The sequence below is a fragment of the Coregonus clupeaformis genome, chromosome 12, assembly GCF_020615455.1.
Source record: "Coregonus clupeaformis isolate EN_2021a chromosome 12, ASM2061545v1, whole genome shotgun sequence".
Taxonomy (NCBI): domain Eukaryota; kingdom Metazoa; phylum Chordata; class Actinopteri; order Salmoniformes; family Salmonidae; genus Coregonus; species Coregonus clupeaformis.
The window spans coordinates 39612358-39755319 of NC_059203.1; the positions used below are offsets into that span (position 1 = coordinate 39612358).

Genomic DNA, 142962 nt, shown 5'->3' on the forward strand with positions numbered 1-142962 from the left:
AATTTTGCCAACATTTTCCCAAACGGCCTGCCCGGTGAAGGAAAGGCTCCCTTTATGAAAATGTGTATGCTTTTCACTCTCAAAATCACACTTTTTTTGTAGAAAACCGACAAAATGTTCATTCAAACAGCGCATGATGACTGAATTGCGCATCGCAAAGATTCAACCAAGATATCGGAGCAATCTTTTTCAATACCTGGTTTGCATATCCATTGTTGCCTTTTAGTTAGCATTTACTGGTAGATATCATACATGAAATCGTCTTTCCTCAACCCTACCTACCTGCTACGGATGTCGTTCTTCTGTGAGCTGCTCCATATGCGACAACCAGTGGAGAGCTTCGCGCTCTTGCTGCCTGACGGGCGATATTCCGCTGAAATTAGGCTGTGTGCGGTTAACATGAATGTAACTCACGTGCTTTGCATTTGTGTAGGCTGCTTTGAACATGATTTCTCTATTGTACTACATCATTGATACGTCGTATACCTCCACTACACTACTTTTGATACGCATCAGTGGGGAGTATACGTATTTAAAAAAATACCCCTCACTAAACCACTGTTTTGATTCATACATATTCTAAAATAATCGCAAGGAAAACTGTTTATTTTATTCAGTGCTGCAGCTATCTAATACTTAGTTAAAACAGACACATTTTTGTATCATGTGGAATTGGGTCATACTTTTCACACCTTGCATTCTACCTGCACCGTCATGAACGTTGAGAAGTCGTGACTGTCTCAGGTAAGTTTAGGTTTACCACTGTTAGGAGACCTAATGATCCCGCTGATTACTTTCGATGATTACTAGCGTTGTGTAAGACATTTTGTATTCCTTTTACCCAACCAGCATATTTCTTATTCAAGAATGTGAGTATTTAGGACACATTTTCCACTGATCTGTCACTGTAACAAGTGCAAAGGTCGGGACAGTAGTGAGTGAATGTTGATCGGCATGATAGATTAAACATTCGATCGTTATTATTAGTTAATTGTTCAATATCACAGTAAACACTTACCCATCTCCTTGATTTTAATATTGGTGTCGAAGAGAGACTGGTTCTTTCGACCCAAAAAATTCAACGTTCCCTTTTTCATTTTTCTGTCCAATTGGTAGGCCTATTATACAGAAGAATCGTTAACACATTATATTATGCAGGAGGTTCCATAGCCAGTTGTCAAAAACGTATTAATTCATGAATTAGTCTTAACGACAGGTGTATTACAGAATCCTCACTGATTCGGTGAAAACGTCGAGTTAGAGAGAAAATGGCCACCGCCCCTGCCTCCTACCCTTTCACTGTGCCTCCCTCTTTTGTAAGCCCACAGGTGAGGCAGAGAAAGAACAAACATACATCATCCCTAACCCTGTGCCTGCCAGCCAACACACCTACAATGTATCACAGCAACATTCCAATATCATACAGATCTTTCCAACTGTCCTCTTACTTTCCCTGTTATGTCTCATTGTGGGTGGTGATGTGTTTGTTAGACTTGGCAATATCATGATTATTACTGTTGACTTAGAAGAGTAGCCTTTAAGTCGGTTGCCCTCTTCAAGCCAAAGGTTTGTCATGATGAGCTGGCACAGGTGTAGAATCTTAAAGGCCCAGTGCAGCCGAAATGAGGTTTTTCCTGTATTTTGTATCATATTGTACAACAGCTGATGAAATTAAACTGTAAAAGTGTGATATTATTTTCATCACTGTTATTTCCTGATTCCTGATTGCTGGCTGAAAATACAATCTACACAGGACCTTCTAATCAGTAGGTTGGCATGGGCGGGAGTTCTGGCTTGCCTGGTGACATCACCAGGTGGTAAATTGGTTAATAGACCAATAACAAAGAGTTCCAAACCTCTCTGCCAATAACAAAGAGTTTTCGGTTGACCGTTTAGTCCATAATGTTGCTTGATTAATGGTTAGGCTACTAGCTGACCAAAATTAAGCTACATGAAAAGTGCAATACTGTTTATATAACCGTGTGTTAGGCCCAGAGTTTTCAGTGAATTTATGTAACTCACGAAGCTCATCTGCATTTCCTGCGGTCCAGGAAAATTCTCAGCAACAAAAGAGTGATCAAATTAAGATCCAATATCTGTACAGTATAAGCCCCATAGCGATACATTAGGCTTCATTACGAGGACCATGCTCTTCATTAGAATCAAATTCAAATTAGATTTACAGTGCCTTCAGGAAGTATTCATACCCCTTGACTTATTCCACTTTTGTTGTGTTACAGCCTCAATTCAAAATGTATTAAATTGATTTATTCTCTCACCCACCTACACACAAGTGAAAACATGTTTTTGGAAATGTGAGCAAATGTATTGAAAATTAAATACAGAAGCATCTTCTTTACATACTCACCTCTGAGTCAATACATGTTAGAATCACCTTTGGCAGCGATTACAGCTGTGAGTTTTCTGGGTAAGTCTCTAAGAGCTTTGCACATCTGGATTGTACAAAATTAGCGCTTTCTTTTCTTTTTTATTCTTCAAGCTCTGTCAAGTTGATTGTTGATCATTGCTAGACAGACATTTTCAAGTCTTGCCATAGATTTTCAAGACGATTTAAGTCAAAACGGTGACTAGGCCAGTCAGGGACATTCAATGTCATCTTGGTAAGCAACAAGTGTATATTTGGCCTTGTGTTTAGGTTATTATCCTTCTGAAAGTTCAATTCATGTCCCAGTGTCTGGTGGAAAGCAGACTGAACCAGGTTTTCCTCTAGGATTTTGCCTGTGCTTAGCTCCATTCCGTTTATTTTTTATTCTGAAAAACTCCCCAGTCCTTAACGATTACAAGCATACCCATAACATGATGCAGCCACCACTGCCTACAAATATGGAGAGTGGTACTCAGTAATGTGTTGTATTGGATTTGCCCCAAACATAACACTTTGTATTCAGGACAAAAAGTTAATTGGTTTGCCACATTTTTTTGCAGTATTACATTAGTGCCTTGTTGCAAACAGGATGCATGTTTTGGAATATTTGATTCCTCTACAGGCTTCCTTCTTTTCATTCTGTCAATTAGGTTAGTACTGTGGAGTAACTACAATGTTGTTGATCCATCCTCAGTTTTCTCCTATCACAGCCATTAAACTCTGTAACTGTTTTAAAGTCACCATTGGCGTCATGGTGAAATCCCTGAGCAGTTTCCTTCCTCTCCGGCAACTGAGTTAGGAAGGACGCCTGTATCTTTGTAGTGACTGGGTGTATTGATACTCAATCTAAGGTGTAATTATTAACTTCACCATGCTCAAAGGGATATTCAATGTCTGCTTTTTTTTACCCATCTACCAATAGGTGCCCTTCTTTGCGAGGCATTGGAAAACCTCCCTGGTCTTTGTGGTTGAATCTGTGTTTGAAATCCACTGCTCGACTGAGGGACCTTACAGATAATTGTACTGTATGTATGGGGTACAGAGATGAGGTAGTCATTAACAAATAATTTTAACACTATTATTACACACAGAGTCCATGCAACTTATGTGACTTGTTAAGCAAAATTTTACTCCTGAACTTATTTAGGCTTGCCATAACAAAGGAGTACTTATTGACTCAAGACATTTCAGCTTTTAATTTGTAAGTAATTTGTAAAAAGAATTCCAAACACATAGTTCCACTTCACATTATGGGGTATTGTGTGTTGGCCAGTGACCCGAAATCTCAATTTGATCCATTTTAAATGTAGCCTGTAACACAACAAAATGTGGAAAAAGACAAGGGGTGTGAATACTTTCTGAAGGCACTGGATGCTGGCTGATAGCAGCCAAAACAGAAGTATTTTACAGTGTTGAGAGGTGAGTGTGTGAATTGAGGGCCAGAATTAGTGGAATGCGAGACTTTTTTCTTGACCTGATGGTTTTGTTTTCCTGCTTTACTCCGTAAAACCAGTTCTGTCGATTGCTAAGAATTGTTTAGTTTTTTTGTCCATGATTTGATTTACCTCCCTTGGCCAATTGCTGAATCAGAGAAGCACATGGCCATTGGTAGGACATTGGTCATGGTTTGATCTCTTGATAAGTCACAACATAAATCAAATCAAATTGTATTTATCACATGCGCTGAATACAACTTGTGTAGACTTTACAGTGAAATGCTTGCTCACAAACCTTCCCCAACGATGCAGAGTTAAAAAATAATAATACAAAATAAAATAGTAACTAAAACAAGAGGAATAAAATAAAATACACAAGAATGGAGCTATATACAGGGAGTACCAGTACCAGATCAATGTGCAGAGGTACGAGGTATTTATGGTAGATATGTACATGAAGGCAGGGTAAAGTGACTAGGCATCCGGATAGATAATAATATGAGTAAAATAAAGAACAGAGTAGCAGCAGCAAATGATGAGTGTAAAAGTGTGTGTTTGTATGTGTGTTTATGTGGTGTCGGTATGCGTGTGTGTGTGTGTGTTGTGTATGTGAATGTGTGAGGTTCTATGTGGGAAAAACAGTGTAGTTTGACAGTGTAGTGTGTATATAAAGTCTAGTGAGTGTGTGTAGGGTCAGTGCAAGATGGAGTCAGTGCAGATAGTTCAGGTACCATTAATTTGACTATTTAGCAGTTTGGCTATTTAGCGGTCTTATGGCTTGGGGGTAGAAGCTGTCTCGGAGCCTGTTGGTCCAAGAGCCGATGCTCCGGTATTGTTTGCCGGATGGTAGCATAATGAACAGTCTATGGCTTGGGTGGCTGGAGTCTTTGGCAATTGTTCAGGCCTTCCTCTGACACCGCCTGATATAGAGGTCCTGGATGGCAGGGAGCTCTTCCCCAGTGATGTACTGGGCTATCCGCACCACCCTCTGTAGCGCTTTGCGGTCAAGGGTGGTGCAGTTGTCATACCAAGCGGTGATGCAGCCAGTCAAGAAGCTTTCTGGTGCAGCTATATAACTTTTTGAGGATCCAAGGGCCCATGCCAAACCGTTTCAGCCTCCTGAGGGGGAAGAGGCGCTGCCATACCCTCTTCACGACTGTGCGGGTGTGTGTGGACCACGTTAAGTCCTTAGTGATGTGGATGCCAAGGAACTTTAAGCTCTCAACGCGCAGCCCCATCGATGTGGATGGGGGCGTGTTCTCCCCTCTTTCTCCTATAGTCCACGATCAGCTCCTTGGTCTTACTGATGTTGAGGGAGAGGTTGTTGTCTGCTATGTCTCTGACCTCCCCTCCCCTCCCTGTAGGCTGACTCATCACCGTCGGTGATGAGGCCTACCACCGTCTTGTCATCAGCAAACTTGATAATGGTGTTGGAGTCGTGGGTGAATAGGGAGTACAGGAGGGGACTAAACACACACCCCTGAGGAGCCCCCATGTTGAGGGTCAGTGTGGTGGAGGTGTTGTTGCCTACCCTCACCACCTGGGGCCGGCCCATCAGGAAGTCCAGGATCCAGTTGCTGAGGAAGGGGTTCAGTTCCAGGGTCCCTAGCTTGGTGATTAGCTTGGAATGGACTATGGTGTTGAACGCTGAGCTGTAGTCCATGAACAGCATTCTCACAGTTATTTCCCCTCTTGTCCAGGTGGGAGAGGGTACTGTGAAATGAGATTTCGTCATCTGTGGATCTGTTGGAGCGGTATGCGATTTGGAGTGGATCTAGGGTGTCTGGGATGATGGTGTTGATGTGTGTCATGACCAGCCTTTCAAATAACTTCATAATTACAGATCTGAGTGCTACAGTGCGATAGTCATTTAGGCAGGTTACCTTGGAGCTCTTGGGAACAGGGACAGTGGTGGTCAGCTTGAAACATGTTGGGATTACAGACTGGGACAAGGAGAGATTGAAAATGTCTGTGAAGACACCTGCCAGCTGGTCTGCGCCCTGGTATTCCGTCTGGCTCAGCGGCCTTGTGATTGTTAACCTCTTTGAACATTTTGCTCACATCAGGCACGGAGAGCGAGATCACACAGTCATCCAGAAAAACAGGGTCTTTCACGCAAGGCACAGTGTTATATTCCTTGAAGCGAGCACAAACAGCATTTAGCGTGTTTGGGAGTTCTGCATCGCAGGGCAACTCATGGCTGGGTTTCCCTTTGTAATCCGTTATTGTCTGCAAGCCCTGCCACATACGACGAGCACTGTAGCCAGTGTAATAGGATTACACCTTCCTCCTATATTGTTTGATGTCTCGTCAGAGGTCGTTGCGGGATTTCTTGTATGCGTCCGTGTCAGGTTCATTGTATGCTCTAGCCTTTAGCCCAGCGTGGATATTGCCTGTAATCCATGGTTTTTGGTTTGGATACATTCTTATAGTCACTGTGGGGTCGACATTGTCTATGCACTTATTGATGAAGCCCGTGACTGTTGTGGTAAACTCCTCAATGTTATCGGATGAATCCCGGAACATATCCCAGTCTGTACTAGCAAAACAGTATTGTAGCCTCGCGTCTGCTTCGTCCGACCACTTCCGTATTGAGCACATCACTAGTACTTCCTGTTAGTAAACAGGAAGCAGGAGACTGGAATCATGGTCAGATTTGCTGAAGGGAGGACGAGGGAGGGCCTTGTATGCGTTTCTGTGGGTAGAATAAAAGTGATCTAGAGTTTTAGCGCCCCTAGTGGCGCAAGAGACGTGTTGGTAGAAGTGAAGTAGGACGGTTTTATGTCTCCCCGTGTTAAAATGTCTGCCCACTAGAAACGCTGCCTCTGGCTGAGTGGTTTCTTGTTTGTTTATGGCCCCATAAAGTTTGTTGAGTGCCAGAGGGGTGTTCGCTTGTGGAGGAATGTAGACAGCCGGGATAATTATGGATGAGAACTCTTGGTAGATAAAAGGGTCTGCAGCTTACCATGAGGTATTCTATATCAGGTGAGCAAAAGCTCAAGATTTCCTTCACACTTGAAGCAGCACACCAATTGTTATTTATGAACACTTAGTTATTCAGCTGGAGTTATTCAGCTGGAGGAGTGGTTCCTCTCAATGTTTCTTCCTTCCGGGGAGTTTTTTGTTGTTGTTGTGGAAATTAGCACTGTGCCGCTGCTACACCCCATGGCACAAAAGCATTGCTACATTTACCCTCCAATATGTGGTAAAGCATAGTCTATACCATTCCACCAGAGGGTACCCACTTCCCTTGTTTAGATCAGACAGACGAGCAGACAGACAGACAGACATGCAGACACACAAACACACACACATTTAATTCAGTCCAGTGAATCGCTAACATTGTTTGATTGTTTAATTATTTCCACAAATCCCATTACATCAATTACCTAAGGTTGCAGAGACCTGGCCCAGGTAAGCATACTAATGCAAAGACGTGAGATGAGAGCTTTGTTAAGAGGATTAAGAATCCTCTCACACAATGGGGCTACACTATGTACACACTTCCCACCAGCTGCACCAGATTGGGTTCACGAAGGGAGTGTGACTTCATTAGTGTTCCTTCTTCCACCAATGACACAAGGTTTTGAAGAGGTCACAGTGCCAGCAGCAGTGCATGTCAAGAGTGCCTTGGATGTTTCTGGACATACTTTTAATTACTCAGTGCAAAGAAAATATTCCCAAAAACCAAACAAAAACAATATGACAGATTGATGACTATGATGAAGTCAAATTCTATAAATCTGATTCTGACATATTGCAGTAAAGTATAGTTTGACAATTGTGAGTAACAGTATAGTTTGACAATTGTGAGTAACAGTATAGTTTGACAATTGTGAGTAACAGTATAGTTTGACAATTGTGAGTAATGGTCTTTATGGACGTCAGATCTTAGAGGTGAAGACGTCTTCTGGATACAGTTAAGTGGAATTCATATGGAAGAATAAATTATGTGAGCACCAGAGACATGATTCAAAGCTCTGTGTTATGACTGCAATTTGCTGCACCTTTAAACCCTGTTTATATAGCTCATAAAACACTAGATCCCTATCTTTGATGACAGCAGTGGATGATAGAGAATTTGTGATATGGCATGATGACTTCTGCATAACTTCTGCATTCTTACTGATGACTTATTCCCTGATTGTTTTATAAGTGTCCTCTTAACATGTAAAAGCAGTGAATGAGCTTACTGATTACTCATGAGTAAATGAGTATCTGGGGTCATCTGCTGGCCAAAACATTAAAAGTCTGACTGTCATTGATTTGATTAGCCTAAAAATGAATGCAGTGATTAAACTAAGCACTATCACAGCAGAGGAGTTTAAACTGAGCCACATATAGTTGATTGTGGTTTGACTCAATGTATGGGATATTGTGACCATAGAAATAGAGTAATTAGTTAATTATGGTCATTCTAATTCTATTATTGTGACACACAAAGGGATTTGGATTCCTGTCAGTGATGATGCCACCACACTGCATTGTGATGTCATAGGCCCAACATCAACAAGTCCTTTGGCAGTTGACTCTGAGGCCTCAGTAGCTCTAGGCAGGGCCAGCAGGAGGCAGTCTCTGTTTGTAGGGGGAAGAAGAAGGGGAATTTGAGGCTAGACGCCCATCGCTGTCTCTGCTCAGTCCAGTCACACCGTTCAGCGCATTCTCTCACTGTGATGGAGCTGACACCAGATGGAGGAGCCTTAAAGATGTCTCAGGTAACACAACAACTGTTGTAGATTTACAGTCTTTAGAGTAAACTAGGGTAAGCTGAATGGATCACTTTGGGCTGAGTGAGAGGGGCTTGAAGGCCTCCTAAAATACTGGGCTGGTCAGTGGTCTCACTGAAGTATTCTGTATTATGTAGAAGACTTGTCTGGCAGTGGTCTTCTACAGTTGGTACAGTTGGACACTGCTATCGAAAACATCAAATGTATCTTAGCTACATACACTATATATATATACAGTACAAAAGTATGTAGACACCCCTTCAAATTATATCAAATCAAGCACACAATCTCCATAGACAAACATTGGCAGTATTATGGCCTTACAAAAGAGCTGTAACTTTTAACGTGGCACCGTCATAGGATGCCACCTTTCCAACAAGTCAGTCCGTCAAATTTCTGCCCAGCTAGAGTTGCCCCATTCAATTGTAAGTGCTGTTATTGTGAAGTGGAAACGTCTAGGCGTAACAACGGCTCAGCCGCAAAGTGGTAGGCCACACAAGCTCACAGTCGGCTGGAGTGGTGTAAAGCTCGGCGCCATTGGACTCTGGAGCAGTGGAAACGCTTTCTCTGGAGTGATGAATCACGTTTCACCATCTGGCAGTCCAATGGACGAATCTGGATTTGGCGGATGCCAGGAGAAGTGTTACCTGCCCGAATGCATAGTGCCAACTGTACATTTTGGTGGAGGAGGAATAATGGTCTGGGCCTGTTTTTCATGGTTCGGCCTAGGCCCCTTAGTTCCAGTGAAGGGAAATCTTAACGCTACAGCATACAATGACATTCTAGACGATTCTGTGCTTCCAAATTTGTGGCAACAGTTTAGGGAATGCCCTTTTCTGTTTCAGCATGACAATGCCCCTGTGCACAATGCAAGGTTCATACAGAAATGGTTTGTAGAGATCAGTGTGGAAGAACTTGACTGGCCTGCATAGAGCCCTGACCTCAACCCCATCGAACACCTTTGGGATTAATTGGAATGCCGACTGCGAGCCAGGCCTAGTCACCCAACATCGGTGCCCGACCTCACTAATGCTCTTGTGGCTCAATGGAAGCAAGTCCCCGCAGCAATGTTCCAACATCTAGCCTTCCCAGAAGAGTGGAGGCTATTATAGCAGCAAAGGGGGGACCAACTCCATATTTATGCCCATGATTTCGGAATCAGATGGTCGACGAGCAGGTGTCCACATACTTTTAGTCATATAGTGTACTAATCAGCATTTCACCGCAGTAATTAATCATATCCTGAAATATTTTGGGGTAGCCATACCCTCCCCCTAATCAAAACAATATGAATCCATACTGGATATGATGCCTAGCTATTTAAAAAATATTTGTGCCTTTGATCCCCTCAGGTCCTGAGGAACCCACTGAAAACCCTGCTGCCTGTCAATGCCAGCAGGAACAGAGTTGTGGACAAGCAGATGGAGCTCCTGGTCTTCTCCTGGAGGCGACGACAGCATGGGAGGGCCCTGCTGCCTCCCATGACCCACCCAGGCCATGCCACCAAACCATCCAGTGGTCCCCCCTGCAGCCTGGAGCCCATGCCTTGGCTCCACGTGGGCTCCAATTCCCTGATGCCCTTCTACACGGTGGTGAAGCCCACCTGCGGCTACCGCTTCTCCAGGGAGGCAGACTACAAGCGCCGGCACATCGGCATCCCTGCCAGCAACCCAGTCATGTGGAGGAGCTGCTAGGCATGGTCTCACAATAAACATGAAGTAGCCTAAAGCTGCCCTGTATAGACTAAATTGTATGTCAGAACTTAGATTTTCCCATTAGTATTTAAATCTCAGATTTTATTTAGATAATTGTACAGTAAATAGTTTGCAGGCAGTAAAATTATGGGGAATCATCAGTGGTACAGGAAATTCATAACGGAATGCCCATCTGGACAGCTCACCTTTTGCGAATTCAAACAGTTATTTGGCCTGAAAAACCAATCTGAAGCTTCAAAAGCCTACGTTGTACGCATGTTTGAAACATTTGATATGACATAAGATTACTTTTATCGCGATCATTTTATGTTCATAGTTTATACAGTGCCTATAGAACGTCTAAACCGCCCTTAGATTTCTTCACATTTTATTGTTACAAAGTGGGATTAAAGTGGATTTAATTGTATTTTTTGTCAATGATCTACACAAAATACTCTGTAATGTCAAAGTGGAAGAAATTCTTTTTTTATTTATTTTTATTCGAAATAAAAAATTAAACACTAATATACCTTGATTAGATAATTATTCACCCCCCTGAGCCAATACATGTTAGAAACACCTTTGGCAGAGATTACAGCTGTGAGTCTTCTTGGGTAAGTGTCATAAGAGCTTTGACTACAGAAGTAGCAAAACTGCACTTCAATGCTATGATACTCCCCCACTTAACATACTGCTTGACTAGTTGGGCCCAAGCTTGCTGTACAACATTAAAACCCATTCAGTCTGTCTATAAATAGGTTCTCAAAGTGCTTGATAGAAAGGCCAATAGCCATCATCACTGTTACATCCTCAGAAAGCATGAGCTCCTGAGTTGGGAAAATCTTATGCAATACACCAACGCATGTCTTGTATTCAATATCCTAAATGGCCTGGCTCCCCCTCCACTTAGAACTTTTGTCAAACAGAAAACCAAAGCCCATGGCAGCAGATCCACAAGGTCTGCCATGAGAGGTGACTGTATAGTTCCCTTAAGGAAAAACACCTTTAGTCAGTCTGCTTTCTCTGTGAGAGCTTCCCATGTCTGGAACACACTGCCATCAGACACACAACTGCACCACGTATCGCACCTTCACAAAAAACATAAAGACATGGCTAAAGGCCAATCAGACTTGTGAACATAATCCCTAGCTGTGTATTGCCGCTTTCCATGTTGTCTGTTGTCTGTAGCTTGTAAGGTGTGTAAACACTTTGTTGCTTTTATGTATTTTATTTTCTTGCTTTTTGTGCTATTGCTCTGCCTGCTTGCTACGTGTTGCTTGTCCTATGTTGCTCTGCATGTGCTCACTGCTCATTGTTTGTCTGTATTGTTATTGTAATTGTTTTTAATAACCTGCCCAGGGACTGCGGTTGAAAATTAGCCGGCTGGCTAAAACTGGCACTTTTACTGAAATGTTGATTAATGTGCACTGTCCCTGTAAAAAATAAACTTGAACTCAAACACCTGTATTGTGCAATATTTGCCCATTATTCTTTTCAAAATGTTTCAAGCTTTGTCAAGGTGTTGGGGATCATGGCTAGACAGCAATTTTCAAGTCTTGCCATAGATTTTCAAGCAGATTTAAGTAGAAACTGTAACTTGGCCACTCAGGAACATTAACTGTCTTCTTGGAAAACAACTCCAGTGTAGATTTGGCTTTGTGTTGTAGGTTATTGTCCTGCTGAAAGGTGAATTCCTCTCCCAGTGCCTGGTGCAAAGCAGACTGAAGCAGGTTTTCCTCTAGGACTTTGCCTGTGCTTAGCTCCATCCTGTTTCTTTTTATCCTGGAAAAACTCCTCAGTCTTTGCCAATGTCAAGCATTCCCATACCATGATGCAGACACCACCATGCTTGAAAATAAGGAGGCAGTTACTCAGTGATGTGTTGTGTTGGATAAATATACTGAACAAAAGTATAAATGCAACATGCAACAATTTCAAAGATTTTACTGAGTTATAGTTCATATAAGGAAATAAGTCAATTGAAATAAATTAATTAGGCCCTAATCTATGGATTTCACATGACTGTTGGTCACAGATACCTTTTTTAAAAAAAGTAGGGACGTGGATCAGAAAACCAGTGTGACCACTATTTGCCTCATGCAGCGCAACACATGTCCTTCGCATAGGGTTGATCAGGCTGTTGATTGTGGCCTGTGGGATGTTGTCCCACTCCACTTCAATGGCTGTGCGAAGTTGCTGGATATTGGCGGGAACTGGAACACACTGTCGTACACATTGATCCAGAGCATCCCAAACATGCTCAATGGGTGACATGTCTGGTGAGTATGCAGACCATGGAAGAACTGGGACATTTTCAGCTGCCAGGAATTGTGTACAGATCCTTGCGACGTGGGGCTGCATTATCATGCTGAAACATGAGGTGATGGCGGCGGATGAATGGCACAACAATGGGCCTCAGGATCTCATCACGGTATCTCTGTGCATTCAAATAGCCATCGATAAAATGCAATCGTGTTCGTTGTTTGTAGTTTATGCCTGCCCATACCTTTTTGTGCATAAGAAAACATTCTGGGATCTTTTATTTCAGCTCATGAAACATGGGACCAACACTTTACGTGTTGCCTTTGTATTTGTGTTCAGTATATTTCAATTCCACTTTGTAAAGCAACAAAATGTGACAAAGTTCAAGGGGGTGCAGAATTGTACCTGTACCTGTCTTTGCATCATGTATTTTTTCATTTAGACTGAGGGGTCTGGATTTTTTATCATCAATATAACATCACACTTGAAAATGACGCAAATATCAGTGGTTTACTGTCAACTGAGGTAGCCTGAGGCAACTTTACCTCTATAAGAGATTTGGCCTAATTGGATCTCCCCTAAAATCGTAAACTGGCTTTAAGTGAATTGATCATCCGTATATAATGGTTGCTAAACAACTCGTGTGAAAACTATGCTATAGCTCCTTATCAAGGCGATTGTACACAGATTGTCTTGGTTTAATAGTTTTTAAAAAATGTGTTTTTCCGTTACAGTGGCCATTCAGATATTAGGGTATTTCAAATACCGTATTTGTATTCTATCTAGAATATAGGGTATCATGGTATAAACTAGATGTCCATCCAATTGGCGACAGAGTTTATGCAACTATTCTGTAATCCGCTGTAGCTCAGCTGGTAGAGCACGGCGCTTGTAACGCCAAGGTAGTGGGTTCGATCCCCGGGACCACCCCTACACAAAAATAATAATAATAATAATAATTTTAAAAATGTATGCACGCATGACTGTAAGTCGCTTTGGATAAAAGCGTCTGCTAAATGGTATATTATTATTAAAAACAATATGGTGCGTGATGACGTAGTGCACATTAAAAGACCGAATAAAAAACACAAGTGAAATGGGTTTCTATCGCATTTTCAACTCTACTGAAGGTTTTCTCACAAAAAAAATAATTATTTATATAGCGAGTGTGCCCGCTCTGATATTGGCATGTGCGCTCTAGCCAACAGCACTCAGTGCGCATGCGCTGTTGGCTAGAGCGCGTGTATAGCCTACCTGATGAGTTCATTATGTCAAACGGCAGCCAAGCGTCCGTGATCATGTCACCAGAATAAGACCTTTGATATTAATTGGAAAGGAGCAAAGCTCATCATAATGTATTTAATCTGTAGCCTAATAAGCAACACAGTACACTGCATGCTTTCCCGAGGAGTCGTAGTGGGAGGACCACACTATATGTCATCGCTCGACTCCAAGTTTACTTAATATGCCATTTAGCAGACGCTTTTATCCAAAGCGATTTACAGTCATGTGCGCATACATTTTTACGTATGGGTGGTCCCGGGGATTGAACCCACAACTCTGGCGTTACAAGCGCCATGCTCTACCAATTGAGCTACACAGGACCACGATATGATGGATATTATATCAATATTTGCGCATAAAAGCGTTTCCACCGTCATTTCTCACATAATTCATTTTACTGACACAAAAAGATCCCACCTTGTCAAGCTATTTTGTTTTGTCGACATTTGGAAATCTTACTAAAAACTGTTCTGTTTCAATCAGTCCTGTCATGACATTTTTATCCGACATGCACTTTCCTAGCATAAAAAGTTTGAATGGAAACCTGGTTAGTGGCACAGGAAATATACTATATATATACACTACCGTTCAAAAGTTTGGGGTCACTCAGAAATTTCCTTGTTTTCGAAAGAAAAGCATTTTATTTGTCCATTAAAATAACATCAAATTGATCAGAAATACAGTGTAGACATTGTTAATGTTGTAAATGACTATTGTAGCTGGAAACGGCCGATTTTTTATGGAATATCTACATAGGCGTACAGAGGCCCATTATCAGCAACCATCAGTCCTGTGTTCCAATGGCACGTTGTGTTTGCTAATCCAAGTTTATCATTTTAAAAGGCTAATTGATCATTAGAAAACCCTTTTGCCATTATGTTAGCACAGCTGAAAACTGTTGTGCTGGTTAAAGAAGCAATAAAACTGGCCTTCTTGAGACTAGTTGAGTATCTGGAGCAATTGTGGGTTCGATTACAGGCTCAAAATGGCCAGAAACAAAGAACTTTCTTCTGAAACTCGTCAGTCTATTCTTGTTCTGAGAAATTAAGGCGAGAAATGCGAGAAATTGTCAAGAAACTGAAGATCTCGTACAACTGCGCTTTTTTTCTTTTTTATTCTTCAAGCTCTGTCAAGTTGGTTGTTGATCATCATCTTGCCATAGATTTTCTGGCCGATTTAAGTCAAAACTGTAACTAAGCCACTTAGGAACATTCAACTCCAGTGTATATTTGTCCTTATGTTTTAGGTTATTCTTCCTGATGAAAGATTAATTTGTTTCCCAATGTCTTTTGGAAAGCAGACTCAACCAGGTTTTTCTCTAGGATTTTGCCTGTGCTTATCTCGATTACGTTTATTTTTATCCTAAAAAAGAACTCCCTGGTCCTTTCCGATGACAAGCATACCGATAACATGATGCAGCCACCACCATGCTTTAAAATATGAAGAGTGGTACTTAGTGGTGTGATGTGTTGGGTTTGCCCGAAACATAACGCTTTGTATTCAGGACATAAAGTTCATTTCTTTGCCACATTTTTTGCAGTTTTACTAGTGCCTTATTGCAAAGAGGATGCATGTTTTGGAATATTTTTTATTCTGTACAGGCTTCCTTCTTTTCACTGTCATTTAGGTAAGTATTGTGGAGTAACTAAAATGTTGTTGCTCCATCCTCAGTTTTCTGCTATCACAGCCATTAAACTCTGTAACTGTTTTAAAGTCACCATTGGCCTCATGGTGAAAATCCCTAAACGGTTTCCATCCTCTCCGCCAACTGAGTTAGGAAGGACGCCTGTAATTTTGTAGTGACTGGGTTTATTGATTAACCATTCAAAGCATAATTAATAACTAACTTCATCATGCTCAAAGGGATTTTCAATGTGTGTTTGTTTTTTTCATCTACCAATAGGTGCCCTTCTTTATGAGGCATTGGAAAACTTCCCTGGTGTTTGTGGTTGAATCTGTGTTTGAAATTCATAGCTCAACTGAGGGACATTACAGATAATTGTATGTGTGCAGTACAGAGATGAGGTAGTCATTCAAAAATCATGTTAAACAGTATTATTGCACACAGAGTGAGTCCATGCAACTTATTATGTGACTTGTTAAGCACATTTTTACTCCTGAACTTATTTAAGCTTTCCATGGCAAAGGGGTTGAATACTTATTGACTCAAGACATTTCAGCTTTACATTTTTATTAATTTGTAAACATTTCTACAAACATAATTCCACTTTGATATTATGGGGTATTGTGTGTAGGCCAGTGACATAAAATATAAATGTAATTCATTTTAAATTCAGGCTGTAACACAACAAAATGTGGAAAAAGTTAAGGCGTGTGAATACTTGCTGAAGGCACTGTATTTATAGCAGGCAATTTGGTAGTCTTGGCTGACACCTACTGGTTATATTTGAGAATTATATTTCAGTGACAAGTCATGTCATAAAATCATATTTCTAAACTCTCTAACTCCTGCTTCCATACTAGTCCATCCATGTCATCAATGGAGTAAACTATGAGATGTCAGCCGAGGACATTACCAACATGGTGTTTGACAAGATCGATATCAGTGGTGATGGTAATAAGATACTAAGATTCCTCGTCTCAATGTACGTACAGGTTCCACATTTTATTTGTGCCACAGGGTTTAATTTTGATGTGTTTGTGTGTGTGTGCCAGGTGAGCTGTCCATGGAGGAGTTCATGGAGGGCATCCAGAACGATGAGAAGCTGCTGGAGACACTGACCGAGAGACTGCACCTCACACATCGTCAGCAAGATCCAGGTCGAGATAAACCCCAATTGCTGCAGCACAAGAACATTTTATGAGCGCGAGAGCGCGAGCGCGCAGGACAGACTGCCCTCGCAGAACACTTAGGGATACCCAAAATGTATAACCAAACGTATTAGTATATTTATTTTTATTTTTGAATGTTTGATGAGCTGAACTGGTTGTCCTACATGGGCATATCGAAATGTTGCATACAGTAATGGCTGGCTCTCAGTTTAGTCATTCCACCATGTACAGTAGACTCTACACAACTTTTGCAATAACAGGGTACTTTACTCATGTCCAATTTAAGTGCACAGCACTTGCTTGAATATGATTAGTATGTGTAGCACTGCTTTACCAATCAGAAGTAAATAACTAATATTACATTTGCTATGAAAAAGCATATAATATGTGTTTATGATACATCTAGCTGTACAATTCGGTGACATTACACTGTCCTATCTTTTTTTCCTTTCTGTATCACCATCTCAAATTCAAAGTGCACAATAGACATGGTTTAGAGGCCCACCTCATTTGCCTATGATGTCAGTGAAATGACCTGGCCCTGAATACTCCGTTGCTTGTTTGGTAATTTCAATGCATTATAGAAAGAGCAGGTTTGAGGCACTCTGCCAAGCAAAAACTAAAATATAGATTTACAGAATAATACAGGGATGTCCCTCACCTGCCTCCCTATTGTTGGGATCTATTTTCTCATAACTAGATGATGCCTAGCTTAGAAAGAATGCATTAATGATTAAACATAATAGGTTTGTACTGTACTGATATAAATTGTTTCACATAACAAGCTGTGATTCATGTGAGGAGCTGTTAGGGAGTAGGGGGAGATAAGAACTTGTGTCTCACATGTCTCACATACACGAACACTGTCTCTTTGTTAAACCGCGCTCAAGGACATGGGTACTGCAAAAGTGCCGACTCTCTGGACAGGTTGTGATGATAACAAACTTATACCTGGCAACAGTGTGCAACAGTGAAGCGCCAAGGGTCTGGGACCAGCCTGTGCGCCAATGATAGGCTGAGTAAGTCTAAACCACGCTCAGTCTCTACTCTGATAGGCCAGCAGGGAGCGGGAACTATCTCTGTCAGAGTATTTGAAGAAGAACTTAGAACAATGGATCAGTTCTCTGAGTGCCCTGCGTGGTATTTCAGTGGACCCGTATATACGAACATCATATTTACCATTGAAGTGGTTTGCATTAATTAAAATACTAGTCTATTTTAGAAGACGTGTATTGACCTCTTTTGTTCCTAATACCAGATTTGAATTGACGCAACTTAACACTATCACACATGATTGCCCAGAAATATTGAAGATTTGGCGATGTATCAGTCATTGATTGAGACCTTTATTTAAAGACAACTAAACGGATCAAGCAAAACAGTTAAATACTGACAACATTGTTTTCTTGTAGACTAGACCTACACAGATTTGAATAAAGTACAGAAGTGAATGGCAAACCGGTCCAATTACTTTTTTCCCCTGCTATTAATGCCTTTTCAATTGCATTTTCAATTTAAATTGAACAACAACAGTCTTACATCCTTAATCCTAACACACACACACACACACACAATTAAGCTATCTGATTTTACTGGCCTATAAATACATTCACACGCACGAGGTCACTGCCGAGGAGACTTCTAGCCTATGGGTAGTTTCTGGGTGTGGCTGTACCATTAACAAGTGTATACAGTATAACTTGTAATTGATGGCTAACAATGTGCGGATTCGATTATGCTGAGCCGCGGGGCACGGGGCAAAGGCCTGGCATGTCATCGGGCGAAAGCGGGGATGGAGACATTCTCAAATCAAACAGTAATCATCGCTCGGTCATTTTGTCAACAAGGCAGCATGATGCATCATCCAGAAACTTACAGCATCTCTTTCCCATAAAATAAATGTTTGAATTTTCGAAACTATTTTTCATTGGGAAGGCAGATAAAGCGTTTTTATCCAAAGCAATCACTTTTGCATGTGCTTAATTATCTCACTTTTGTTTTGAGCCGACTTCACCGTGGGCTTTGAACAGGGCACCTGGCTCACACCCGATAGGCAGCCCGGTTCCAAATGGAATGCAATCAACTTTCAGCCTGTGCAAAACACACCTACATGGGCGCCCAGGCGAGATTTATCGAACCTCGCCTCACTGTCAGTGTAAATGCGTAAAAGGCACATGGCATGTGATAAATGAAATTATAAACCTGGTGGTTCGAGCCCTGAATGCTGATTGCCGTGGTATTTCAGACCATATAACACCAGTATGACCCAAAAAATATTTGTACTGTTCTAACTATGTTGGTAACCAGTTTATAACAGCAATGAGGCACCTCCGGGGTTTGTGGTATATGGCCTATATACAACAACCACATTTGTTTACATCAGCATAGGAGTCTACATTGTTATTACATATGGCGATTTTACAGATAATATGGCAACACAATTCTGACAGCTATTGTGAGTCATTTGGTCATCATGGTCACAAGAAGGCGCCACCGAAAGTGGTGCAACATTCAAGTACTAATCGGATCTAGGAAACTCTGACATGTCCGACTTGCTAACTGGTTGTACTTATACACGTGCCGCGTTCAACCAGTTAGCAAATCGGAAATGTCCACGTTTCCCTGTTCTGACTACCACGTTAATGCGGCATAAACTGGAAAGGTGTACCAGAATGAAACGTGTGTGACGTCACGGCTCTACCTGACTTTCGGTAAGGGGAGCGGAAAAGGCATAAACTGCTCGGCCTGCTCGGAACAACATTATCAGAATTGTTCTCCTATGATAAGAAGTATCCGTGGGTCATCTATACATTTACCTGCATTGCAAAGGACATACAAGTTCCAACGTTTTGGAGAATAATATTTTCCTGAAGATTGGGGTTCTACTTTCTCCCATATAGAAAGTAGCCTACTTCCTGGTCACGTTCAACTGCAGGTACATTTCGCAGCGGTAGCCTAGATTTGGTTTGTTTGCAACCATGAAGTAGTTTAAAGTTCGTAACTTGATTTTTATTTATTAGAAATCATTACTAACAATTTATTTGTGAAAAAGTATCCACTGGTCTTTCGTATGCTGCTCGAATTTGCTGTGCGAGCGAGTGGTTGCAGGTATAACATAAAAAAAGCATCTGACAATAATAGGCTACAATTGTCTGTAGCCTATCCTATTGGATTGTTTGCTAGGAAGAAGTCCACTTTATGGTTATCATTCAATTAAATTAATGTAGTGACATTGGATATTGCTTTATTTACGTTCCATGCTCAACTGACCTGTGTAACAACCATGTCCTGCAGATTGCAGTAGCATCATAAAACCAACCATATGCACTTTTGGGATGACCTTTAGCAATAGCAATGTATCAGTGAAATTGCATGTTATTCTGGGCGTTTGAGGTCTGAGTAGAGTAATGAAATGGACTGACCCGAAGCCACTACATTTTAAAGTTTGCCTCTCAAAGTGGCCCAAGTCTGTGTTTGAAATCTTGATAGCCATATAATGTTGGTCATCGTGTGCCTGCCTCAGTCAAGTTGTGCCACATCATGCCCTTACAGCATGACTTTTAAGCAGGCCAACATTCACAAGGCCGCAGGGCCAGACAGATAACCAGGACGCATACTCCAAGCATGTGCTGACCAACTGGCAAGTGTCTTCACTGACATTTTCAACATGTCCTTGACTGAGTCTGTAATACCAACATGTTTCAAGCAGACCACCATAGTCCCTGTGCCCAAGAACACTAAGATAACCTGCCTAAATGACTACCGACACGTAGCACTCATGTCTGTAGCCATGAAGTGCTTTGAAAGGCTGGTCATGGCTCACACGCCCATTGTGGCCCCCTCCCCAGACAGTAAGCATGGCGGTGACCCCGCGGCGTGTCCGGCTCAAGCCCTGGCTAGTGGCCCAGGTGGACAGCGGGCTCTACCTTGGCCTGGTGTGGATTGACCGGGACAACAAGCGCTTCAGGATCCCCTGGAAACACGCTACACGGCACACCCCCCAGCATGAGGAAGAAAACACAATTTTTAAGGTGAATAAAGCACATCTCTGTAACAATTTCTGAAACAATACATGTGGGCCAATGTGTTGGCAGGTGAACTGGTTGTGGCTGGATCAACAGTGAGTAAAGTAGGGTTGATGTTAACTATTTTCTCTGAATGTATTCTTCATCTGATTCCTCTCCCCTCCTGTACCAGGCCTGGGCGGTAGAGACAGGAAAGTTCCAGGAGGGTATTGATGATCCTGACCCTGCCAAGTGGAAAGCTCAGCTCCGCTGCGCCCTCAACAAGAGCCGAGAGTTCAACCTTGTCTACGACGGCACCAAAGAAGTCCCCATGAACCCCCTGAAGATCTATGACATCTGCGACATCCCACAGCCCCTCAGTAACCCAGGTAACTGGCCATCAATGACATAAAAATATCATATTTATACAACCATAGTAGATATATGATTAGTTAGTGACTTGTATGGTTTGGTAGCAGCTTTTAAACTTATTTAAAGTTTTGGCATCCCTTGCTCTCCTTCTCATTTCTCTTCTTCTCTCTCCTCAGGATCCTCAGACCCTGGGTCTTGGACACCAAATGATGGGGATGAAGATGAATCAGATACCCCAGAGCCCCTCCCTCCTTATCCAACATCCAATGGTTAGTCATGTCAAATATCTCTCATTTATTTGAGTCCCTCTCTAAAACTGTTTTTCTGTAGATTTTTACCACATCATTTATCATAGACCACATAACAGTCCAGATCTAGCCTCTAGATAATGTTTTCCAAGTTGCCTGGTCCAAAAACAACCTCCTAACCCCCTTTTGTTTGGCTTACCCCCAGTATTGATTCCAATATCCCAGTATTGTTTTTGATATGTCAGCTAATCATGCTTTGTGTTTCTCTGTAACTAAACAGGCACCAGCCCCGCTCTTATGTGGTCTCCTCCGGGGTCAGTATCGCCCCTACAACCCCCCAGCTGCCCCCCATCAGTTGAAGTGTGGCCCAAAAAGGAGCCTTTGGATGTGGAGATGCAGCCCTCCCCCCTGGAGATGCCCCCCCCTCCCCCACTGGACATGCCTCCCCCTCTCATGCCTGACATGATGTTCGCCTCCCCAGAGATGTGGATCAGCTCCTTGCCCAGTGAGTACACTAACACAACTACACAGACAAACTCCTCCATTAGATAAATCTAGGACTGCATACAGTATCACAGGATCTTGTCCATACAGACAACCAATGAGTGACTCTTTTACTGTATTTCATGTGTTTCTTTGTCTCTCCTTCAGTGACAGACCTGGAGCTGCAGTTCCAGTACCGGGGTAAGGAGGTGTGTCCAGCCATGACGGTCAGTAACCCCCAGGGCTGCCGGCTGTTTTACGGGGACCTGGGCCCCATGGTCAACCAGGAGGAGCTGTTTGGCCCTATCAGCCTGGAGCAGCTGAGGTTCCCCTCTACCGAGCACATCGCCAACAACACACAGAGGGTCTTCACCAACCGCCTGCTGGACGTCATGGACCGAGGCCTTGTCCTGGAGATCAGCGGCCATGACATCTATGCCGTCCGCCTCTGCCAGTGCAAGGTGTACTGGTCAGGCCCCTGTGCCCCAAACCCCAACGCACCCAACCTCATAGAGAGGCAGAGGAAGATCAAGCTGTTCTGTCTGGAGTCCTTTCTCAGCGGTAAGCAGTGACTACGATCCTCTTAACATAGATGGATTCTAACCTTCCTACAGCAACAAGGTTTATACTACTCTTCACACAGCTTTCTTGCTTGTCAATATATTGTATTTGGCTTGGCCCTTAGGCGGTATTGTGTGGCATGTACTATAGCTGTGAGTCTGATTTGCTATGTGATATGATTGTGATGGGTTTGTGTTTGATGTGTGCAGATGTGATAGCCCATCAGAGGGGCCAGTCGGCCAGCCCTCCTCAGTTCGACATCAACCTGTGCTTTGGAGAGGAGTGGCCTGACAGCAGACCCAGGGAGAGGAAGCTCATCATGGTGCAGGTACGAGACTGTCTTTGTCTCAAGATGCAATGATTCATAGAAAACTCATTTTAAATATTAGTTTTTCATTATTTTAAAATGTTGAATTGACCCTCAAGCGTGTATGTTTTGTTGTTGAGTCCCTTAGCTGTAATTGCCATGTCTTTGGCGCTCTGCTCCCCTCCAGATCATCCCTGTGGTAGCACGTATGATCACTGAGATGTTCTCAGGTGACTGCATGCGCTCCTTCGACAGCGGCAGCGTGCGCCTGCAGATCTCCATCCCAGACATCAAGGACAACATCGTGACCCACCTAAAGCAGCTCTACCGCCTGCTGCAGACCCACCAGGGTCAGGAAGGCTGGCCTCAGGCTCTGCCCCCAGGAGCCGGCATGCACCTGCCCCAGGCCCTGCATGCCCAGTGAAGCAGCGCAGTCCACCACAGCCCTACCAGGCCAGTCAGTCTCACACACACACACAGCTCTGTCTGGACACTGTCATCTTACTGCTGGCCCATGAGGGGATCTATAATCAGCAAACTAGTACTTATGTTTATGGAGGCATGTTCATCAGAATTGGGAGAGGGATCCCATCGATTTAGCCTCTTTTCTCCCTTTTGCTATAATGGTCTTTTATGGGGTTCATTGGTCCATGTGTATATATTGTGGTAAATGCTGCTTCCAGGCATTGTAATTATACTGCTACTGTGGCAGTCAGTAAAACATGGTGTGATGATAGTGTCTGTCTGCAGTTGTAAAGCCCTAGGGCATTGAATTAGAGCAGCATTATGGGTCAAAGTCCTGTAGGCTGCAAGGCAACATTGAACATAGTCAATGAGTTACAGACATAACCCTGGTCCCCAGTTACACAATACAGTCAGTGACTTCTGAATAATCATCAAGCTTTGCCCTGGTCCTTGTTGTTCATAACACATGATCTCATTCTTATGTTTGCTACCTGTTTTTAACCCATTAAGAATATATCTGACATTGGATTGAGTGCTAAAGCATTTTAGTAGATTTAGTTAACCTATTATGTGAACTTTTATGAATACTCAAGTGATACATACATTTTAAGTTACACGTTTATTATAAACACTATATAAAGAAAAAGTATCATCATGACATTTGCATTTAAGTCATTTAGCAGACACACTTATCCAGAGCAACTTACAGGAGCAATTACGGTTAAGTGCCTTGCTAAAGAGAACATCAACAGATTTTTCACCTAGTCGGCTCCGGATTCAAACCAGCAACCTTTCAGTTAGTGGCTCAACGCTCTTAACCGCTAGGCTACCTGGCGCCAATGACTGTTGAGATCCATTCCTTCATGTGATTCTAACTGGTCCTGCTAGATCGGTGAATAGTTTACTATAACCTAGTTTTTTATGGAGAAGATAATTTTAAAGGTACTAGTGGGGAAGATCATTTAAATGTGGATTTTCCCCATCTATAGCCTACACTTATCATTATATGGAATTTAAACCATTTGTTTTGGCCTATGAAAATAGTATAAGGGGTGTGCACTTATTGTTAGAAAGGATCTCAACTCTTTTTCCCACTAATGATTTGTATTTTCCTTTTTCTGAAATAAAAATGTCCAAAACTAGCCAAGGGGTCAGTTTTTAAAATTTCAGTTTTTAAAATTTCAGTTTTACGGTCCAGTTATAAAAGTGGCAAATGTGTCAACTATACTGAGGACATGTATTTGATTATGAGAGGATACAACAAGTAAGCATGAACATGAAGCAGTAACCATAACACATGGTTATGAATACAAATTGACTTCAAGATGCAAAGACATTTACAATGGCAAAAAAATTAAGTCCAATGTGATGTAAAAATACATAGAACATACTGTATTTCCCAAAACCTTTAGAGCAAGTTCTTCAGAGGTTTGTCCAGTTCCCAGGTCTTGTCATATGGGCCTATAGCAATACTTCTCTGTGTGTTCCTGTAGTACTTGGTAAAGGACCCACAGCTGATTCCTTGTTGTGGGGATATTGACCAGTAACAATGTCAAAATGGCCACCACCATGACTACCATGAACAGGGTCAGGATGAACCAGGGACAACAACGTCTCTTGGTGGAAAAAGAAAAAGATTCCATCAGTATCAAGTTAATAAAGGATTAAAATCAAGCAGAGCCAATAAAAATGTTGGAGTCACAGGATGAAGACAGTGGGGACAGAAATTGATGGTGCTCTGGGTTTGACTAAGATGAAAGGGAATTGTAGACTAATTCTGACCTCACTCCTATCGACGTTGGCTTCCATCATGCTTTGTTTCTTGTTGCTGTGGTGTGACATGGCTGGATGAAACTGCTCATCTAATGGATGCTCTAGTGATGTCAACAAATATACAGACCAGTAAATATCATGGTCAAAATAGCAGTTAAAACATTACTTTGACCTACTACAGTAATTTACGCAATCCAACTTTTTTTTGCTAGTGGATATATAATGTACAGTCGTGGTCAAAAGTTTTGAGAATGACACAAATACTAATTTTCACAAAGTCTGCTGCCTCAGTTTTGATGATGGCAATGTGCATATTCTCCAGAATGTCATGAAGAGTGATCAGATGATTTGCAATGAATTGCAAAGTCCCTCTTTGCCATGAAAATGAACTTAATCCCCAAAAAACATTTCCACTGCATTTCAGCCCTGCCACAAAAGGACCAGCTGCCATCATGTCAGTGATTCTCTCGTTAACACAGGTGAGAGTGTTGATGAGGACAAGGCTGGAGATCACTCTGTCATGCTGATTGAGTTAGAATAACAGACTGGAAGCTTTAAAAGGAGGGTGGTGCTTGAAATCATTGTTCTTCCTCTGTTAACCATGGTTACCTGCAAGGAAACACGTGCCGTCATCATTGCTTTGCACAAAAAGGGCTTCACAAGCAAGGATATTGCTGCTAGTAAGATTGCACCTAAATCAACCATTTATTGGATCATCAAGAACTTCAAGCAGAAGGCATCAAAGTCCAGCGAGCGCCAGGACCGTCTCCTAAAGTTGATTCAGCTGCGGGATCGGGGCACCACCAGTGCAGAGCTTGCTCAAGAATGGCAGCAGGCAGGTGTGAGTGCATCTGCACACACAGTGAGGCGAATACTTTTGGAGGATGGCCTGGTGTCAAGAAGGGCAGCAAAGAAGCCACTTCTCTCCAGGAAAAACATCAGGGACAGACTGATATTCTGCAAAAGGTACATGGATTGGACTGCTGAGGACTGGGGTAAAGTCATTTTCTCTGATTAATCCCCTTTCCGATTGTTTGGGGCATCCAGAAAACACCTTGTCTGGAGAAGACAAGGTGAGCGCTACCATCAGTCTTGTGTCATGCCAACAGTAAAGCATCCTGAGACCATTCATGTGTTGTGTTGCTTCTCAGCCAAGGGAGTGGGCTCACTCACAATTTTGCCTAAAAACACAGCCATGAATAAAGAATGGTACCAACTCATCCTCCGAGAGCAACTTCTCCCAACCATCCAAGAACAGTTTGGTGACGACCAATGCCTTTTCCAGCATGATGGAGCACCTTGCCATAAGGCAAAAGTGATAACTAAGTGGATCGGGGAACAAAACATCGACATTTTGGGTCCATGGCCAGGAAACTCCCCAGACCTTAATCCCATTGAGAACTTGTGGTCGATTCTCAAGAGGCAGGTGGACAAACAAAAACCCACAAACTCCAAGTATTGATTATGCAAGAATGGGCTGCTATCAGTCAGGATGTGGCCCAGAAGTTAATTGACAGTATGCCAGGGCAGATTGCAGAGGTCTTGAAAAAGAAGGGTCAACACTGCAAATATTGACTCTTTGTGTTTGTAATTGTCAATAAAAGCCGTTGACACTTATGGAATGCTTGTAATTATATTTCAGTATACCATAGTAACATCTGCCAAAAATACACTGCTCAAAAAAATGAAGGGAACACTTAAACAACACAATGTAACTCCAAGTCAATCACACTTCTGTGAAATCAAACTGTCCACTTAGGAAGCAACACTGATTGACAATACATTTAACATGCTGTTGTGCAAATGGAATAGACAACAGGTGGAAATTATAGACAATTAGCAAGACACCCCCAATAAAGGACTGGTTTTGCAGGTGGTGACCACAGACCACTTCTCAGTTCCTATGCTTCCTGGCTGATGTTTTGGTCACTTTTGAATGCTGGCGGTGCTTTCACTCTAGTGGTAGCATGAGATGGAGTCTACAACTCACACAAGTGGCTCAGGTAGTGCAGCTCATCCAGGATGGCACATCAATGCGAGCTGTGGCAAGAAGGTTTGCTGTGTCTGTCAGCGTAGTGTCCAGAGCATGGAGGCGCTACCAGGAGACAGGCCAGTACATCAGGAGACGTGGAGGAGGCCGTAGGAGAGCAACAACCCAGCAGCAGGACTGCTACCTCCGCCTTTGTGCAAGGAGGAGCAGGAGGAGCACTGCCAGAGCCCTGCAAAATGACCTCCAGCAGGCCACAAATGTGCATGTGTCTGCTCAAACGGTCAGAAACAGACTCCATGAGGGTGCAGGACGTTTGGCATTTGCCAGAGAACACCAAGATTGGCAAATTCGCCACTAGCGCCCTGTGCTCTTCACAGATTAAAGCAGGTTCACACTGAGCACATGTGACAGACGTGACAGAGTCTGGAGATGCCGTGGAGAACGTTCTGCTGCCTGCAACATCCTCCAGCATGACCGGTTTGGCGGTGGGTCAGTCATGGTGTGGGGTGGCATTTCTTTGGGGGGCCGCACAGCCCTCCATGTGCTCGCCAGAGGTAGCCCTGGGTTCCTCCTAATGCAAGACAATGCTAGACCTCATGTGGCTGGAGTGTGTCAGCAGTTCCTGCAAGAGGAAGGCATTGATGCTATGGACTGGCCCGCCCGTTCCCCAGACCTGAATCCAATTGAGCACATCTGGGACATCATGTCTCGCTTCATCCACCAACGCCACGTTGCACCACAGACTGTCCAGGAGTTGGCAGATGCTTCAGGAGACCATCCGCCACCTCATCAGGACCATGCCCAGGCGTTGTAGGGAGGTCATACAGGCACGTGGAGGCCACACACACTACTGAGCCTTATTTTTACTTGTTTTAAGGACATTACATCAAAGTTGGATCAGCCTGTAGTGTGGTTTCCACTTTAATTTTGAGGGTGACTCCAAATCCAGACCTCCATGGGTTGATGCATTTGATTTCCATTGATAATTTTTGTGTGATTTTGTTGTCAGCACATTCAACTATGTAAAGAAAAAAGTATTTAATAAGATTATTTCATTCATTCAGATCTAGGATGTGTTATTTTAGTGTTCCCTTAATTTTTTTGAGCAGTGTAGATCTCTGGTGCCCTCGAGGCATTTGTCTTATTTCATCAAACCGTAAGCTTAAAGCATCAGACAAGCTCAATGCATATAGTTGATTTTATTAAACACATAGGGTGTGTCTATATATGGAAAAATACATGTAAAAAAACCAATTGATTGGTCGAAAGAACAATCAATCAATCAAATATATTTATAAAGCCCTTTTTACATCAGCAGATGTCACAAAGTGCTATACAAAAACCCAGCCTAAAACCCCAAACAGCAAGCAATGCAGATGTAGAAGCACGGTGGCTAGGAAAAACTCCCTAGAAAGGCAGAAACCTAGGAAGAAACCTAGAGAGGAACCAGGCTCTGAGGGGTGGCCAGTCCCCTTCTGACTGTGCCGGGTGGAGATAACAACAGTACATGGACATTAAGGCCAGATTTTTCTCCAAGATGTTCAAACGTTCATAGATGACCAGCAGGGTCAAATAAGAATCATAGTGGTTGTAGAGGTCAGTACATCAGGAGTAAATGTCACTTGGCTTTTCATAGCTGGTCATTTAGAGGTTGAAATAGCAGGTGCTTTAGAGAGAGTTGAAACTGGAGCAGCAGCACGACCAGGTGGACTCAGAACAGCAAGGAGTCATCAGGCCAGGTAGTCCTGAGGCATGGTCCTAGGGCTCAGGTCCTCCGGGAGGGGAGGGGGAGGGGGAGAGAGAGAGAACAGACGACTTTCAGTCTACCAAGATTTTTTTGGGTCGGGGACAGCCCTAGTAAATATACACATTCACACTGAGCCACAGACCTGTGTTATAGAGAATCTGACTCGCCACACAGAGCAGTGTCTGATATATGACCCTGACCACAGCTGCCCTTGGCTTGCAGGAATGTTTCGTTTATTCAGTGAGCCGAGTGAGGATCAGTAAACTGTGATTTCCCACCCCTGTGTGAGTCAGTGTGCAAGAGTGAGTGAATGGGTGGGTAAGTAGGCCTCCCGAGTGGCGCAGTGGTCTAAGGCACTGCATCGCAGTGCTAGCTGTGCCACTAGAGATCCTGGTTCGAATCCAGGCTCTGCTGTAGCCGGCCGCAACCGGGAGACCAATGGGGCGGCGCACAATTGGCCCAGCGTCGTCCAGGGTAGGGGAGGGGAGGGAATGGCAGGCAGGGAGGTAGCTCAGTTGATAGAGCATGGCGTTTGCAACGCCAGGGTTGTGGGTTCGTTTCCCACGGGGGGCCAGTATGAAAATAATAATGTATGCACTAACTGTAAGTCGCTCTGGATAAGAGCGTCAGCTAAATGACGTAAATGTAAGTGAGTGATTGAGTCAGGGGGGAAATATGTTTCATGGCATATCAGCCCAATACCACCTGTAGTGTGGTTTTCCACTTTAATTTTGAGGGTGACTCCAAATCCAGACCTCCATGGGTTGATACATTTGATTTCCATTGATAATTTCTGTGTGATTTTGTTGTCAGCACATTCAACTATGTAAAGAAAAAAGTATTTAATAAGATTATTTCATTCATTCAGATCTAGGATGTGTTATTTTATTGTTCCCTTTATTTTTTTGAGCAGTGTATCTCATAACACTGAAGCAGCAAACTTTGTGAAGACCAATACTTGTGTCATTCTCAACTTTTGACCACGACTGTACTATACCTATGGAGTCCTGTTGCTGTCTTCTGACAATCTCCTACTGTATCTTGGTGTCTTGGTGTCTCCATGTCTCTAGTTGTGTTCTGCAGGTGTGGAGGTTGTCCTCTAGGAGGTTGATCTTGAGGTGGAGCTCAGCCTCAGTGTGTTTCTGCTGCAGCAGCTGACTCTCCAGAGTGGCCTCCTGTCCCATCACTTTCTGGATGCACAGGGAGATACATTATGGTTTTTAAAGCATATATTATTTCACTCTCATAACATATAGCGTGTGTGTGCGTGCGTACCTCTAGCTGGCTCTGTAACAGGTTTATATGGTCTATGTTCTGCACCAGAGATGTCCTCAGCTGGGCGCATTTCCTCCTCTCCTCCTCATAGCGCTCTCTGCACTGTGATGACTCAACCTGGGCAGTCTGCAGTGCCATCTGGTGGACACATAAAGTACACAGTGAAACTCCTATGACGTCCCTTCTTAATCATTTGAAACTAAAGAATTTCATATTTCCCAAATCAATCACATGAATTAAATTAATCATTGACTGTAATAGGAAAATACCAATTGAACACAGTGCATTATCCAGAGTACAGCCCTGTCTGACACCTTACCTTCAGGCTGTGAGCCCTGTCCTGGGCCTTGTTTTTTTGGTCAGTGACCCTCTGGAGTGCGGCCACGGCCATCTCCTCCAGCTCCTGCCTCTGCTGCTCCGACTGTAGCAGCAGCTTCTTGGTTCCATCCCTGGACAGCCTCTGAGGGAGAGGAGAATAATGATTTATCTTTGGTGTTTCAGCGTGGTGGTGATTTTGAATGTACATCCATACTGTAAGTTATATACAGTGGGGGGAAAAAGTATTTAGTCAGCCACCAATTGTGCAAGTTCTCCCACTTAAAAAGATGAGAGAGGCCTGTAATTTTCATCATAGGTACACGTCAACTATGACAGACAAATTGAGAAAATGTTTTCCAGAAAATCACATTGTAGGATTTTTAATGAATTTATTTGCAAATTATGGTGGAAAATAAGTATTTGGTCACCTAAAAACAAGCAAGATTTCTGGCTCTCACAGACCTGTAACTTCTTCTTTAATAGGCTCCTCTGTCCTCCACTCGTTGACTGTATTAATGGCACCTGTTTGAACTTGTTATCAGTATAAAAGACACCTGTCCACAACCTCAAACAGTCACACTCCAAACTCCACTATGGCCAAGACCAAAGAGCTGTCAAAGGACACCAGAAACAAAATTGTAGACCTGCACCAGGCTGGGAAGACTGAATCTGCAATAGGTAAGCAGCTTGGTTTGAAGAAATCAACTGTGGGAGCAATTATTAGGAAATGGAAGACATACAAGACCACTGATAATCTCCCTCGATCTGGGGCTCCACGCAAGATCTCACCCCATGGGGTCAAAAATGATCACAAGAACGGTGAGCAAAAATCCCAGAACCACACGGGGGGGACCTAGTGAATGACCTGCAGAGAGCTGGGACCAAAGTAACAAAGCCTACCATCAGTAACACACTACGCCGCCAGGGACTCAAATCCTGCAGTGCCAGATGTGTCCCACTGCTTAAGCCAGTACATGTCCAGGCCCGTCTGAAGTTTGCTAGAGTTCATTTGGATGATCCAGAAGAGGATTGGGAGAATGTCATATGGCCAGATGAAACCAAGGTATAACTTTTTGGTTAAAACTCAACTCGTCGTGTTTGGAGGAAAAGAATGCTGAGTTGCATCAAAAGAACACCATACCTACTGTGAAGCATGGGGGTGGAAACATCATGCTTTGGGGCTGTTTTTCTGCAAAGGGACCAGGACGACTGATCCGTGTAAAGGAAAGAATGAATGGGGCCATGTATCGTGAGATTTTGAGTGAAAACCTCCTTCCATCAGCAAGGGCATTGAAGATGAAACGTGGCTGGGTCTTTCAGCATGACAATGATCCCAAACACACCGCCCGGGCAACAAAGGAATGGCTTCGTAAGAAGCATTTCAAGGTCCTGGAGTGGCCTAGCCAGTCTCCAGATCTCAACCCCATAGAAAATCTTTGGAGGGAGTTGAAAGTCCGTGTTGCCCAGCGACAGCCCCAAAACATCACTGCTCTAGAGGAGATCTGCATGGAGGAATGGGCCAAAATACCAGCAACAGAGTGTGAAAACCTTGTGAAGACTTACAGAAAACGTTTGACCTGTGTCATTGCCAACAAAGGGTATATAACAAAGTATTGAGAAACTTTTGTTATTGACCAAATACTTATTTTCCACCATAATTTGCAAATAAATTAATTACAAATCCTACAATGTGATTTTCTGGAGAAAAAAAATTAACTCATTTTGTCTGTCATAGTTGACGTGTACCTATGATGAAAATTACAGGCCTCTCATCTTTTTAAGTGGGAGAACTTGCACAATTGGTGGCTGACTAAATACTTTTTTCCCCCACTGTAGGTACCGACATTGTGCCTGAACACACCTGAACACAGATCTTCAGCTGTGACTCTAGTGCCCCAATCTTTCCCTTCATCTTGTCCTCTTTGCAACAGATCTGTGAGGGTAGAGAAATATGAGATGCACTGGGGATAGGGACTGGTAGATGGTGGCAAATGGCTATTGTGCCCTTTCTTTTTCTCTGTATGTTTCTCTTGTGTTTCTTTCTCAGCTTCTTGGTGATAGGATGCAGGGTAGTCTACAGCTCCTCCAGTAGAATGAGGGTGGAAACGCTGTGAACTCGACTCTGAAACCACAGTCTGTCTTCAACCAGATCACTGAGCCAAACACAGTAGCCTATTACCTCATTTAGGGCTATATTCAATCTGTAACGCTTCCGATATAGAAATGTAAAGGTAATTTCAGATTGAGCCGACATGTGCAGCGTTTACCGTGAATGCAGACTCCGCTCAATTTCAATCACGCTGTAAAGCTGAACTTCCGCGACGCGGATTGAATAGAACCCCTAGAGAAGTGACGGACCAAGACACGCCAATAAGGACTCTTCTGATACAACCCAACAGTTGCACACTAGAGTTTGACACGGGAACTGGACTCCCGCGGATCTTGCGTGTCCTGCGGGATTCTGGCAGGAATGGGAGTCAAATTCGGGACAGGATCAACAGCCTACAGGAACAGGCAGTACAGGAATAGTTATAAACTTAGTTTTTTGACCGGAAATACGTAATGTGTGGAATATTTCGTAAAAACAACAACTGTGTAGACTAGGCATAATATAGTTAAGTACTTAATAAAAGTCAATCAAAAATGTAATTTCCCCCCTTCCCCTTCAGTCGGTTCATTCGCGCCTCGCTCCAGTGTACATGGCTTGTAAAAAATGCTGCTGTTTAATCTAGTAGGATACCAACTGGAGAGCGGGACAAGCTGACTGAAGCGGCATAGCTGCTTTACTCACTTTAACGTCAAGCCCAATTGTTCACGTATTTAACAAAACCCGTGGCATCTGAGGTGAAGATAAATAAAAATTGATTGACTTATGCAGTACTACCACTCAGTTTTGTTGTTGTTGTAAATGTTGATATGTGCGCAGTGCTCAGCTGAAGGCTACAGATTTATGCCGGCGCTGTTATGTGCAGACCATCCTGCTGGGGTCTCTGTCCTCATCCTTCAGCTTTATTAATCGATATACATTTAGGTAATTTAGAATACGCTCTTATCCAGAGCGATGTAGGCCTACAGTCAGTGGATTTAACTAAAATAGACAAGACAACATATCACAGTCGCATATTACTGAAATTATTTTCAATAGTTAGTAAACAAACAGAGCCTATATTTCTGGGTGCAAAAATGACCACGGACCGCGAGTGATTTTAATCGGGAAGGGACAGCAAAGTTCCGGTGTTATATAACTGTTGCGGGCTCAGGGCAGCACAGGAAAAAAATTGACAAGACGGGACAGGAATGAATTTTCATTATCATGTCAACCTATATGACACACTACATCAACCTACTCTCAAAACTCCATGGCAGTCCCTTCATGAACAGAGTATGATATAGAAATACAGTAATTAAGTGTGCATACATGAGTATGATTGAGAAATGGGCAAAGGTAGATAGATATTTGTGGACATCACATCAGTGTATAAGAGATCCAGGTCCTAACCTTCCAGACATTGTCATGTGAGAGCAGTAGAGTAGAGGTGGTGTGCTGCAGTATAGCAAGCTTCTGTTTCAGAGAATCCTCTCGCCACAGAGCGTCCTATGGAAAGAGATACACCATAATACAAGTAAGGTTCTGACTAAAAGGCATGTCTCAATTATGTGGATTATCATTACATATTCCAAAATGGTAGCTCCTGCAGTAATCTGAAGATTCAGCAGAGCAGGATTACACACCTGTAGATACTCAGAGAGTTGAACGAGGTCCTACATAGAGAGGGAGAGAAGAGAGTTTTCACAATAGGCATAAAATATATTCCCAACGTGGAGCAAGGAGGGACATCATATATGTGGTTATAATGGATGGTTGACTATGTAGTTCAAGTATCATAACATCAACTCTACGTTTCTACGCAACACAACTGATAGTGATGCCTTCTTCATAACTTTATGGGAATGCGGCCTCTTGTCCGAATGATGAATGATTATGTAGATGGGAACTGTGATTCATTGCTGTGGCTCACATTTTAATTAGAATCTACCCAAAACATTACAGATGCAGTACATTGGAGTTACTTACTGCCTCCTTAACAGTGCAATAGCCATGCCTGTGAATGATAGGAAAGGAGTGGGAGGTCAGATGTCAAAGTGAACATGACAGAGATAAACAGTTAAACAGATCAGTGTCTTCATGTTGAGGTCAGTAGCTTACTGTACTTACTTTGTCTGACAGCAGGCATTCCTCTGTTGTGGCTGACTGGTTAACGTTACTAGGCCACTCTGGTCCTGTTTAACTACTAAGAGGGAAAGCGGAAGATAATGAAATTCAGCAACAAACTCAGTGTTCAAACTTAATAAGTATGTTGAAATTCAAGTTTGATGATTGAGAGTACAGCCATGTGTGAAATATTGTTCAACCTCCATCAATTCAAAAATAAGTAGCCCCAATGAGTCCTATTTTACCTTTATCACTGATATCCATACTCTTCCTCAGTGAAGGCTGCTGTGGTGTGTGAGGGAATGTCTGTGAGACGTCAGAGTGAAGCTGCCCTATTTTGTTTTTCCCTCCTGCCCCATGCAGTGGTGGTGAGGTGATCCATGTCGCCTGGTGAAACAGTTTTGCGTCTGTGACACCCATTTTGTGTTTGACCAAATGGAATATTCCAGTATTTGTGTATAAGACACATATAATAACACAATGTCATACAGGTAATGTGTATTACATTTACAATTTTAGTCATTTAGCAGACGCTCTTATCTAGAGCGATATACAGGAAGGAGCGTATCGACAGATTTTTCACCTAGTCGGCTCGGGGATTCAAACCTGCAACCTTTCGGTTACTGGCAAGATGCTTCTAACTGCTAGGCTACCTGCCACCCTGTATTATGTGCTTACCTTCCCGATGGAGTGTACATCTGGCCAGGTTATCCCCAGATCCTCTGCTGATATGAGGGACTGTCTGTGGATGAGAGACACTCTCTGCCTGTTGGTCCTCATCGTGACTTTGGTCTCCTTGTTTGACTCCTTTTCATCAGCCTGATGAGTGGCAGCCTGGACAATCTGTCTCCTTCTCTGGAACTCCATCTGTCTTTTCTGCTGCATTTCACTCTTCCAGTCGGCCTCCAGCTTGTATCCTGGGCTGCGACATGTCGTCACATTGTTGCGATCTCTCAAGAACTCATGTTTTGCTGCCCGTTGTTCCAGCTTTTGGTCGTAACTCTCCATCCGATGTCGTCTCCTCCTGAGGTCTTTTTGGATCTCCATATTGGTGGATGAACTTTAACTGCAGGATTCAGAATAAGACAGTATAATTCCATCAGATTCTTTAAAAAAAAGCATGATTGGTTATGGGTGTGTCAAAACAGGATGCAGTGCATTCAGCTTTGACCCAAGAGAAATTAGGACCGCGAGCATGACTTTCAGTATGAATTAAATGAAGGAAATGAAGCCTGACCTGTGGTATGAAGTCCTCATTTATGTATGAAGTCCTCATTTATGTATGTGAAGCATGAGTTATGCTTCACCTTAAGCAGAAACTAGCTGTAGTGTGCTATCTCAGTGTACGAGAAGGCTGCTGACTCAAAGCTGAGACAGATCACTCACAACACACCATAGGTAAAGAGAAGGAAACACCATAAGAGGATGATACATGACCAAAACCACACATTTGTCTCTCCACGGATGAAGCCTTGTGAGTGTGAGTAGCAAAAACAAACCTGAAAATATTCAAAGAGCCCAGCAGCCTGTTGTGTCTCCTCTATCGTTTCTCCTCCTCTGTCTTCTTTGAATTCAATAACTGTCACATACTCGCTCTCAGAACAGGAAATGAGAGAAACCACACTGCTCATGTTCACACTTCTGTTCCACTATCATGACCCCACATTGCATCCTCACACTGTCGTCACACAAGGGCAAACCATCAGAGAAGTGACTGGTAGGAAACGTACATTTTGAGATGTAAGCTACTATAGAGTGGTGTGGGAAAGTTGTAGGCCTGCAGAATGTAGGGGTACTGTGGTTAGTGATATGCCCAAGCTTATAGTGTGCCACAAGGTGTATGTTTAGAAGATGTACAAACTTTGAACCACATTTCATATTTTCATGTTGGTCCCAACTGACTCAAAAATAGTCTGTTAACTGCTATCATACTGACAACTGGTTGACAACAGAAGTGATTTACTGTCACGACTTTTGCCAAAGTTGGTGCCTCTCCTTGTGCCGGCGTCTATTGGCAATCGTCGTCACCGGTCTTCTAGCTGCCACCGATCTACGTTTCTGTTTTCCATTTGTTTTGTCTTGATTGTACACACCTGGTTCCCATCACGTTATGATTATTTCCCTATTTAACCCTCTGGTTCCCTCATGGTTTTGTGCGTGATTGTTCTTTGTTTTGTGTTTATGACTGCTGTGAGCTGGTGTATTTCCCTGCGTGGAAATTAGAATTGTTTCTTTTCGAGTAAAGTTCGTCTGTTACTCAGTTCTGTGTCCTGCGCCTGACTCCGTCCTACCGCTGCACACTGACATTTACAGGAGTCTGTACGGGCTAGTCAAGGATCCCTCCCTAACAGAGACCTTTGCTCTGTGGGGATGCCGTAATGAATACCAGGCACACCCACAACCACTGCCCTGGAGCTGAGTACAAACGTCTACGTCTCCGGCATATTCTCCCATAAGGAATTTGTCTCAACAGTAACACCTTTATTGGGTGCTGTCCATCTATTGGATCAATGTGCTCTTGACTCTGGACTTTGCCCTTGTCTTTTATGTGGAACTAAGTCTTGGAAGTTTTTGTTCCGCGATAAAAACCCAGGCCTGAAATATGAGTGGTGTCAGCTTTGAAGTAGAAGAGACAAATACATTTATCCACAACAAATAACACAGAAAATACATTGCCGGATACAACAGGTAAGGTACTTGTTTTTTTTCAGTGTTTTTCCTGGTGAGAGTTTGATCAGCTAATGAGTACACATCATGAAAGGGACGATCAATGTTTTCCAGTGTTACATAAAAAACGAGTAGTTAAAAATAGTAGTTGAGCTGTGTTTAGAGTTCTACTACTGACTTTGTAGCTAGACTAACCTGTTCTCGTGTGTAATTCATTAGCGGCAGACTGAATAACCAGACAGATAGCAACCTGAACATCTTTTTTGTATATATATGGTCCTGATTTAAACATGTTTTAATATAGCTGAGTTAGGGTATGAGTATCTCAACTACTTATTTATACTGCGAATAGGCCCCTTTTACCTGCTGTGAGCTGACTTATCATGAAACTATGTACATAGCTAACCCTAATAAAGATGGCATTTGATGACAGACAAATATGATGTGTTGCTAGGTGTCAAATCCATAGCTAACCCATAATAAACCATGATAAACCATCTTCTGTCATTTACTAATGCTTAACGGATCAATGTTTGACTTTATTTCAAACAATATCAACATTTTCAGCCGCTTGTGTTGCTTTTGTTTCAACCAATAGGGTCGATGAAAAATGTAATTGAGATTTGTTGTTTGCACTGTTCATGTGTGTTTGCACATCTCAATCATATAAATTAAGCTATCACAGAAGTTCACAGAGCCTTGAGGTTTCTGGTTTCAAATTGTTGTTTCCTTTCGGGAAGATTGCAATAGCACACAACTAATATACTGTAAATGTCTAAACCAGGGGTGTCAAACTCATTTTAGCTCAGGGGCCACATGGAGGAAAATCTATTCCCAAGTGGGCCGGACCGGAAAAATCATGGTATATATATATATATATATATATATATCTTAAAAACAACAACTTCAGATTGTTTTCTTTGTTTTAATACGATCAAACATACAACATAAAGCTGGAGCCTGAGGACAGTGTGTCCAAAATAGTACAAGCACAACATCACTATTAATCATAAAACACGTCAAGTTTATTTGAAAATTCTAAAGAAAAAGAACACACAAACACACAATGCCTCAGTGATTAACAGAACTGTTTCACAGATCACAGAACTATATCAGGGTGTCATTTCTCAGGCAGAAATGTAGATAAAAATAATGAAATCCTGTTCCCCAAACAAGTGTAAGAACCACAGAGTCAAGAATAGGTTAAATATACAAATAAATTAAAAACAATAGCACATCAACATAAAAACATATAAACATAAAGCTGGAGCCTGAGGACAGTGTCCAAAAGCACAACATCACTATTAATCATAAAACACCTCAAGTTATTTGAAAGTTCTGAGGACAAAGAACACACAAACACACAATGCCTCAGTGATTCACAGAAGTATATCGCAGAACTATATCAGGGTGTCATTTCTCAGGCAGAAATGTAGATACAAATAATGAAATCCTGTTTCCCAAACAAGTGTAAGAACCACAGAGTCAAGAATAGGTTAAATATACAAATAAAATCAATTAAAAACAATAGCACATCAACATAAAAACATATAAACATAAATCTGAAAGCGTTGCTCAAACTCCCGTAACAGTCCCGTTATTTTATCTTTGAACCGCTTCATGTCTGCCACATGTTGGGTCGCGCACACATTTTTCAGACAGGGGAAGTGAGCTGCATCCCCACCGGCAAGTTGCGTCTCCCACAATGACAGCTTCAACTTGAAAGAACGTATGCTGTCATAATACTGCGTGACAACTTTGTTGCGCCCTTGCAGCTGTTTGTTCAAGTTATTCAGGTGCTCTGTAACATCCACCATAAATGCAAGGTCCTGCATCCATTCTGCAGAATGAAATTCTAACACTGGTTTGCCCTTTTCTTCCATGAACTGTTCAATTTCTTCTCGTAAATCAAAGAAACGCCTCAGCACAGCACCTCGGCTTAACCATCTTACCTCAGTGTGGTATGGCAGGCCATAGATGTGGTCTTTCTCTGAGAAGGCTGTCAAACTGACGGTGATTCAGGCTTCTGGATCGGATGAAATTAACAGTTTGGATGACCACCTTCATGACGTTATCCATCTTTAATGACTTGCAACACAAAGCCTCCTGGTGCAAAATACAGTGAAAAGTCAAAAAATCACGTCCTCCATTTGCAGATTGCACTTTCTCTCTGAACTTTGTCACAATGCCTGCTTTTTTCCCGATCATTGAGGGCGCACCATCTGTAGCCAGGCTGACAGCGCGGGACCAGTCCACTCCGACCCTGTCCAGCGCGCCGACGAGTGCGGTAAAAATATCAGCTGCTGTCGTTGTATCTGTCATCGGCACCAACTCCACGAACTCCTCGGTGACGGTCAATGTGTCATCAACTCCGCGGATGAAAATGGCCAGTTGTGCAACATCTGTAATGTCCGTGCTTTCATCAATTGCAACCGAAAACGCAATAAATGACTTTACTTTTTGCTTCAACTGGCTGTCCAAATCCACTGAAAGATCGGAAATCCTGTCTGCAACTGTGTTTCTTGTCAGGCTGATATTTGCAAAAGCCTGCCGCTTTTCAGGGCACACAATCTCCGCTGCCTTCATCATGCATGTTTTTACAAATTCACCCTCACTAAATGGTTTTGAAGCCACTGCGATTTCATTAGCAATGAGGTAGCTAGCTTTCACTGCAGCGTCACTGATGTCTCGGCTGTGAGTAAACACAGACTGCTGTTTCTTCAGACCCGCCAACAGTTCATTCACCTTCTCTCATCTCCGCTGTCCTTGAAAGTTGTCATATTTGTCGGCATGAAGACTCACATAGTGGCGACGAAGGTTATATTCTTTCAGCACTGCAACATGCTCTGAACACACCAAACATTCAGCTTTCCCATTCAATTCCGTGAATAACTAGGATGACCATTTTTCTTGGAACACTCTGCACTCTGCGTCCACTTTTCTCTTTTTTGACAGAGACATATTGGGGCAATGAGGGTGCCAAAGCACATAATGTTAAAAGTAGAAGCCGTAATAAATATCGCGGGCAAAACAAAGTAGCTCATTGGCTGCACGTGCTTGACCTACTTGCTCTGCCCCGGTATAAACAGTTTGCTTGCTTAACACAATTGCTATTGCGCCATCCAGTGGACGCAATTGGAACAGCAGTTTATTTTATTGAAAAATTGCAGCACATTTTAATGCTTTACCAAATTGTTTTTTTTTTTTTTGTAATTTTTTTGTTCAAAATCATCTCGCGGGCCGGATTAAACCCGTTTGCGGGCCTGATCCGGCCCGTGGGCCGGACGTTTGACACCCCTGGTCTAAACATTGTCTTTAGACTGTAAATACAGCCTGCTGTACTGCCTGTAATAACATAATGAATGATTAACCCTATGGTTTATGAGGTGTGACGACTAAAGGTTTGTCTTCATGGTTCAGCTCAGCTCTGGAGTCTGATGTTACTCATTCATAGCACATCCTGTATAAAATCAAATGAATAGAATCATGACAATAACAACAATGACAGGTGAGTGTTTTATGTTACTCTATCACTAGCCAATAAGGTGAAATGAAGCAGGCAGCAGTAGTTGTATTATGCTCTTGTGGTTGAGTTTGTGCTGGAGTGTTCTTGTGTCTTTACTGTATCGCTGTCTCCTTGTGTTACAGTTTTGTGACGAAGGTGTTTCAGGATGTACAGGAGTAACAGTCCCTATGGCTTTGACTCTAGCAGTTACGCAGGATCTGTCCAGTCCATCCAGTCCAAGTAGGTGTTCTCTTGTGTGCTTGGACTGTAGCTATAACCCGTTTTTTCTCTCTTCTTAACTCTTGTATATTCTGTCTCTGAAATTGAATCTATATTATGCTATTCTCTCAATTTTCTTGTGGCAGTGGCTATTCAGTGGATGATCGGTCATCACAGATATCAAATCTGTCCAGACCAAGTGCCAAGTCAATATATAGTAAGTAAAGAGAAAACATGACCATTAATATTGACCTTGAGCAGTTGAAACTGATTACCTAAAGCATTGTTTATTATAGATTAATGTTTTGTGAAAAGCAACTATGCATAACGTGTTAATCATTCCATGTTTCCCATCAGAGCAGAGGAAGGAGTATTCAGACTCTATCACCAAGATTATGGACAAATTCCATTATAGAGTAGAGGTATTGATTTGGTTTATCCAATATAATGATTGTACTATGCTAATCATCTAGCCATGATAATGGTCTGCCTTTGATCACAATAGATACACAGCTATTTCTGTGATTTCCTATGAAGGTATAAACCCTGTGTCTGTTCTCCAGCATTTGTTTACCTGTGACCTGGATGGTGGGGAGGTGCGTGATGTGAATGACTGTGTTGAGAGGCTTAATCTGCTTGATGGGATGGGCCGGGTGTGGGGGCAGGACATGGTCCTGGAGGTGCGGGATGGGAACCTGCTGTTAACAGACATCGAGACCAAGGTTGGTGCATAGACTTTACACTTGACACTAAAACATTGGGTTGGCATAGCTATACCCATAGTTCCCTAACAGATATGAAGTGTTCTAAAGAAAGAACATACATGCTGTACACAGCACAACATGCATACATGCTGTACACAGCACAACATGCATACATGCTGTACACAGCACAACATGCATACATGCTGTACACAGCACAACATGCATACATGCTGTACACAGCACAACATACATACATGCTGTACACAGCACAACATACATGCTGTACACAGCACAACATACATACTGTACACGACATACAGGCTGCAATAGCTATGGCTTCTGTTTGGTGTTTTACATTTCTCTTTGCCTTTTCAAATGTACAGCTGGCTTAAAAATCTCTAACGTTATCAGTTCTGATTCATGACCTACTATTCTTTCTCCCCCTCTCCGCTCTCCCTGTGTGGGGTTTAGGAGGAGCTGGAGTCCCTGCCTCTGAGCAGCATCGTGGAGCTGAAGGCTGTGATGGACAGCTGTGTGTACAATTCCCTGCTGACCGCGACCGTTAAGGACCGCAGCAAGAGGACCACCAGTGTCTTCATGTTCCAGTGTGAGGACCTCAGGGTGAGGACACTTATGTATTCCTGAGCCTGTCACCAGCCTGTATTAGGATCACTATGTTACTCTCATGTTTCAAAATGGATGTTGGTGATTAATTTCAGGCCGATTTCATAAAACGGGACCTAGAGAGAGCACTCCCTCACCAGAGAGAGGACGTTAGCAATCACAGCAACAACAGGTAATAACAGTCTACAAAATGTGTTTTAAATGGTGGTGCACTGCAGCTTATCACAGTATATGCTCATTTTCTATGGGTAAACCTGTTCTCCTCTGTAGCAGGGGCAATCTAGAAGATATGGCTGGCCATCAAATTGTTAGGAATCTTCAGAACACTGGCCCACCCCCTGAGCAGAGAGAATGGACTCCTCCAGAAGACCCCTCAGCTCAATGGAGCACTCCAGACTATGGTAAGTCAATGGCATGCTCCAACCCAAAGTAACTCTGTAGTCATAGGAAACCATTGATCAAGAGGACTAAAGTTGTGAGCTTGTCTAGATCACTGTAAGAAATCCTGAAACGATTTGCTCAAGGGTTTGTTTCCAGTGTTAATGACAGATGAATAGCTTTAGTCAAGGTGATGCAAAATATATTGAAAACAATAAATACTGTATTTATCAATGTGTGTGTTCAATAGATGAATATCCTACACCTGTACCTACACCGCCCATTCCCAGAGAAGAGCCCCCTCCTCCCAGGAAGGAAACCCCAGTCCAGCCCCTCTTTATGGAGGACAAGCCCGAGCCAGCCCCTGTCTCTCCTCCACGCCCATACACAGAGACTGATAGGAAAGTGGTCAGTGCTCTGCCTCTATCTTTATATTATTAATGTTAGCAATACTGTGGATGATTGCTTAAGGTAAATTTATTGGGTTGCATATGAATATTGTACAACATTTTCTTTGTTTTTCTACAGGACATCTTGAATCATATTTTCAATGACATTGAGATCTTTATGGGTCAAGTCGCTGCTGCAGCAGCCAAAGCAGAGATGAAGAAAAAGAAGAAAAAGAAGAAGAACAAGGATAAAGGTGATTTAGAAATATATTTCCCCTTATTCCAAAAAAGGCTACACCAGTGGTTCAATTGGGCCAGAGCTACTGTATGGGTCCAAAGAGAAAATTAGAATAAAAGTATGATAAACCAAAGTAAGTGTTAGGGTAATGGTGGTTACGATTAGGGTTGAGCTGGGGTGTGGACATGAAGCTAGGGTTAGGGTTATGGTAATGGCTGGTTAAGGGCTCCCGAGTGGCACAGCGGTCTAAGGCACTGCATCTCAGTGCTTGAGGCGTCACTACAGACCCCCTGGTTCGATTCCAGGCTGTATCACAACCGGCCGTGATTGGGAGTCCCATAGGGCAGCGCACAATTGGCCCAGCGTCGTCTGGGTTTGGCTGGTGTAGGCCGTCATTGTAAATAAGAATTTGTTCTTAACTGGCTTGCCTGGTTAAATACATATACAGTGGGGAGAACAAGTATTTTATACACTGCCGATTTTGCAGGTTTTCCTACTTACAAAGCATGTAGAGGTCTGTAATTTTTTATCAAAGGTACACTTCAACTGTGAGAGACGGAATCTAAAACAAAAATCCAGAAAATCACATTGTATGATTTTTAAGTAATTAATTTGCATTTTCAGGTGCAAGATGACAGTGGGCAAACTATGGCCTGAGGTTTTTGTTTTTTGATGCCATTTGTTTCTTTGTTTCATTTCCATGGCATTGAAGGCATGCCACCAGCAGAGGAATTTGAAACCTGTCTCCAGAAAATCAAATATGGGTTCAACCTTCTGGTGTGTATTCAAATATCTCTGCTATTTTGCTTGTTGTAGACTCATGATTTAATAAATGCTATTAATTTAATCTGAGAGTTTAATCCAGTACCTTTGGTCGGTTCACTGTGATAGGGGGAGCTCAATGGAAAGATTAGTAATCCCAGCGCTCCGGAATTCGTCCACTGCCTCTTCTCCACCCTGGCATTTGTAAGTTACTCCTACTGCTTACTCCATCTTTGTTTACAGCTCAGTGCTTCACCCATGATCATCTTTTTTAACGTAATGTTTTGAACCAACCTACCTTCTGTCCCATTTGATTATATGAGCAAATTAATTGACAGTGCATGATAAATCTTCCTATCAATGAGTTCCGTACGCTTGTTTCCCCACCACTTCCGCTCCCTCCTCCAGGTGGTATCCCACTGCCCTGAGGAGCTGCCCCCCACCATCGTGGTGCCCCTGCTGGAGCCTGAGTGTATCCGTCTGCTGAGTGAGGAGGCCACCCCTGAGGAGGACCAGCTGTGGCAGTCACTGGGAGACCCCTGGAACATCCCCAGGTGAGACTAAGTGATGAAAAGCCTATCAGGGAATGGGGAGTTACTGTCAGTCAGGGGTGTTCTGTGCATGCAAATTTACTTCCATACATTTTGACAATGGTTTCCTATGTCCCTGATGGATTACCAGTACAAAATGGCCCGAGGATGACGAGGACATCCCTACCTACACTCTGGAGTTCTACGATGGTTGGCAGCCCCCAGAGGTGACCCACTCTCCCCCAGGGAGAGAGCCTGAGAGGAGGCAGCAGAATCAGAGTCAGAGTACGCGCTCCACCCCTGAAAAGGTAAATATATAGTGAGCTGCATCTTATAGTTCTCTATAGGCTGGGTAGTTTCAATAAGGTTTCTTTCAATAAGTTATTTCAAACTTTTCCCCTGTAGAGTTCGGCCCAGTGGAAGCCTCCACCATCACGGTATGCATTAAGAAACGATTATAAACTTTTTGGAAGCATTATGGATACATATTGTTCTGTGTGTGTCTATAGCTCTATGTATGTGTTTTCAGTCCAGATGAGCCAAACCCCAGTTACATGCGTGTGATGTATGACTTCACTGCAAGGAACAACAGAGAGCTGAGCATCTCCAAGGGAGAAGTGGTTCAGGTGAGCCTCATCAACACCACTACATGTCAACAGCACTTTGAAGTCTGTCTGTCTGTCTGTCTGCCCGCCCAACAGGAGGTTTGACTGAAGCGTGTGTGTGTGCTCTGTGCGTCCACAGCTACTGGACATGTCCAAGAAATGGTGGAAAGTAAGGAACGACAGAGGGGAGGAGGGCTTTGTGCCCAACAACATACTGGAGTCACTGGACAAGGAGCAGGAAAAGCAGGCAAGATACCCCAACACTTTACACTGGAAAGCCTGCTGTGTGTTATTATGTTGTGTATGCTCCATGTGGGGAATTCAGACCCGAGTTACGCGTGCATGAATTTAACTTTATTCCCTTTTCCCTTTCTCTCTATTTGTATTCTGACCTTGATCTTAAGCATGAGGAAACGCATGTGACAGCCAGCTATTAGTTTGGGGTGGAGATCATAGAAACAGAGGTGTGTCTACAGATATGCCTATTCTGACCTTGACTTAATTCCCTCATAATTCCACCACCTTTACTCGCAAGGAAACCATGAATAAGGTTGAGCACCTGTCAGTTCCAAGTGAAAAAACATCTACTACTTCCGAAAGAAATAGCACCATTCTCCATGCACTGTAATGTATACATTGATAAGAACTACTGTATGTAAAATAGTTATCTGTTTGGAGAAGGGGATTGTAATCACTAATAGCCATTGTTTTAGATGATTTTTCCTTATCGCTGGAGATGAATGTGAAGCCAGTCATACGGAAGCAAACTGAAAATCATATCAACATGACATGTATTGCAGCCTCTTTTCCAAGGTGAAGTAGGCTATAAATAGCTGTGCCGTTATTCTGAATTTTAATTGTATGTTCACATCATTTACAGGGATGAAATTTGGATCAACCTACCTTGTTGATTTATGCACTCTATAATGTTTTAATTATATGCCTGGGCTTTTCTCTGTTTTTTTACTCCCAAAGAGCTCGTTCTGCACCTGCAGAAGTTACACTACATTACCAAAAGTATATGGACACCTGCTCATCGAACATCTCATTCCAAAATCATGGGCATTAAAATGGAGTTGGTCCTCCCATTGCTTCTATAACAGCCTCCACTCTTCTGGGAAGGCTTTCCACTAGATGTTGGAACATTGCTGCAGGGACTTGCTCCATTCAGCCATAAGAGCATTAGTGAGGTTGGGCACTGATGTTGGGCGATTAGGCCTGGCTCGCAGTCGGCGTTCCAATTCATCCCAAAGGTGTTCGATGGGGTTGAGGTCAGGGCTCTGTGCAGGCCAGTCTAGTTCTTCCACACTGATCTCGACAAACCATTTCTGTATGGATTTCGCTTTGTGCTCGATTTTCTACACCTGTCAGCAACAGGTGTGGCTGAAATAGCCGAATCCACTAATCTGAAGGGGTGTCCACATACTTTTGTATATATAGTGTAAGTTTGAATACCAAATACTGAGAAGTGCTTCAATCAAAACGCATAACAAATCTAAGTCTGAATCGAGCCCCATGTATATAGTGCATTGTATTAGTATGTAATTATCAAGACATTATCCCCCCTGTTAGGAAACCAGTGGGTCTCCCTCCCTAACCAAGAGGTCCAAGCCTGACCAAGTGAAGGCCTGGCTGGAGTACAAGGGATTCAGTAAAATGTAAGAGCACTCAAACTCCCAATCACATTAACTATAGATTATAGATCTCTGTAGGCATACATGTGATTGACTACAGTAGTGATAAATAATAAGTGAGCATGAGAAAATGACAAGTATTGTATATTTTCCCTGATTTGTTCATTTCCTCCCTCACTTTCTCTCCTTCCCTCCCTCTCAGCACGGTGCGCTGTCTGGGTGTGCTAAGTGGCTCTATGCTCCTGGGGATGACGAGAGAGGAGCTGAAGATAGTGTGTCCTGAGGAGGGGGGACGGGTCTTCTTCCTGCTCCAGAACATCAAGTCTGCCATGGCTGTAAGTCACACATTACTCTGTCTTTAGCTGTACAACTGTTGATTTATATTCTTGTACATGACAGGTAACAAACTAATTTGTTTTTCCTTTCCACTCCAGCTTGCTAGTGAGGTAAGGCCAATAGAGCCTTAGGAGGGGAGGAGACAGGAGGACCAGAGAGTGACAGCCGAGTCGGGACGTGACGTTTCAACCTACTACTTTCCGCTGTCCAATAGAGAAAATACTGATATTATCCACTGAAAACACAGAGTAAGCTGAGTTTAGTTAGAAGTATGTAGGGTGGACGTATCAAAGCTCTAGTGTTAAATAGTAAAAAATACTATTTGTGCATTTGATAAGATCCAATATTTAAAGACAGATTCTCTCTATATATGTTCTATATCAACTGTTTTAACTTAAATAATATGTTTACCATATGTATTGTATAAAACCAGTGTTTATGCCACTTGATTCTATGATTGATCTCGATTAGTTTATTCAAGTCACCATTTCTACATGTAGAAATTAATGTTGTTACAATACTTTTTATGTATCTTGTTGCTGTATCTGAAATGTAATCAATTGATATATATTTTATTTTGGTAGTGATATGTATGGACACTTCAATGAGTAAATCACATGACATAAAATCATCAAGTCAGTCAGTTAGGCTGTATCTCTATAAACTAAGCATGTATCTCAATGTCGGATCTGTCTAGCCACATAAATCACTTCTATTATTTGACTTAAGTCAATTAGCTGAATGATACCAGCCAACAACTGAATCAATGATGTAGGACACAAGTTAGATGAATAAACATGCTTTATTTCATTTTTCAGACATTACACATGTACCATATCAGAAGCATTTGAGTAAATGTAAAAGCAATGTAAAACATTGGCATTCATTTAAAGTCATGAATGACTACAATATTCTTAAACAAATTAAAGACAATGAAAACCATGTCAATAATAGAAAACATGTGCAGAGAACCTTTCATGTAAAAACATTAAAACGTCTAATAAAGAAAACATGAATTGAGCACAAAATAATCACAAGTGAACATCAAACTCTTTGTATTCAACATTATGAAGTGAAAAGAATACTAGGCGATTTAAAAAAAAGAGAAAATGGATTGAACAAAAAACGAAACTCGCAGCGTGATGATTGACTGATTAACTGGTTTGTGTTCTGTGATGACAGACTGTCTATTACTATTGCCCAAGACTCTTTGCACTACTGAACACAATGCAAGAAAACAAACAGCATTTGACTCAATGTCTTCCAACTTTCGATTGGGACAGAAATACATATGGCTGTCCTTAGTGAAGTTTGATACAAAGTATGGTCTATGGTACACTACAGCAGGGCCTACAGGTTCCCTAGCATTGTAGTTTATAAACAAACTGATTGTACAGATGGAGACCAACGACAGGAGTTGGTGAGGTTTTGAAAGAACAGATCTGTGAACTCTGATGGACAATCTGAAATGGATGGATGGAAATGAAAAGGTAAGGTCAACTGAAGTCGTTGGGTCCCTCAGTGAGCAACACCTGGATCTAAACATGGATGTCTGATCCTTTATCAAGAAACTACACATATCCTGCTCCACATGAGACACAAACACTTAAATCATACATGTATCCTCTAATTCAAAATACGATTTCAAAGAATCAAATCAAAAGCTGTACTAAACGGTCGCTTGTTGTTTTTTAAAGCCCTCTTTGGATCAATCAAAGAGATGTATGTTTGTGGGAAGGATGAAATTGCTTGAGTAGGTGTGTTGGTGTGAATGTTGCCAGATTACATAGGCAGCTCTGGCTGAGTTAAATGTCAGGGAGGATACCCATTATGGCTCTGGGTACTACCATTGCTGAAGGCCCCTCCAAATAACTCTAGTTAACTTGATCAACTTCACTCAATACTCTGAGAGAGAGCTACATGGAAAATGTAACAGAGTTCAACAGTCCTAACACAATCAACAAAAAAACACCAGAAAAACAATTAACATTCAAAATAAGACAGAAATATAAATGGAAATATTGAGTCCAATTGTAAATCTAGTGAAAGACAAGGCCAATAATAATATTTGTAATAATTTTAACAAACTAAATATTTCTGCTTGAATAACGCAAGTTTAAAATGATCTACAGCAACTATACTTAAAGTTTGTGATCTAGATATTGATATACTGTTTATATAAACCTTTTATTTCCATAGCCTTTAAAAAAATACACTTTATATATTAAATCCAACCCCATGTTCAGCACACACCACTCCTTCACAGTGAAACACCTCACTGCTGAGGAGCTACAGAACAGCCTCCCAGGAGTGAGATTAATGCACACAACTTGTCCTAAATTATCTGGTTTCTCAAACATTTACTCGTATATATCAGGCTTTTGTCACACTTAGGTTTTTAAAATGGGCTGGTAGGTATGGTATGCAATGCATGGTGAACATTTACAACTAGGGCCCAGTAATTCCACTGGAACAGTCTTAGCAAATAATAGGACTGTACAAATAGAATAGCTATAACAATTTTCAAGATGAACTCCCACAGTTTGAATCGGGCATAGATGATGGGGATGAATTTACAGATCATAGAATTAGGAATTAGAATAGGATCTCTATGGTACAGATCACATCTGTTTTGGTGACCACGACAACCATGACTGTGGTGGGGGTGAGCTCATTTGATGCTGATAACAACCATGCAACTATGTCTCTGCATGGTTTGAGCGTTGCCATCGTGATGAAGAGCTGAATTTGAGTTTGTTTTGCTGAACTCAAACTAATAATAATCATTGACTGCACACATACTTCATACATGACAGTTGTTCAGCTTCCTTGGATTCTCATGTGTTGCTTTTTCACGTTACAGATCCCTTTAGACAGCTTCCCAGACACTCCCGTGGCCACACAGGGCTCCATGCAGGCATGCACAACATAAGATGCACAGGGGAAATGCAGTCAAAGCAGAGCATTGGTAAAACGGCTTCATCCACTTCGCTGGAAGGACAGGTAAAGGAGAAGGTACTTTAACACACAGCATGCAGCCTGGTTTCAGTTCCAAAGGCATCCTCTTGATGTTAGGACAGCAAAAATGCTAAAGCTTGATGAGAACAGGTGCTGTGGTTGTTGTTGATGAGGAGTGAGGCATTGCAGCAGGGCATGACAACGGACAGTGACAGGCTAGCAGTGCCCAAAGCTCAAATCAAAAGGCACTGGTAAGTCTGGTTTGGTGCATACAGGGCACTGCATGCAATAACTAATAACCAACATAGTGGGCCCAGAGGTCAGTCCCCGGGGTCTGTCCTGGTCTCTTTAGAGGACCAAGGGGTGTGTGGGGGGTGGGAGCGGGACACATACACAAGGGGGTGTGGAGGGTCCATGTCCAAGCACATGGTGAGTGTTGAGGTAATGGTAGGGGGACAGGGGAGCCCCCCTGGCATGCTTCTTGACTTGTGCTTGTAAAACACACTGTGGTTGAACATCTCTTATCATACACACCTCTCAGCATCCACTCTACCAGACTGATATCCTTCTTAAGATATACACACATGTACCTATATCCTTTCTAGATATTTAGTATATTGTACACATCATGGAATAGTATAAATCTACTATTTTTGGCTGCATATTCTATAACCAATGTGATTTGTTATAAACAGGGCAGTAATGTATTTTTCTGCGGCAAAAAATAACATTGATCTTAATGTTAATTTAATGGAATGTTTGCAGTAGCCCAGTCAGGTACACAGCTCCATGTCCTGAGGGCTGCTGCAGTGTGTCTGCTGGATGTCCTGCCTGCTATTTAGTTCAGAGCTGACTTAGATCAGGGAGACCAGCCGAGAGGACTCATTTAGCTAGTAAATCACTACAACAGAGACAGATGAAAGCCATCAGATAGCCAGCAGCAGACACAGACTGGAATTGTGCACGACTTCTGCTTCTAGACCACACAGATTTGGTCCTTTCTCAGTTTTTCTTAACTCAGTACGTCCATACATTAGAAGTTTGTTACCGCGGTTTCCATGCAACTCTAAGTTACATGTGACTGTTCCGATCAGTGCGCAACAGGTGTTGGAACAATGTAGTGTGGAACAGTCACCTATGCATTGTTTAGGTGTGTCTATGTTGTGTAGGTTAGGCGACCCATGGACAATGCACTCATAATATTTCTGTTGAGTTGTATCTGCTTCCCTACTTCATTGTGAAGATATTATACTAGATGAGCTTAAGGCAGCATGACTGTGTGATGGAAGATAAGCAGCTTTCAGGACGGGTAAACTGTGCATGTGTGTGTGTGTGTGTGTGTGTGTGTGTGTGTGTGTGTGTGTGTGTGTGTGTGTGTGTGTGTGTGTGTAATATAGGTGTTGTGTACAAACATGCCATCAAATCACAGGCTGAACTGTGGTACCTTTTTTCCCATGCAGGGTCACATGACAAAGCAAAGGGAATAAGTTTTGGTTTGAAGGTATGGAGGGTCAGGAGATCAAAGTGACAGAGAACGTGACCCAGGAACAGATCGAAGAACAGATGAGGTGAAAAAAAGACTTCAGGCTACAGTCTCTCTCCTCCCATATGCGTATTAGAAAATAATCCAAGCACTGGATGTTAACCCTGCCAACCTTGGCCATGCTGATTGAAATAGAACCTCACAGTGAGCATTAGAGAGAAAGGGAGGAGTCAAAAGATATAGAGAGGAAAAACAGGGGCTAACCAGAGAGTTGAAGAGGGAACCTGGGTTAAGGGAGGAAGGGGGACTGGAACATGACTGAGTCCATACTGACCCCCACCCATCACCGACAGAGAGATGGGGACACTCAGGGAGCATTGTATCCTTGGCTTTAGGACAAGAGAGCTGAGAGACGAGTGCACAGTCCAGCTCCATAGCAGGAGGGGGATAAGGGGGTTAGAGGTAGAGGTTAAACAACAAGCTGAAGTCCACTCATATTGCACCCCCTCAGTGTCATGCAGGTAGGGGCCGAGGAGGGGTTAGAAGTTGGGGGGGGGGTTGTTGAGTTAGTGTCCTTCTGCCCCGACGGGGGCCATGGAGAGGGTGTCCTCCTCGCCAATGTTGTCCAGCTCCTTGGTGCGCACGGCGTGGGTGATGAGGTTGAGCTCCTCCAGCAGGGTCTCACTGCGGTATGCCACGCGGATTTCCGGGACGTTGGTGCGACGGATGTCATTGCTCTCAGGGCCCTCCTTGCTGTATTTGGGCCCCAGCCAGTAGCTCTTTGCCTGGAGACAAGAGAGAATGTCAGAGCAGAGCACTTGGCACAAAATGGCTGCCATGCGCCACTTAATTGAATTGAATCCATTATTAATCCATTATAAGAGACAAATTAAAGGGAAGTTCAGAGACCAAACAGGGCAAAAAGAGAGATGAGAGAAGAGGAAGCGGATGGACACCTTGTGGGAGAAGCCGCTCATGAGGACGCTGTTCCTGGCCAGCTCACACATGTCACAGGAGCTCAGCTTCCACACCTGTGTGGCAATGCTGTACTCCTCCATCAGGGGCTCCTGAGGCCAAACACAAAATAAACATTAAGTGAATTGTACTTACTGACTGTACTGACTCACCATTGCAGCTCCCATAGTTGCATAGTTGTAGCGTGGGTGGATTTGCCTGTGTGTGTCTCTGTGTGTCTGTCTCTGTGTGTGTGTGTGTGTGTTTGTGTCTTGACAGCACTCCCCTGTGCACTGACCTTGGTGAAGTGGAACTGTAGGGGGTCGTCAGTGGACAGAGAGATCATGAGGCCTCTGGACAGATACTCAGGCAGGGGGTTGCGGTGGTAGCTGAGGAACAGGCTGTTGTTGCTCAGGGGGGACATGGCAATGCCAATCTGAGCCAGGTAGTACAGGTACTGCAGCACTGGTGCCTGGGGAAAGAGACGCCATGTGATACAATATAGTCTATCTTGTTGAATGTACAACTGCAGTAATTCAAGGGAACGGTTTGATTGGTCTCCTGAATTCTCTTAAATTAAAACTGAGGAAACCTGATGAGCAAACTCCAAAAGACAAAACATCATTCAATAAATCAATCAAACCCAATCAAATCATTCAGAGGTCACCTATGAACTGAACTCTATTTGTCAGTAGTGTTATTGCCATGGTAGTGTGGTGTCGCTATGGGAGACGGTGTGTGTGCTGACTGACCTTCCTGAGCAGCAGCCCGTGGGAGATGTTCTCTGACAGAATGAAACCCGACACCAGGTGGTGGACAGGCCCCGCCTCCCCGCAGTGAGGGCGCAGCACAAACGTGTGGAAACCACGCCTCCTGCATGGCACAAACAAACAAACATAAAGCCTATTCATAAACAATCCTTAAAGGTTTTGATGTGATTAATTCATCATTTCTGTTATTAAAACATTGATATAGTTGTCTGTGTGCTGAGGTTTGTTAAGCAGCCTGGTACCTGCGCAGGTGGTTGAGCACGGTCATGTTGGCGTAGGTGTAGTAGAGGTAGTAGGAGTAGGGAGGGTTGTCCTCCTCCGTCCAGTCGGCTGGCAGGGGGCTGTCCATGTTGAAGATGTGGTGCTCCGGCTTGGACTCGTCATCCACACTATCAAAGCCCACCACCTGACAACACACAAACACACAGCGATACAACAATAAGTTACTTTAAAACAGTGCCAGGAGTGTATGAAGGAGGTAGGGCCCTGAAAAATGGAATCTGAAGTGTCTGTTTGAGGATATTTTGGGGTGTAGGGAAAGGGAGACTCCTACTGTGTGGACTGCTGGGCTAGTGCCTAGTGCTGTGTGAGTGACTCACATGCTGCAGGAAGAGTTGCAGCTCAGGGTGGCTGCGCGGGTTGATGGTGACCTCAAACAGAGGCATGAAGATGTTCTCCATCATCTCCTGGAAGTTAGCCAGCTGCTTCTTGGTGCGGTACACATCACTGCAGTCAGAGGAGGGTTAACGTCACTCACACATAATATGGAAGACTCACATTCATGCATAGTCTTCATTTACAGATTCATAACCTTCATTCATAATTCCTGTCACAAATACAAGGAAAGGTTTACATCCAAGTAAGCTGATTAAAGGTAGATGTGGGTAACTGCTTTGTTGATGCTATATTAGGTACAGACACTACTCACAAGAGGCGGGGCACTTGGATGAGCCAGCGCACGTTGTCAGAGTAGACTTGGTGTTTGACGGCCCACTTGGCCAGCTTGTCCCACTCGTCCCGGGAGCGGCCGTAGATGGACAGACGTAGCTCCACGTTCTGGTACTTACTCTCCTCTAGGTCAGCCATCACCTCCTGATGGAACATCAACAACATCAATACATTATAGACATCAATATCATTGTATTCAATCGTACCAAATTATTTCTTAATATGAATGTACATTACTATGTGGGGTGAACTAACACAAACACAATTGTGTCTATGGCTGTTTAAGGTAGCATGGGCTGGTTTCAGACCTTGATCATGTGGCCAAAGTATTTGCCCTCGATGTGGTTGTCTGTCTTGATGAAGATCTCTCTCAGGATGGACTCTCCGATGGGGTTGTATTTGGCGTTGAACTTGTCGAAGCGATGGAACGTGTTGCGGTCCTGAGAACAGACAGGTGACACTATCTTTACTGTACCACTAGTTTCCCCCAATTCTCCTCCCCCTCCCTCTCTAACAATTATATGTTTGCCCCTCCCCTCTCCTCACCGCGTGCATGTCCAGTGTGTCCACACTCAGGTCGAAGGCCGTCAGGTTCATGCTCTCAAACACCTCCATGAGGGTCTGTCCCCGGCCGTGCTCCATGTGGACTATCTCCCCAGGGTACTTCTTCATGGCCCGCTTGATAAAGCGCAGAAGGTGCTTCTGGTTCATACAGGACGAAGCGTGGATGTGGGTGTCCACCTGGGGGCAGAGGGAGGGGGGAGAGTCAGGGACAGTGAGATGTTAAGGATGGATGCCAGAAAGACAAAAGAAAAAGCCTGGGTTAGTTAGCTCTGGTATAAACTTCCAAATATTTTTCTACAAAAATGTGGGGGGACTAGCTGATATTGAACATTTGCAGGTATTATAGACGTGTTGTAGATGCTGTGCTCCAGTGTTGTGACTGTTGTTGTGCTGGAGTTCATTCACCTTGCGAATGTTGTAAAAGTCACGGTGAGGAACCTGCTTCTGGGCTGCCAGCTCCTTCATCTCGTTCAGCAGGATGTGCATCTGGAACTTAGAGCTCAGGTACTGCAGCCGGCGGTAGCAGAACGACTTCCTGCGCACACACACACACACACACACACACACACACACACACACACACACACACACACACAGAGTGACAGTGTATTCTACTGCCGAGCCAACAGATGTGACTGATGTTAAAGCTATGATTCTAAAGCTAAGACCCAGTAACACTCACACTGGTCCATTGATGATGAGAGCCATCATGACGTTCATGTCAGCGATGTACTCCTTCAGGTCTGGGTAGGGCAGGTCCAACTCTGTACTCCTAGAGATGATGGACAATCAGTTATCCACTCTCTCTTACACACACATACAGACCCCGACTAGCCCATCACACATCACACACTCAACTATAAACTAGCTGAAAACAAGCAGACTCAAACAAACACACTCACTTCTCCATTGGGCTCTTCTTGGTATAGACATGCATGACTCCATCCACCATCTTACAGCTGTACCCTGTGTCTGCAGGCATGTTCTTGGTGTCCTGGTTTTCATAGGGGTGAGTCTCTGAGACAGGGGGGTGGACTGGAGCATCTGTGGGAGACAGTAGGGAAGGGAGAAAAGTTTACCATACTATAATACCTCAATGATTCATATTACAACATTTTCATTCACAATTTCACAAAGTAAGTCAATTGCTAAAGGAGATTGGGACAGAAACACTAGCTATGCCTGTGTGTCTCAGTTTGTGTCATACCCAACGTGTTAGTGTGTGTGTCATACCTGCATCAACGGGGGTCTCAGGGATCTCCTCATAGACGCGTAGGTCCAGGGGTTTCTCTCCCAGCTCCCCCAGCTCGCGGGCGGTGGTCTTACAGAAGTTCTGCATGGACAGGGCAATGTACTTCTCCCTGATGAACAGGGCCTTCACCACACACCTAGCTGCATCCACCAGGTCTGTGAAGGGCACCTGGGCAGGGCAGAACACTACAAGTCAGACTTAGTCTACAGTGATTAGACATCCACAGGCACTGCCAAGAGGCCATTGCAACGTGCCTGAGTGTGGATGAGTGGGTAACACTGCCTCAACTGTAGCCCAGCTGCTGTCCACACGCCGAACACCAGGGTTCACTACCCAGACCAGACTCTCCTCCCTACTCTGTCTCCCCTGTATATCCAACTGTCTAAAGAAATAGAAGCCGAAGTCAAGTCCATTCCAAGCCCACTCCTCTTTTTACCTCAATAGGTTTGTTGACTGAATTGGTTTGACTTCCATAGTGAGCATGTGGCACACTGAAAGATCAACCAACTAGTACTTGGAATGAGGAACCACTGCACGATAAAACACAGATCAGGATGGACTGTGATTGGATTTATTCTATCAAGTTGTTTAGTCAGTGGCTCTCACCCCACACTTCTCCTCCCCTGATATTGACACACGTTGGTACTCTCTCTCCATCGGTAATACTCTCTCCTTCATCCAGCCATCATCCGTCCTGTCCACACCACCCTGCTGATTCATAAACCTAGAGAGAGGGAGAGAGGGAGAGAGGGAGAGAGGGAGAGAGAGAGAGAGAGGGAGAGAGGGAGAGAGGGAGGGAGAGGGAGAGAGGCAGAGAGGGAGAGAGAGAGAGAGGCAGAGGCAGAGAAGGAGAGGGAGAGAGAGAGAGAGGCAGAGAGGGAGAGAGAGAGAGAGGCAGAGGGAGAGAGGGAGAGAGAGAGGGTAGGAGAGAGCATGGGTGGAGGTATGATGTGGAGGGAAGGCTAATAGAATCCTCATGTAAATAGTTCTGCTATGAGATATATTAATCAATACTTTATTGGTAATGTACACTTTGAAGAAGGTTAAGTTGGAAATATGTCAGAACAGAAGGTAGTCTTAGTCTCTCTGTGAATTGGGCCTCAGCTGTTGCATATCTGCATTAAAACTGAATGACTATTTAGGTCATGAATACAAAGAGACATCTAGAGTTATGTTTTTAAGATGAAGATCAAATTGTTTTGCTGATGCAGTGGAAATCATGGTGATAAGCGCTTGGAGATAGGCGCCAATTAGGACAGTGAAAGGTTGCAGCTGGGCCCGACACTGGTGGCCTTGTACCCCAATGGTGGAATGAGCTTCCCCCTGACGCTAAAACAGCAGAGTCCCTGCTCATCTTCCGAAAACCTCTGAAACACTACCTCTTCAAAGAGTATCTTAAATAAGACATCTCAGTCTTAAACCAAAAACGTTGCACTTGTCTCTTCCTACTAGCACTGACTTTGCTAATAACTTCTTTATTGAGGAAAAATGTACTTACTACGACTGTGATATGTGGTTGTCTCACCTAGCTATCTTAAGATGAATGCACCAACTGTAAGTCGCTCTGGATAAGAGCGTCTGCTAAATGACTAAAATGTAAATGTATTAACAGCCTGGCACCTCAGAGGCCTCCCTGAAGACTCAACATCAACAACTCATCACCTTGCCTAGTTAAATTAAGGTTAAATGAAAATAAACACACATGGAACTCATACAGTACTTAGTTAATGGAGTTGGACTGGAATATTCTCAATATATGACAATATTATACATTTAAAATTAAAATTCTTCAGCAAATGAGTGCCAAGGATTGTACATATGGTGTGCAGATGTAGGTAAAAACATGACTTTGTGCAGTAGCAAGATTGTTAGGAAAAGGCAAAAGATAGAGAGAGAGACTGAAAGGACAGCTCACTCACTCCAGGTCGGCATCGCTGTCGATTTTCATGAACTCCTGCTTGGCGCGGAGCAGGATCTCTGGCTCAAGCCTGGCATGGCGTAGTGCGGAGCGCAGGGCAGCGAGGCCAGAAGGCAGGGGGGCACCATGGGTACGGGTGAGGCAAAGCAAAAGGAAAGAGAAGGGGCCACACGAACACACAAGCACACGTGTACACAAAAACAGACAGACAGACAGACAGACAGACAGACAGACAGACAGACAGACAGACAGACAGACAGACAGACAGGATGCAAATACAGGTACACAAACAAAACACACAGGAGAGCCACAGAAACACACATTACACATAAATGGGACCAGAGTGTGAAGAGTGATCAGATGGGATGAGACAAACAGAGAAACATGATCAGTTAGCAGTGGTACGTATACCTTGATTGGTCACATGACCCTGCTGCGTTGAGTGGAGCAAGGATTCCTTAGTGTGTCAGATCCCCCCCCTGAGATTGGCTTAGTGGAACAGGCCATCAACACCCCAGCAACACAGACAGAACACCCTCCCCCTCCCTCTCCTGTGGGTGGAACAGACTGGAACACTAGGATGTGAATGCTACGGACTGACTCAATTAGCTGTTTGCTTATGTTAGTTAGCTGGCAGCTTGCAAACAACATGATGGAAGCTGTTGAGCGTGTATGTGTTCCTGTGGGTAGAGGTGGGTTATTTGGGTGTGTATGTGGGAGCTGTGTTGGTGTGTATGCATGTCTGCTGCTGCTGCGTGTGTCTCACTTGATGTCCTGGCTGATTTGCCTCTCCAGGCGTTGGCGTCTCTCCTCCAACTGCTCGATGGGGCTGTCCTCAGGGAACTCATAAGGAGCAGTGCGCATCTCACTCTCCGTCAGGCTGCGAGTGAACAGCTCCTGAGAGACACAATCAAATAAACATTAGAACACACATTACACACAAAGGAAGAGTTAAATAATCATTACTATACACTAACGTACATAAACAATATGAGCATTTAACACACACAAACATAAAAAACACATGCAGTCGCACGCACACTATGGTAGGAGGACAGTGCTTGATAACACTGTGTCCCTGTGATCTCACCTCGGCAATCTCCTTGTACTTTCCGTCCATGGATGTACGCAGGTCGATGGGGAAGTGTTTGAAAGTGTTAGCGACGGGCGTCCCAGGGAGGGAGCGCCGAGGCTTCAGGGGCTTGGCCTGCCCTGCTACACCACACAGATCTAGAGAGAGGGAGAGCGATGGAGAGAGAGAAAGGGAGGGAGAGAGAGAAAGGGAGGGAGAGAGAGAAAGAGACAGAGAGAGCGTTAAACAACAAATAACAAACATTACGAAAAAGACAAAGAAAATAAAAAGTTATAAAACTGTGAGGGAGAGAGAGTGAGTTGCATGGATTTGCAACATTCAGAGAAAACATTAAAACACATATTTTCACAGCCAGAACTCTTGCATCATCACCTCCAAAATGGGCCTACACTAGCACACTCCCCTCCGACCCTCTTCTCTCTCTCAACTGCAGCCTCTTGGCTCTCAGCAGCTGTGTTGTGACTTTGTATACAGCACAGAGGAGCTTCCCTACTGTACGACAGCTGCAGTGGTGTGTTAGTCTCTCCACAGCACTGCTGACTTAGCTGTGTACCTGCCCACTGCAGTGTGTGTCAGACAGCAGCAGCAGGAGGAGTGGTGTGTGTGTGTGTGTGTGTGTGTGTGTGTGTGTGTGTGTGTGTGTGTGTGTGTGTGTGTGTGTGTGTGTGTGTGTGTGTGTGTGGCAGCAGTCTCTGTGGTATATAGCCCACACTGAGGGCCATTCAGGTGGAGTGCTCATTAACAGAGATACATTTAGTCGGACGCCAGCCACCTGTTGCCATGGAAACCTGGCCTGCTGGTCAGAGAGGTGAGGGGGGAGCACAATGACAGCACCTTCCCCTGAGACGGACGCAGCAGGGTGAGAGAGTACACAGGCTGGCAGGCACAGGACAAAGACCCCACTGTGTCTGTCCCAAAGAAAACGCACACACAGAGAGAGAGCGAGAGAGAGACAGCGATGGAGGCTTAATAACCAAAAGATTAGGGATGAGCTCAAGAGCTACGTGGAAGTTTGCTAAACTGTGTGTGTGTGTGTTTTCCTGCACAGAGAATGCTACCGTGGCATCCCATAAGGCCTTTGGACTGGATGGGACCCCTGAGATGCAAAAGGTTCTATTTTAAGACAGACGAGCCCTGTAGATTAGTGTGTGTGTGTCCAACAGCATGCTCTGCTAGGCCTAATGGCTGTCTGGAAAAAAGACCAGGGCCAAATCACCCAAAGAAAGATGCCAGAGCAACTGGGACTCATCAAAACACATACAGACAGACATAATCAGGGCTCCATCACAATGACTGTCCATTCATTCAGCCTTTAGAAAGTATTCACACCCCTTGACATTTTCCACATTTTGTTGTATTACAAAGTGGGATTAAAATGGATGGAATTGTCAACGATCTACACAAAATAGTCTGCACTGTCAAAGTGGAAGAAAAATTCTAACATAAAATATAAAAATACCAAAAATACTCTCATATATCTTGATTAGATAAGTATTCAACCCCCTGAGTCAACCTTTGGTATCGATTACAGCTGTGAGTCTTTCTGGGTAAGTCTCTAAGAGCTTTGCACACCTGGATTGTACAATATTTGCACATCATTTATTTTTTTAATTCTTCAAACTCTGTCAAGTTGGTTGTTGATCATTGCTAGACAGCCATATTAAAGTTTTGCCATAGATTTTCAAGCAGAGTTAAGTCAAAACTGTAAATAGGACACTCAGTGTCATCTTGGTAAGCAACTCCAGTGTATATTTGGCCTTGTGTTTTAAGTAATTGTCCTGCTGAAAGGTGAATTAATCTCCCAGTGTCTGTTGGAAAGCAGACTGAACTAAGTTTTCCTCTAGGATTTTGCCTGTGCTGAGATCTATTATGTTTATTTTTATCCTAAATAACTCCCCAGTCCTTGCCGATGACAAGCGTACCCATAACATGATGCAGCGACCACCATGCTTGAAAATATGAAGAGTGGTACTCAGTGATGTGTTGCGTTTGCCCCAAACATAACGCTTTGTATTCAGGACAAAAAGTTAATTTCTTTGCCACATTTTTTGCAGTATTACTTTAGTGCCTTATTGCAAACAGGATGCATGTTTTGGAATATTTGTATTTTGTACAGGCTTCCTTCGTACACTGACTCTGTACCGGTACCCCCTGTATATAGCCTCCCTACTGTTATTTTATTTTACTGCTGCTCTTTAATTATTAGCTATTTTTTATATACACTTTTTCCTTTTTTTCTTTTTTTTATAAACTGCATTGTTGGTTAAGGGCTTGTAAGTTAGCATTTCACTGTAAGGTCTACCTCTGTTGTATTCGGCGCATGTGGCAAATAACATTTGATTTGATTTTATTCTTTCACTCTGTCATTCAGGTTAGTATTTTGGAGTAACTACAATGTTGTTGATCCATCCACAGTTCTCGTATCACAGCCATTAAACTCTAACTGTTTTAAAGTCACCATTGGCCTCATGCTGAAATCCCTGAGCGATTTCCTTCCTCTCTGGCAACTGAATTAGGAAGGACGCCTGTATTTTTGTAGTGACTGGGTGTATTGATACACCATCCAAAGTGTAATTAATAACTTCAGCATGCTCAAAGGGATATTCAATGTCTGCTTTTTTTATGTTTACCAATCTACCAATAGGTGCCCTTCTTTGCGAGGCATTGGAAAACCTCCCTGGTCTTTGTGGTTGAATCTGTGTTTGAAATGAGCAAGGCACTTAACCCTAATTGCTCCTGTAAGTCGCTCTGGATAAGAGCGTCTGCTAAATGACTAAAATGTAAATGTAAAATGAAATGCACTGCTTGACTGAAGGACCTTACAGATAATTGTATGTGTGGGGTACAGAGATGAGGTAGTCATTCAAAAATCATGTTAAACACTATTATTGCATACAGAGTGAGTCCATGCAACTTATTATGACTTGTTAAGCAGATTCTTACTCCAGAACTTATTTAGGCTTGCCATAACAAAGGGGATGAATACATTTCAGCTTTTCATTTTGAATTAATTTGTACAATTTTCAAAAAACATAATTCCAATGACATTATCAGGTATTGTGTGTAGGCCAGTGACAAAACATCTCAATTTAATCCATTTTAAATTCAGGCTGTGGAAAAATTAAAGGGGTGTGAATACTTTCTGAAGGCACTGTTCAAACCCTCTGACAATTAGTCTTTGCCATCTGCTGCACACAAATGGGCACGCACGCATGCACGCACGCACACACACTCAATTTAAACGCTTTTCTTCCCAAAAAATGTTTTACATAGAGAACGCTATGCTCCACAGATTGTCCAAGATAGACATGCGGACAGAGCTAGGCCTACTGGGAGGCTAAAGCAAAGCAACCCACTGACATCTACAGCACCTGGAAGCGTCCAACTGTGTTGCTAGACCACTGGGGCGGCAGGTAGCTTAGTGGTTAAGAGCGTTGTGCCAGTAACTGAAAGGTCGCTGGTTCTAATCCCCGAGCCGACTAGGTGAAAAATCTGTCGATGTGCCCTTGAGCAAGGCACTTAACCCTAATTGCTCCTGTAAGTCGCTCTGGATAAGAGCGTCTGCTAAATGACTAAAATGTAAGTAGGCAGGTTTAGACATTACTGCAGTAGTTGATGGTGCTAGGCCTCCCCAGCACACTTTACCACCCCTATATGAGATATACTATTATATTTCCCATTTATGGGACTTTATTCTGTATTTCTTCAGTGACATCAGCATTGGCAATCAAAGCACCGAGGAGGACACAGAGACAAGGACACACACTCCATTATCCCCTGCGTAGCCTCCACATAATTCTCCCCTCCCTCCACCACATATGCCTCTTAATCCAGCACCCCCCAGATCCATTTAGCTCAGTGACATCAGGGAAGGGGGAAACACAACACCACAGACATAGCCTGCAGTAAACACTGAAAATAACTAACTCATACTAACAACACTAGGTAGGCTATATGACTAGGGTGGTGGGCTACTACAAAGTAATGGTGTAACAAAACTATTGCACACCGCAGACACAGTGGCCCAGAGGATTAGGAGTTGTAAAGTGTGACCCTGATTTAGAACATGAAACAAAACATGCAACACAATACAGCAGCTTAAAGCCTAGTGGTTGTTCTTGATGAGGACAGAGGGGCTAGTTTTGAAGTGGAGAAGGAGCTATAGTGATCACAGAAAGAGGACAAATAGACTACTGTGCTTCATGTAAACTATAATATAGGTCTAGTAAAAAATACAAAGTATGATGCACAGAAAAACAGTGCTATGGCAATAAATACAGATACCCTGATCATGTGCAGGGACAGATCTCTGAGCATTAGGCCTGCATGGTACAGGGACACCATTAGCCAATTCATTCACAACACAAGAGGAAAGCTTTTGATGTTAGCGCGCACTGACATAGCCCAGTGCCATGACAACTGATTGGTATTGAAGAGTAACAATTAGTAACAGTCTGAAAACTGCAGAGGAGGAAATCCATCCATTCACAACCAATTATTTTTGAATGAGGACCAAAAGTGTGTGAGCGTATTTCCATTTTATGCAAATACTCCAGGGTAACACACTGCATTCATCCAGTTTTAAAAGAGCCCAGACAGTGTTTGCTATTTGGGAACACCGTGCTACCCGTATAATCTACTTTCCCTGTTAATGTACCTTGGCAAATCCGTACTCTGTACAGGTTGTGTGTGCCATCTAGCATATTTCCAGTAAGATGATGCTTGCGTGTTGTTTACTGTTTACAAAATGTGTGTGTTTGTGTGTAGGTGGGGGGTATGCTGCCATAGGTTCTATTTACCACTAATTCTCATTGCAATGAAAGCCCAGCTCCTCAACCCACAGCATGACAGTGCAGTCAGTCAGCTGAGCTCCCCTCATCATCATTTCCCTAAGGCCTGAGCCTGCACCTCTCTCCTCCTCGTCCCCTCTGTTTCCTGCATTACACTGGACTGAGAGTGACAGGGCGATTTGAGTTCTGTGAAGAAAGATCACAACATCCCCTCCTCTCATGCTCTCTCTCGCTCCCCTGCTGTCCCTGTGTGTGTGCCCCTCTCTCCTGTCCCAGTGTTTGTGTCCCTGTCTGCTGTCCCAGTGTGTGTGTCCCTGTCTCCTGTCCCAGTGTGTGTGTTGTGTGTCCCTGTCTGCTGTCCCAGTGTGTGTGTCCCTGTCTCCTGTCCCAGTGTGTGTGTTGTGTGTCCCTGTCTCCTGTCCCGGTGTGTGTGTCCCTGTCTCCTGTCCCGGTGTGTGTGTCCCTGTCTCCTGTCCCAGTGTGTGTGTTGTGTGTCCCTGTCTCCTGTCCCGGTGTGTGTGTCCCTGTCTCCTGTCCCGGTGTGTGTGTCCCTGTCTCCTGTCCCAGTGTGTGTGTTGTGTGTCCCTGTCTCCTGTCCCGGTGTGTGTGTCTGTCTCCTGTCCCAGTGTGTGTGTCCCTGTCTCCTGTCCCGGTGTGTGTGTCTGTCTCCTGTCCCGGTGTGTGTGTCCCTGTCTGCTGTCCCGGTGTGTGTGTCCCTGGGGTGGATCAGCAAGATGACAGGCCATCTCAGTAGATGACTTCCCAACCCAGTGCTGAGTGACAGAAGACATCATCACAGAGAGGTGACCTACATACGATAACAAGAGCTCTCAGACAGTGGACACAGTGAGGAGACAATGCTGTATGAGAGAGAAGTGTGTGTGGTGTGCTTGTTTAAGAAACAGATGTGTCTATCCTGATTGTTTTTGTGAGAGACAGATTGTGTCTGACTATATGCTGTGTGTGTGTGTGTGTGTGTGTGTGTATCAAATGTTGTATTGTAGACTGTTTATGGCATCAGTGTGTGAGAGGCAGCTGTTGCTTCACAGCTCACTACACCTCCCTCGCTCTATTCCCTGAGAGAGACAAGGACGACATACTCTGCAAATATTCCTTAGCAACCACAGATAAGAATAAACCATGTACTTTGAACCCCTTTTTGCCTCAATATATTGTCTCAGTTGGAAAACAAAACATACAGTATATGGCTATCTGATTCACACCACAGCTACATTTACATTTTAGTCATTTAGCAGACGCTCTTATCCAGAGCGACTTACAGTTAGTGAGTGCATACATTTTTCATACTGGCCCCCAGTGGGAATCGAACCCACAACCCTGGCGTTGCAAGCGCCATGCTCTACCAACTGAGCTACAGGATTTAGACTGAATTCCTCAAGTCTTCCTGCTACACTTGGGAAAGACTCTTAAGGCCGTTCAGGTGAAAAGGACCAGTGATGAATACCTGAGTGAGAGCTACTATTGATCCTCTCACGTTTCTGCACGCCAGCAACATGCTGTCATGTGACACACAATAATGAAGAATGCATACTTATTTTTCTCCCCATCTTTTTTTTGTTTTGGGGGGGAGGGGGAGGGGGGTCCCACTCCTTACGTATTTTTTCTTTATTGGATAGGACAGAGAGGTAGAGAGACGAAAGGTAGAAGAGTGTGCTGAAAAAGCAATGGGCCGGATTCAAACCCGCTAGCCACAGGCTGTGGCATCACACACGCTGACATTGAACTGCCTGCAAAAGTGAATGTTTTAAACTGTGCTGAATGGAGGACTTTTGATAGGTCCTTTTATGGGTGGGAACAGAAGAAGTTCCTACTTCAAATGTCAGAGTACTCCGCAATGTAAAGTTCAAACGACTATGATTTTACAGACAAACTGACTGTACTAATAATCTGGGGTGTTAACATTAAACAGGAATAAGGACAGGACACCGGCAGGTACTTTAACTCACAACATGGATATCAGCGGTCATCACACACAGGCAATATTCTCTCTAAGGAGATCTACCCCCTCACCCAAACACATGCAGCCCTTTGGAGTCCCCCATCCCTCTGATACTGCAGTAAGCGCAACCGAGACTAACGACAGACCGGCCAGGCGGTAGAGCTGTGACGCAGCCTTCTCCATCTGCCCTCTCCTTCTCCTCCCAAAGGATGCTTTCGTTCACCCCCCCACCAAGCCTCATCACCCTCTCATCCCCGTTTCCATCCCTCTTTTAATTGCTGTCAGCAACAGCTGTTTCCTGCTGCATCGACCGATGGTGCCTCTGTGTCGGTCAGTGTGTGTTGTGTGTGCAATGTGCATCCCACTCCGGTCTCAGAAGTAGCGGAGCAGGGTACAATACAGAAGCTGACTCCACCACACAACTGGTGTTCTAACAACATGGCCATACTATCCCCTAAGGATAAGATAGCTGGCTACATCATCACTCTGAGGGAACATAAACACATGCCTCATCTCTCTTGTTGTCATTCCAGTTACAGTGTTACAGTACCTCACGGTCACAGTGGAGGTGGCGGTGGGCTTGCGAGGGCTCCTGTGGGATGCTGGGACATGCCACCAGGCCCGGGACAGGACGGCTGCTGCTCCCTCCCCCGCAGACACAGCGGACGGACGTGGAGAGAGTGATGACAGAGAGAGAGAGAGAGAGGGAGAGAGACAGTGTGCTCTCACCCATACAGCAGCAGTGGGATACACTGTGTCTTCTCTCTCTGATTCTCTGTTATCACTGTCTCTTCAGTTTTCCCACTCGGTCCCGTTTTGCACCGAGTCTGTTTTTCTCTGCTTCCCCCCTCCTCTCTGCCTCTGTGCTGCTTCCTGGATTAGGCCGGTTTTCTGTACACAAACAGGCTCCCGGATTTAAATCCCTCTGACTGGTCTGGACCGTACCACGTGGCGCAAAGGGGTGGGGGGCGGGCTGCACCACTTCATGTGCTGTAGAATGGAGGAGGCTGGGTTTCTTTCAGCACTCCCATCTCCATCTCCCTCCCCCTCCTAATCACAGCATTACTGCATGCTGTATGTTAGTGTGTGATGTAGCCTAAATGATATGAAAGTAGTTTGTTTCTTTGTGTTATTTACATTCATGAGTATTTGATTTAGTCTGCATTAATAGAAAGTAGCCTATAATGCCTGAAGGTACACATAGCTTATACTGTATTCATTAGTTTTTTTGTGTGCAAATGTGAACAGTGAACACCTTTGAGCATTTAGCCTACCCTGCAAAGTGTAGGCTAATGCATTTGTATGATGTGATGGGAGTGAGTACACTACATTAGCATGTGTGAATTAGTTTCATATGGTCCTCCCTGACAGCAGACAACTCTCTGCTCTAATGCAGCGTGTAAGGAGCCAGGCAGGGGGAAGAGGTTATTTCCTGCTTCCTTCCTCACATGACTGCTGTTAAAGGGAAGCCTGTTTCTTCTAGTGAGTCAGGCTTGGTCATCCCTCCCTAGGAGACAGATGGAACTCTGTAGGAGTATTTTTATTGATTTCTCTCTCTTGTTTCCATCTCTTATCTCTTTCTATTCTCAATCCCTCATTCTTTGACCCTTCTCTATTTCTTTAGGAACGGCTGAGAGAAAAAGCATGTAGTGCAATCTTGTTAGAATGAGAAGCTGAGGACTAAGTGAGGGAGTGCAAATGACAACAACAGAGGGAAATTCCACTCATATCAGAGAATGAAGACACAGGATCACACATACTCCCCACAGTTAAGCATATAGCCTAGACCAATATAGAAGATGAATATAGCCTAGACCATGGGTGTCAAACTCATTTTGCCCCTTGACCGTCTAGTCATTTTGATGAATTTTAGCAAGCTGGACCAAGTAAAGAGACTATATATGTAGGTCATTATCATTTCTACACCATTTCTATTTGGTTTTAATCATGTCGATTGAGATCATTTTTCCCCGGGGAAAAAATATTTCAAGAAAAGCTTACTCAAACCACCTTGCGGCTCGGATTGAAGGGACTCGCGGGCCGTTTGACACCCCTGATATAGACACAGGCACAGACTCGCACCGCAGCTAGACTGGAGTCTGGGATTCCTGACAGTTCCTGTTTTTTGTGCAAAACCAGCACATATAAATAGACATAATTACACAGGAGTTGACCTAACATACAATGACTGTCTTGTTCTACTATCTGAATGGCTACAGCAGCAGAGTCATTTTCTGTCCGGACGGAACCCAAACACTCACTGTATCCTCCAGGTCAGTCATGACATGTCCTCATAAAATGACATCCCTAAAAGGCAGTGACTGGCCTTTCCAAATGAAATCATGTTCTTCTGGGCGTTACAAGGGTAGGGTGACCCAAATCTGTCTTGACTTCTGCAGTGTAATGTAATACAATATAGCCTTAAATCTGATTGCTGGGAGATTGGTTTCACACTGGTTGCTAAATCAACAGATTACTCTGTTTTATCTTATTACTCTTGATACAATAAAATATAAAAACATTGTCTGAGAAAACATTTGTATGAGCTCTGATGCACTGTGAGATAAGACATTGAGGGCTTGATGATTGTAGCCTTTGTGTGAAGATCTGACAAAGTTAACAGTACTAGAAACATTTCTAAACTAAAACATGATACTTCACCCAACCCCCTTCACAAAACTCCACTGAAAACCTCACTCCAGAATGTACCAGATGTTAACTGAAAAAGGAATAAAGCTGACCTAGATATGCCTGTCCTCAAACTTTCAGACACATTTGAAAATGCACACACACACACACACACACACACGCACACACCGCCTCTCCCACTGTACTGGTCTTCCAGCCTCTCGGCACATGACATTGGGAGCCCAAGGGATACAGTATACCCCCCCTCCAGCTGTGCGTTTAGCGGGCGGAGCTTCTCATGCAATAGAGCTTGCCAGCTTGTAGTCCTAAAAAATGAAAATGAGTTAGCATTTTCTACCTCTGGTTCGTTGGCCATTCCTATGGGGGAAATTAAACGGGGAAAGAATGGAGTTTAGGATATACGCCAAAAATAAGGGCAGAGGTTAACACAGGCTTAGGAGATCTTATACATTTTGTTCTATGAGATAATATCAGTCAGTCTCCCAGTAATGACCTTTATGAATTATGAAGCATTTATGTGCTTTATGCGCTTGTTTTGATTACATAAATGATCAAAATTCCCAAAATGTGTACCACAGACCTTAGTTTTGGCATTTATCCCCAAAAAATCCAAAACCCCCATTCATTTCCCCATAGGCTTTGGCGAATGAGCCATGGTGGAGTTAGCCTCCATTAGTGCCTACAAAAATACGCCATTACTATCTCTCTATAGAGCTGGGCCACAGAATAGTGATGCCTGGACACAACCCCAGCAACAAAACCACATCTCCATAAATCCTTGTTAATGCTTTGTGAAGAAAATGCACCATAGCAGAACAAAACACAGTATTTCCGTTAGGCTAAACTCCCAAAAAGAGAGTAAGCACTAGGAAGCAAAGCATCCCATCTCATCCCACTGAGAATAAAGATGCTTAAAGAGAGTGGCTACATGATGGTTGAGTGACAGAGCAGGCCTTTAGTGGCTGGATTTCATGAAGAGAGTACACACAGGGCATGGTACATTGTTAGTTTTAGTGTCACTGTTGACATTAGACCTAGATAATGTTACATAACTGGGAGGATAGGAAAAGAGCAGGAGAGAAGGAACTGAGAGTACAACGAGAGAACGACAGAAATAACAGCGAGGAGGAGAGCAAAGGGGCAATTCCACAGTAACGGAACGACGGTGAGACTCTTCACTTTAAAAGTATGCCAAACAGTCAGTTTGTCTCTGAACCATTGATTGAAAAGTGAAACTACTTTTAACAATTTCCATAAAAAAATACTGAAAAGAACAGTGCAGATGTAAAGTTTGGTAACAGAATGACTGTTTTTTATGTGACCACAAATTAAGATTCAAAGATGTCTGCAGAAAGAATTGGGTGTCAGCAATGATATGACGCCTTAAGCTAAAATATATATATATTTTGGTTATTGAACTACAGTAGTTGAAGTGGATTTACAACTGGTAACAGAAATATGGTAACAGAATGACATCATTGGTCCCTGATCTGTACTATACAGAAATGCATAATTATAAAAGTCATTCTCTTCATGGTGATGTATCCTGAATAGGTACACAAAGGTAGAAATATGTAATATCCTTCTTTGCATGTTTGGGTATTATTCTACAGACTGACTGTTATTCTAATGAGCTCCGGCACCCAAACAAGTCCAAATTTGGTTGGTCGGACCGGACCAAATCTGTACCAATCATAGACGTCTATGTTTCACAAGTTTGGACATCACGGTACAGCACAGTAGACCACAGTACAGGACAGCACAGCACAGCACAGTAGAGTTCAGTACAGTACAGCACAGTTCAGTACAGCACAGTATAGTTCAGTACAGTACAGTACAGCACAGTACAGTACAGTACAGTAGAGTTCAGTACAGTACAATACAGTACATTACTGTAGAGTTTAGTACAGTAGAGCACAATAGAGTAGAGTACAGTCTAATTTACTGAACTGTACTGTACTGTACTGAACTCTACTCTACTTTTCTTTACTGTACTGTGCTTTCCAAACTTGTGAAACAGACGCCCATGATTGGTTCAGATTTGGACTGACCAAATTTCAACTACTTTTCAACGTCCATGGATGTCCCGTGTCGGTTGGTGCTCAGTGGGTAAGAGGGCTGGTTACAGTAAATGGAAAGAGAGGGGGCTCATGGGTAGGTGTCAGTAAGAGCTGGGAGAGGTGACATTAACTGGAGAGAGAGAGAAGAGAGACAGGGAGAAAGAGTGGGAGGGGTTGTCCAGACTGTTTTCACACTCTTGCTTTGACCACCACGCAACAGAAAGAGAAAGAAAACAGTTATGAGCTGGCCCTGCCACCATGATGACCTCCTGAGATATAAAGAGATCTGTCCTTAGAGTTGACCAGAGAAACACTGTCCTGCAGAACAGCACCACTGTTGTTTATCAACTTTGGTCCAGGACGACTACTTTGGATGCTGATTTTTATTCAAGCCAGTCACCTAGTGTAAGCTGATTGAATGAGATCAACTTCAGACAGTAGACATGGGTATGATGAAATACAGAGTTGGGAAAAATCGAACAAGAAGTTGTTCAATCTTCTTTCTCCTAATTCTCATGTGAAACAAATCATTAAAACGTGAAACAAATGAAAAATATCTTGTTAGCTCCGGTCTGAATGCTTAACATTCACCCTAGCATGCTGCTCCATATCTCTATGAGAGCCCATCCCGGAGAGGGTTCTCAAAACACCCCATCCACGCATACCCTAAAATCCCACGCTCACTGTCCCAAGGCTATCCAAGAGTTCCTGCTCCTCTTCTCATCTCTGATAATCCAGCCCTCACTTCACCACTCACCAGCCTCTCTGCTTATCAGCCCAGCTCTCACAGTATCTGAATATAGCAAAGAGGGAGCCCAGCCCATTGTCACTTTACACATCACATCCACTGTGCCACAGCTCTTTCTTCAGGACATTAAAACATTTAGCTAAGCCGGCCACCTTGAGGTCAACGTCCCATTCCCCTGAAGTCGGCAGGGTCATTCCCGAGAGGGGGTGTGTGTCTGAGATCAGAGAGAGTAGCTGTAAACACCTCCTCACCTCCACTGGGAGGGCTAAGTGAGGGGGTGTTCCTTGACCCCATGTCTAACCCTCTAACCCACCAGTCCCTCTGCGGTCTTTCAGAGCCTCTCCCATGATGGATGGTGTTTATGGGGCAGCTCAGTCTACTTGGCCGCACTGGGCACTGATTTAGAGGCTGTGCTGCTGTACAGAGTAGAGCAGTACAAGCGCGCACACACACACACACACACACACACACACACACACACACACACACACACACAGGAAGGTGAGACAAACAGGAAACAACACCTATGTTTAGAATTGTCACTCATGTACTGTAAATATTAGGGCTGACCCCAATTAGTCGACTGGTCGATTGTTTGATCGTTAGGCTGTTGGTCGACTGAGATTGTGTTAGTCGAGCAGTAACATACATATACACTGCTCAAAAAAATAAAGGGAACACTAAAATAACACATCCTAGATCTGAATGAATGAAATAATCTTATTAAATACTTTTTTCTTTACATAGTTGAATGTGCTGACAACAAAATCACACAAAAATGTTCAATGGAAATCAAATGTATCAACCCATGGAGGTCTGGATTTGGAGTCACCCTCAAAATTAAAGTGGAAAACCACACTACAGGCTGATCCAACTTTGATGTAATGTCCTTAAAACAAGTCAAAATGAGGCTCAGTATGTGTGTGTGGCCTCCACGTGCCTGTATGACCTCCCTACAACGCCTGGGCATGCTCCTGATGAGGTGGCGGATGGTCTCCTGAGGGATCTCCTCCCAGACCTGGACTAAAGCATCCGCCAACTCCTGGACAGTCTGTGGTGCAACGTGGCGTTGGTGGATGGAGCGAGACATGATGTCCCAGATGTGCTCAATTGGATTCAGGTCTGGGGAACGGGCGGGCCAGTCTATAGCATCAATGCCTTCCTCTTGCAGGAACTGCTGACACACTCCAGCCACATGAGGTCTAGCATTGTCTTGCTTTAGGAGGAACCCAGGGCCAACCGCACTAGCATATGGTCTCACAAGGGGTCTGAGGATCTCATCTCGGTACCTAATGGCAGTCAGGCTACCTCTGGCGAGCACATGGAGGGCTGTGCGGCCCCCCAAAGAAATGCCACCCCACACCATGACTGACCCACCGCCAAACGTTCTCCACGGCGTCTCCAGACTCTGTCACGTCTGTCACGTGCTCAGTGTGAACCTGCTTTCATCTGTGAAGAGAACAGGGCGCCAGTGGCGAATTTGCCAATCTTGGTGTTCTCTGGCAAATGCCAAACGTCCTGCACGGTGTTGGGCTGTAAGCACAACCCCCACCTGTGGACGTCGGGCCCTCATACCACACTCATGGAGTCTGTTTCTGACCGTTTGAGCAGACACATGCACATTTGTGGCCTGCTGGAGGTCATTTTGCAGGGCTCTGGCAGTGCTCCTCCTGCTCCTCCTTGCACAAAGGCGGAGGTAGCAGTCCTGCTGCTGGGTTGTTGCCCTCCTACGGCCTCCTCCACGTCTCCTGATGTACTGGCCTGTCTCCTGGTAGCGCCTCCATGCTCTGGACACTACGCTGACAGACACAGCAAACCTTCTTGCCACAGCTCGCATTGATGTGCCATCCTGGATGAGCTGCACTACCTGAGCCACTTGTGTGGGTTGTAGACTCCGTCTCATGCTACCACTAGAGTGAAAGCACCGCCAGCATTCAAAAGTGACCAAAACATCAGCCAGGAAGCATAGGAACTGAGAAGTGGTCTGTGGTCACCACCTGCAAAAAAACAGTCCTTTATTGGGGGTGTCTTGCTAATTGCCTATAATTTCCACCTGTTGTCTATTCCATTTGCACAACAGCATGTGAAATGTATTGTCAATCAGTGTTGCTTCCTAAGTGGACAGTTTGATTTCACAGAAGTGTGATTAACTTTGAGTTACATTGTGTTGTTTAAGTGTTCCCTTTATTTTTTTGAGCAGTGTATATATATATATATATATATATATCTCTATATATATATATATATATCTCTATATATATATATATATATATATATATATATATATATATATATATATATATATATATATATATATATAAATATATATATTTGCGCCATCTCAGTGAACTAATCCATTGCGGAGGCCTATACTAAAAGCCAATTTATGCTTGATCCGAAAATGTGGTCGGAGGCTCCATATGGAGGGTGTGACGCAATTGCGGAGCCTCTAGAGGCATGCGTCTGAGTGGACACATTGTTTACAGAGTGCACAACCTATTCTACACTTGTGAGAAACAAGTTTTGGTTTATTTCATTCCATTTACGAGTTTTGTCAATTTAGTCATTGTCTTTTGTTTGGAGCGCTCCTGTCAATGTTGAGTAAGGACGCGCATGCATAGAAGTAGGCCTATAGGCTACCTGGCCTGAGCGCAAATGTAGGCATATAAATGTGCCCATTTGGGGATCTGATAGTATTTCTGATTGGCTTAACGCACCACCACCAATGACCTGTGGAGCTTCTCAAAGTAATGTTTTCTTCACCTCAAACAGCAAGCAAACGAAGTCTGTTTTTACATTTTTAAATGTCATGCTCTGATCCAGTGGAAACGTCATAAAATAGGCATACCTGATTATTTCTTATCAGTGCTTGACTTGTAGGTTCCGGTACTCATTTTGGGTGCTGGTACTGTTTATATTTAGGTGCAGGAGCTCCACAATACTTTTGAGCTAATATACTATAAGAGGAACAGGAGCTCAAACAGTAGAACATTTGAGGTGCTGGTACTCCGGTGAGCTCCTCCCCAAGTGAAGCACTGCTTCTTATCCCTTGCGCGAATAGCCTACAGCTGTCTCTGTCCCAAGCTCACTGGCGGGGAAACTGAGGGCCCTGAATGTTCTATAGCCTACAATGTTGCAAGTTCACTAGTGCAAGCTTCGGGATGGACACAACTTAATAGTTAATACAATGTTTCAAGTTAGTTGCAGACAGGCCATGTGTAGCCAATGTGATTTATAGGATATTAATTTTTTAAATCAGGATATTTTCTACCTGCAGGCTGCAATGTTTTTATTTGTTGGCTTTATGTAGCCTATTTTTACATAGTTGGCAATAGAAGTTACTTTTTAGGTTTCTATCCTTTTCATTTAGATTTGGATAGAATTTTGATTAACCACATGACAATGATTTTGAGATATGAAGACGTTATTATACAGTGCCTTCGGAAAGTATTCAGACCCCTCGACTTTTTCCACATTCTGTTACGTTATAGCTTTATTCTAAAATCCTCAGCAATCTACACACAATACCCCATAATGACAAAGCAAAAACAGGTTGTTAGAAATTTGTGAGAATTTATATTAAAAATAATATATATATATACACACACCTTATTTACATAAGTATTCAGACCCTTTGCGATGAGACTCAAGCTCAGTTGAGCTCAGGTGCATCCTGTTTCCATTGATAATCCTTGAGATGTTTCTACAACTTCATAGGACTCCACCTGTGGTAAATTCAATTGATTGGACATGATTTGGAAAGGCACATACCTGTCAAATTTTTATTTAATTTTTTTATTTAACCTTTATTTAACTAGGCAAGTCAGTTAAGAACAAATTCTTATTTACAATGACGGCCTACACCGGCCAAACCCGGACGGTGTGCGCCGCCCTATGGGACTCCCAATCACGGCCGGTTGTAATACAGCCTGGAATCGAACCAGGGGGTCTGTAGTGACGCCTCAAGCACTGAGATGCAGTGCCTTAGACCGCTGCGCCACTCGGGAGCCCTATATAAGGTCACACAGTTGACAGTGCATGTCAGAACAAAAACCAAGCTATGAGGTTGAAGGAATTGTCCGTAGAGCTCCGAGACAGGATTGTGTCGAGGCACAGATCTGGGGAAGGGTACGAAAACATTTCTGCAGCATTGAAGGTCCCAAAGAACATAGTGGCCTCCATCATTCTTAAATGAAAGAAGTTTGGAACCACCAAGAATCTTCCTAGAGCTGGCCGCCCCGGCCAAACTGAGCAATTGGGGGAGAAGGGCCTTGGTCAGGGAGATGACCCAGAACCCGATGGTCACTCTGACAGAGCTCTAGAGTTCCTCTGTGGAGATGGGAGAACCTTCCAGAAAGACAACCATCTCTGAAGCACTCCACCAATCAGGCCTTCATGGTAGAGTGACCAGACGGAAGCCACTCTTAAGTAAAAGGCACATGACAACCCACTTGGAGTTGGCCAAAAGGCACCTAAAGACACTCAGACCATGAGAAACAAGATTTTCTGGTCTGATGAAACCAAGATTGAACTCTTTGGCCTGAATGCCAAGCGTCATGTCTGGAGGAAACCCGTCACCATCCCTACGGTGAAGTCTGGTGGTGGCAGCATCATGCTGTGGGGATGTTTTTCAGCGGCAGGGACTGGGAGACTAGTCTGGATCGAGGGAAAGATGAACGGAGCAAACTACAGAGAGATCCTTGATGAAAACCTGCTCCAGAGCACTCAGGACCTCAGACTGGGGCGAAGGTTCACTTTCCAACAGGACATCGACCCTAAGCATACACCCAAGACAACGCAGGAGTGGCTTTGGGACAAGTGTCTGAATGTCCTTGAGTGGCCCAGCCAGAGCCTGGACTTGAACCCGATCGACCATCTCTGGAGAGACCTGAAAATAGCTGTGCAGCAAGGCTCCCCATCCAACCTGACAGAGCTTGAGAGCATCTGCAGAAAATAATGGGAGAAACTTCCCAAATACAGGTGTGTCAAGCTTGTAGCGTCATACCCAAGAAGACTCGATGCTGTAATCACTGCCAAAGGTGCTTCAAAAAAGTACTGAGTAAAGGGTCTGAATACTTATGTAAATGTGATATCAGTTTTAAGTTTTTTATAAATTAGCAACAATTTCTAAAAACCTGTTTTTGCTTTGTCATTATGGGGTATTGTGTGCAGATTGATGAGGGAAAAAAAATATTTAATCAATTTTAGAATAAGGCTGTAACGTAACAAAGTGTGGAAAAGGTCAAGGGGTCTGAACTGTTTCACGAAAATGTGCATATGAAAACCATAACTGGCACGCAGATCGGTAGAAATTGTAAGATAAATTGGCATTCAACATGAGAAAGGTTGCCGACTCCTCGTGTAGCCTATTACTGGCAACTTCAGGAGAGTAATGGCAGAATCTGCGAAAGCCAGCAGGAGTGGGAGGAGAATAGTTGGGTCAGGTTTTCTTCTGGTAATCTACACTGCTCAAAAAAATAAAGGGAACACTTAAACAACACAATGTAACTCCAAGTCAATCACACTTCTGTGAAATCAAACTGTCCACTTAGGAAGCAACACTGATTGACAATAAATTTCACATGCTGTTGTGCAAATGGAATAGACAACAGGTGGAAATTATAGGCAATTAGCAAGACACCCCCAATAAAGGACTGGTTTTGCAGGTGGTGACCACAGACCACTTCTCAGTTCCTATGCTTCCTGGCTGATGTTTTGGTCACTTTTGAATGCTGGCGGTGCTTTCACTCTAGTGGTAGCATGAGACGGAGTCTACAACCCACACAAGTGGCTCAGGTAGTGCAGCTCATCCAGGATGGCACATCAATGCGAGCTGTGGCAAGAAGGTTTGCTGTGTCTGTCAGCGTAGTGTCCAGAGCATGGAGGCGCTACCAGGAGACAGGCCAGTACATCAGGAGACGTGGAGGAGGCCGTAGGGAGGGCAACAACCCAGCAGCAGGACTGCTACCTCCGCCTTTGTGCAAGGAGGAGCAGGAGGAGCACTGCCAGAGCCCTGCAAAATGACCTCCAGCAGGCCACAAATGTGCATGTGTCTGCTCAAACGGTCAGAAACAGACTCCATGAGGGTGGTATGAGGGCCCGACGTCCACAGGTGGGGGTTGTGCTTACAGCCCAACACCGTGCAGGACGTTTGGCATTTGCCAGAGAACACCAAGATTGGCAAATTCGCCACTGGCGCCCTGTGCTCTTCACAGATTAAAGCAGGTTCACACTGAGCACATGTGACAGACGTGACAGAGTCTGGAGATGCCGTGGAGAACGTTCTGCTGCCTGCAACATCCTCCAGCATGACCGGTTTGGCGGTGGGTCAGTCATGGTGTGGGGTGGCATTTCTTTGGGGGGCCGCACAGCCCTCCATGTGCTCGCCAGAGGTAGCCTGACTGCCATTAGGTACTGAGATGAGATCCTCAGACCCCTTGTGAGACCATATGCTGGTGCGGTTGGCCCTGGGTTCCTCCTAATGCAAGACAATGCTAGACCTCATGTGGCTGGAGTGTGTCAGCAGTTCCTGCAAGAGGAAGGCATTGATGCTATGGACTGGCCCGCCCGTTCCCCAGACCTGAATCCAATTGAGCACATCTGGGACATCATGTCTCGCTCCATCCACCAACGCCACGTTGCACCACAGACTGTCCAGGAGTTGGCGGATGCTTCAGGAGACCATCCGCCACCTCATCAGGACCATGCCCAGGCGTTGTAGGGAGGTCATACAGGCACGTGGAGGCCACACACACTACTGAGCCTCATTTTGACTTGTTTTAAGGACATTACATCAAAGTTGGATCAGCCTGTAGTGTGGTTTCCACTTTAATTTTGAGATTGACTCCAAATCCAGACCTCCATGGGTTGATACATTTGATTTCCATTGATAATTTTTGTGTGATTTTGTTGTCAGCACATTCAACTATGTAAAGAAAAAAGTATTTAATAAGATTATTTCATTCATTCAGATCTAGGATGTGTTATTTTAGTGTTCCCTTTATTTTTTTGAGCAGTGTAGATCTCTGGTGCCCTCGAGGCATTTGTCTTATTTCATCAAACCGTAAGCTTAAAGCATCAGACAAGCTCAATGCATATAGTTGATTTTATTAAACACATAGGGTGTGTCTATATATGGAAAAATACATGTAAAAAACCAATTGATTGGTCGAAAGAACAATCAATCAATCAAATATATTTATAAAGCCCTTTTTACATCAGCAGATGTCACAAAGTGCTATACAAAAACCCAGCCTAAAACCCCAAACAGCAAGCAATGCAGATGTAGAAGCACGGTGGCTAGGAAAAACTCCCTAGAAAGGCAGAAACCTAGGAAGAAACCTAGAGAGGAACCAGGCTCTGAGGGGTGGCCAGTCCCCTTCTGACTGTGCCGGGTGGAGATAATAACAGTACATGGACATTAAGGCCAGATTTTTCTCCAAGATGTTCAAACGTTCATAGATGACCAGCAGGGTCAAATAAGAATCATAGTGGTTGTAGAGGTCAGTACATCAGGAGTAAATGTCACTTGGCTTTTCATAGCTGGTCATTTAGAGGTTGAAATAGCAGGTGCTTTAGAGAGAGTTGAAACTGGAGCAGCAGCACGACCAGGTGGACTCGGAACAGCAAGGAGTCATCAGGCCAGGTAGTCCTGAGGCATGGTCCTAGGGCTCAGGTCCTCCGGGAGGGGAGGGAGAGGGGGAGAGAGAGAGAACAGACGACTTTCAGTCTACCAAGATTTTTTTGGGTCGGGGACAGCCCTAGTAAATATACACATTCACACTGAGCCACAGACCTGTGTTATAGAGAATCTGACTCGCCACACAGAGCAGTGTCTGATATATGACCCTGACCACAGCTGCCCTTGGCTTGCAGGAATGTTTCGTTTATTCAGTGAGCCGAGTGAGGATCAGTAAACTGTGATTTCCCACCCCTGTGTGAGTCAGTGTGCAAGAGTGAGTGAATGGGTGGGTAAGTAGGCCTCCCGAGTGGCGCAGTGGTCTAAGGCACTGCATCGCAGTGCTAGCTGTGCCATTAGAGATCCTGGTTCGAATCCAGGCTCTGCTGTAGCCGGCCGCAACCGGGAGACCAATGGGGCGGCGCACAATTGGCCCAGCGTCGTCCAGGGTAGGGGAGGGAATGGCAGGCAGGGAGGTAGCTCAGTTGATAGAGCATGGCGTTTGCAACGCCAGGGTTGTGGGTTCGTTTCCCACGGGGGGCCAGTATGAAAATAATAATGTATGCACTAACTGTAAGTCGCTCTGGATAAGAGCGTCAGCTAAATGACGTACATGTAAGTGAGTGATTGAGTCAGGGGGGAAATATGTTTCATGGCATATCAGCCCAATACCAGCTGACAGAGATTTACCAGCACTCAAATGAATAGGATTAACTGGAACTTGATCCTCGTTAGGAGATGTGGCCACAGCCCAGCCCGAGGAGAGCAGCATGCTTAACTGTGCCACAACTATGAAATACAACCCATCATAAACATACTCATAAATACAGACCGTCAGCCTGTAAATCACCCCATTGGGTAGAGAGGGTAGCCGTGGGGTGTGGATTAGGTGCATAGCCGTGGGGTGTGGATTAGGTGCAGTAGGTGACTCAGACTGTATGGAAGGGGTGGAAGTGGGGGCTTTGCAGGGCTTTCTGGTTACCCCCGGCAACAATCCCACCTGCCATGACGGTAGCCCTTGGGGCTTCGTTCCTGGTTATTCCAAATCCCCTGTCCAGTTTTAACAGTGCAAACAGTTACCTCTGAACTATTCTTAGAAGTAGAGAGCTCTGGAATTTTCCATCTTAACACAGAGGAAGATGCAACTCTCTGCTCAGGCCTTAGTTGAAATTGATGGTAAGATACAGTACTGTACCTTGTCTTGTCAAAGACTCCCTCTAGTGGTTAGAATAGAGAGCTGCACCTGCATACCCAGATTCGGAGTTCAGCCAAAGAAGAAGAGGCGGCCCTAAAAAGAAATTAGTCCACGCGAGAAGCAGACCAAGTAGGGATTTTATGTATGGTCTATGAGTGTTAGATTTGGTCAACTATTTTCTTTATTGCTAATTTGCTAAGTGAGGCTTATTTGATGGAATAGAAGTTTCGTAATCTTTAGTTTGTTACGAATGTATTGATATAAGTCGACGAATGGCATCACGGCAACTTTGAGAAAAACTATTTTATATCGGAGTTGTGTCTGTTGTTCACTCGCGTATTTGCCCTCTCATTGGCTAGAATGTTCCCACCTGATCTTGCCTCCTTCCGCCTGCCTTTCTATCTTTGCTACAACGACTCCCACTGTAAGGGCGGAGACAAGACCATCTTGTCATTATATAGAGTATCTCTGGTTCAGCGCAAACCACTCAGAAAATAATGAATAACATGACAGCCTACACATAGGATGGTGTCAAGGCAGGGCAAACTATATTACAGTTCAAGATTCCATCATAAGTTAACTTATCATAGATAGCCTATGTGTTGTTTGTTTGGAATGTTTTTTAATGATGTTTGTCCTACCTTATCTGCTGTGAAAGACCCTTGGTCCCAACAGCACTGCTCCAACAGTGAGAGACTCAAAGTTCTAGACAGCTGGGGTAAGAAACTACCACAGGAGGTTGGTGGTACCTTAATTAGGGAGGACGGGCTCGTGGTAATGGCTGGAGCGGAATAAGTGGAAAGGTATCAAAGACATCAATCACATGGTTTCCATGTGTTTGATGCCATTCCATTCACTCCGTTCCAGCCATTATTATGAGCCGTCCTCCCCGCAGCAGCCTCCACTGGAAACGACATAAACTAAATTGTAAAGTCACACAAAAAAGACTGTGTTACAGTCCTTCTCCGTGGCAATAAGATACTGTCACTTAATATGACACCTTTTCAACAGGAGTGGAAAACACACGTGTGCAGTTACATTGACACACACACTGGCATATAAAGCAGATGGGTTATAAGTGGGAGATACTCCCTGTTGGGTCGTTCCACCTCACTTCGACACCCAACACCACAGATTTTTCTGAAATTGGTTCTGTTGTTAGAAACAGATAAGATTAGCATTCCGCAACATTATTTTGCTTGAAATATAATTTGATCTAAGAGAAATTAAGCTAATTGATTGCACCCAAATTGGCAATTTTAATTTATCGAATTCATATAATATTCTATAAAACTAGCAACAAACATCCAATTTAGAGGACCAAACTTTTTTCTAACATTGAGTAAGACAATGAGGAATCCAAAGAAATGGTCAAAAGCCACCATGGACGCCCCACATCCATCCCACCCCAACAATGAGTATACAGTGCATTCGGAAAGTATTCAGACCCCTTCCCCTTTTCCACATTTTGTTATGTTACAGCCTTATTCTAAAATTGATTAAAATAAATGTTTCCTCATCAATCTACACACAATACCCCATAATGACAAAGTGAAAACAGGTTTTTAGAAAAATGTGCTAATGTATTTCAAATAAAAAACAGAAATACCTTATTTACATAAGCATTCAGACCCTTTGCTATGAGACTCGACATTGAGCTCAGGTGCATCCTGTTTCCATTGATCATCCTTGAGATGTTTCTACAACTTGATTGGAGTCCACCTGTGGTAAATTCAATTGATTGGACATGATTTGGAAAGGCACACACCTGTCTATATAAGGTCCCACAGTTGACAGTGCATGTCAGAGCAAAAACCAAGCCATGAGGTCGAAGGAATTGTCCGTAGAGCTCCGAGACAGGATTGTGTCAAGGCACAGATCTGGGGAAGGGTACCAAAAAATGTCTGCAACATTGAAGGTCCCCAAGAACACAGTGGCCTCCATCATTCTTAAATGGAAGAAGTTTGGAACTACCAAGGCTCTTCCTAGAGCTGGCTGCACAGCCAAACTGAGCAATCGGGGGAGAAGGGCCTTGGGCAGGGAGGTGACCAAGAACCTGATGGTCACTCTGACAGAGCTTCTGAGTTCCTATGTGGAGATGGGAGAACCTTCCAGAAGGACAACCATCTCTGCACCACTCCACCAATCAGGCCTTTATGGTAGAGTGGTCAGACGGAAGCCACTCCTCAGTAAAAAGGCACATGACAGCCTGCTTGGAGTTTGCCAAAAGGCCACTAAAGGATTTTCAGACCATTAGAAACAAGATTCTCTAGTCTGATGAAACCAAGATTGAACTCTGGCCTGAATGCCAAGTGTCACCTCTGGAGGAAACCTGGCACCATCCCTACGGTGAAGCATGGTGTTGGCAGCTTCATGCTGTGGGGATGTTTTTTAGCGGCAGGGACTGGGAGACTAGTCAGGATCGAGGGTAAGATGAACGGAGCAAAGTACTGAGAGATCCTTGATGAAAACCTGCTCCAGAGCGCTCAGGACCTCAGACTGGGGTGAAGATTCACCTTCCAACAGGACAACAACCCTAAGCACACAGCCAAGACAACGCAGGAGTGGCTTTGGGACAAGTCTCTGAATGTCCTTCAGGGGCCCAGCCAGAGCCCGGACATCTCTGGAGAGACCTGAAAACAGATGTGCAACGACGCTCCCCATCCAACCTGACAGAGCTTGAGAGGATCTGCAGAGAAGAATGTGAGAAACTCCCCAAATACAGGTGTGCCAAGCTTGTAGCATCATACCCAAGAAGACTCGAGGCTGTAACTTCACTGCTTTAAAATGCCTACCTAGTACTGATCAATTTGAAACTTTAAATATACAATTTCACTCAATAGCTTCAATAACAATGGAGGTTTGCGTCATGTCAACGTTAATGACACCCTATTCCTTAAGCATGAAACACATGAGAATCTCAACCCCGATAGGTACTCATCACAGTGGGAGGCCGTTCCTTCTCTTGCTAGAACAAAACATAGACATTAAAACCAGTAGATAGTGATAGCGCTGACATCCACGTATTCCTATGGAAAACTCCCGATGGCGCATGAAGCTGGAAGTATTTGAATTTGAAGAGCGCCATTTTGCTGAATGGGGCTGAATGGCACCAACAACAATAAATCGCTAAGGATCATGGTGAAAGTGGCCGTAACTAGCAAAGGATCATGGTCGATGTAGTCATTTTCATTCTTCCTGAGAGTCAACCGGTAGCCACCTCGTAGCCTGCCGGCCCATGATTGGTCTGTGTCAGCACGTGGTCCTGTGTGACGACAAATGTAGTAGTCAGAATGGATCACTATTTAATTAAATATCTCGATTTGTAGCAAACTTTTAAATTATTCACAGTGGGGATCGAACTTGATCATAATAAACATATTTTAGAGCCCAAAACTGCCATCTGTTTTACTGGACAGTGCACAGTAGGCCTAGTACATTCAGCGAAGAGTCAGATGTAGCCTAATGGACACCGAAATACATACTATGCATGTCACCTACTGTATGTCTGGCTGAGCGGGTGTAATGTTCAGTGTTTGGAGAAATGTTTTACTAAAATACTTTTCCAAATAGCCCATCATGGACGACGAAGGTTTAACGCCCACTCTTTGACTGGAAGGAGAGCGATTGCATAAATTTGTATGAGTACCTTTTTTGTTACAGAAAGTTAAGTTTAACAGGCTAGAGTTTATTTAGTTTAATTTTTAAAAAATGTATCGGTGTATTTACCGACGGCCTGTATAGGTCCGGAAAAATACATCAGTTATTGTCTCTTTGTTTAGTTTTTTGACGCTGCCTGTAAATCGCTACCTCTGCGACACGGATTGAGTTGCTATGTCTCTTCCCATGGAGGCTTCCCCGTTCAAAGGAAAAAGCAAGTGTTTCATGTGCTGCAGGAGCTGTATTCACTACTACTACTCTTAGCAAACAGATTAATAACTTGCATAATCTACTGGGGAAAGCACCCACGGCTACCTTCTCTACACCACAGGCTGGACGCCGCTCCAATGTGTTGAGAGTCACCGCCATGTCAACACTCCTTGATTGAATGGCCAATGCCTTCCAGGGACCCTTCCCCGAAGAAGTCTCCCAGTCCCCTGGAAGATAGAGCAGGACCGGGACTTCTGGTGGATTTAGCGGATGATACTGTCACCAATCCTGCTGTCCAACCATGGAAGCACGTCACCCGCTGTAGGCCAAATGGAGGGAAGCGGCTTTGGGAAGCCCAACCCAAAACCAGTTGTCAAACAGCTTCACCCTCCTGGCTTCGGAGGTTCCCGTATCTGGACTCCTTCCCAGGGGGATTCTGCCTCGGACTCGGATCCTCCATGTTCCCGGTGAGACTCTGCCTCGGACTCTGATCTGCTGCGCTCCTCCTCTTACTGGACCTCGAGGGTTTCTGATGCACCGGCTCCTCCATCAGCCACAATGGGTTTTGTGGCCGGCTCGAGGCGCAAAAACTGCCGGACCCGCCTCTGCCATTTCACCAGCCGTTATCGTCGGCAGCTCTATGGTAAGAAACATCTCGGTTCACGGGGCAAAAACCCTGTGCTATCCTGGAGCACAAGTACAGGACATTACTAGGCTGTTTCCTACCGTTCTACAACTGCTGGGGGCTGATGCTGTCGTAGTCCATGTGGGGTCAAACGACATTAGGAGGGCTACCTCAGAACTGCTGAAACTGGAATTTAAAGAACTGATTCAAGCTCTGAAAGACTCCAAAAAGCGCTGATTACTAGATAACTTCTACACCTTTTGGAAACAGAAGATGCTCTATAGGAATGATGGAGTCCATCCAAATCATCTTGGTGCCTGGACCCTGTCCTCACATTTAAGGTCACTTATCAGTGACCCAAGCCCTGCTCAGATATTCCCTACCATTATGTCACTGAGCTGTCGTAGTGCTGCTGCAAATGTACATTTTCCCAGGGGTTTTGGCAGTCATAATGTAAGTAACCTAATTTATGTTCCTCTAAATGCCTCTGTCAATCCGACAGCTATTGTCAGCAATAATCATGTGCATATGAACCTGAGTTATACTGTTAGCACTGAGACGTTTTGCCATAGTAGGAAGCCCACTATGAGAAGTTCACCCTGCACTATCAGCTCAAATACAAATATTGCCTCTGATAAGCCTCCCAGTAAAGCAATAAAAACAATCAAGAATCCCAGAAAAGCGTAAAAAATTGCCCACATTAACATATGTAGCCTAAGAAACAAGGTTCATGAAATCGATAACTTGCAAGCGACAGAAAGCATTCATATATCTCTGAAACTCACTTAGATAATTCCTTTGTTGACACAGTGGTAGCAATATATGGTTATAACATCTACAGAAGAGACAGGAACGCCAATGGAGGAGGAGGTATTGCTGTTTATACTCAGAGAGGATCTCATGTCAAACAGAACAGGAACTAAATCATCCACTTGTATTAACCACATCTTTACTAATGCTGCAGAACAGCAGATACTAAAACAGTATCCACACCCATTGGATGTAGTGATCATAATATAATAGCCATATCTAAGAAAAACAAAGTTCCAAAGACTGGACTTAAAATAGTGTATAAGCGATCATACAAGAGGTTTTGCAATGATTTGTATGTTGAATAAGTGAAAAGTATTTGTTGGTCTGATGTGTGTAATGAGGAACATCCTGCCGCTGCACTTGAAGCATTTATGAAATTGCTTCTTCCAGATACTGACAGGCAAGCGCCCATAAAGAAACTGACTGTTAAAACTGCCAAATCCCGTCAACCAGACAGGTCCTACAGGCTCTAGTTTTGTCACACCTGGACTACTGTCCAGTTGTGTGGTCAGGTGCGGCAAAGAAGGACATAAGCAAATTGCAGTTGGTCCAAAACAGAGCAGCACGTATTGCGCTTTGATGTACACAGAGGGCGAATGTCAATGAATTGCATGTCAATCTCTCCTGGCTCAAAGTTGAGGAGAGATTGACTGCATCACTGTTGGTCTTTGTGCAAGGTGTTGATGTGTTGAAGATATCGAACGGTCTGTTCAAGCAGTTGGCACACAGTTCAGACACTCATCGGCATCACACAAGACATGCAACCAGAGGTCTCTTCACAGTTCCCAGGTCCAGAACAGAGGCTGGGAAAAACACAGTATTAAATAGAACGATTACTAAATGGAACTCCCTGCCACCCCAGGTAACTCAAGCTAGCAATAAAATCTGATTTTTAAAAAACTGATTAAAGAACACCTTACTGGTACTGCGAAGAGACACACAGACATTTTTATACATTTTGTATTGTATTTTGCATTGTATTATGTATGTGATACGTGATTGGGATACGACTTTGATATTTGGTTGTCTCGCCTGGCTATCATAAGATGAATGCACTAGCTGTGGGTCACTCTGGATAGGAGTGTCTGCTAAATGGCTAAATTGTAATGTAAATGTAGTGCTATGTATGTACAGTTGAAGTCAGAAGTTTACATACACCTTAGCCAAATACATTTAAACTCAGTTTTTCACAATTCCTGACATTTAATCCTAGTAAAAATTCCCTGTTTTAGGTCAGGTAGGATCACCACTTTATTTTAAGAATGTGAAATGTCATAATAATAGTAGAGAGAGAATGATTTATTTTACATTTTACATTTTAGTCATTTAGCAGACGCTCTTATCCAGAGCGACAGTTAGTGAGTGCATACATTTTTGTAAAAAAAAAAAAATCATACTGGCCCCCCGTGGGACTCGAACCCTCAACTTTGGCGTTGCAAGCGCCATGCTCTACCAACTGAACTACACGGGGCCCTTTTATTTCCTTCATCACATTCCCAGTGGGTCAGAAGTTTACATACACTCAATTAGTATTTGGTAGCATTGCCTTTAAATTGTTTAACTTGAGTCAAACGTTTCGGGTAGCCTTCCACAAGCTTCCCACAATACGTTGGGTGAATTTTGGCCCATTCCTCCTGACAGAGCTGGTGTAACTGAGTCAGGTTTGTAGGCCTCCTTGCGCGCACACGCTTTTTCAGTTCTGCCCACACATTTTCTATAGGATTGAGGTCAGGGCATTGTGATGGCCACTCCAATACCTTGACTTTGTTGTCCTTAAGCCATTTTGCCACAACTTTGGAAGTATGCTTGGGGTCATTGTCCATTTGGAAGACCCATTTACGACCAAGCTTTAACTTCCTGACTGATGTCTTGAGATGTTGCTTCAATATATCCACATCATTTTCCTTCCTCATGATGCCAGTCCCTCCTGCAGCAAAGCACCCCCACAGCATGATGCTGCCACCCCCGTGCTTCACGGTTGGGATGGTGTTCTTCGGCTTGCAAGCCCCCCCCACCCCCCCTTTTTCCTCCAAACATAACGATGGTCATTATGGCCAAACAGTTCTATTTTTGTTTCATCAGACCAGAGGACATTTCTCAAAAAAGTACGATCTTTGTCCCCATGTGCAGTTGCAAACCGTAGTCTGGATTTAATATGGTGGTTTTGGAGCAGTGGCTTCTTCCTTGCTGAGCGGCCTTTCAGGTTATGTCGATATAGGACTCGTTATACTGTGGATATAGATAGTTTTGTACCTGCATCTTCACAAGGTCCTTTGCTGTTGTTCTGGGATTGATTTGCACTTTTCGCACCAAAGTACGTTCATCTCTAGGAGACAGAATGCGTCTCCTTCCTGAGCGGTATGACGGCTGCGTGGTCCCATGGTATTTATACTTGCGTACTATTGTTTGTACAGATGAACGTGGCGTTTGGGAATTGCTCCCAAGGATGAACCAGACTTGTGGAGGTCTACAAAACATTTTTTTGAGGTCTTGGCTGATTTCTTTTGATTTTCCCATGATGTCAAGCAAAGAGGCACTGAGTTTGAAGGTATGCCTTGAAATACATCCACAGGTACACCTCCAATTGACTCAAATGATGTCAATTAGCCTATCAGAAGCTTCTAAAGCCATGACATCATTTTCTGGAATTTTCCAAGCTGTTTAAAGGCACAGTCAACTTAGTGTATGTAAACTTCTGACCCACTGGAATTGTGATACAGTGAATTATAAGTGAAATAATCTGTCTGTAAACAATTGTTGAAAAATGTACTTGTATCATGCACTAAGTAGATGTCCTAACCGACTTGCCAAAACTATAGTTTGTTAACAAGAAATTTGTGGAGTGGTTGAAAAACAAGTTAATGACTTCAACCTAAGTGTATGTAAACTTCCGACTTCAACTGTATATTTATATTATGCATTTTATTTGTTGTGTTGTTTCCTGATTGGACCCCAGGAAGAGTAGCCACTGCCTCGGCAGCAGCTAATTGGGGATCCTAATAAAATACTAAAATTACTAACTTAAGGGCCCCTCGGCCTCCAGCTATAAATACAAGGTTTGTAGTAGTCCATGAAAAAGGAACCACTCTCAATGGCCTCTTACTCTCCCAAAGTGACTGGACATATTTGTCTTTTGAGTGAACACATGGCAGCAGAGACAAACCGACTCCTGTGTGTGTGACATAGCATGGCTTGGCCAAACAGCCATAGGGGCCATTGCCATGGTGAGGGCTGTGATGATAGGAGATAAAGGGCCCCTATCACTGTGCCCTGTCCAAGCCCACTGGGGGAGATATGGAGGGGCTGGAAGAAGTGCTGTCCCACTCCCAGCCAGGCTGTCTTCTGATAAACCCTCCTGGCCACACAGAGAGAGGTGGAGGGAGATGAGGGGCCCCCGGCTTGGAAGGCACCATCTTGTAATCTCAATAGCCGCACCATGCCGCACCATGCCGATGTTTTACAGATCATACAAAACTTTGTTTGGATCCTTGAAGCAAATAATGTTGATAAAGAATCTGCTTAGCTACATCAGGCACTCTTGTGATTGAGTCAGTTGTACATGAGTTAATAGATACATGTTTTAACCTATGCAAAAACGGACACTAACGATAGTGTCCATAAGAGTACATTCTTGAATTTAAAAAAAGGACTGTGTGCAAGGAGGGCCTTTAGGTTTAAACACTGCTTTGAACTTCTCTCCTTCAAAGCCTCTCCCACACTAGAGGCAAGCCTCATCAGCATGCCAACCAAGTCACTACTCCTACACTGAGTTGCTACAGTGGGTATTACTGAGAGATTCAGTGCATTAATGCTAAAGCAATGATAAAAACATCACACTTTTAATCAATCTGTCAGGCGATTCAGCTGCTGCTGTTGGTGAATTAACAACCTTGTTTAGGCTATTAGAAACAATCAAGCAAGCATATTCCATGATTACCCATGCATTTACCAAGCATGTATGTTTTCAAATAAGTACAGTACTTTGTCCTCTTCACAGTCAGTGTAATACAGTACAAGTCAAAGTGCTTGCAAAACTCCCATTAGAGCATAGGCCTAATCAACAAACTAATCCCCCCAAAAATGGAGTATCAGAGAAAGAACATTTAAGATATCCACTTCTGTTTTTCTTTATCTCTTTCCCTTTCTGCTGCTATAACATTGAGTGCCTTCACACTACTACACTAGCATCTGTGTCCATTCGACTCCAGATGCGCATGCCCCCCCCCCCTCCCCTGTTTAACCCCCGCTTTCCCTTACTCCTCTCTCTGGGAACCCCTGCACCCACACCCCTCCACTCACCAGGGCTGGTGGTGCTCTGCAGACTACCCCTCTTGCGCAGTGGGGATTTGGGCTTGAGCTTCCCTTGGCCCTCGCTGGAGGAGGAGGATGACATCTTGCTGCCTGTGCTCCTGTGACAGCTTGAGCAGAGTGAGACAGAGCTGCAGAACAGCCGGCAGAGGCAGAGAGGAGCAGCTATGACGCTAGCCATAGGGGCCATTGCCATGGTGAGGGCTGTGATGATAGGAGATAAAGGGCCCCTATCACTGTGCCCTGTCCAAGCCCACTGGGGGAGATATGGAGGGGCTTGAAGAAGTGCTGTCCCACTCCCAGCCAGGCTGTTTTCCCCCTGCCCCGCTTGGCCCCATCCTCCTCGGTTGCCCCAGCAACCGTAGAACGAGCTGACGAGAGCCAATGCAGAGAAAGACAACGGTGGAGGAGAGCATTGCAGTTTAGAGTCTCCAGTGCAGTGAGTGTGACAGGCAGTAGGCCCTGAGAGAGAGACACGAGTACACCACAGCAGACATGGTACAGCACAGCAGCACCAACGAGAGCACCAGAAAGTTTTTTCAGTCTTATAAAAATAAAAATGTATGACAAATATTGTCGATCGGTTGTTAAATTCGTCTGTAAGCCAAATGAGAGAATTTAAGGTAGTGTGGGAGAACCCAGCACAGATTGCTTTATAAGCAGACTAGTGGGCTCACAAGCTCCTTTCCTGGAAAATCTCTCTGGGGAGAGAAGGCAGGCAGGCAGCCCAGCCATGGCAGGGGGGTGGATGAAATTCTGCATGCCTGACATTATGGATAATAAATACCCTATGACGACGCAGCAAAAGCCAGATACCTTTCCCAGGCAGGCAGGCCCACTAAGCACTCCATGACATGCTCCAAACTTCCTGCCATGTCAACACACTGTCATATAGTGCCAAATCACCCTACTGCCCCATGCCCTGCAAGAAACTGAGCCGTGCAAGCAATGAGAGAAGTGTAAACTCATTCCAGTGCCAGAGAAACAATTATGATAATTGTTAATTGTTTTCATGTCATGTGGTATACAGAGAATGTTAACAACATGTCCACATCAGAAAATCATGTCTACATCAAGCAATGTTGTAACCAAATAACTATTAGCAACAAGACAGGAATTCACACAGATAAATCAACAGAGTTTCTCTCTCTTAGTCCATACAAGAACATCCTTTACACAGAACGGTAGGTTATCAAGACTGCACTGTGATTCAAGAAATATGTATGAATGTCTGTGGTGTGGGGACAATTAGTTGAAATGGCTGGAAAAGAGGTAGAGGCACACAGGGGAATACAATGTAAAGTCCACCATCTAGTGGTAAGAAGACATAACTACATTAAAGGACAAAACATTATTTAGTGAAAATCTCTGAAGTACAGTACAGCAGTCGTGTTCACCGGCTTTGTTCCAAGGTTTACCTATGATAGAAATGTTGACTTGACACGCAATTCTTGACACCTAAACGAATGCACAAAACTGATCAGATTTCTGGAAATATATGTGACAATCAATAATACAGTCACTTGTCAATAGAACTGTACAAAAAACCATCTTATTAAACATTCAGACTGTGTGGCAACTGCCGAAACAGTAAAAAGGGTGGTTTCAGTGAAGGAAAAAACAACTACAGCAGGCTGTGTGCAATATTCCAATAAATCTGACTCCGTTTTTAGAAATGGACTGACTTCTACCCTTCTCCCTCCCTGAGATGCAGCTACACAGCTAGAAACAGAGGCCTACATTTTTCCCAGGAAAAAAACATACATTACCCAAAAGCCCCAAGTCTATGACAGGCAACCAAGACAAATTATGCCAATACTATCGTACAGTCCTTACCCCGAGAATGGGAGGATTGTTGTTGGGAATTCCTCACGTTCTTATTCCTTCCTCTGTTCATTTCTTTCAGGTTCTGCTGGTCAAGCTGGACAAGAACTGTTACTTGCTTTGCTCTCAGGAACAGGGCGCCATTAAAAGAGTGATTACTGGGGTAGCGGTAAGGGAGGTGGATCAACTGAAGTCAAAGATTCCCGGTCTCTGTGACGCCCGCCGTTTGGTGCGACTCAGACCCAGTGGCGAGCATGGTGAAACAGAAGAGTCACTGTCTGTCCTTTTGAGTTTTGATGCTGAGTCTTTACCTGACAAAGTAATGCTAGGATATTTCAGTTATCCCGTACAAGCTTTTGTGCCAAACCCACTACGGTGTTTCAGATGCCAAGCTTATGGTCATGTTGCCATGACCCGTGTAGCTCAGTTGGTAGAGCATGGCGCTTGCAACGCCAGGGTTGTGGGTTCGATTCCCACGGGGGACCAGTATGGGGAATATAATGTATGCACTCACTAACTGTAAGTCGCTCTGGATAAGAGCGTCTGCTAAATGACTAAAATGTAAAAAAATAAAACATTTGCAGCAGTGTGTAGGAGGGAGATTCCTAGATGTGAGAAGTGTAGGAGGGCATGAGACAAAGGAATGTGTCGTATCGGTGAAAGAAGTGGGATGTGTTGCTGGGGATCAGAAGTAGTGGTCACAATACCAACATTTTACTAACGATACAATACCAGGCAAAGTATCATGATACTGAGTAGTATCGTAATACCACGGGAAAAAAATCCTGATTGGCCTAGCGTCCTGTTCGCCCGGCCCCCCAGACACTTGTTCCCGTTTTCTAAATGTTATGCGCATGTGCTACACAAAACTGTCACTGATATTCACACTTCTACTCAATACAACACATATAGCATTTAAGTTCACACTGTATAATGTAATACTGCATAGAATGGTTAATTTGCAAAGGCCTCTCTCTCTCTCTCTCTCTCTCTCTCTCTCTCTCTCTCTCTCTCTCTCTCTCTCTCTCTCTCTCTCTCTCTCTCTCTCTCTCTCTCTCTCTCTCAACTTTAAAAACGTTAGGCACCAAACAGAACGTAAGGAGCACCAGAAATAGATATATTTTTGATAGTCTAGGCTTACATTAGGCCTATATTAATCCTACCTTTGAAGCACATCTCATGAGTAGCAGACCCTTTTCCTAACTGGACAACGTTGTTTGTTATCAAAACAATAATTAGCGGCCCGGGATTAGTTTAAAACGGCCCGCGACATGGTTTGGGAAATTATATCAAATGCGTGCGAAATCGTGCAGGAAGGGTAGCTCTAGTAATAGGAGTCATAATTATTTTTACAGTTTGAGCTAGAGACAAGCCATTTTCTTTGCTGTAAAGCTGCAAGCATGAATATCGCCAAGCTGTTTTTCCTCTCTGCCACTGCTGCATGACAGTGAACTTGCAAAGCCTATCAGACTGGCCTGTGTGTGGAGCGATTTCAGTGTAAATAATTTTGAATTTGTATTAGGATATTGAATTTGAATGTAAAAAAATTTGTAATGTACTAATTGAATCATTTAATTCATAAATTGAACTTGGATTTCATGATTTGAAAGTGAATTGAATGAATATTGCATTCAGTTTTAATATTCAAATTAAATATTGATATATTCAGTTTCAATATGGTAGATATTGTATTCATTGTCTGTGTATCAAGTTTACAAACTATTATTTCAAGTTTATCAAAGTTTCATATAACTTATCAGATTCAAAACCAGAGACAACACCCTGGTACTTTGCCAGCAAGGATAGGTAGAAGAGAACAGATAGAATCAAACCATCACTGTGGTTAACAGAAGCTCCTGGCGGTTTCTGAAGCCAATGTGGCATGTTTAATTTATTTTTTTCCTATGAATTTGGCTTTAGCGTTTGAACCGTTTTGCTAAGACTCTCTGGAACATGGACGTGCCTTCTGTTTCCCTCTATGATGATCAGAGGCCGAGTTAGAAGGGAGTGTCCCAAAAACCACAATAAGAATATACAGTAAGTAGTTGAATAGCCCTGACATAGCCCTTCTAAGGATAGCCTTTCAGCTCCCTGTTTAATCTTGCAACTGACTGGGTTCGAACCAGGTCTCCTGCATCTCACAAGACTGTGTTAGCCCACTTAGCTAAAGCCTATAGGGATAAGTTCAGGAAATTCCGACACGCTGCTTGCTATAGGGCGGCAGGTAGCCTAGCAGTTAAGAGCGTTGGGCCAGTAACTGAAAGGTTTCTGGTTCAAATCCCTGAGCCTATTAGGTGTTGATGTGCCCTTGAGCAAGGCACTTAACCCTAATTACTCCTGTATGTCGTTATGGATAAGAGTGTCTGCTAAATTACAAACATGTAAATGCTTAACAAGTACAGTTTCCACCTGATTCGGCTTATACCAAGACTCGAACTCGGGACCTCTGCCTCACAAACACACGTGACCACCCTCCTGAGGGGTTCCAACCCACCGTGCTATTGAAAAAGGCCTTCTTCAACTGTGCAAGGGGCGACACTGAGTGAGTTTCACAGATCCCCATCTGCTAAACTCACTCCACAGCGATCCCAGTGGTTGAACCAGCGCAACTGTAGATCCGAGTCCAGTGGCTCCATTGTAAAGGTGTCAAGCTGCCTGCTTAGCGAGCACTGCTTCCCCCTGATTCAGCTCATACGGAGACTCGAAACTCAGGACTTCTGACTGCCCTCCTGAAGCATTCCAACCCATCGTGCTATTAAAAAAGGCATTATTTAATTGCGCATGGGGTGACACTTCAGGCTGATGAGTGAGATTCACAGATGTCCATCTGCTACACTAATAACTAAGATCCAGCAAAGTTACTCATCAAAAGAGCGTGGTTTGGTGATCCATGCTTATGTGATAAGAACCTTGCCTAAGACCTGAAGACGTTTTAGTTTGTGTTAGACATGTTAGTTTCAAGTCTCCTGCAAGGGTAGTCATTAAGGTTAACATGTGACTTACTACAGTGCATTCAGAAAGTATTCAGACCCCTTGACTTTTTACACATTTTGTTACATTACAGCTTTATTCTAAAATGGATTCAATTGTTTTTTTCCACTCATCAATCTACACACAATAACCCATAATTACAAACCAAAACCAGGTTTTTAGAAATGCTTGCAAAAAAAAAACAATGAAATATCACATTTACATAAGTATTCAGACCCTTTACTCAGTACTTTGTTGAAGCACCTTTGGCAGCGATTAGCCTCGAGTCTTCTTGGGTATGACGCTACTAGCTTGGCACACCTGTATTTGGGGAGTTTCTCCCATTCTTTTCTGTAGATCCTCTCAAGCTCGGTCAGGTTGGATGGGGAGCGTTGCTGCACAGCTATTTTCAGGTCTCTCCAGAGATGTTCGATCGGGTTCAAGTCCGGGCTCTGGCTGGGCCACTCAAGGACATTCAGAGACTTGTCCCAAAGCCACTCCTGCGTTGTTTTGGCTGTGTGCTTAGGGTCGTTGTCCTGTTGGAAGGTGAACCTTTGCACCATTCTGAGGTCCTGAGCAGGTTTTCATCAAGGATCTCTCTGTACGTTGCCCCTTTCATCTTTCCCTCGATCCTGACTAGTCTCCCAGTCCCTGCCGCTGAAAAACATCCCCACAGCATGATGCTGCCACCACGCTTCACTGTAGGGATGGTGCCAGGTTTCCTCCAGACATGACGGTTGGCATTAAGGCCAAAGAGTTCAATCTTGGTTTCATCAGACCAGAGAATCTTGTTTCTCATGGTCTGAGAGTCTATAAATGCCTTTTGGCAAACGCCAAGCGGGCTGTCATGTGCCTTTTACTGAGGAGTGGCTTCCGTCTGGCCACTCTACCATAAAGGCCTGATTGGTGGAGTGCTGCAGAGATGGTTGTCCTTCTGGAAGGTTCTCCCATCTCCACAGAGGAACATCGGGTTCTTGGTCACCTCACTGACCAAGGCCCCTCTCCCCCGATTGCTCAGTTTGGCCGGGACGCCAGCTCTAGGAAGAGTCTTGGTGGTTCCAAACTTCTTCCATTTAAGAATGATTTTGGTACCCTTCCCCAGATCTGTGCCTCGACACAATCCTGTCTTGGAGCTCTACAGACAATTCCTTCGACCTCATGGCTAGGTTTGTGCTCTGACATGCACTGTCAACTGTGTGACCTTATACAGACAGGTGTGTGCCTTTCCAAATCATGTCCAATCAATTGAATTTACCACAGGTGGACTCCAATCAAGTTGTAGAAACATCTCAAGGATGATCAATGGAAACAGGATGCACCTGAGCTCAAGTCTCATAGCAAAGGTTCTGAATACTTATGTAAATAAGGTATTTCAATTTTGTATTTTTAATACATTTGCAAAAATGTCTAAAAACCTGTTTTCGCTTTGTCATTATTATTATTATTATAATTTTTTTTTTTTTACCTTTATTTAACCAGGTAAGCCAGTTGAGAACAAGTTCTCATTTACAACTGCGACCTGGCCAAGATAAAGCAAAGCAGTGCGATAAAACAACAACAACACAGAGTTACATATGGGGTAAAACAAAACATAAAGTCAAAAATACAACAAAAAATATATATACAGTGTGTGCAAATGTAGCAAGTTATGGAGGTAAGGCAATAAATAGGCTATAGTGCAAAATAATTACAATTAGTATTAACACTGGAATGATAGATGTGCAAGAGATTATGTGCAAATAGAGATACTAGGGTGCAAATGAGCAAAATAAATAACAATATGGGGATGAGGTAGTTGGGGTGGGCTAATTTCAGATGGGCTGTGTACAGGTGCAGTGATCGGTAAGGTGCTCTGACAACTGATGTATAAAGTTAGTGAGGGAGATAAGAGTCTCCAGCTTCAGAGATTTTTGCAATTCGTTCCAGTCATTGGCAGCAGAGAACTGGAAGGAATGGCGGCCAAAGGAGGTGTTGGCTTTGGGGATGACCAGTGAGATATAACTGCTGGAGCGCATACTACGGGTGGGTGTTGCTATGGTGACCAATGAGCTAAGATAAGGCGGAGATTTGCCTAGCAGTGATTTATAGATGGTCTGGAGCCAGTGGGTTTGGCGACGAATATGTAGTGAGGACCAGCCAACAAGAGCGTACAGGTCACAGTGGTGGGTAGTATATGGGGCTTTGGTGACAAAACGGATGGCACTGTGATAGACTACATCCAATTTGCTGAGTAGAGTGTTGGAGGCTATTTTGTAAATGACATCGCCGAAGTCAAGGATCGGTAGGATAGTGTCCCAAAACTTTTTGGAGTTAGTGCTACAGGATGCAAATTTCTGTTTGAAAAAGTTAGCCTTTGCTTTCCTAACTGCTTGTGTATATTGGTTCCTAACTTCCCTGAAAAGTTGCATATCGCAGGGGCTATTTGATGCTAATGCAGTACGCCACAGGATGTTTTTGTGCTGGTCAAGGGCAGTCAAGTCTGAGGAGAACCAGGGGCTATATCTGTTCTTAGTTCTGTCTTTTTTGAATGGGGCATGTTTATTTAAGATTGAGAGGAAATTACTTTTAAAGAACAACCAGGCATCCTCTACTGACGGAATGAGATCTATATCCATCCAGGATACCTGGGCCAGGTCAATTAGGAAGGCCTGCTCGCTAAAGTGTTTTAGGGAGCGTTTGACAGTGATGAGGGGTGGTCGTTTGACCGTGGACCCGTTACGGACGCAGGCAATAAGGCAGTGATCGCTGAGATCCTGGTTGAAGACAGCGGAGGTGTATTTAGAGGGTAAGTTAGTCAGGATGATATCTATGAGGGTACCCATGTTTACGGATTTAGGGTTGTACCTGGTAGGTTCGTTGATAATTTGTGTGAGATTGAGGGCATCTAGTTTGGATTGTAGGATGGCCGGGGTGTTAAGCATATCCCAATTTAGGTCACCAAGCAGTACGAACTCTGAGGATAAATGGGGGGCAATCAATTCACATATGGTGTCCAGGGCACAGCTGGGGGCTGAGGGGGTATGGGGTATTGTGTGCGGATTGCTGAGATTTTTATTTTTAATTAATCAATTTTAGAATAAGGCTGTAACGTAACAAAATGTGGAAAAAGTCCAGGGATCTCAATACATTCCGAAGGCACTGTAGGTCAAGACTGTTAAGCTAAAGCCTAGGCATTGGTCCTGTGTCTTGGATGGGTCTCTTCAACCATGCTCTTTTGATGAGTAACCTTGCTGGACTTATCCCTATGGGCTTTAGCTAAGTGGGCTAACACAGTCTTGGGACATGCAGGTGACCTGGTTCGAACCCAGTCAGTTACAAGAGCAAGATTAAACAGGGAGCTGAAAGGCTATCCTTAGAAGGGCTATGACATGGCTATTCAACTGTATTCTTATGGGGGCCAAATTGTGGTTTTTGTGACACTCCCTTCTAGTGCGGCCTGTGATCATCATAGAGCAAAACAGAAGGCACGTCCATGTTCCAAAGAGTCTTAGCTTTCAGGAATGGGGTCATAATAGTTTATAGCCAAAACGGTTAGAATGCTAAAGCCAAATTCATAGGAAGAAAATAAATTAAACATGCCACATTGGCTTCAGAAAGTACCAGAAGCTTCCATTTACCACAGAAAGCATTTGATTCTATCTGCTCTCCTCTACCTTTCCTGGCAAAGTACCAGGATGTTGTCTCTGGTTTTGAATCTGAATTTAGAGAACTGAATTTTAAAACTTAATCTGAATGCATCTGAGAAGTTGAATATATGAAACTTTGATACTTTAAATTAGTGTTTGTAAACTTGATACACAGACAATGAATGCAATATCTACCATATTGAAACTGAATACATAAATATTGCATTTGAATATTCAAATTTTATTTGAAAACTGAATGCAATATTCTCTCAATTCAGTTTCAAATCATGAAATACAAGTTACATTTATGAATTCAATGATTCAATTTGTGCATTACAAATGCAAAAATATAAAATTCAATATCCTAATACAAATTCAGAATTATGGAATTCAAATACAATTTATGTTGGCACTGAAATCGCTCAATACACCCTGTGCCTCTTGGATATAGCCTACCAGGGATGAAATGATATACAATGTAGGCTATCAACTTTGCTCGCTCAGCTCCAATGTATCAAATGTACAAATGTTACAACAGAAGACTGATCAGGGTCTGCGTCCCCCCTCGCCACCATGGCTAAATTATATTTTAAAAACTGATGGAGGAATAGATGCACATGAAGAGCGGACGGAGAGAAGCAGGTGAGTGATGGCTGGAAGGGGATCCATCTGGCGGATTACAGCTGCCACACGTGATATGCGCATGAACGTGAAGTGGACATTATTGGACTGGCGCATACAAGACTAGTTGCTGTTGTAAAACATTTTTAAACTGAATTTATAAACAAAACTGACTTTATAAACATTTTATAATAGGTGCCAGTGGGTTCTTTAGAACGGTAGGGCCGAAAAAATTGGTAGAATCATATCAAACGGTACTGTGGTATTCTAAAATGTTGGTATCATAAGTATTATGACGTTTTGGTACCGTGATATTACCGTGGTACCGGTATACAGTGCAAGTGTCCGGTGCGGGAGAGGCAGGTTGAGCTTGCCAGGGTCAGAGTTGTACAGAGGGTGTCGTATGTGTGGGGATCTATTTTCTCATAATTGGATCTGGATGTGATGAATAGCTTAGTGCATTGGTGATTAAACATAGAAGGTTTGTACTGTACTGATATAAATTGTTTCACATAACAAGCTGTGATTCATGTGAGGAACGTTAGGGGGTAGGATGAGATAAGAGCTTGTGTCTCAAAATACTAGACTACACTGCTTCTTTGTGATCTGTGAACCATCCTTGAACGTAGGTACATAGAGTACAGTGGAACGGTGTCTATGGGTGCTGACTCTACAGGTTGTTATGATAACAATTTATGCCTGGCAACAGTGTGCAACAGTGGAGCGCCAAGGGTCTGGGACCAGCCTGTGCGCCAACGGATAGGCTGAGTAAGTCTAAACCACGCTCAGTCTCTACTCTGATTGGCCAGCAGGGAGCGGGAACTATCTCTGTCAGAGTATTTTAAGAAGAACTCATAACAACGGCTTAGTTCTCTGTCTGCCCTGCGTGGTATTTCAGTGAGCCCGTATACGAACCATCATACTTATCATACATACATTTTGCATATAATAAATTTAGCTTGGATTGAATATCTCTTGATTATGTTTTCTCTTATTCCAATACCAGATTTGAATTACGCAATTTCTAACATATGCTATGCCAGTGAAGAAAGTAGAGTAGATGGGTCATGGGTGAGGGATCCTAAGAGGCTCCCGTTGAGTAGTATACTTTTTGCCAGTAGAGTGATTGGCCTACGGAATTAAATGTGCTTCAGTAACTGGGAACTCGGGAAAAAATGAGCTCCAACTGGGAAAAATATATTTCAACGGTCATCCAACTCGGGAACTCGGGCCTCTTTCTAGAGCTCTGACTTTCCGACGTGAAGATCACTAACGTCTCATATTTTCCAGTTGTTTTGAACGTGGCATATTACTAGTGGGAAACTCTTCTATCATCCCTGCGCTCCGACTTCTCCCACATGCTGACCCCTGACGTCACCTACTAAGGAAATGACCTCAACAGCATTTTCAGCAGTTACATTTAACAAAACCTTATTTACAAAAAGCAATCTATTCATGTGGTTTTTGAACACTAATTTGTTTACAGGCATGATAGCTGTACTTTTAGTTTATGGATGAAGCAGCTTGGCCATTAGCCAATCGGCGTTTTTCAATGAGTTCAGAGTATGCATCCAATTTGAATTTACGACGTCACAACTGGTAATTACCACCTTCCCACTTTGTTAAGAATGCAGCATAAAACTGGTTTAGCTGCTCAGTCTGTGTACTTACCGACTGCCATGGTTGAGGCCTGTCTCAGCGCGAACAGATGATACAGACAGTTGCAGTAGCTTGCCTTGCCCTCGCCTAGGAAACAACTGGTAACCTTGCTGTAGCTGATAGTTTATGTTTCTCTCAGACGTCCCGAATACAGCCTTATAACAACTTGTTTTCACTGGCAACTTCTCTAGCAAGCTAATCGTTTTTGTTAGCTCCAACTGACCAGTCAAAACAAAGATCTTTGGAAATATTCGAGAAATGTGAATTTGTCTAACTATGTAGCTATATTGCTATTTGCTTGAGTAAATATATTTTCCCAACCGAATGTATATCTATCTCATCAGCTAAGTTAGCTAAACAATTCGATCATTTCTAAATTGTCGTCTTCGTTTCGTGTGTGACTCATTGACATTACAAACTTTACTGGACTTCAGACCGAGAGGAAGAGGCAAAGCGAGAGGGATAAGTCTTCTCCAACAGGTGGCGCTTTTCGGTTTTTTTTTGCTCATCATAGCGAGGAGTTTTTGTGAAGGAGGTCAATGCGATAGTGTCGAATTTGGTTAACAATAAATGTGATGGCTTTTTTGATACGTTTGGCTTATTTGATCGAAATAAGTTTCGCAATGATTAGGTTGTTATGAATGTACTGATGTAAGTAGGACACGTGACATCCCGGCAAACTATCGGAGTTGTGCCTGGTCGTCACTAGTTACCACAGCCACAAAGTCACACACCCCGCCTATTTCTACAATTTATTTTCTCAAAATGTGGTTTTAAACCTAACCTTGACCACACTGCTAACCTTAGGCCTAACCCTAACCTTAACGTTACATTAACACCATTGATGGATTAGCATTTTTTTTTCACGAATTCTTACGATATAGCCAAGTTTGACTTTGTGGCTGTGGTAACTATTGGAAACGGTTGTGCCTGTTGTTCAAACGCGTATCTGACCTTGTATTGGCTAGAATGGTCCCACCTGATCTAGCCTCCTCCGGATTGCCTTCCATTTTTGAAGACATTTATTTTCATTGAAGAGCGGCCACTAGAGTATCTTGTCAATATAATGGATAATCAGTGCTTCTGTGTTAGTTTTTCTCTCTTTTTTTTCACTAAAGAAAAACTGGAGAACGTTTGAAAGGGGCCCTGTTAATTAGCTGTGCACAGGTCAGAAGTGACATAGGGCAACTGCAATGGAGGCTGCTTAGGGGAGGACAGCTCATAATAATGGCTGGAATGGAGCAAATGGAATGGCATCAAACACATGGAAACCATGTGTTTCGTGTATTTGATAGCATTCCACTTATACCGCTCCAGCCATTACCACAAGCCCCTCCTCCCCAATAAAAGTGCCACCAACCTTCTGTGAAAAATATGAGTGTTTCTGCTGTGGGCGGTGGGCAAGAGAGTGCATGATCCCCAGACAGTATTATAGTAGGCTAGTTATAGAGGTTCAGAATATGCTGGTGTTATGAATGGAGTTGCATGCATAATAGATTGGCCCATAAAATAACCATATTTTCTATCGTCTGTCATTGAAAGTGAAAACCACTGTAAACTATTTTAAAAAAAATATTTGTAGGGTCAAAAAATAGCCGTTCTAGGTAATATACATTTCTTTTTTAGTTTATTTAACCTTTATTTGATCAGGGAGTCATACTGAGACCAAGGTCTCTTTTACAGATGAGCCCTGAATTACATAAATTACAGAACATTTACACATCAATATAAATACTAAATGCAAGTAGAAAGAAAAACACATTCATCAGTAATAAGGTCCTCATAATACAGTTGTGGTCAAAAGTTTTGAGAATGACAAGTATTGGTCTTCACAATTTCGCTGCTTCAGTGTTATGAGATACTTTTGTCAGATGTTACTATGGTATACTGAAATATAATTACAAACATTCCATAAGTGTCAAAGGCTTTTATTGACAATTACATTAAGTTTATGCAAAGAGTCAATATTTGCAGTGTTGACCCTTCTTTTTCAAGACCTCTGCAATCTGCCCTGGCATGCTGTCAATTAACTTCTGGGCCACATCCTGACTGATGGCAGCCCCTTCTTGCATAATCAATGCTTGGAGTTTGTCAGAATTTGTGGGTTTTTGTTTGTCCACCCGCCTCTTGAGGATTGACCACACGTTCTCAATGGGATTAAGGTTTGGGGAGTTTCCTGGCCATGGATCCAAAATGTCGATGTTTTGTTCCCCGAGCCACTTAGTTATCACTTTTGCCTTATGGCAAGGTGCTCCATCATGCTGGAAAAGGCATTGGTCGTCACCAAACTGTTCTTGGATGGTTGGGAGAAGTTGCTCTCTGAGGATGTGTTGGTACCATTCTTTATTCATGGCTGTGTTCTTAGGCAAAATTGTGAGTGAGCCCACTCCCTTGGCTGAGAAGCAACCCCACACATGAATGGTCTCAGGATGCTTTACTGTTGGCATGACACAGGACTGATGATAGCGCTCACCTTGTCTTCTCCGGACAAGGTGTTTTCTGGATGCCCCAAACAATCGGAAAGGGGATTCATCAGAGAAAATGACTTTACCCCAGTCCTCAGCAGTCCAATCCCTGTACCTTTTGCAGAAAATCAGTCTGTCCCTGATGTTTTTCCTGGAGAGAAGTTGCTTCTTTGCTGCCCTTCTTGACACCAGGTCATCCTCCAAAAGTATTTGCCTCACTGTGCGTGCAGATGCACTCAATCTGCCTGCTGCCATTCCTGAGCAAGCTCTGCACTGGTGGTACCCCTATCCCGCAGCTGAATCAACTTTAGGAGACGGTCCTGGCGCTTGCTGGACTTTCTTGGGTGCCCTGACGCCTTCACAACAATTGAACCTCTCTCCTTGACGTTCTTGATGATCCGATAAATTGTTGATTTAGGTGCAATCTTACTAGCAGCAATATCCTTGCCTGTGAAGCCCTTTTTGTGCAAAGCAATGATGACAGCACGTGTTTCCTTGCAGGTAACCATGGTTAACATTACATTTTAAATTTTAGTCATTTAGCAGACGCTCTTATCCAGAGCGACTTACAGTTAGTGAGTGCATAGGAAGAACAATGATTTCAAGCACCACCCACCTTTTAAAGCTTCCAGTCTGTTATTCTAACTCAATCAGCATGACAGCGTGATCTCCAGCCTTGTCCTCGTCAACACTCTCACCTGTGTTAACGAGAGAATCACTGACATGATGGCAGCTGGTCCTTTTGTGGCAGGGCTGAAATGCAGTGGAAAAGTTTTTTGGGGATTAAGTTCATTTTCATGGCAAAGAGGGACTTTGCAATTAATTGCAATTCATCTGATCACTCTTCTGGATCTACACACTCTTCTACATTATGGAGTACATGCAAATTGCCATCATCAAAACTGAGGCAGCAGACTTTGTGAAAATTAGTATTTGTGTCATTCTCAAAACTTTTGACCACGACTGTACATAGTGTGAGTACACATCGTTTTTGGCATTATAGCTAATATCACCAATTGACAATTTTTAAACAGCAATATTAGGGGATGTATAAACAATTACACCACTACCAAATAACTTGTATTCTAGTGTGATATTACAGATTCTCAGAGGCTCTAAGACTTTCCCTGGCATTCTTCCCATTCAGACAAGTAGGGCACAGAGACAGACACCTAGAGTAGGCCTTCAAACGCTACCATTGCACACACTTCAACTTGAGACCCATATTCAAACTCACTCAGACACAAAATATTCTGTATATCCTATTTGTAGTCTGGATTTGTTTACATCCCTATTAGTGAGCCTTTCTCCTTTGCCAAGACAATCCATCCACCTGACAGGTGTGGCATATCAAGAAGCTGATTAAACAGCATGATCATTACACAGGTGCACCTTGTGCTGGGGACAATAAAAGGCCACTCTAAAATGTGCAGTTTTTGTCACACAACACAATGCCATAGATGTCTCAAGTTTTGAGGGAGCATGCAATTGGCATGCTGACTGCAGGAATGTCCACAAAAGCTGTTGCCAGAGAATGTAATGTTAATTTCTCTACCATAAGCCGCCCCCAACGTTGTTTTAGAGAATTTGGCAGTACGTCCAACCGGCCTCACAACCGCAGACCACGTGTAACCACGCCAGCTCAGGACCTCCACATCCGGCTTCTTCACCTGCGGGATCATCTGAGACCAGCCACCCGGACAGCTGATGAAACTGAGGAGTATTTCTGTCTGTAATAAAGCCCAGGGCCACCCATGGCTGCACCCCTCATGTGAAATCCATAGATTAGGGCCTAATTTATTTATTTCAATTGACTGATTTCATATTTGAACTGTAACTCAGTAAAATCTTTGAAATTGTTGCATGTTGGGTTGATATTTTTGTTCAGTACATACAGTGGGGAAAAAAAGTATTTAGTCAGCCACCAATTGTGCAAGTTCTTCCACTTAAAAAGATGAGAGAGGCCTGTAATTTTCATCATAGGTACATGTCAACTATGACAGACAAAATGAGAAAAAAAAATCCAGAAAATCACATTGTAGGATTTTTAATGAATTTATTTGCAAATTATGGTGGAAAATAAGTATTTGGTCAATAACAAAAGTTTCTCAATACTTTGTTATATACCCTTTGTTGGCAATGATACAGGTCAAACGTTTTCTGTAAGTCTTCACAAGGTTTTCACACACTGTTGCTGGTATTTTGGCCCATTCCTCCATGCAGATCTCCTCTAGAGCAGTGATGTTTTGGGGCTGTCGCTGGGCAACACGGATTTTCAACTCCCTCCAAAGATTTTCTATGGGGTTGAGATCTGGAGACTGGCTAGGCCACTCCAGGACCTTGAAATGCTTCTTACGAAGCCACTCCTTCATTGCCCGGGCGGTGTGTTTGGGATCATTGTCATGCTGAAAGACCCAGCCACGTTTCATCTTCAATGCCCTTGCTGATGGAAGGAGGTTTTCACTCAAAATCTCACGATACATGGCCCCATTCATTCTTTCCTTTACACGGATCAGTCGTCCTGGTCCCTTTGCAGAAAAACAGCCCCAAAGCATGATGTTTCCACACCCATGCTTCACAGTAAGTATGGTGTTCTTTGGATGCAACTCAGCATTCTTTGTACTCCAAACACGACGAGTTGAGTTTTTACCAAAAAGTTATATTTTGGTTTCATCTGACCATATGACATTCTCCCAATCCTCTTCTGGATCATCCATATGCACTCTAGCAAACTTCAGACGGGCCTGGACATGTACTGGCTTAAGCAGGGGGACACAGCAGGATTTAAATCCCTGGCGGCGTAGTGTGTTACTGATGGTAGGCTTTGTTACTTTGGTCCCAGCTCTCTGCAGGTCATTCACTAGGTCCCCCCGTGTGGTTCTGGGATTTTTGCTCACCGTTCTTGTGATCATTTTGACCCCACGGGGTGAGATCTTGTGTGGAGCCCCAGATCGAGGGAGATTATCAGTGGTGTTGTATGTCTTCCATTTCCTAATAATTGCTCCCACAGTTGATTTCTTCAAACCAAGCTGCTTACCTATTGCAGATTCAGTCTTCCCAGCCTGGTGCAGGTCTACAATTTTGTTTCTGGTGTCCTTTGACAGCTCTTTGGTCTTGGCCATAGTGGAGTTTGGAGTGTGACTGTTTGAGGTTGTGGACAGGTGTATTTTATACTGATAACAAGTTCAAACAGGTGCCATTAATACAGGTAACGAGGGGAGGACAGAGGAGCCTCTTAAAGAAGAAGTTACAGGTCTGTGAGAGCCAGAAATCTTGCTTGTTTGTAGGTGACCAAATACTTATTTTCCACCATAACTTGCAAATAAATTCATAAAAAATCCTACAATGTGATTTTCTGGATTTTTTTTTCTCAATTTGTCTGTCATAGTTGACGTGTACCTATGATGAAAATTACAGGCCTCTCTCATCTTTTTAAGTGGGAGAACTTGCACAATTGGTGGCTGACTAAATACTTTTTTTCCCCACTGTAATACAGGAAGGCACAATTTATAGTCCAATATTTGCAGGTGTTTTGGAAAAGGGGGAGGGAAGTGTTTAAATTATGTATTATTTAGCAATCATAATAAGCATCTGGTAGCAGCAGTTGTGGGGTGTGTGTGTGTTAGTGTGTGAGTGCATGTGTGCTAAGGTGCGGAGAATCAGAATTATGTATATTTATAGTCTGTATACTGTATGTTGTAGCCTGCACATATTCACAAACTTTTGTAGGTTTTTGGTGAAAGGGAGTTGGATGACCAGAGCGTCCACCTCAGTCACCCTCAGATTAACTCTAGTAGTTAATAATGAACAGTGTCCTAGGGACAGTTGGATGTGCATTTATCCAATCACCCTCTTACTTCTTACTGAAAGGTCTGACCGGCTGACTAGTCACTCAGGTGCGCAGAGAGGGCGGAGCTATTCTGAAAGAGAGGTAGTATCATTACCCTTGTTCCCTGCTACTGTACCACCAACACTGCACTGCCCTTCATACCACATCTCAACCAGCGCCCCTCTCACAGTTAGTGGCCATCTGCTGGCCTAAACTGTGGCCCAAGATTTAACAGGGGCCTCTGATAATCTTATCAACAGATCAGCTGCACCAGGCCAATCCCAGGATGCAGCAGGAAGGACAGAGTCAAAGCTTGAAGGGTCAGAATTAGAAAGGGACTATGGAATTGGAGTATGCCCTAATTAGCCTCCTTTTTTACTCTGAAGCGTTTGGGGGGGGGGGGGGGCTTAATTTCCCTGCAACCCACTTCTAGCCATGAGACCATGTGATGTCAGATAAGATCTCTCTTACTTTCTCTCTTTTTCTCTCTTTGCAGGTTGGGCATTCTCATAGTATCTGCAGGTGGAAGGGCCAATATCTTGCAATATCATGCAGCACAGTTAGAGCCCACTACCTGGCTAACCACAACTAGTGCCACACCATTTGAGTTTGTCAACATAACGGTTATTATAGTAAACTAAAAGTTAAACTAAAACAACTTAGTAAACTGAAATAAAATAATTAACAAACCCGTTTGAAAAACTATACTGAAACTATTATCTTTAATTCCAAAACGAACTAAAAGAAAAACCGCCATGAAGTATGTTCATTTATTTATTTATTTACTTTAAAAAATAAACTTTGGGCATAAAATCAAATGGGGTTTTCAATGGGGTTTTCAAGCTTTTTGCAGGATTTCAAGCTACTAAATCTATCGGGTAAATGCTGCCAGGAGATGGCGATGTTTCAAATAGGCCTAGCTTGTACATCACTATCACTGGCTATCACATGCTCCCTGGGGGAAGAATTGGCTAAGTAGCTAACTTGATTCTTCTTACATGTACTAGTCTCGGCGCTATTCCTTTAAAATACACTGCTCAAAAAAATTAAGGGAACACTAAAATAACACATCCTAGATCTGAATGAATGAAATAATCTTATTAAATACTTTTTTCTTTACATAGTTGAATGTGCTGACAACAAAATCACACAAATTATCAATGGAAATCAAATTTATCAACCCATGGAGGTCTGGATTTGGAGTCACCCTCAAAATTAAAGTGGAAAACCACACTACAGGCTGATCCAAATTTGATGTAATGTCCTTAAAACAAGTCAAAATGAGGCTCAGTAGTGTGTGTGGCCTCCATGTGCCTGTATGACCTCCCTACAACGCCTGGGCATGCTCCTGATGAGGTGGCGGATGGTCTCCTGAGGGATCTCCTCCCAGACCTGGACTAAAGCATCCGCCAACTGCTGGACAGTCTGTGGTGCAACGTGGTGTTGGTGGATGGAGCGAGACATGATGTCCCTGATGTGCTCAATTGGATTCAGGTCTGGGGAACGGGCGGGCCTGTCCATAGCATCAATGCCTTCCTCTTGCAGGAACTGCTGACACACTCCAGCCACATGAGGTCTAGCATTGTCTTGCATTAGGAGGAACCCAGGGCCAACCGCACCAGCATATGGTCTCACAAGGGGTCTGAGGATCTCATCTTGGTACCTAATGGCAGTCAGGCTACCTCTGGCGAGCACATGGAGGGCTGTGCGGCCCCCCAAAGAAATGCCACCCCACACCATGACTGACCCACCGCCAAACCGGTCATGCTGGAGGATGTTGCAGGCAGCAGAACGTTCTCCACGGTGTCTCCAGACTCTGTCACGTCTGTCACATGTGCTCAGTGTGAACCTGCTTTCATCTGTGAAGAGCACAGGGCGCCAGTGGCGGATTTGCCAATCTTGGTGTTCTCTGGCAAATGCCAAACGTCCTGCACGGTGTTGGGCTGTAAGCACAACCCCCACCTGTGGACGTCGGGCCCTCATACCACCCTCATGGAGTCTGTTTCTGACCGTTTGAGCAGACACATGCATATTTGTGGCCTGCTGGAGGTCATTTTGCAGGGCTCTGGCAGTGCTCCTCCTGCTCCTCCTTGCACAAAGGCGGAGGTAGCAGTCCTGCTGCTGGGTTGTTGCCCTCCCACGGCCTCCTCCACGTCTCCTGATGTACTGGCCTGTCTCCTGGTAGCGCCTCCATGCTCTGGACACTACGCTGACAGACACAGCAAACCTTCTTGCCACAGCTCGCATTGATGTGCCATCCTGGATGAGCTGCACTACCTGAGCCACTTGTGTGGGTTGTAGACTCCATCTCATGCTACCACTAGAGTGAAAGCACCGCCATCATTCAAAAGTGACCAAAACATCAGCCAGGAAGCATAGGAACTGAGAAGTGGTCTGTGGTCACCACCTGCAAAACCAGTCCTTTATTGGGGGTGTCTTGCTAATTGCCTATAATTTCCACCTGTTGTCTATTCCATTTGCACAACAGCATGTGAAATTTATTGTCAATCAGTGTTGCTTCCTAAGTGGACAGTTTGATTTCATAGAAGTGTGATTGACTTGGAGTTACATTGTGTTGTTTAAGTGTTCCCTTAATTTTTTTGAGCAGTGTATATATTTTTGCTCCAGTCTCGGAGCTATTTATTTTAGATGCAAGTCACAATGAGATTAAGGTAACCAGACTTCCGCGATTTCCGGGGACAGTCCCTGATTTTGGTGGCCTGTCCCCGGAAATGTCCCGATTAGCACCAAGACCACTAGAGGGCTTAGTTCTTTCTGCGCGTATTACCTCTATGTGTCGACCCCCAGTGTCTCTCTGGAGCGTGAAGTCACAAGCTCTGCTGGTCGGCTACTGCGTCGCAACCTAGCGGTGCCAAAAGCCCTTGTCTACCCTAGAAAGCCTATGTAAATTACGATCACCAGAACAGCCAAACACATTTATTCTCGATGGCTGTTTTGGCTCTAAAATTAGTTTATTATGATCAAGTTCAATCCCCATGGTGAATTATTTTAAAGTTCGCTACAAATCAAGATATTTAATTAAATAGTGATCCATTCTGAATACTACGTTTGTCGTCACACAGGACCACATGCTGACACAAACCAATCATGAGGTTGCTCCATTAAACTTTCTCAGGCAGGATGAAAATGACTACATCGACCATGATCCTTTGCTAGTTACGGCCACTTTCACAATGATCCTTAATGATTTGTTGTTGCCATTCAGCTCCATTCAGCAATACGGCACGCTTCAAATTCAAATACTTCCGGCTTCATGCTCCATCGGGAGTTTTCAATAGGAATACAGTACCAGTCAAAAGTTTGGATTCCAGGCTTTTTCTTTCTTTTTACTATTTTCTACATTGTAGAATAATAGTGAAGACATCAAAACTATGAAATAACACATATGGAATCACGTAGTAACCAAAAAAGTGTTAAACAAATCAAAATATATTTTATATTTGAGATTCTTCAAAGTAGCCACCATTTGCCTTGATGACAGCTTTGCACACTCTTGGCATTCTCTCAACCAGCTTCATGAGGTAGTCTCCTGGAATGCATTTCAATTAAACAGGTTTGCCTTCTTAAAAGTTAATTTGTGGAATTTATTTCCTTCTTAATGCGTTTGAGCCAATCAGTTGTGTTGTGACAAGGAAGGGGTGGTATACAGAAGATAGCCCTATTTGGTAAAAGACCAAGTCCATATTATGGCAAGAACAACTCAAATAAGCAAAGAGAAACGACAGTCCATCATTACTTTAAGACATGAAGGTCAGTCTATACGGAAAATTTCAAGAACTTTGAAAGTTTCTTCAAGTGCAGTTGCAAAAACCATCAAGCGCTATGATGAAACTGGCACTCATGAGGACCACCACAGGAATGGAAGACCCAGAGTTACCTCTGCTGCAGAGGATAAATTCATTAGAGTTACCAGCCTCAGAAATTGCAGCCTAAATAAATGCTTCACAGAGTTCAAGTAACAGACACATCTCAATATCAACTGTTCAGAGGGGACTGTGTGAATCAGGCCTTCATGGTCGAATTGCTGCAAAGAAACCACTACTAAAGGACACCAATAAGAAGAAAAGACCTGCTTGGGCCAAGAAACACGAGCAATGGACATTAGACAGGTGGAAATATGTCCTTTGGTCTGGAGTACAAATAGGAGATTTTGGTTCCACCGCCGTGTCTTTGTGAGACGTGGTGTGGGTGAACGGATGATCTCCACATGTGTATTTCCCACCTTAAAGCATGGAGGAGGAGGTGTTATGGTGTGGGGGTGCTTTGCTGGTGACACTGTCTGTGATTTATTTAGAATTCAAGGCACACTTAACAGCATGGCTACCACAGCATTCTACAGCGATACGCCATCCCATCTGGCTTGGGCTTAGTGGGACTCTCATTTGTTTTTCAACAGGACAATGACCCAACACACCTCCAGGCTGTGTAAGGGCTATTTTACCAAGAAGGAGAGTGATGGAGTGCTGCATCAGATGACCTGGCCTCCACAATCCCCTGACCTCAACCCAATTGAGATGGTTTGGGAAGAGTCGGACTGCAGAGTGAAGGAAAAGCAGCCTACAAGTGGTCAGCATATGTGGGAACTCCTTCAAGACTGTTGGAAAATCATTCCAGGTGAAGCTGGTTGAGAGAATGCCAAGAGTGTACAAAGCTGTCATCAAGGCAAAGGGTAGCTATTTGAATAATCTCAAATATAAAATATATTAACTTTTTTGTGTTATTTCATAGTTTTGATGTCTTCACTATAATTCTACAATGTAGAAAATAGTAAAAATAAAGAAAAACCCTTGAATGAGTAGGTGCGTCCAAACTTTTGACTGGTAGTGTATGTGGATGATGACAGCACTATCACTATCTACTGGTTTTCATGTCTATGGTGTCCCCCGGCGGGTGATACTGTTGTGTCCCCCGGCGACCTGTTCGTAGATAAAATATCCTCCATTCAGGCTTCAAAGGTGTTGGTTTCCTCCTCAACTTGATTTAATGGGAGGCCGGACAAAAAAAACAGGGAAAATATGCGTACTGTCTTAATACAACACGAGAAATAAATAAAATAAATACAAACTAATATAAAAACACAAAACCATAATAACCTTGGTTCACATATATCATTCAAAGCTAGATCAGGTGCATGAAACATTTTTACAGTAGAATTACCTTTGTTACTTTGTTACAACCAAGCCTGGTCAAACATTTACAGTGGGGAAAAAAAGTATTTAGTCAGCCACCAATTGTGCAAGTCCTCCCACTTAAAAAGATGAGAGAGGCCTGTAATTTTCATCATAGGTACACGTTAACTATGACAGACAAAATGAGGAAAGAAAAACCAGAAAATCACATTGTAGGATTTTTTATGAATTTATTTGCAAATTATGGTGGAAAATAAGTATTTGGTCAATAACAAAAGTTTCTCAATACTTTGTTATATACCCATTGTTGGCAATGAAACAGGTCAAACGTTTTCTGTAAGTCTTCACAAGGTTTTCACACACTGTTGCTGGTATTTTGGCCCATTCCTCCATGCAGATCTCCTCTAGAGCAGTGATGTTTTGGGGCTGTCGCTGGGCAACACGGACTTTCAACTCCCTCCAAAGATTTTCTATGGGGTTGAGATCTGGAGACTGGCTAGGCCACTCCAGGACATTGAAATGCTTCTTACGAAGCCACTCCTTCGTTGCCCGGGCGGTGTGTTTGGGATCATTGTCATGCTGAAAGACCCAGCCACGTTTCATCTTCAATGCCCTTGCTGATGGAAGGAGGTTTTCACTCAAAATCTCACGATACATGGCCCCATTCATTCTTTCCTTTACACGGATCAGTCGTCCTGGTCCCTTTGCAGAAAAACAGCCCCAAAGCATGGTGTTTCCACCCCCATGCTTCACAGTAGGTATGGTGTTCTTTGGATGCAACTCAGCATTCTTTGTCCTCCAAACACGACGAGTTGAGTTTTTACAAAAAAAGTTCTATTTTGGTTTCATCTGACCATATGACATTCTCCCAATCCTCTTCTGGATCATCCAAATGCACTCTAGCAAACTTCAGACGGGCCTGGACATGTACTGGCTTAAGCAGGGGGACACGTCTGGCACTGCAGGATTTGAGTCCCTGGCGGCGTAGTGTGTTACTGATGGTAGGCTTTGTTACTTTGGTCCCAGCTCTCTGCAGGTCATTCACTAGGTCCCCCCGTGTGGTTCTGGGATTTTTGCTCACCGTTCTTGTGATCATTTTGACCCCACGGGGTGAGATCTTGCGTGGAGCCCCAGATCGAGGGAGATTATCAGTGGTCTTGTATGTCTTCCATTTCCTAATAATTGCTCCCACAGTTGATTTCTTCAAACCAAGCTGCTTACCTATTGCAGATTCAGTCTTCCCAGCCTGGTGCAGGTCTACAATTTTGTTTCTGGTGTCCTTTGACAGCTCTTTGGTCTTGGCCATAGTGGAGTTTGGAGTGTGACTGTTTGAGGTTGTGGACAGGTGTCTTTTATACTGATAACAAGTTCAAACAGGTGCCATTAATACAGGTAACGAGTGGAGGACAGAGGAGCCTCTTAAAGAAGAAGTTACAGGTCTGTGAGAGACAGAAATCTTGCTTGTTTGTAGGTGACCAAATACTTATTTTCCACCATAATTTGCAAATAAATTCATTAAAAATCCTACAATGTGATTTTCTGGGTTTTTTTCCTCATTTTGTCTGTCATAGTTGACGTGTACCTATGATGAAAATGACAGGCCTCTCTCATCTTTTTAAGTGGGAGAACTTGCACAATTGGTGGCTGACTAAATACTTGTTTTCCCCACTGTAGCTAACTGTTCATGGCTCTATTGTTTTTGACGCAGAGGTAGTCCACCTTGTAGTTCACTACATGCAAAGTCCTTGGTGATGAAAACTCCTGCAAAATACATCTATAAATAGCAGATATTTTCAATTAGGCACATGGAAGCACAGAAGGCACCCTGTCAACATTCTTATCTGGGAAAAAGTTGATTGTTATTAGAAAACTGCTGAGTACAGTCAATCTTTGTGCTGGCCCATGACACAGTAGTCTGAGATGTGTGCAATCTCTGTCTGTTCACATTGTCTCTCTCCTCATCTGAGTGTAAAAGGCCAGTGGAGTAAACCACTAACATATGATTTATTGTAAGTGGCAGAACTCACAAGGCTTCTATCCTCAACCGATGCCTCAGCCCGTGCCAGAAAACGAGACCTGATGCCTGTTAAGCGCTCCATCCTTCACCAGTAAAGACACAAAGCCAAGGTCTTACGCTGTAGAAATGTCTTAGTGACAAATAGTGTATTTCCATGGCTCAGATTTGTTGGCCAATTGTCACTTAAAGTCAAGTAAAATCTCAAAATTATTTACAAATCCCTACCGCATAAACAGGACAGAGCACATCATATCATTTTTTTCTGTGGCTATAAGTTTATTCTAAATGAGAACAAGAAGAACAAGAACATTATCACACCTGACACCATCTCTTTTTGAGCCCTACTTGACAGAACCTGGAAAGGTAAACTGCAAGAGGAAAAGAAAGTAAACTTTGAACATCCAGACCATTGATCTATAAAAAAACAGACCTTCTCTATTTCTAATCCACCCATCTCTTTCTAAACACTATGGCGTTTGCTTTTTTTACCCTTCCCTTTTGCCCTCTGCTTCATCCTAATTGGATTTAATGGTTCCCATGGGAACGCCAGAAAAAGCCCTGCCCAATCCCAACCTGATTTCAAGATGTCAGGTTTAACGTAGGGGAATAGGGGAGGGCTAACACCAGAGAGAAGACAGCTTCCCTTAGTCCCCAAGCAGTGATTGTCCGACTGTGTGCCAGTATACATCTCCAGAGTCCTCTTCCTCCATCCACCAACCCCTGACTGAGGCCAGGACCCCTTGTTCCCAGCCCCCACCTCTGCCTCCCTCTGTGCCTGTCTCCCAGTGCACCCCTCAGACGGCGGGAGCGGACGGCCGCATTTCCATACCACACAGGATCTTGACTTGAAGGAGTGAGAAAGACCCAAAGTTCAAAATGGGAGCTGGAGGAAGTGTCGAAGACAAGGCATTAGCCGCAAAGTCCAAGGAGCTTGAAAAGCAGCTGGCGGAGGATGCAGACAAAGAATCCAAGACAGTCAAGCTTCTGCTGCTTGGTAAGGAGCTGTTGTGCTTGTGGGGCCTCTTCTGAAAGTTCAGAAAAGTAGAATGGGACCCTTAACTGGCTTATGGTCTGTTAGTCATAGACCATAGCAGTGTCTGCTGCAAGCAATCAGGATAAGCATCATCTTCTTAAAGAACTGAAAGAAAGATATTGGTTGGATAGTATGCAACTATGTGCCCTGTTCTTGGAGAGATAGAGTCAAACAGTTTTTGTTCTTGTCAAAGTTAGGGGGCATTGTATTGGAAATTGCACAGCAATGAAAGCTATAAATAGTTGAAGTTTACATAATGTAATTTTTTTTTGAGGTTTTGCAATAAGCAGCCATACCAACCTGTATGAGCTTAAGCATCAGCCATACCAACCTCTGTATGAGCTTAAGCATTAGATAAGATGGACATTAGTAGGTTACACTGATGACAACAGTTGGAATTATTTGAGACTGAATATTCGCTGGCGAAGTTAGCTTAGTTGTTGTGAATTCTTCATCACTTTGATATGGTAACTTGATCGATGGAGCTCGTTGCTCAAGGTCATTCTGGAACATTGTGATATAGCTAAAGAGATAGTTTTGATCAATGTAATGGGCTTTTCCCATTGTTTAACCCTTCCAGATTTGTGGAAACTTGCCAATGCTGAAATGGTTTATTCAAAAACAGGCTAAACCTGTCAAAATGTCTGAAATGATCAGAATTTTGATCAATGTAATGGGCTTTTCCCATTGTGTAACACTTCCAGATTTGTGGAAACTTGCCAATGCTGAAATGGTGCATTCAAAAACAGGCTAAACCTATTAGGCCTACTCAATCAGGACTCTAGCATTGATTCTGATATCTAGCCTAAGTCTCAGTTATATATGACGAGCTTAACAGTAATCTGTTATATATTGCATTGGTGTTCTGCCTTTGCACATTTACTGTACATTCAACATAAATGTGAATTGGCATGTCACTGTAACACAGCCTGGATGTAAACAGATAAGCATGTCACACTGAAAGTAGCTTACATTAAATCAGTTAAGTCCAAGAGTGACTGCTGCTGTTACCTCAAGACTGAGAGAAGTAATCGTAGGGCTTGTGGGGTCAGAGGTGTTAAAAATAAACACCATAATAAAAGGCAATAGCATTTCCCTTGATTGAAACATGACAGTCGATACTATAGTATGGGGTGTATGGGGTCATTCAATGTTTCTCAGCAACCAGAAGGTTGATAGCTGAGCATTGTTTTTTAAGTTCCACTGAAATGGAACGTGTTAATTCATAACTACTAGAAGGGAAGTTGTGAGTCTATATTACCGACTTCAATAGACATTTTGACTCTGAGAAAAGTCTGTAAAGTGGAAAACCTGGAACACTACTTAGCAGGGAATCAGATTAGTGTTAATGTTTGGCTCTGAGAGGATTAGTAGAGCCCTATATTGTCTTCATAGGTTATGAAACCAGGGTTATATGACTGTCTGTAGAAGTGGCAACAGTTATGAATGTTGACATATCAGCAGCATTTGTCTCAATACAGTATGTACAACAATGAGCAGTAGATGTGTCATGAGCCCTAGGTATAAATAGCTATGTGAGGGTTCAGGGGCAGGATTTTGTCAGCTTTTCCCATAGGATCATGGTAACCCAATTATGCTTCCTTTCCTGCTACTTAGACTCCCTGTAATCATTTCCCTAGCACCGGGTTACATCATGGCCTGCAACATGCGTCATCAAATGCTAAGTAGTCATCTCACAGGGCAAAAAGCAAGGGCCAATGACACAAGTTAATTGACAGGGACAATAACAAGGGACAAATAGAGATGCTGATCAATACAACAATTATGAAAAACCAAATACAACAGGTACCAATCCACTAAACGTTTGCAGACAATAGGGTCAACATTAGAAGACTACCAGAGAAACTCAAAAGGTCAAACATCAGAGTAATCAGGGCCAGCAGCAACAAAAGCTTATTAGGATCAATTACAGGAACCAATTACTATCTGGTCATATTAACAACATTCATTTACAATAATGGAGACAGGACATCTACCTTAGTTTACAAAAAATCTAATGTGCAGATGTAACATCTTGTAAACCATAACCCCTGTCTCACCTGTCTACACCCCTCACTAATAGTAAATGTGGGGATAGAAATGGTCATGTTTAAGGCATCAAAAATGGCATACTTTCCCCTGTTGGTATGAGGTTTTGGTGGTTAATGATAAACATATTGTAGTAGTTATTGTCCATATTTTTAACTAAACCAATGAGATGCAGTGACCGCTGAAGGAATTGGTCAAATATTGACACTGATCCACAATCCAGTTGGTAGGACTGCAGCCAAAGAGTGAGTTGAGGCTTTGTTGATGAAAAGCAGCAATTAACAGCCATTAATCCTTGTGTCTCCTGCTGCTCCTGCAGAACACAACACAGATGCAGCAAAGCCAACTCTCTGGCAGAGTAACAATTAGGCTACTAAAGACAAAGTTGTTCTGTATTCTGAATGAAATGTAGGTGAATCATCCCTATTAGTTTTGTCATAGTCAACTAAATTAGCTGTCAGAGCTTAGTGTATGATATTTACAGTACCTTCAGAAATGATTTACAACCCTTGACTTTTTACATTTTGTTGTGTTACAGCCTGAATTTAAAATGGATTAAATAGAGATTTTGTGTCACTGGCCTACACACAATACCCCATAATGTCAAAGTGGAATTATGTTTTTAGAAAGTTTTACAAATGTATTAAAAATGAAAAGATGAAATATCTTGAGTCAATAAGTATTCAACACCTTCATTATGGCAAGCCTAAATAAGTAAAAATGAGCTTAACAAGTCACATAATAAGTTGCATGGACTCATTCTGTGTGCAATAATATTGTTTAACATTATTTTTTAATGACTACCTCATCTCAGTACCCCACACATACAATTATCTGTAAGATCCCTCAGTCGAGCAGTGAAATTCAAACACAGATTCAACCACAAAGACCAGGGAGACAAAGAAGGGCACCTATTGGTAGATTAAAAAAAGAAAAAGCAGATATTGAATATCCCTTTAAGCATGGTGAAGTTATTAATTATACTTTGGATGATGTATCAATACACTCAGTCACTACAAAAAAAACAGCCATCCTTCCTAACTCAGTTGCCAGAGAGGAAGGAAACCGCTCAGGGATTTCACCATGAGGCCAATGGTGACTTTAAAACAGTTACAGAGTTTAATGACTGTGATAGGAGAAAACTGAGGATGGATCAACAACATTGTATTTACTCCACAATACTAACCTAAATGACAGTCAAAAGAAAGAAGCCTGTACAGAATAAAAATACTCCAAAACATGCATCCTGTTTGCAATAAGGCACTGAAGTAATACTGCAAAGGAAATTGGCAAATATATGAACTTTTTGTCCTGAATATAAAGCTTAATGTTTGGGGCAAATCCAACACAACATATCACTGAGTACCACTCTTCATATTTTCAAGCATGGTGGTGGCTGTATCATGTTATGGGTATGCTCGTCATCGGCAAGGACTGGGGAGTTATTTAGGATTTAAAGAAACGTTCTGTCTGCTTTCCAACAGACACTGGGAGACAAATTCCCCTTTCAGCAGAACAATAACCTAAAACACAAGGCCAAATATACACTGGAGTTGCTTACCAAGACCACATTGAAAGTTGCTGAGTGGAATAGTTACAGTTTTCAAATAAATCGGCTTGAAAATCTATAGCAAGACTTAAAAATGGCTGTCTAGCAATAATCAACAACCTACATGACCGAGCTTGAAGAATTAAAAAAAGAATAATGTGCAAATATTGTACAATCCAGGTGTCCAAACCTTTTAGAGACTTACCCAGAAAGACTCACAGCTGTAATGGCTGCCAAAGGTGATTATAACATGTATTGACTCAGGGGTGTGAATAGAATACGTATGTAAATGAGATACACTACATGGCCAAAAGTATGTGGACACCACTTCAAATTAGTGGATTCGGCTATTTCAGCCACACCCGTTAATGACAGGTGTATTAAATCGAGCACACAACCATGCAATCTCCATAGACAAACATTGGCTGTAGAATGGCCCTTACTGAAGAGATCAGTGACTTTCAACGTGGTACCGTCATAGGATGCCACCTTTCCAACAAGTCAGTTCATCACATTTCTGCCCTGCTAGAGCTGCCCCGGTCAACTGTAAGTGCTGTTATTGTGAAGTGGAAACGTCTAGGAGCAACAACGGCTCAGCCGCAAAGTGGTAGGCCACACAAGCTCACAGAACAGGACCACCAACTGCTGAAGTGCGTAACACGTAAAAATCGTCTGTCCTCGGTTGCAACACTGACTACCGAGTTCCAAACTGCAAGCAACGTCAGCACAAGAACTGTTCGTCAGGAGCTTCATGAAATGGGTTTCCATGGCCGAGCAGCCGCACACAAGCCTAAGATCACCATGTGCAATGCCAAGCGTCGGCTGGAGTGATGTAAAGCTTGCCGCCATTGGACTCTGGAGCAGTGGAAACGCGTTCTCTGGAATGATGAATCACGGTTCACCATCTGGCAGTCTGATGGACAAATCTGGGTTTGGCGGATGCCAGAAGAACGCTACCTGCCCGAATGCATAGTGCCAACTGTAAAGAAGGAATAATGGTCTGGGGCTGTTTTTCATGGTTCAGGCTCCTTTGTTCCAATGAAGGGAAATCTTAACGCTACAGCATACAATGAAATTCTAGACGATTCTGTGCTTCCAACTTTGTGGCAACAGTTTGGGGAAGGCCTTTTCCTGTTTCAGCATTACAATGCCCCTGTGCAAAGCGAGGTCCATACAGAAATGGTTTGTCGAGATTCTTGTGGAAGAACTTGACTGGCTTGCACAGAGCCCTGACCTCAACCCTATCGGACACCTTTGGGATGAATTGGAATGCCGACTGCGAGCCAGGCCTAATCGCCCAACATCAGTGCCCGACCTCACTAATGCTCTCGTTGCTGAATGGAAGCAAATCCCCGCAGCAATGTTCCAACATCTAGGAGAAAGCCTTCCCAGAAGAGTGGAGGTTGTTATAGCAGCAAAGGGGGGACCAACTCCATATTAATGCCAATGATTTTGGAATTTGATTGTCGACGAGCAGGTGTCCATATACTTTTGGCAATGAAGTGTATTTCAGTATTTCATTTTCAATAAATTAGCCAACATGTCTAAAAACATATTTTCACGTTGTCATTATGGGGTATTGTGTGTAGATGGGTGAGAAAAAAACATAAATGTAATCAATTTCATTTCATCCATTTTGAATTCAGGCTGTAACACAACAAAATGTGGAATAAGTCAAGGGATATGAATACTTTCTGAAGGCACTGTATCTGGGGTGCAAGAACAGTAACTACTCACCTCTTGCTTTAAAAATAAATAAGCAATTGAACTTGGCAGAAGGCAATGCTCCATACACAATGCCGTCTTCTGGTTCTAAGCTGAAGTTGAGAGATGCATCAGGTATCAATGACATGTCAGTATTTACAGTGTTATTAGGCCAACAGTTTCCTTCTGTGTTAGCCCATTATAGTCTTCTCTTCACCAGGAGGTAGGGGTTCAATAGTTGGATTTGAGTTTAAACTAGGTCTCTGTTTTTATCTAAAGTAGCTTTAAAACAAGAGATTGGTAGGGAAGTTCTTTACATTTACATTACATTTTAGTCATTTAGCAGACGCTCTTATCCAGAGCGACTTACAGTTAGTGAGTGCATACATTTTCATACTGCCCCCCCCGTGGGAAACGAACGTGGAAGTTAGAGAGGCAATTGTTTACAGCCATTTGGCACAAATAGAGCATGGATTAATGGAGACACTTGTTGCAGAGACAGGCTTCTGGTTAATACCTTAAAGCTTTACCTTCACATGAGTAAGAGAAGCAGCAGCAACAGAGGGTAGAGGTACAGTGGGGGAAAAAAGTATTTAGTCAGCCACCAATTGTGCAAGTTCTCCCACTTAAAAAGATGAGAGAGGCCTATAATTTTCATCATAGGTACACGTCAACTATGACAGACAAATTGAGAGAAAAAAATCCAGAAAATCACATTGTAGGATTTTTAATGAATTATGGTGGAAAATAAGTATTTGGTCACCTACAAACAAGCAAGATTTCTGTCTCTCACATACCTGTAACTTCTTCTTTAAGAGGCTCCTCTGTCCTCCACTCGTTACCTGTATTAATGGCACCTGTTTGAACTTGTTATCAGTATAAAAGACACCTGTCCACAACCTCAAACAGTCACACTCCAAACTCCACTATGGCCAAGACCAAAGAGCTGTCAAAGGACACCAGAAACAAAATTGTAGACCTGCACCAGGCTGGGAAGACTGAATCTGCAATAGGTAAGCAGCTTGGTTTGAAGAAATCAACTGTGGGAGCAATTATTAGGAAATGGAAGACATACAAGACCACTGATAATCTCCCTCGATCTGGGGCTCCACGCAAGATCTCACCCCGTGGGGTCAAAATGATCACAAGAACGGTGAGCAAAAATCCCAGAACCACACGGGGGGACCTAGTGAATGACCTGCAGAGAGCTGGGACCAAAGTAACAAAGCCTACCATCAGTAACACACTACGCCGCCAGGGACTCAAATCCTGCAGTGCCAGACGTGTCCCCCTGCTTAAGCCAGTACATGTCCAGGCCCGTCTGAAGTTTGCTAGAGTGCATTTGGATGATCCAGAAGAGGATTGGGAGAATGTCATATGGTCAGTTGAAACCAAAATAGAACATTTTGGTAAAAACTCAACTCGGTCGTGTTTGGAGGACAAAGAATGCTGAGTTGCATCCAAAGAACACCATACCTACTGTGAAGCATGGGGGTGGAAACATCATGCTTTGGGGCTGTTTTTCTGCAAAGGGACCAGGACGACTGATCCGTGTAAAGGAAAGAATGAATGGGGCCATGTATCGTGAGATTTTGAGTGAAAACTTCCTTCCATCAGCAAGGGCATTGAAGATGAAACGTGGCTGGGTCTTTCAGCATGACAATGATCCCAAACAAAGGAGTGGCTTCATAAGAAGCATTTCAAGGTCCTGGAGTGGTCTAGCCAGTCTCCAGATCTCAACCCCATAAAAAATCTTTGGAGGGAGTTGAAAGTCCGTGTTGCCCAGCGACAGCCCCAAAACATCACTGCTCTAGAGGAGATCTGCATGGAAGAATGGGCCAAAATACCAGCAACAGTGTGTGAAAACCTTGTGAAGACTTACAGAAAACGTTTGACCTGTGTCATTGCCAACAAAGGGTATATAACAAAGTATTGAGAAACTTTTGTTATTGACCAAATACTTATTTTCCACCATAATTTGCAACTAAATTCATTAAAAATCCTACAATGTGATTTTCTGGATTTTTTTTCTCATTTTGTCTGTCATAGTTGACGTGTACCTATGATGACAATTACAGGCCTCTCTCATCTTTTTAAGTGGGAGAACTTGCACAATTGGTGGCTGACTAAATACTTTTTTCCCCCACTGTAAATCAATCATCCTACGGAAATTAAATAGTTGTGATAACTGACATGTCAAGAAGACAGGGGAATGAGACAATGGATGACATTGCCAGATGACACTCGTGCAACCACTGACACCTATGGATGGAGAAAATGGGCAACTCAGGCAGAAATTGGCCCATTGTCAGGGGTGCTGAAGGTGGGTGTGGTGCAGGAATCAAGCGCAGGACGCAGAAGCTAAGTCCAAAAGACTTTAGTGAAATATTCACGTAGTAAACGAGCACAATAAGCCCGGAGGCGAAATAACGGCGCACACAGGCGTCAAACAAAAGGCGCACTAACATGTGCGAAAACCTCTCCAAACAACGGAGGGAAGTACGTAGCTCAGAACACCAAAACAGAAGAGCAATCACACACAACACCAAACACACACAACGAGAACTAAATAGGACACTAACGAGGACTAACTAGACACAGGTGTACAACATCAAGACAAAACCAAACGAACATGAAACATAGATCGGTGGCAGCTAGTACTCCGGGGACGACGACCGCCGAAACCTGCCCGAACAAGGAGGAGGAGCAGCCTCGGCCCGAAACCGTGACACCCATGCATGGAGAAATAGGCCTGCACATGGGAAAATAAGTCAGAAACATGGAGAAATGGGCTTGTGCACACTTAGCTTTAGGGAGAACAACCTACTTGCAGGAATATCAGGCCTGTCTTCGGGAAAATAAACCTATGCATGGAGATATTGAGATGGCGAAATAGGGCAATTATGGAGACAGCCCAGCCACCCCAGCCTGTCTAGGTAGGCCCTTTGGCCTACCTTCATGGATAAGAACCAAGGGAGAGAAGGACACACTATCCCAGGAGCTTGTTAGAGCGACACAAACTCACGTCTTCCTAGTGACGTCTTTACTTATCGTCCGATCCTCTGAGAGACCTTTCGACCCCAGGCCTCCTTACCCAAGGCTTCTCAAATCCCTCCATTTAGCCCTGAGCTAATAAGGACACTGGCTTCTGCTAAACCATTGGGACAGATGTCAATCACATTAGCCATAAACCCTTTCATATGCCCAATTCAAAATAGTCAGGAATCTTAGATGGCCCCCTTGAGGTGGCGTGTGGAATAACAAATCCGCTGGTGGCGACAATCTTGTTTGATATAAACCCAGAGGGAAATTAGCTTACTGGTATTATGACATACAACTTCACTGCTCACCCCAGTCTGCCCTATGGCCCAGTACTTGTTTACTCTTTTCAGATTTCTCTGTTACTGACCCCCCGCTAAGTATGTTACAGTTCATACAGAGAGGTAGGCCAAGCTGTGGATGTGGTGTGTAATGGGAAGTATCCCATAAGATGTGCCTATGGCCAAACTGATGGTACAAATGCAACAACAACATGCAGAAACAAAGCTAAACACAAAACAGAAGGTCATGATTGAACAGCTGTGAAAGAACTACAACTGTAACTTTTGCAACACCACTGAATGCTTGTCATGTCGTGTGTCTAGAGGACTGGATCTGTGCCAGTGGAGGGGATAGGCAACTGCCAAGGTTCCTCTTTCACTATGTGCTGTCATTATACATCTCTTTGCTTAGGTCATGTTTTGGCCCTCGGGTTCCCTTTAACCAACTACAGGGTGAATGATGATGATGTGTTTGTACATGAGAAAGCAATTGCAACTTATCTACTTCTTATTTTGTTTTACCAGGTGCTGGTGAGTCTGGGAAGAGCACAATTGTCAAGCAGATGAAGTGAGTATAACAAAACAAACACCATTGACATTGCATCTCTCATTCCTCCTCCCTCCTCATGCACATGCAAGCAAACCTTGTCCTAATACTGTAACATCACTCTAAAAGGTGTGAACTGGGTGTTCAATAAGATGGACTAAGTTTATGGCTCATAATCAAAATGGACCATGATAGAATAGATTGTGGCAGCTACAATTTACATATACCCTTCATGACTACTGAACAAAACACTAGTACTAGTTCTTCTGGCCAATAATGGTTGTTGGTAGCATTGTATAATGTCAGTTGTATTTTAAACTGCAATTACAATTCTAACTGTTTTCTTCCTCTTGTGTTGGGTAGAATTCTCCATCAAGGTGGTTATACCAAAGAAGAACAATTGGAGTTCAGGGCGATCATCTATGGTAACATCCTGCAGTCTGCTCTGGCCATTATCAGAGGCATGGAGATGCTGTCCATTGACTTTGGATCACCAAAAGGATCTGTAAGTCCCACCCTGCGTCTCTAACCCCTTCTGGTCCACCAAACAGGCACTCAATGACACACACTGATAGACATTGAGACACCAGCAAAAGTTTTAGTAATTGCACGTTATTCAAATAGAAATAACAACACTACATTGTTAGCTTAGCTAATTAATTTTAGTTGCAGTAAAACTCACCAGTTGACTTCATGATGCAGGAAGACGGGCAGAAGCTGTCCAACCTGTCAGACTCCATTGAAGAGGGCTCCATGCCCCCTGAGCTGGCTGACGTCATCAAGAGGCTGTGGAGTGACAGTGGTGTCCAGGCCTCCTTCGAGAGAGCAGCTGAGTACCAGCTCAACGACTCAGCTGGCTAGTGAGTGTCACAGCAACTGTTATAGTCTGTTATGACAGTCATATCATTCTTAAGACAGTTCAGGTCATATCTTTGTTGGTACATGTGAGTGTGATTATGTTATATATGGGGGTGTGAATGTATGGCCATGTACTCTTATAATCTCCACCCTGCACAGCCAGAAGAGGACTGGCCACCCCTCAGAGCCTGGTTCCTCTCTAGGTTTCTTCCTAGGTTCCTACCTTTCTAGGGAGTTTTTCCTAGCCACTGTGCTTCTACATCTGCATTGCTTGCTGTTTGGGGTTTTAGGCTGGGTTTCTGTATAGCACTTTGTGACATCTGCTGATGTAAAAAGGGATTTATAAATACATTTGATTGATTGAAATGCTAAACTGAAATCTCACTCAACAGCTACCTTGCAGAATTGGACAGAATCACAAAGTCTGATTACCTGCCCAACGAGCAGGATGTGCTGCGTTCTCGAGTCAAGACCACCGGTATTATCGAGGAGCAGTTCTCCTGCAAAGAGCTGCACTTCAGGTGAGGGAACATTAGCCAAACATGGGAGACCACAAGGGGCCAACTGAGTGGTCTCCCATACATCCTTGCATGTTCATTCCCTTTCCTCTGGGTTGTGATTTTGCACAATCGTCGATTATCTCTGTACAGTCATATCTAACATCTCACTTCTTTAACCCATCTCATTTGACAGAATGTTCGATGTGGGCGGCCAGCGGTCGGAGAGAAAGAAGTGGATCCATTGTTTTGAGGGTGTGACCTGCATCATCTTCTGCGGAGCCCTCAGTGCTTATGACATGGTGCTCGTAGAGGACGATGAAGTGGTGGGTTTGGTTCTACAGTTGACCTCTGATAGTTCCACTAGTTTGTCACAGTTGTGATTTTCTATATCGAGACAGACCGCCTCTATGTGGCCCTTCTTGTCCAAATGTTGTACTTTTGTACAGTTTACTTGGATTTCTCTTTTTTATGCTGTGATCCATTTGGTAAGATTGTAAGAGTATCAGAAGTTCTCATTCTAACTGAAGGGTATTTTCTCCAGTCTGACTTCAAAGTAAACAACGGACAAGGTTACAGAACCCTACTAGCCCATCACGTTAAACTCCCCAAGGACATAGCTCAGATGTCTGCACAATATGATTGCTCAATCACCTCACAGTCCTGTGCCTGATACCACCACCCCCAGTTCAAGCACAGAAGACATGTAGAGTTGTGTTTGTGTGCTTGCCAAAGGCCCAAGATAGGAAATTAGATAATCTCTTTGGTTTAGAGCAGAGGTGTCAAACTCATTCCACGGAGGAGGACCAAGTGTCTGCGGGTTTTTGGTTTTTCCTTTCAATTAAGATCTAGACAACCAGGTGAGGGGAGTTCCTTACTAATTAGTCACCTTAATTAATCAATCAAGTACAAGGGTGGTGCGAAAACCCGCAGACACTCGGCCCTCCGAGGAATTAATTTGGCACGTGGTTTGGAGTATATACTGAACAGAAATATCAACGTAACATGTAATGTGTTGGTCCCATGTTTCATGAACTGAAATGAAAGATCCCAGAAATGTTTCATACGGACAAAAAGCTTTTTTCTTCAAATTTTTTTGCACAAATTTGTTTACATCCCTGTTAGTTATCATTTCTCCTTTGCCAAGATAATCCATCCACCTGACAGGTGTGGCATATCAAGAAGCTGATTAAACAGCATGATCATTACACAGGTGCACCTTGTGCTGGGGACAATAAAAGGCCACTCTAAAATGTGCAGTTTTGTCACACAACACAATGCCACATATGTCTCAAGCTTTGAGGGAGCATGCAATTGGCATGCTGACTGCAGGAACGTCCACCAGAGCTGTTGCCAAAAAATTGAATGTTCATTTTTCTACCATAAGCCGCCTCCAACGTCGTTTTAGATAATTTGGCAGTACGTCCAACCGGCCTCACAACCGCAGACCACGTGTATTGCGTCGTGTGGGCGAGTGGTTTGCTGATGTCAAGGTTGTGAACAGAGTGCCCCATGGTGGCAGTGGGGTTATGGTATGGGCAGGCATAAGCTACGGACAACAAACACCATTGCATTTTATCGATGGCAATTTAAATGCAGAGATATCGTGGCAAGATCCTGAGGCCCATTGTCATGCCATTCATCCACCGCCATCACATCATGTTTCAGCATGATAATGCACGGCCCCATGTCGCAAGGATCTGTACACAATTCCTGGAAGCTGAAAATGTCCCAGTTCTTCCATGGCCTGCATACTCACCAGACATGTCACCCATTGATTCTTTAAATTTTTTTGTTTTTGAAACTATTATTATTATTACTTTTTTTTTTTTCTTGATCGACGTGTATGACAGCGTGTTCCAGTTCCCGCCAATATCCAGCAACTTTGCACAGCCATTGAAGAGGAGTGGGACAACATTCCACAGGCCACAATCAACAGCCTGATCAACTTTATGCGAAGGAGATGTGTCGTGCTGCATGAGGCAAATGGTGGTCACACCAGATACTGACTGGTTTTCTGATCCATGCTTGTACCTTTTTTTTAAAAGGTATCTGTGACCAACAGATGCATATCTATATTCCCAGTCGTGAAATCCATAGATTAGAGCCTAATGAATTTATTTCAATTGACTGATTTCCTTATGAACTGCAACTCAGTAAAATCGTTGAAATTGTTGCATGTTGTGTTTATATTTTTGTTCAGTTAGTATACTAATCTAGCCTGAGGATTGATGAAAGAAACTGTGAGATTGGTAGCACTTAACCTAACACTCCTTCTCCTCTTCTCCACAGAACCGTATGCATGAGTCTCTCCACTTGTTCAACAGTATCTGCAACCACAGGTTCTTCGCCACCACCTCTATCGTGCTCTTCCTTAACAAGAAGGATCTCTTCGAGGAGAAGATCAAGAAGGTCCACCTCAGCATCTGCTTCCCAGACTATGATGGTAAGAGTAACCACAATTAAAAACAGCATAGTAAAACAGTGCACGATTTCCCAAGGACAGCAATATGATGCAGTGGCAAGATACTAGACGACAGAATATATACTGTCAATTTCATCACCTACAATTGAAAACAAATGAGAACCGCTTCATGAGCTGCCTGCTTACTCTGCCACTAGGCCCCAACACGTATGATGATGCCAGCGACTACATCAAGAAGCAGTTTGAGGAGCTGAACATGAAGAAGGGTGTCAAAGAAATCTACTCTCACTTGACCTGCGCCACGGACACAAAGAACGTTGAGATTGTGTTCGGAGCCGTGACAGACATCATTATCAAAGAGAACCTAAAATCTTGTGGTCTGTTCTAAGCAGATACACAAAAAAGGTGCAGTAGTTATCTATTGTCTGTTCTTGTAACCCACATTGACACCTAGCCTGTACACATTGACACTTCTAGTATATTTGGAAGGCTCAGATAATAGACTTGCCTCAGACAGACAAGGTGACATTTTTGCCATGTTGGATACACCCATCCAAATCTTTCAGATTTAAAGTGGCTCAAGGGTAGGTGTTTCGATTTGGAATTCAGCATCTTATTGTTCTTTTATGATTATATGTGGTTATTGTTTCGCCTAAATGTTTTTTTTCTTCCTCGCAGATGTTATTTTCCCCCTCATCCCTCCACTTGGATTCATGTTGAAGTTGAGCAGTAGGAACAGAATGCACAACAGAAGGCTTTGTAATGGCATAAGACTCTTCAGACCCTTCAATTCTAGACTATTCCTTCCTAACACCCTAAATGATGACTAATGAATGCAAATACTAGGAAACAGCAACCAATTTACTCCAAAGATGGCAACATGTCCCTCCCGGAGACAATGTGGATGATGATGTCCTTTAGATGGAAATTAGGATAAGAAGTCAGAAGACCAGCAGAATTAACATATGTTTAATATAGGTACTTTGTTATTCTGAATGATTTCTGGCTCTGTATGATGGGTTTGTGTTGAGGAAAGTGTCCAAAGCTGCTCATGGACTCCAATTGATAAACTTATGAAAGGATATGTTTTGAGGTGATCCATTTTACTCAACATGGTCAGAGTGAAGTCCTTTCCAGTAATATTGCTCTTGCCCCATGATTTATGTTTTTATCTAGTTCTAAGTATCTCAAATTAGAACTCTGTTTGGATATGCCTACTGTTTTGCACCAGATGTAACACAGTAAAAAAAAAAATATTTAGCTAATTCCAATCAGTGAGTTCAAATAGCCAAGTCTAAACTGGAATTTAAGAAAAAGTACCCTCAAAACAAGTTAGCAACGTATTTTGTAAATACAATAGTAGAATAGTGGACCTTATATATATTAATATTCAAATACGTATCAAAATGTTCAACATCAGTGACATGTTTAGTGATGTATATGTATATTTCATTTTGACTATTTACAATTGAACATGTAACTCTGACCGGTCTTGCGAAAGATAGACATTCAAAATAAAAATCGACATAGAAACTTCAATTTCTGCATGTCATCAATCTTTGTATTTTTTATCAAGATGTGTGATGTGACTTTTAGGCTTTAATTAATGTATTGTATGAAATAACCCCCATTGTAGGTGGAATGGTGTTGTGCTGTCAACCACTGACTCAGAGATACACAATGCAAACAAACACATTTATATGACACTATACAGTGCATTCGGAAAGTATTCAGACCACTTGACTTTTTCCACATTGTTACGTTACAGCCTTATTCTAAAATGGATTAAATATTTTTTCACTGATCAATCTACACACAATGCCCCATAATGACAAAGCGAAAACAGGTTTTTAGGAATTTTTGCAAAGAAATACCTTATTTACATAAGTATTCAGACCCTTTGCTATGAAACTCGAAATTGAGCTCAGGTGCATCCTGTTTCCATTGATCATCCTTGAGATGTTTCTACAACTTGATTGGAGTCCACCTGTGGTAAATTCAATTGATTGGACATGATTTGAAAAGGTACACACCTGTGTGTATAAGGTCCCACAGTTGACCGTGCATGTCAGAGCAAAAACCAAGCAATGAGGTCGAAGGAATTGTCCGTAGAGCATCGAGACAGGATTGTGTCGAGGCACAGATCTGGGGAAGGGTACAAAAACATTTCTGCAGCATTGAAGGTCCACAAGAACACAGTGGCCTCCATCATTCTTCAATGGAAGAAGTTTGGAACCACCAAGAATCTTCCTAGAGCTGGCCGCCCGGCCAAACTAAGCAATCGGGGGAGAAGGGCCTTGGTCAGGGAGGTGACCAAGAACCCGATGGTCACTCTTACAGAGCTCCAGAGGTTCTCTGTGGATATGGGAGAACCTTCCAGAAGGACAACCATCTCTGCAGCACTCCACCAATCAGGCCTTTATGGTAGAGTGGCCAGACGGAAGCCACTCCTCAGTAAAAGGCACATGACAGCCCGCATGGAGTTTGCCAAAAGGCACCTAAAGGACTCTCAGACCATGACAAACAAGATTCTCTGGTCTGATGAAACCAAGATTGACCTTTGTCCTGAATGCCAAGCGTCACGTCTCGAGGAAACCTGGCACCATCCCTATGGTGAAGCATGGTGGTGGCAGCATCATGCTGTGGGAATGTTTTTCAGCGGCAGGGACTGGGAGACTAGTCAGGATTGAGGGAAAGATGAACTCAGCAAAGTACATAGAGATCCTTGATGAAAACCTGATCCAGAGTACTCAGGACCTCAGACTGGGGTGAAGGTTCACCTTCCAACAAAACAACGACCCTAAGCACACAGCCAAGACAAAGCAGGAGTGGCTTCGGGACACGTCTCTGAGTGGCCCAGCAAGAGCCTGGACTTGAACCCGATTGAACATCTCTGGAGAGACCTGAAAATAGCTGTGCAGCGACACTCCCCAGCCAACCTGACAGAGCTTTAGAGGATCTGCAGAGAAGTATGGGAGAAACTCCCCAAATACAGATGTGCCAAGCTTGTAGAGTCATACCCAAGAAGACTTGAGCTGTAATCGCTGCCAAAGGTGCTTCAACAAAGTAGTGAGTAAAGGGTCTGAATACTTCTGTGGTCCTCTGTAGCTCAATTGGTAGAGCATGGCGCTTGTAACGCCAGGGTAGTGGGTTCGATCCCCGGGACCACCCATATGTAAAAATGTATGCACACATTAAGTCGCTTTGGATAAAAGCGTCTGCTAAATGGCTTATTATTATTATTATTACTTCTGTAAATGTGATATTTCGGGGGGGGGGGATCTAAGAACCTGTTTTTGCTTTGTTGTTATTGGGTATTGTGTGTAGATTGATGAGGGAAAAAAACAATTTAATCTATTTAAGAATAAGACTGTAACGTAACAAAATGTGGAAAAAGTCAAGGGGTCTGAATACTTTCCGAATGCACTGCATGAGAATCACTGGTACAATAACTCTTTCACAATCTTATGATAATTACTATTGAATAATTATAGACAAGTTTGGCCCACATTCAATTTTAATCAAAGGAACATTCATGTTAAATGTCCAAATGGCAATGTGATTAACATAAAAAGGAGCACGTTTTCAAGAGGGGAATTTCAATGGCAAATACTTTTAGTTTCTAATAAGGCCATTTAGTGAAAGGCCATAATCTTTATACAAATAGTTATATACAAAGATAATCAAAAGAAAATAGGCAACATAATCCAAGTCAAGGCAACCATTACAAAAGCTTATTCTTTAAAGGTTTTAAAAACATTAAGTGATGTCATGATTTGAAAATGAATCTCTTACAGTTGGTTTACAGCCAGTAAACTACTTAAGTGTTATGTAACGATCTGAATAGTGATGAATTAAAACAATAACAATTCAGCATATTAACATTACCAAGAGATAATAAAATACTTTTAAAAACTAGTGGACACGACAATGACCATTTATACTTTTAAAAAATACTTAGTTATAAAGACAGTTATCAAAACTCTCAGAAAATACAAATTGTGATACCTTATTCAACATTTACAATGTAACTAATACCTTTTAACCCTTTAAAGTGAATGCTGAAAGCCTAAAAAGTGCAGAATGTTTGAAAGGTATTTGATAGAAATTTGGCAATAACATTCAAAAACATGAGGAAAATCCAACACTCACAACTTTAAAAGTGAGTCCATAGCTATGAAATCCATAACAGCAAAAGTATAGAAAAGCAAAGGCACATTAGTGCCCTATGTAATCTTGTCTTGAAATATCCAAGGATTCATCATACATTATGGCAACAGTATATGGTCTAACAACCCATCCTCTGTACTCTGCAGCCTACTTCTGCAGTTCAAACACAACCTTTCCAATAGCCAATCATAGTTGTGGTCTGTCAAAATGGCAATGAGCGATTCCCACTTGTAAATGCGTGAGAGGATTCCAACACACTCCCACCCCTATGATGACAGACAGATGTTGCAGGAGTCTCAGTACAAGCCAACCTCCTTCAGGCTGGCTTTGATGATGACATCAGTGACAGCGTCAAAGACAAACTGCACGTTCTTAGTGTCAGTAGCACAAGTGAAATGGGTGTAGATCTCCTTTGTATCCTTCCGCTTGTTCAAGTCTTCAAACTGACACTGAATGTAGGTTGACGCCTCTTTGTATGCGTTTGGACCTAGAGTAGTGGAGAGGAATATGTTTTCTATCTCATTTATGCACTTATTCTCAAAGGACATGCAAAATAGGTATGACTCAATACACTGCGTTGAGCAAACTAGTAATTTCCTATTATGGACTAAACACTTGCTAAACTTTCATTTCCTGCTTTACCAAAGTGTGTCCTGAGGCTCCTCCCATATTGCACAAGCTAATATTTCAAGCGGTATTACTCAGACATCTCAATTAACAAGAATCCATTATGTGCAAATGCTCTCCACTGTGGTTAATAATCCAACAGGAAATTATGTTGTGTGCTGTTCTGTAGTGGCTGATTCCTAAATAACCTGTATATCTTTAAAATGTCAAAGAATGTATACCTGAGTACTCTGGGTAGCAGATAGTGAGTGGGCTCTTCTGGATCTTGTCCTCAAACAGATCCTTTTTGTTGAGAAAGAGGATGACGGAGGTGCCCGTGAACCACTTGTTGTTGCAGATGGAGTCAAATAGCTTCATGCTCTCGTGCATACGGTTCTATGGAGAGATGAGCAGTGTCAGGGTCTGTGTGTGGGTGAAACTGTTATGCAATCCCTTTTGATAAGACTTTATATACTGCAACAACCTTGTAAATACCACAGGACTATAGATTTAGAGTTGATGCCCTTTCCCACTCACCATCTCCTCATCCTCAGCCAGCACCAGGTCATAGTCACTGAGCGCCACACAGAAGATGATGGCTGTGACTCCCTCAAAGCAGTGGATCCACTTCTTCCTCTCTGACCTCTGACCCCCCACATCAAACATCCTGCAGCCAGGGAGAGTCAGAGACATGAAGTGAGAAAAAGACAGGACATAAAAAAAAAAGGGTATGAGAGGTAGTGAGAAAGACAGAAACACTCCTACAGTATGATGTGGTCACTAGGGTGATGTACGAGCAGCTTTGGGCTTTTTTACATTAGTGAATCATTAACTGTAGGGACAAAGTGACTCAGTGATTATTAGTGTCAGTGCACGGAGTGCTGTATTAACAGGTTACGGACTTGAAGTAGAGGTCCTTGAATGTGAAGTGTGTCTCCACGATGCCGGTGGTCTTGACTCTTGTCCGCAGGACATCCTGCTGCGTGGGCACATAGTTCTGCTGGGATATCCTGTCCAAGTCATTCAGGTAACTGAGGAGAAAGAGGAGGAGGCTGACTTAACGTAAAAAGTTATTTAAAAACACTACTACTTGCCAATTGTTGGATAATGCGGTTTCAAATTGGTGAGCCAAGACATGTAAATGGAAGTTCTGGTATTGGATCAACCATGGATGCGAACAACAATACACGTGAACAACTAAAGCCAATATGGAGGAATATAAAGTAAACAAAGAAATGATTCCCAAAACAACTCAAGAGAGCTTGTAATCACATTGTCTGTCTCGAATCCCGAAAACTCCAGTTTTTCCTAAATAAATAAAAGTGACGGCAACTAGGGCCGGGACCATACCAGTATCGTGGTACTCGTTAGTATCACGGCAAGGAAACAAAACACAAAGCGGATTTATGTTGGAAACAAACATGTTGTCATCCAGAGTCACATTTATTTATTTTCCAACCTATAGCACACAATATTTAGCATACAGCAGGTTTTTAAAGGACCAAAGAGTTGTCTGCTTCGTGTTTTAATTTTTGCCATATCATTTTCCCCCCAGATACTGGTATTGTCCTGGCCCTAATGGCAACCTGTTTCTGCCTTCAGGGCCTGGAACTTCCCCTGTCCCCGTCTCTATTGCTTCAGCAGTGTTGCACAACAACAGCAGTCTATCACAGGGTTCCTCCTTTCATGTCCGCACTGGTATCAGAGGAGTCAGACGTCTCAAACTAGGAGTCGGTTTCTGGGAAATCATTCGTACCTAGCAAACTTATCTAGCAACAGGGGACTTTTTCCTGGTCTAAAAACATTTTTCATAAAATATTAATCCTTAACTATATTTTATTGTTACACTTGGCCTATGGCCTGACCCATTGTGACAGTAACTCCCCCTCCCTACCTTCAGGCTATGCGCAAACCCTACACCCCAACCCGAGCACTCCGTTCTGCCACCTCTGGTCTCTTGGCCCTCCCACCCCTACGGGGGTCAGCTCCCGCTCAGTCTAGTCCAAGCTCTTATCTGTCCTTATCTGTCCTGGCACCAGCTTCCCCCTGAAGCTCCCCCTGAAGCTTCCAAAAACATCTGAAACTCTACCTCTTCAAAGAGTACCCCCCCAGCAAAAAATAAAAGCCTTTCGTGAACTAACACACTCACTAAAATGCTATCAACAGGAGCGTGATACTCAGACCTTATAATAGCCTGATTGCACACTCCTCACCAATAAGGATCTGGGTGAACAATGAAGTGAGCTAATTAAGGGCCCTCATCTCACCACTCTACGGCTATTTAGATGGGCAAAATAGTTTCTTCATTCTCTCTCATTGGCTTGGTGTGGATGGCTACGCTCCACAGCATCCTCCTAACTAACTGTGCATGCTTATTATAGCCTGTTCAGAATATAGTACATTTTTTGAAAAGCATTAAGCCTATATGTGGCGAGGGGCACAGTGGTCTAAGGCACTGCATCGCAGTGCTAGCTGTGCCACTAGAGATCCTGGTTCGTATCCAGGCTCTGTCGTAGCCGGCCGCGACCGGGAGACCCATGGGGCGGCGCACAATTGGCCCAGCGTCGTCCAGGACAGGGGAGGGAATGGCCGGCAGGGATGTAGCTCAGTTGGTAGAGCATGGCGTTTGCAACGCCAGGGTTGTGGGTTCGATTCCCACGGGGGGCCAGTATGAAAAATAAAATAAAAAAATAATGTATGCACACACTAACTGTAAGTCGCTCTGGATAAGAGCGTCTGCTAAATGACTAAAATGTAAATGTATATGCTTTCAAGATCCCAATAGAGACAGTGGAAAACAGAAAAACCTGTCAGTGTATTAGGCCAGCAGCCTCCTGATGAACATGTCACATAAGAGCTCTCACAGTAATCTGGATTACAGACAAGCAAGTGCCTCGCTTCTCCTGTTTGAGGATGGCCAAGTGTGCAAGACAATATCATTCACTATGGTTCTCTGGTCGTTATAATACTTGATTCAAGCAGTTTTAGGGCAGAGATTTGTAATGCTCTTACTATGAGGCTGAGTCGTTGAGCTGGTACTCTCTGGACCTGCCGAAGCAGATCTGGACCCCTCCATCCTGCCATAACCTCTTGATGACCCCAGCCAGTTCAGGGGTCATGACCCCTTCCTCTGCAGAGCTGGCCAAGGTAAAGAGCTGGCGGGCATCATCCTGGAGACACAGCCAAGCAAACACAGTTACAAAAAGGAAACAACAATTCTGACAGCTCTCATCCTCGTGGGAACAGCATGACAACAGAAAAATGTCACTCCCAAATCAACATGTTAGGTGCAGAATCAGCTTTCAAGTGATTTACTTCACATGTTGACCATCCATGTTGGAATGGAATGTCACTGCAGCCAGTGGATCATTCTGTACACTGTTCTTGTAAAGTTCGTAATTCCTTGTAGTCATAACATAAAGAGAAACAACACTTGCTGTGGCATTTTACAAAGGGGAAAAAGCAGTAGTAAACTATACATTGTTATAAGACCACTGAAATGTAAGAAAACCTTCAAGCTGACTCACTGATCTTGCTGGGTCCCCAAAGTCAATACCGAGCCTGCCCATTGCTCTGATGATGGCGATGATGGACTGGATGGTGTTGCTGTAAACCACAACCCTGTACTGGCTACACTCGTCCTGTGTGTAGCCGTCCTCATGGATGATTCTGAGGGTAGGAAGAGGAGGTTAACATGCCCATCTTACTGGTGCTTGTGGTCAACATCTAATCTAGATAACATCTCAAAGGCTCCTAACTGATTCATCACTTCATAAGTGTTCCTAATCAATAAAAAGCATGCTAGTTTTTTAACTGTTTTGGGGGTGTGCACAAAACTGTTGAAATATGTACTCACTTCATCTGCTTTACAACTGTGCTCTTCCCAGACTCCCCAGCACCTTGAAGTGTAAAGTTTAGTGGGAAAGAGAGGAGCCATAAAATCAGGAAGAAAGTTTCAAACTCTTAACTCTACTAAATGTGTAGAGATATAACAAACATGCAGTCAGTGCTCAGAACCAGCTGATTCCATCTGTGAAAGTTCTACACCCCCCCTACTGTTTTGGGGCCTTTGCACCTGGTCTGAGAATGTAAAATAAAAACATTAGGCTACACCATGAGCATGAAAGCTGAAGGAATTTTCACGCAGTCTGTGGAAGACTGAATGATCATGACAGCTTTCATTTGAGCAAAGAAGTAGGTTCCACCATTGCCAGATAGTCATGAGCCCTACATAAAAGTAATTCGATCAGTTAGACAGACACCCTCTTCAGACCTCATATCATTTAGATACTACCAATGTCAGTAGCATAGGAACACTTACCTAGAAGCAACAGTTTGACTTCACTTGAAGCCTTTTCGCCAGATTCTCTCAGATTCCGGTCAATGATTTTACTCCTCTCCATTGCAGCTTTATCTTCGGCACTTAGTGTACAACCCATTTTGATCCCAGCAGGTAAATCCTAACTACTATGATAATGTAAAGCTAGAAAGCTACCTGGCTTTTGACAAGTTATCCAAATGGAAAAAACGTTCAGTAAAAAGGAAGGGATGACATTCTAATTCTAGCTACAAAATTGTATTGTTGTGTCTGTCAAACGCTTGCAGCAGAAATCTGGTCCATGTTAACTACGACACATTTTCAAACTACATGTGTGCGACGACGAGCATGAGGAAAAAAAGGAAGGGGAAAAAGGCGTTGGCCAGCAAGCTAGCAAATGTTAGCTTTTACTATGTACATGTCATGTAGCTTGCTAGGAAGCCGAATACTTAACGTTTTGATTGAAGAGCAACAATGTTCAAAATGCATACGATGAAAGTAACTAGTTACCAAATTAACTTAATTAGGTAGCTAGAAAATGTCCGTTTTGGTAGCTAAAGTTACTAGCTAACTGTAGCTTTAAGTTCTTTCCGCGTCAGGTTGGCTTGAAAAGTAAAACTTTTTTGCTGGATATCGTGAGTTAAAACTTCACTAAAAATAAATACAATCTCAACACCCTAAACTGACTAAAAATACTCACACACTTCTAAATACTACTGGCTGTTAACTATTATTTTGTTAACAATTGAAAATGTCTGGCCCTACTATAATGCAAGCTTGCAGATGAGATGAGCAAAACATTTGACTCTCAGGGTCATGTGACGCGGAAATCAAGGAAAATAATTGCTGGGTCTGATGGGAAATGAAGTCCAAATCTATCATTAATCGATTACGGTGATTCTCAACCACATGGTTTAGGAGGACTGAGAGCTTTCAGGGGTCCCTGAAAAAGCATAAAACGAACACATTGAAAATTACAGCAGCTAGACCAAAAGGTGGTCCCCAGATTGTTTGAATGCGTTTCAGTGGGCCCTTGATCGAAAAAGGTTATAAAACCCTGGATTAGATCCATGATGTACTAGAATCTAGCAGAACTGGTTCACATTTACATTTTAGTCATTTAGCAGACGCTCTTATCCAGAGCGACTTACAGTTAGTGAGTGCATACATTTTTCATACTGGCCCCCCGTGGGAATCAAACCCACAACCCTGGCGTTGCAAGCGCCATGCTCTACCAACTGAGCTACAGGTTTACTACACTGAACAAAAATATAAACGCAACATGCAACAATTTCAAAGATTTTACTGAGTTACAGTTCATATAAGTAAATCAGTCAATTGAAATAAATTCATTAGGCCCTAATCTATGGATTTCACATGACTGGGAATATACTGTAGATATGCATCTGTTGGTAAAAAAAAGAAAAAGATAGAGGAGTGGATCCAAAAACCAGTCAGTGTCTGATCACCATTTGCCTCATGCAGCGTGACACATCTCCTTTGTATAGAGTTTATCAGGCTGTTGATAGTGGCCTGTGGAATGTTGTCCCACTCCTCTTCAATGGCTGTGCGATGTTGCTGGTTATTGGCGGGAACTGGAACACGCTGTCGTACACGCAGATCCAGAGCATCCCAAACATGCTCAATGGGTGACATGTCTGGTGAGTATGCAGGCCATGGAAGAACTGGGACAACATTAGCATTTTAGCAACTTTGCAACTATTTACTACTTTTTAGCTACTTTGCAACTACTTAGCATGTTAGCTAGCCCTTCCCCTAAACTTAACCCTTTAACCTAACTCCTAACCTTAATCCAAACCTTAACCCCTAACCATTAACGTTAGCCACCCAGCTAACGTTAGCGTTAGCCACCTAGCCATCTAGCTAAAGTTAGCCACAACAAATTGGAATTCGTAACATATCATACGAAATGTCAGTGGTTATATGTTGCCATGGGAATGGCAGAGCCTGGAGAAGCTGGGGCTGGTTTTACGGAGGGCCTTTGCTGAGGAGGAGGTGTGAAGGGAGGCCTGTTGAGATTCAACATAAATGTACTATGTGCAAAAAGAAGCAAGATGGTTGTAAAAAAAACGACAGGGCATTTCATGCATAGTATTACACCTCTTGAACATAGTCAGATGTATCTGTTGGAATTTAGGGGTAGGAGTTTACTTGTGCATTTACTCTAGTGAATTTCAACTGAAGAATAATACATTATTGTTCTACACTGTAAATTGTGTCACTGCTGATTATTTCAACAGCATTTATTTGTCCTAAGCTGGTAAACCCTGTCCTACACCTACATTCTCTTCTCTTTCTGTCTATCCACTACTCTCATAATATAATGAGTGAAATGTGAAAGTATCCATCGTGCCCTTTGTTGTGACTGTTTTTCTCCTTTCTTTTACCTGAAGGTCAGATCAATGGCTCCAACTTTGAAGTTAAAATGTCACCCCGGGGTTAGAGTATTTGAACTGCATCTTTCCCCCTCTTTCAATGGTATATCAAAGCAGTGAGGGGCACCAACCATATACAGTGAACTATAGTACTGTTCCACCCAGCAGCTAATGGAAATAGAGATGAGCCATCCCAAATAACTTTCTTAATGGAGAGACCAAGGTTAACAAATCCTGCACACAAACAAACATAAAGTAGAGCAGTTTTACAAAATATAAAGATGGCATACATTTATTTGTTAAACCAATCAATAAACAAGTCAGAAGCCAGAAAGGAAATAAATAACTTTACTTTTGTACTCTTGCACAATCCATATATGTTTTAACAAGGCTGATACCTCAAATTGGCCAGTACTGTTCTGGACAGCTCAAACAATTCTAAATCCCCTCACAATGTGACACCACAGAGAGTAGACGTGAAGCAGGCGTTGTATCAAGTCTCTCAGACAAAGCCACATGAGGACAGCTTTTGTCAGTCTGTCCTTGTCCAGCTGAAGAAGGAAAGCAACCCAGGGAGCATATAGTAAAAAATATGTGGCATGACTTACACCATATCTTTTCTATGTGTACATTGTGTGCTGACCTGCAAATGAAGTCAATATTGTATCTGAGGTAGAGAACCCTGAGGAGCTGCACTGTAAAATATAATTGGTTTATTATATTCTCCAACCTGTTGCGCCACAGCTAATCAACACACATTGAAAAGACAGTTACTGTATACCATTTGAATACACCATTGTATTTTGTTAATTAATCACAAAATATACAGTAATCAATAATACCTAATAATAATCAACAATAAAATGTTTAAAAGTTGTAGAGTTGAACTCACTATCAGGTTTTATCAAACATAAAATACAGCTACATTTGTAAAACAACAACTATAAAAATCTAATTGTATAGAAATGTAATGTAGCGCATCAATTAACAAAAATACTCCTGCCTTAACTGAACATCTGCCAACGTATTGAACACCTGCCCATGTCAACTACTATCTAAACGGTAGATAGATGATAAATAAATGTACTTTTCTAACAGACCAGAAGTAGTTCAGGATGAGTAAGGAAAAGATTGCCTACATCCTAACTGTGGTCACAATAAACCTGGCCTGCTTATGGGAAAACACAGATGATGTGTTCAGGAAAAGCACCAGAGAGAGGGGGGCATCTGCCCAGAGGTTTACCCATCAACAACAGGTGGCTGCCCCATGGTACTTCTTACTGCCTACGTGCCTCAACCTCACAACCAGGGCACAATTACAGTACTGTAGCTCTTTCATCATCTCTAAAAGTCACAACTTACAGTATCTTTATCGTAGGGATATAGTGACCATTCACTCACTGTCTACTATACATCCGTTTAATGATATTTTACAGAGGTAAAGGGGTCAGGAATATGTAAATATTTTCAGGCACGACTTCCTGCACTCCAATATTGGTTTCTTTATTCTGCAGCTTACGTAAATAAGCTCAGTCATACATCAATTCCTCAAAAGTAAATGATCTAACAGTATCAAATATCAGATGTGTTTGGCTCAATGATATATTATTTGTGGATGTCTTCTGAAAGTCATAAAACCTGATATAGTTTAAGGTAGGCTTATCGAAGGAAAGACAGCTGACAGACTCTAACAGCCTCTTTGCTCAAGGGCTTGTTTGGTTTGAAATCCAAAAGGAAAATCTCAGAAGATATAATACATCTGTATTAATAACATACTGACCCTATCAATGCATTGTGAAGTAAAAAAAGTAAAGAATTACATCTCTAAAACGAATTCCCTAACAAACAACACCAATATCGGCATCACTGGCAATATTAACCTGTCAGATTCTCTGCAGCTGCAGTTGTGCCATTTGTCTTTCTCCCCAGAAATGCCACGACCCACAATCAATTAGTTGTTGTATACTCCAATAGGAACATTACACAAAGAAGATCAATTCCATAGCATTGCAGCCTTTACAGAATAGAAAGTGAAGCTGCAAAATGCGATTCAGGACAATATGGACTTTAGAAAAAAATCTAAATTTCCCATTGCACAGCTTTTTATTGTTAAGAATAAAATGTTAAAAGAGAACAGATCAAAACATTGTATCTTAATACTCTGTGACATATACCAGAGTGTGATTATGTTACTGTGGTAATTTTTATCCTGGTTACTTTTTGTGTTGGTTTTTACATAAAATAAATACATAACCTAACTGTCCGATATGATATGGTTGTTTTTAATCTGGTGATGCTCAAGGAGCTCTGAGGTCTCCTCTGCAATCTGTCCTGGGATGCGGAAGTCAATGGGTATGGGCTGTGGGGACTGAGGCGGCTGGGCCAGGGTCCGGCAGGCCTCTCCCTTGGGGCTGGAGGTGCTGTGGGAGTCCTGGGGATCCCGGTTGCAGCCAGTGCCCTGGAGGAACTGCAGGAAATTCTCCTCTATGGATCCCTCACGGCTGGGCAGTCGGTCCTCCTCTCCCCTTGCCCGGCGGAACAGGCAAGGCACATGCTTGCCCAGCTCCTCGCGGATCTGCCGGTTCAGACAGCCGTAGAAGAAGGGGTTGGAGGTGAAGCAGAAATAGCCAATCCAGGTGACCACCTCCTCCAGGGGGGCCAGCGTGGCTGGAGGGCTAGAGGCCAGAGCTGAGTACAGGTGAAAGGAGAAGTAGGGCAGCCAGCAGCACAGAAACTGTCCTCCCACTGCTGCTAACACTGCTGCCGCCTTGCCCCCTCCGAAGGCGCGGTGAGGAGTGTCGCGCCCCGCCCCTGTCCCCGTGCCTGTCCCTGAGCTGGTCACCATGGTGGAGCGGCTGCTGAGCGACTCAGAGCGACGGCGGCGGGGCGTGTCCATCCAGGTTGGCAGGGGCCCGTGGTGCATGGCCGCCACCCGCGCCACCTTGAACATGCTGCAGTACACTACCAAGATGACCAGCAGTGGGCACAGGAAGTACACCAGCGTGAACAGGACCATGAAGGCAACGCGGTTCGACCCGCCCCCCGTCCAATGCAAGGAGCAGCGCCTGTGACCCTGAGCAGGGGGTGAGGGTACACTCCCACCCCCTCCCCCAACTCCAGTACCCTCCAGAAGAGGAGTCCTTTCGCCCTGTAAGGCCCAGGCCAGCAGCGGCAGGACGGACATGGACAAAGCTTTGACCCATATCCCCACCAGCACTGAGGCCACCAGGCCCAGGGTCATCTTCACCTCATAGCGCATGGGGTGGATGATGTAGTAGTAGCGCTCCACGTTGATGGCCGAAATGGAGAGGATAGCAGCGCTGACCAGGCACACGCTGAGGAAGAGGTAGCTCCGACACAGGGCCTCGCCAAAGAAGGCCCGGCCTGAGAGCATGCCTAGGGGCATCAGCACCAGGGCTGCCAGCAGGTCCACCAGGCACAGATGGAAGACAAAGGCAAACTTACGTAGCTGTGGGGCCTTGGCGATGACAGCCATTATGGCCCCGTTGCCCACCACGGCCAGCAGGTCCATGAGCAGCATGGCGAGTAGCGCTATTGACTGGGACAGAGCCCCGCCCTCGGGTGACTCAGAGGACGAGGTGTTGGGCATGGGCTGTGGGAAGGGGAGGGAGGAGTTCCACAATGGCTCCATCGAATGGCGGGACAAGGCAGGCAGGGGGTATCAATCACAGGCCCATCACCCATCCTTCACAGCCAAAGGGCGGGGCCAGGAACCAGAGGCCCAGTCTGGGAGGAGGTCAGAC

The 142962-nt window shown here is 43.4% G+C and overlaps 8 protein-coding genes across 18 annotated transcripts; 4 read left to right on the forward strand and 4 right to left on the reverse strand.

The window, feature by feature from the left end:
- The first annotated feature begins 10390 nt into the window (after window positions 1-10390).
- LOC121578779 (guanylyl cyclase-activating protein 1-like) lies at window positions 10391-16646 on the forward strand. The gene is made up of 3 exons (XM_041893160.2): window positions 10391-10540; window positions 16274-16364; window positions 16466-16646. Exons 1-3 carry the CDS (start codon window positions 10391-10393, stop codon window positions 16612-16614), a joined length of 390 nt encoding a protein of 129 aa, XP_041749094.2. The 3' UTR covers window positions 16615-16646.
- Window positions 16647-19252: 2606 nt separating this feature from the next.
- On the forward strand, window positions 19253-23762 carry LOC121577631 (interferon regulatory factor 6-like). The gene is made up of 8 exons (XM_041891375.2): window positions 19253-19517; window positions 20431-20613; window positions 20780-20975; window positions 21135-21227; window positions 21487-21711; window positions 21858-22250; window positions 22460-22578; window positions 22745-23762. Exons 2-8 carry the CDS (start codon window positions 20440-20442, stop codon window positions 22979-22981), a joined length of 1437 nt encoding a protein of 478 aa, XP_041747309.2. The 5' UTR covers window positions 19253-19517; window positions 20431-20439; the 3' UTR covers window positions 22982-23762.
- A 17-nt stretch (window positions 23763-23779) lies between these two features.
- Window positions 23780-35924, reverse strand: LOC121577632 (TRAF3-interacting JNK-activating modulator). Of its 6 annotated transcripts, XR_006002666.2 has the most exons (13): window positions 35838-35924; window positions 35017-35404; window positions 34584-34725; window positions 34342-34417; window positions 34201-34228; window positions 33858-33887; window positions 33625-33720; window positions 31987-32058; window positions 30127-30267; window positions 29808-29945; window positions 29530-29722; window positions 24805-24896; window positions 23780-24638 (listed from the first exon to the last, which is right to left on the reverse strand). XR_006002666.2 is itself a non-coding variant. In XM_041891380.2 (12 exons), exons 2-11 carry the CDS (start codon window positions 35383-35385, stop codon window positions 29564-29566), a joined length of 1248 nt encoding a protein of 415 aa, XP_041747314.1. In that variant the 5' UTR covers window positions 35386-35404; window positions 35838-35924; the 3' UTR covers window positions 23780-24896; window positions 29530-29563. The 6 variants fall into 6 exon arrangements, 5 of the variants coding, with proteins under 5 accessions (XP_041747314.1, XP_041747310.1, XP_041747312.1 ...); XM_041891380.2 differs by having other exon boundaries at window positions 23780-24896; window positions 34342-34414; XM_041891376.2 differs by having other exon boundaries at window positions 23780-24896.
- An 816-nt stretch (window positions 35925-36740) lies between these two features.
- On the forward strand, window positions 36741-47256 carry LOC121577634 (epidermal growth factor receptor kinase substrate 8-like protein 3). 2 transcript variants are annotated; one of them, XM_041891387.2, is made up of 20 exons: window positions 36741-37026; window positions 40654-40750; window positions 40876-40946; window positions 41087-41151; window positions 41293-41451; window positions 41905-42054; window positions 42153-42229; window positions 42328-42458; window positions 42686-42843; window positions 42964-43078; window positions 43775-43839; window positions 43954-44028; window positions 44233-44378; window positions 44506-44662; window positions 44760-44791; window positions 44884-44980; window positions 45099-45206; window positions 46532-46617; window positions 46796-46928; window positions 47028-47256. In XM_041891387.2, exons 2-20 carry the CDS (start codon window positions 40677-40679, stop codon window positions 47058-47060), a joined length of 1932 nt encoding a protein of 643 aa, XP_041747321.2. In that variant the 5' UTR covers window positions 36741-37026; window positions 40654-40676; the 3' UTR covers window positions 47061-47256. The 2 variants fall into 2 exon arrangements, with proteins under 2 accessions (XP_041747321.2, XP_041747322.2); XM_041891388.2 differs by lacking the exon at window positions 36741-37026 and adding an exon at window positions 40277-40513.
- Window positions 47257-47712: 456 nt separating this feature from the next.
- Window positions 47713-100777, reverse strand: LOC121577633 (AMP deaminase 2). 5 transcript variants are annotated; one of them, XM_041891384.2, is made up of 18 exons: window positions 100278-100777; window positions 58867-59006; window positions 58543-58673; window positions 57778-57846; window positions 56465-56582; window positions 55840-56026; window positions 55509-55650; window positions 55289-55378; window positions 55012-55141; window positions 54589-54783; window positions 54351-54482; window positions 54023-54186; window positions 53694-53820; window positions 53337-53500; window positions 53077-53197; window positions 52623-52796; window positions 52327-52437; window positions 47713-52155 (listed from the first exon to the last, which is right to left on the reverse strand). In XM_041891384.2, the coding sequence occupies exons 1-18, from the start codon at window positions 100285-100287 to the stop codon at window positions 51937-51939; spliced, it is 2424 nt and encodes an 807-aa protein (XP_041747318.2). In that variant the 5' UTR covers window positions 100288-100777; the 3' UTR covers window positions 47713-51936. The 5 variants fall into 5 exon arrangements, with proteins under 5 accessions (XP_041747318.2, XP_041747316.2, XP_041747319.1 ...); XM_041891382.2 differs by lacking the exon at window positions 100278-100777 and adding an exon at window positions 89557-89757; XM_041891385.2 differs by lacking the exon at window positions 100278-100777 and adding an exon at window positions 66170-66489.
- Window positions 100778-114348: 13571 nt separating this feature from the next.
- LOC121577635 (guanine nucleotide-binding protein G(t) subunit alpha-2-like) lies at window positions 114349-129247 on the forward strand. The gene is made up of 9 exons (XM_041891390.2): window positions 114349-114720; window positions 123907-123949; window positions 124292-124433; window positions 124631-124788; window positions 125179-125307; window positions 125480-125609; window positions 127576-127729; window positions 127906-128113; window positions 128387-129247. Exons 1-8 carry the CDS (start codon window positions 114603-114605, stop codon window positions 128094-128096), a joined length of 1065 nt encoding a protein of 354 aa, XP_041747324.2. The 5' UTR covers window positions 114349-114602; the 3' UTR covers window positions 128097-128113; window positions 128387-129247.
- A 1960-nt stretch (window positions 129248-131207) lies between these two features.
- LOC121577636 (guanine nucleotide-binding protein G(i) subunit alpha-3-like) lies at window positions 131208-137611 on the reverse strand. Its single transcript, XM_041891391.2, has 8 exons — window positions 136806-137611; window positions 136341-136383; window positions 136012-136153; window positions 135497-135654; window positions 133387-133515; window positions 133022-133151; window positions 132727-132880; window positions 131208-132365 (listed from the first exon to the last, which is right to left on the reverse strand). Exons 1-8 carry the CDS (start codon window positions 136921-136923, stop codon window positions 132175-132177), a joined length of 1065 nt encoding a protein of 354 aa, XP_041747325.1. The 5' UTR covers window positions 136924-137611; the 3' UTR covers window positions 131208-132174.
- Window positions 137612-139532: 1921 nt separating this feature from the next.
- LOC121577637 (G-protein coupled receptor 61-like) lies at window positions 139533-142958 on the reverse strand. Its single transcript, XM_041891392.2, has one exon. The coding sequence runs from the start codon at window positions 142848-142850 to the stop codon at window positions 141453-141455; it is 1398 nt and encodes a 465-aa protein (XP_041747326.2). The 5' UTR covers window positions 142851-142958; the 3' UTR covers window positions 139533-141452.
- Between the last annotated feature and the right edge of the window lie 4 nt (window positions 142959-142962).

Excerpts from the sequence above, each read along its gene's own strand:
- LOC121577631 (XM_041891375.2), top strand. The coding sequence starts at position 20,440 with ATGGCGGTGACCCCGCGGCGTGTCCGGCTCAAGCCCTGGCTAGTGGCC. Across the intron at positions 20,614-20,779 it reads AAGAAAACACAATTTTTAAG|GCCTGGGCGGTAGAGACAGG; the intron begins GTGAATAAAGCA and ends CTCCTGTACCAG. Across the intron at positions 20,976-21,134 it reads ACAGCCCCTCAGTAACCCAG|GATCCTCAGACCCTGGGTCT; the intron begins GTAACTGGCCAT and ends CTCTCTCCTCAG.
- LOC121577635 (XM_041891390.2), top strand. The coding sequence starts at position 114,603 with ATGGGAGCTGGAGGAAGTGTCGAAGACAAGGCATTAGCCGCAAAGTCC. Across the intron at positions 114,721-123,906 it reads AGTCAAGCTTCTGCTGCTTG|GTGCTGGTGAGTCTGGGAAG; the intron begins GTAAGGAGCTGT and ends TTGTTTTACCAG. Across the intron at positions 125,308-125,479 it reads TGCAAAGAGCTGCACTTCAG|AATGTTCGATGTGGGCGGCC; the intron begins GTGAGGGAACAT and ends CTCATTTGACAG.
- LOC121577634 (XM_041891387.2), top strand. The coding sequence starts at position 40,677 with ATGTACAGGAGTAACAGTCCCTATGGCTTTGACTCTAGCAGTTACGCA. Across the intron at positions 41,452-41,904 it reads TAACAGACATCGAGACCAAG|GAGGAGCTGGAGTCCCTGCC; the intron begins GTTGGTGCATAG and ends TGTGGGGTTTAG. Across the intron at positions 42,459-42,685 it reads ATGGAGCACTCCAGACTATG|ATGAATATCCTACACCTGTA; the intron begins GTAAGTCAATGG and ends TGTGTTCAATAG.
- LOC121578779 (XM_041893160.2), top strand. The coding sequence starts at position 10,391 with ATGGGGAATCATCAGTGGTACAGGAAATTCATAACGGAATGCCCATCT. Across the intron at positions 10,541-16,273 it reads TGTTTGAAACATTTGATATG|TCCATCCATGTCATCAATGG; the intron begins ACATAAGATTAC and ends CTTCCATACTAG. Across the intron at positions 16,365-16,465 it reads GATCGATATCAGTGGTGATG|GTGAGCTGTCCATGGAGGAG; the intron begins GTAATAAGATAC and ends TGTGTGTGCCAG.
- LOC121577632 (XM_041891376.2), bottom strand. The coding sequence starts at position 35,385 with ATGGAGATCCAAAAAGACCTCAGGAGGAGACGACATCGGATGGAGAGT. Across the intron at positions 32,059-33,624 it reads CACATGACAATGTCTGGAAG|ATCTGTTGCAAAGAGGACAA; the intron begins GTTAGGACCTGG and ends CTACCCTCACAG. Across the intron at positions 29,723-29,807 it reads TGTTACAGAGCCAGCTAGAG|AAAGTGATGGGACAGGAGGC; the intron begins GTACGCACGCAC and ends CTGTGCATCCAG.
- LOC121577637 (XM_041891392.2), bottom strand. The coding sequence starts at position 142,850 with ATGGAGCCATTGTGGAACTCCTCCCTCCCCTTCCCACAGCCCATGCCC.
- LOC121577633 (XM_041891382.2), bottom strand. The coding sequence starts at position 89,755 with ATGGCCCCTATGGCTAGCGTCATAGCTGCTCCTCTCTGCCTCTGCCGG. Across the intron at positions 58,674-58,866 it reads AGTACAAGGAGATTGCCGAG|GAGCTGTTCACTCGCAGCCT; the intron begins GTGAGATCACAG and ends TGTGTCTCTCAG. Across the intron at positions 55,142-55,288 it reads CTCATCATCAATGGACCAGT|GAAGTCGTTCTGCTACCGCC; the intron begins GTGAGTGTTACT and ends GTGTGTGCGCAG.
- LOC121577636 (XM_041891391.2), bottom strand. The coding sequence starts at position 136,923 with ATGGGTTGTACACTAAGTGCCGAAGATAAAGCTGCAATGGAGAGGAGT. Across the intron at positions 135,655-136,011 it reads TTGGGGACCCAGCAAGATCA|GATGATGCCCGCCAGCTCTT; the intron begins GTGAGTCAGCTT and ends CTGTGTCTCCAG. Across the intron at positions 133,516-135,496 it reads CTCAACGACTCAGCCTCATA|TTACCTGAATGACTTGGACA; the intron begins GTAAGAGCATTA and ends CTTTCTCCTCAG.